The following is a 144,179-nucleotide window of genomic DNA, read 5'->3' as shown; positions in this document are numbered from 1 at the left end:
TTAGAACACTGTTTCCCAAAATGTTTATCTCTAGACCCAAAAGAGAAATCAGACGTTTTTTTTGGAATATCGGTAAAGGGAGGGGCCTGGGGGGACTATAGGAATTCGTCTTTATCGTTATTATTTAGGCTAGAAATTATTAGTAAACAGAAGAGAAAGAACAAATGGAACCGAATGGACCCTTATGGGTCCATTGTGGATCCCTATGGGTCCATTTGGTTCCATTTGTAGCTTATATCAATCAATCAATCAATCAATCAAAAACCGGTGATCAGAGGTTGATTGAATTTCGGTTTCCATGGTTACCTCTCAAAAGTTTAGCATCCCAGCCCGCTGAAGGAGCCGATCCTCTCTAAACGGACGCCGAAGCAGCTCCTCATGCCTCCCTTCTTGTAGCGGCTCCACGAGCGCTTGGACGTCCGCACCAGGTCCTTGAGGAGGCGGGCGAGGAGGCTTTCTTTCCCCGCCGCCAGCGCCGAGTTTGCGGCGTCGTCATCCACCTCCCACCGCTGGTGATGCTGCGGTCCCTCCGCCGCGGCGTCGAACACAGACTTGTTTTCCTCCGCGTTCAAGTTCTTCTTCCCCTGGTCCGCATCCATCATCATCCCCATCTCCTCCGAGGCGTAGAACGGCACGTTGTTGCTCTCATCTTCTTCCAGAAGCTGTTGCAAACTCTGGTAAATATATCAAGATTAAAGTAAAAGAAAAGGGAAATTAAATTTTGAGAATCAGTCCATAACAATTCATGAACACCAAGCGGTTTAATCAAGTCACATGCTCTGTTTGTATGCTATGTAGCCTACATAACATAAAAACTGTTAAATAAAGTTGTAAAAAATGGGGGGGATGCAAAATATATATATATATATTTTAACTTCAATCAATTCTATAACAATTCTATGCCTTGTCTTGTCTACAAGAAAGACTAATAAATAAATATATACATAGCCTACTTTACAATAACACCAAGAGCAACTCGTGATTATTGTTCAAATGGATATCATATAGTTCTGAATGAGAACCATAACAAAAAATGTCCAGAAGCAAAGCTAAAGTAAAGTAGGCAAATAATATTGCAAATATTTAAGACACAATAAAGCAATGCAAATGATGGCGCGCCGTCTCACCTGAAGGTCTGACAATGGTTTGGCTCCAGCTAGATTAAGTAATAAAAGCACAGGAAAACAGCAAACAGAGATATTTGAAATCATGTCTCTGTGTGGGTTTTTGTCGCGCTGCTCTCGGTCCGTCGGTGGAATGGACGCAACTTGTCGCTCCTTCTTCTAAGTGCTCTTTTTGGACTCTTGAGCGTCACCAGGTGCGGTTTTATACACGCACACCTGACCTGGTGTCGTCAGGAGGCTCCGAGGAGAAGACTAACGGAGCGTGACTAATGTGGAGAGACCGTGGGTGGAAGTAAAGTGGAGTTAATTAATTCCACTCAAAGCTCCACCTCAATTGACATATGCTTTGATGCCATGACGCCAAGAGAGGAGAGGGCTATTAGATAAATAGATAGACCCAATTACACCCAGGAGCGAGTGAATTGACACAATACACTGTAAAGCAGTGGTTCTGGTTCTCAAACTTTTTTTTAATTTAAGGACCCCCAGTTTGTTGTGCATTAGGGGCACGGACCCCCAGAGTTACAGACCTGTAAGGGTCCATTTGTTTCCCAACTACATCTTGCTGGGGACTTAGGGATCATGAGGCCCTATAGGCGAACCCTATAAGGCCCCTGGCTGCGGCTCACACACAGGGCATGAGAGGCCATAGTTTAGAGCACTGTTTCCCAAACAGTGGGTCGGGACCATTTTTAAGGGTCGCAAGTAAATACCCCTTTATTTCCCCCGCTGGGAACAACCTCAATGTCCCCTGGGGGTCCTCCTCAGACCCCACTTTGAGAACCACAGCGTAAAGTACTCGGTGTTATTTTATTTGGCTACTGGTCCTTGTTTGTATGTTGACTGGTCTGGGGCGCATCTTCCCTGCCACCAACGTCATTTTAGTTAACTTTGTTTATATTTGATAGGAATTTGTAACTATCTCTTTGAAGAAGTCAAATGTGAGAGGTCTCACTGACCCACTGCCTGCTTTGATGTTGCACACTGATTCTGCACCTTACTTTGCACTGTCATTGTTTACAGCTCCAAAAGGAAAGGCTTAAAAGACAATTCAGTGACACAGTATCATGCATGGTAATGACACAAGTCTACCACTAGGCTACTGTAACATTAAAGTATTATTACCATTGTCAATGGTGATGCTTATTGCAAACACTCATTTAGGAAATACTGATATGCCTATTCGGTGTGCCAAGAAGACAGCTGCCCCAGCCCCATAGTTAAACCTACACAAAATGTACGTACATTTTTATGCCTTTTGCATGCATTTCATAAAATGTACTGCAATAGCCTGCTGTTGTGGTGTTCTATGGAGATGAATGCAAATTATGTTATAGCTATATGGGCTTTGTTCTTGTCAACTGCTTCAGGCAGTGACACTAGGTTACATAACACTACACTAGGTTAAAGGGTTGAAAGTTCAAGGTTCTTTACTTCCGTAACACACACTCTGCGTACAGCGGAGCAAAATATTAGAGATTACTGAGCTAAACAACTGATTTAGTGAAGTTTAAAAAAATAATCCCCTAACGTCTGTGCATATGTCAAATTTTGTCCAAAATGGTTTATTCTTTCTGTGGAAGGATCCCCATGCCATGCTCCCACTCTAGTTGTGCATCCCCACCTTGAATTGTGGCTTGCATGATGCCGGTTTCCACAATATCTATGCCATATTTCCATATCTTAATTTTTTTAATCGTTCAAATGCCTGACAGATGTAGATCCTAATAATGTTTCTCACAGTCTTTCGTACACAGAGGTTTAATATAGATTGGTCGTCTGACGTCAGACTAGCCTATATTTCCTCTCTCGTGCTAAAAGTTCCGCGACCTCTGTTCAGGTCCAGCAAGCTTCGTCGTTTAGATGATGAGGCCCTGATGTTCTAATTAGAGTCTTTAATGAAGGGGAACTGACGGCAGGGCAGCTCACACATTCTTCATCCCCATGTGACAGTTCGGTGGTATGAAAGGTCACGTGATGTAACCGGCCGTTTAGTAGCTCAGAAATAAATGTAGAAGGTAATTGGAATGATTGTAACATGTCGGAATAGTTACATGATTACAAAAGATCAATGGAGGTGGAACTGGAGCGTGGAGTGAAGCCAATAAAAAGTCCAGCAGTGACCCTCATGCTAGCCTCTGTGCTAAGTTAGGAATTATAGCTCTGGAACAGGCCACATCCTTTTTTTTATTTAGCCTACTACAAGTGAGAACGCAAGCAATAGGAGAGAAAACAACTGAATTTAACTTAATACCTAAAGGGCCACGTCCATATAGTAGTAGCTAGTACTGTAGCAGTAGTAGTAGTAGTAGCTGTTGTCATATGAAAGTACAGCAAAGTCAAGTTCAAAGAACTCGTCTAGCCAGGAAGAAAAGTTCTCTGCTCCCTGCTGCCCACAAGGCAGAGTCAATTTGGCATGAAAGCCCATTGAGACGAGAAGCTGGCGAAACGTCAATTAGTCTGTCTCCACCTCTACGCTGTTCGCTCAGCTCAGCACAGGGCTAATCACTCATCATTTGCCCTCTGGACCTCTTCTGTTGGAGTTAGTCACTCTTCTGGGTGAGTGGGGGTTGGTAAATATGATCAAGTCAATGTATGAAAATAAGCACACATAAGAGGAGCCCAGAGATGGAGTAGTGATTAGGGCCCCTGTCTCTGGAACATCACGTATCTGACCAAGGATATCCTGCCTCACATTCTCTCCTTCACCTCACATAATGTTGTCTGTCCCCTGGCCTTCCTGCTTTTTGTATCTGTTAGGGAAGAAATATTATAGGCAATGGAGAGGTCATTCTCATTTAAAGGACCATACTGTACGTGTCATTGTTTATTCACAGGCTCATCCATATTCTACATAAATACTATTTTCCTGTTAATGGTTTCAGTATTTTGATTCCAAGTCGATAACATTTCTGACTTGTCTAGGGGTTCGAATCCACCGCAGTGCATCCGGCTTTGTTGAGCATCTATATGAACAATTATACAAAATTGGCCTGTGTTCGAGGGAGGGAAGCCGGGCGGGGAGGGTGATATTTGTCATGGCACGTATTCCTATACGGGCTAGGGCGGCACATGTCAGCGGGTAGTGTTGGATGGGAGGAGTAGGATGGAGGCTCCATGTCCTCCTGTGTGGGCTCCTCACTGGCAGGTGACTCAATAGGATACATACATAAAGATAATGGGCTAAAAATGACAGACATCACAAAAACATAACACAGTAATCAGGAACATGACAGCAAGTGAATTGATTTCATGTATAGATGAACAATGTGTCTTTGAGCCCATCTACACACCTCACCCAAAGTAGCCCAAGGTTTCTTGATTTGGTTGCTGGCCGGTGTGGCTCTTTTAGAAAAGAGCAAAAGTTCTTGATAATGTTTGACAAAAGCTTGAGTTTGGAGATTTTCTTCACCACTATGACTACTTACTACTGCGGGTGCTGCTGTGGTATGACACACAGTAAAAATATGCTTCGTGACAACACTCAGGATGACAACAACTATATCGCGTTTATGACACATTCGTTGATACTTCGACCCAAACCCTTGTTCTCCAACACTTCCGACATGATGCGCAGCAATATGTAGAGAATGTGACACCCGATAAGCACTGGGACAGAGAGACGGACAGTCAGTCACAGATGTTCCCAACTAAGTCGTTCTGTCAGCACTGTATCCTGCACTTCCTCCCCACGGTAGATTAGCTTATCACCAACACAATGCTGAAACGGAACAACAGTACCACGCTATCCTCGGTTCACTGTCTGCCCAAGCACAACCTCACAATGCCCTCTATGTGAGACATAAAACACTAGTTTAAAGCATTTGTCTCAGAGTTTAAATAATTCCTTCCAAAGATCACGAATAATTGCTTTCTGACTGGACCAAAGTTATTGTAGAAGTTAGTTGTCACTGACTATTATTCATAATTCATGGACAAGATTAGCATACAACAGTATTTGAGGAATTTTCTGACCTCAGTATGAAGTAATGATCCAAAGTATGCAAGTCTTGAGTGACCTATTCTATTATGAAGTTTCTTTCTGTCTGTCTGTCTGTCTGTCTGTCTGTCTTTCTTTCTTTCTTCCTCCAGTTTGCAGCACATTCTGTTTTTTGTTTTTTTTTACATTTAGCAAATCATTAACCACTTTGCCAAAAATAGCTCTTGACTTGTTTTTTCTAGAAACAATTAGGCAAGCCTTTTGTTAAATTGTTAACCTGACAGCATAGACAGGATATTTGAAAGACAGCAGGGCCAAGGATATTTATGGAAAGCAAACAACTGTGTATTTATTCACTTGTACTCTTAATCATTAATTTCCTACTGACAAATACTGCATTTGACTCACTGGTCTTACAGATGTCATGAACAAGGTCTTAAAGGTTAATATGAGAAAGCCAGTGATGTAATACACTCGTGGCTCTTCTTATTTGTTCTATTTTATACAATAGTTTGTTAGAGAGGCAGTCCTCAGGGCATGGCCACACATGTGCAAATCAAATATTCATCTCTCATTCACTTTCATACTATGCAAGGAAAGGGGCAAAAAACATTTGCTTTCAGTGGCAAAGCAAATTAGCATTTCCTGCTTTCAAGTGGAGTTACATTTTGATGAACTTTGTCCAAGCCTCAACCAATATCAAAGAAGTGTGTGTGGTTGACCACACTCAAATGGACGTCAAAGGAGCAATTTATTGAATACAATCACATCCTGCACTGTGCATTGATTGAATACTAATCCTGCATCCGGCACTGCCCACATTCAGCAGGACAAGATACAAGTTTTGCATTGGCAGGTGATGGTCACCCGCCTGCATTCATACACGTATGACTGTGCCCGACTAGATGAGCAAGTAAGCAACATAATATAAATAATAATAATAATAATAATAATAATAATATAGAATAATATAATATAGAAATTTACTGAAAGCCTTTGTGGGGTATTCTATATTATTATTATTATTGTCTCCGCCAGCAGACTTGTGTTGTGAATGTTGGGAATGTTCTACTTCTTATGTTCTAATTCTTACAAAAAATAGAACATGTTACTGTGTCATAGACGGATAGGACACAAGTGTCCTATCCGTCTGTATAAGTGTCCTATCCGTCCTGTCTGTATAAGTGTCCTATCCGTCCTGTCTGTATAAGTGTCCTATCCGTCCTGTCTGTATAAGTGTCCTATCCGTCCTGTCTGTATAAGTGTCCTATCCGTCCTGTCTATGTAAGTGTCCTATGCAAGTGTCCTATCTGTCCTGTCTGTGTAAGTGTCCTATCCAATTGTTACAGTATCACTAGCCAATCAGATCACACTATTTCACCGTATTGTCACGTGTCACGTGAGGCTTGACCAATGTTAGCTTGACATGTGGAAAGTGAAAACAATGTCTCCTGGCGGAGACAATAATAATAATAATATAGAATACCCCACATAGGCTTTCAGTAAATGTACAGAACATTTTTCACACATATATGTATATATATGTTAAAAGATATATCATATAATTCTCTTGGCATCAATAAAGTATTCAATCCTAGTCTGGGGGACGCTTGCATTGATCTTATAATGGAATGGCATTTGGAGGTCAGAGGAGAGGATAGTTGAGATAGCATCCTCTGGGGCGTGTTGGAGGATCAGCAGACTAGTTTACTGGCGGCATCGTGGATTTGAATGCAGCTCCTGACCTTTGCTGCACATTAACCTCTCTCTGCATAATGTCAAGCTGAACCGAAGTGCCTTCAAAAATCAACGTGAGCTGAGGGAGAAGAGGGTGCTCGCATATGGGTATAACATATGCACAGATCAGATACATGTACATCATGACATGGGCTGAATCTGGCTCATGACTTGTTTTGCACATTGTCTTGTCCCTTCTGTAAAACACAGCTAGCTTAATGATCACCAAAATGAAAGAGAATCCCTTCCAATTGGGTGTGCGGGTGGAGAAGGGGTAACGTTCCTGCCCATCGCCATTGGGAGATAGGGGATCTATTCCTTCACAGTGTTGCTTAGCCAGGAGCTCCAATGAACACAATTAGCTGTGTTCGCATGGCAGCAGGGCAGGTGATCTTTGTCATTGCACTAGCGACTCTCACAGGTTAGCCGGGACACCTCTTCAGCAGGGAGTGGAACTGTGAAGGATAGAATGTTCTGTACTGACTTTGCTGACCCATGGCCTTTCCTCCAGTCCTAGTCTTGTTAACCACATGAAACCTAGCATCCCTAATCGGGCGAGAACATTCGGCCAGAAATAGCAGATCTACAAGCTTGTGACGCATTGTGAGCTTGTAGATCAGTTATTTAAGGAAAATACATTTGTTGGTTTAGACTCTAAACCAACAAATGTATTTTCCTTAAATAACTGATGAGAGGGAAAAAAGGACATGGGGCCCTGAGGGTATATGGGTTTAAGTGAGTAATTCAGGCCTTGTGCTTGCCATAACTCACTCTAACCTAAACTCACACTAACCTAAATGATATCTAGTTATTTTTCTGGTCTTGGTATGGTAGTGCAAAAAAAAATAATAGACAAGGGACTACAGAGCTATTTCTGTTGCAATATCAAATAAACAAATACAAATACAAAGAACTGAATTGGACTGGGTGTAAATTATCACTGTGTCACAAGTTTAATATTTTCCAAAGGCTGTTGCTGAACGTACAGGTTCTGCTTGATTTTGTTCTGCGTTGTTCTGCATTGTTCTTCTCTACGTCACACTATTGCCAGAATAGCCTACTGGAGCAGGTGGGGGTTAAGTGCGTTACTCAATCGTTACTCATCCATGTTCCAGGTGACCCAGAAATTAACCTGCTAACACTGTCCTCCACACTGTCATTAGTGTTTGTATTTGTAACACTTTATTTTTTATTTATTTACGAGACAATACAGTGCAGAGAGACAGGATATCGTCGCTGTCGGGTGGATACAGCGGACACTTTTCAGGAAATGGAAACGTAGTTACTATTTATTCACAAGCTCTTGTTAATACTTTTTATTCATATAATATTTATAAAACCCACAGACACACTTGACCACTTTCACCTTCACATCCCTTTTTTTTCTTTAAAAAAACAAACAAAAATAGTCGATCTACAAGCTCACAACGTGGCTCATTGCGACGCATTGTGAGCTTGTATATCTGCTATTTTTGCTACATTTGTGTGACACTGTAGTACTACGAATTATAGGGCATTAATTTACGAAAAAACATGAAAAGTTGGAGATACAAGGTTTCTGCCCGACGGCAGCGATATCCAGCTGCCCTCTCGCTGTTCCTGCTCCAAATGGAGCTTGGCTGGACCCCAGCAGCATTACATCATGCCCCCCCCCCCGTCCTCGTGGAAGGACTAGCATACCCACGATCTAAATGTGACCTCTCTAGTGTCACCTTTAGAGAGATAAGGCTATTTTCGTATGTCAGGGACCTGGTTGCATATATTTAGTCTTAGTTCATGCTATTTTTAAAACGGTGCTCCAAAATAATTCTACTAAGGGATTTGTCACTAAAATACTAAATACTATATACTATTTTTATTATGAGACATGGGTAATCTGCAACTTACTGTACAAACACACATATTTTTATGTGCTCACGCACACACGCACGTGCACACACACACACACACACACACACACACACACACACACACACACACACACACACACACACACACACACACACACACACACACACACACACACGTACACACACACACACACACACACACACACACACACACACACACACACACACACACACACACACACACACACACACACACACACACACACACACACACACACACACACACACACACACACACACACACACACACACACACCACACGCTCTCTCTCTCTCTCTCTCTCTCTCTCTCTCTCTCTCAAACACTCACATTCCCACGTGGGGTTTGCATAAGGCTATCTACTCTGAAGTCTTTCCAAACGAGGTCCATATCGATGTCACATTGAGTCCCTGTAACATGTCCTAATTAAGAGCCTGTTAAGTGAAAGCTTCCATATAGTGTCTACGGTCTTAATGATTCCTCATCAGCATGAGCTGATTTCACTGCACCTTCGGTCTACAGCCCACTGCCTTGAACTTGAAATGCCCTTTGTGCATTTACATCTCTGATTTTGCCACCTGTAATTAGTGACATCTATGCTCCATTACCTGGAGTCGTGGACCTGATTGTGTCTATTTGCTGTTGAGGGGGTCACGGAGAAAACGGAGAGCAGTCAGTACTTAGTACTTATCAACTGTACAAAATGGATTGGATTGTGAAATCTTAAATCTGGATATTATGAAGACAAAACTATGTGTTTATTTTTGTCATTCTCATTTTCTCTCCAATGATTGGAGAGAATCTAGTCCAATCTAGTCATTGCCAATCTCCCCCATAGGGTACCATGTGCCTCCTCCAATACACATCGAGACACCAGACGCTTCTTGACACCTGACAGCAAGGAGTTTCACCAAAAAAGCTCACGCTTAAGCTCCACCCTTTCGCCGCGATTAGTACCAAAAGTACCATAACCAACCCCAGAGGAGTAGCTAAAAAAGGTCAGGGTACTGTGTCCCAGTGTAGTTTAGTTGGTAGTGGAGAGGGTGAAAAGAATGTGTCATGCCATCCTGTACCATACCGTGCAGGTGATGTGGAGAAGTGGCATTGGAGTACCAGGTCAAACTGGAGGCAGTGATGAGTGGAATCGAAGCCAGTGGATGGGCCTGTGTTATCAAATAAGAGAGATCATACCATGTACCGTAGGCAACAAATAGATCAAATTACTGTATGTGCAGGAGACCATGTAGCCTAATATCTGTTGTTGGCTTTCCATTGTTGTCTATGGCATAAGCCCGTATGACAGCATTGCACGCCGAATATAGCAGATCTACAAGCTCACAACAGATATAGAGATGTGAAAATCAAGTCCAAAGTGTTCCGTTTTGTAATTATAGCAACCGAAATTCAAAACAGCTTTCAGTGCACAACTGAACTCAAAATGTGCCTTTCAGATACATACACCCCACTATTGCGTAAATTCAAGACCTACTCTCGGTGTCATTAAAAGCTCTTTAGTGACCCCCACCTGCCTCCACCAGCTTGCTGTGGCGCCCTGACAGATATCAAATGCATTACCCCAGGCCGCAGCGACCCCCTGCCACCACTAATGCACCAGCAAGAACGTTAAAGGGTCATTTATACTTAGTTGCACACCATGTAGCATGCCAAAGAATAGCCGATCTACAAGCTTGTGGAAAGTTTGACCACCCAAAATGAAACTCCTGGCTACGCTACTGCTTGTAGATCGGCTATTTTCAACACGTGACACAGTCCGCAACCTAGTATAAATCAGGCACGGAGGAAAGGATAGAAACACTGCGTCCGCTTAGACACCATATTCTTTTCAGATCATTTTTCTAAGTGCCATTCCGCTCTTGGCAGGGACGGCCGGTCACACTCGTTCGTAGCCTACCCCACGTTGGTAAAGGTGGAACACCAATGTGACTCCAACAAGTCCCTGGGAAAACATTTGCGTATGTCTAGGGCAACTCGGGCACCTTCCACACTTGAGTAATTAGCTCTCAATTTAAGTGTTCATAAAAAAAGTTAGGTCGCTATATCCCCACTTACTCACGGGCTGTTATTTCGATGTCAACCCCTTGTGTATGTTGTGTGTCTGTGTGGTTTGTGTTGGTCTGTACTACAGCAGGTTATTTTGCACCGCTTAACCAACTGCTCATAGCCAGTAGGAATAGGCATGGCTGAATAAGGCCCATTGTGTCCTTGGAAGCGCCTGTGTCGCCTGAAATCATGTGAATTTTCTTCACGTTTCGTCATTAGAAATTATTAGAAAGATTGAAACTTCCTATAATTTACAAACAAACTCTCTGAATTTCCAAGTAGTTTGACCTCTTGAGAGAAAAATCTCAACTGTCAACTCAGGGAAAAAGGATAATTGTATGACAATACAGGAAGGAATGATTTGACTCAGAGGCACAGCAGAGGTCTGCAGTGCCTCAAGATAAGATGGCTCATGATGAGAGAGAGACAGGATAGCCCCCTTATTAAGATTTCTTTATTTGTCATATCCGTCTGCAAGCATAAGAAAATTCATTCTTTATCATCGACCACACAGAGAGAGAGAGAGGGTCAGGATAGCACCCTTTTGTCTATAAAGTTAGCTTTCTTAAGCACTTTTAAAATGTTCAAGAATAGCAAAAATACCAGTCACATTGCGACACGTTGTGAGCTTGTAGATCTCCTATTTTCACTATTTGTCATACGCAAGTATAGGGGCATAAACCCCTAGTCTGATTAAAAACATGCCAGACCAGTACAGCAATACATTTGCACTTTTGCAGCTAATAACATTTATAATGAGTGTGTTACATTTAGGTGTGCCCAGAGCCATGGATGTGCCAATGTGCAAGCATACACAGTAGTCAACAGTATTGTAAATGCATGCATATTGGCAGCTAAATCTACCACACCCATTGTTAATTTGATTAGCTGCAGCTGTGTTGCTTAAATCATATATAGTGTACTATAAGGTCAGTCTAATGATACGGTCTCACATCTGCAATAGAAGTATTGTAGACAACGCATGCCAAGGCGCCAAATGTGGCAATTTCCCATGTTGTCTGGCGTGTTGTGGGCAGTGGCATTTTCTTCTGTACAGTTTGATTGACCTATGTTGGAGTGGGTGGCTCAGTGAAAGAAAACTACAAGCGAAATGCTTGCCAAGTGGTGTCAACCAGCGCTTCTTTCCTATTGGCTGACGCCTAGTCAAAGTTCACCAATGTTGAACTCCATGCTTCAGAACTGTTCATCGCGACATGTCAAAACGCCCCAACCGGATGCTCCAACTCCTTCTCCCATAGAATGGAAGTGAACTGTGAACGGGAAGCTGATGCTTCTGAAGCGTAGGAGAGACTGTGCCATCATTTTGTCACGTTTTACCCTGCTGTCGTTTTTAACCTGAACTGGAAAACAAACTACACAATCAACCGAGGGCTTCATCTCCCTTTAAGTGGTAAGTATTTACCACAGAGAGAGAGAGAGAGAGAGAGAGAGAGAGAGAGAGAGAGAGAGAGAGATAGAGAGAGAGTGGTTCGAAGTAAAATGGTTTCAAGGTAAAGGTGAGACAAAAGACAGCAGGCAGTTAGGGAGACAGTGAGCTCGCATCCCTAATCAGTACAGCGGTGCGCTGTCCTCCCCCACTCCCTGTGACAGTATTATCTTCGGAGCTGGTATGCAACACAAGAGTCATTTCCGCTAATGATCCCAGCCGCCTGCCGCACCTCAGGACAAGTGAGTGTGGCTGACATGGGCAACTCATCCCCCCTCTTGAGAGAGGAGGGACGCAAGAGGAAAGAGACAGAGAGAGGAAAGGGGAGAGATGGGGAGGAGGGGTTGTAAGAAGACAGCATGGGGATGTAAGAAGACAGGGGGGGATTGGGGAGCAGGGGGCTGTTGGAGGTTAATGTCTAATTTACGCTTCATCGTACCATGTGTGCCGAATATAGCAGATCTACAAGCCCAGAACGTGTCACAGATGTGAAGCGTTCTGGGCTTGTATATCGGCTATGTTCGGCGCGCAGCGCTGTCATACGACAAAGTATAAATGGGCCGTAAAGCGTTTGCAGTAATGGTAACAGTTATCACTTATAATGACACAGAAATTAGGTCCTTGGGCCAGTGGAATTCTGGGTGCCATGACAACGTAAGCTAATGCACTGGACACCTAGTAGGCTATCCATTAAATAAAATCAAATGTAAACCACAGCATCTGGACACCCGGGGGCCACTTGAATCTTTCGAACGTATTTGTTAACTCATTCAGTGCCGCTCCCTCCCTGGAGCATTGTCGTGCTGCTTGTGTCTATTCTCATGCCAGACCACTGAACAGTGTTAGTGTCAAGTTTGGTGCAGATTGGAGCAACCGTGCACCTCTGGCCTCTGATTTGACCCCTGGGGGCCTCACATGGCCCCTGGTGTGACTATTCTCATGCCAGACCACCTGAACAGTGTTTGTGGCAAGTTTGGTCCACCTGTGCATATTGGAGCAAATGGTGCACCTGTGGCCCCTGGTGTGGCTATTTTCATGGCAGACCCTGAACAGTGTTTGTGGCCAGTTTGGTTCGGATCGGAGCGACGGTGCGGCTCGCAAGTGCAGATGTTGTTTGTGACGTCCACCGTCAACCCACCGTCAACCCACCCTCTAGGCAATTTTAATATAGGATAACATAGTCAAGCCACGTACAGTATAATACTATTTCCTTATGTATCCAGGGGTGTTCCGTTCAAAATGGAGCTGATTCACTTACACAATCTCATGGTTCACGGCAGGCTAATAATCATTTCTGAACATGAGCGTCTCATCCCCAAAGCTACAAGTAACAGAACCAAAGATTTGGATATTATAATGTCATATCTGGAGCTTGTCAAGAGAGAAGAATGATTACTCATGATGAACTCATAGAATATCTCGCCATTTACAGCATAACTTACTTTTGGTTTAGAATTGTGCTGTTGATTATGAAACCGAAAATGATATGTTTCAATACAAAGTAAAGTACCAAGCATAAGCATTTTTAAAGTGAGCTTCTGTGATATTCACCCTTAATAAGTGAACCAGTCAGAACTCATACCGTTTACAGGATAGACAACAGCAATTCTCTCTAGGTCGTCCTCAGACGAGCCCTCCATCGTCGCATCCAGTTCCAGTCAATTGGAAGTAATGAAACAAAGAAAATGAGCAGACAAAATTTGATCTGGAACACTATAAAACTAAATCTGAGAAATGATCTTTGTGGGGTTTTCTCTCCTCATTGGATCATCCTGACCTGAAAATGTATTTTCTGTTTACTAAAGAGCTGGAGAGACGGGGAGGCCCCCCTGTTACTGAACAAACACTCTATACAGCAATGAACGAAAACATTCCAGAAAAACATAATTTTCACCACTATTTAACTTCCTTAGTTGAGAACAAATGAATGAAAACAAAAATTCTCAATCCATGTGTTCTGTAGGTAAAAGGGACGCAGACACTTTTGGACGTCACATACTGCGTGGGTTTATTACGTAGTTACATTTTTGAGGACACTTGACAAGTCACCGTGAACCCCACCACTAGGCAGCTTTGCACACATTACACTGAAGTATCCCACTACAATATGGAGTGGAGGCACGCACACACACCTCTAATTAAACTAACACCCCCACAAACAATAAACAGACAACGTGCACAATCATTTAATGGAGAGCATCACTGAGGTGCAGAGAGGTTGGTTGATAGGATGTGTTCCTACTGAAATGGTATGACACTAATAGGGCTGCAACTATTGATTATTTTATTATTATAAGAAATGATTATGTTGACAACTTTTTTTTTATGAATCGAGTAACCATTTCATGTGTATTTCAATGTGTGTGTGTGTGTGTGTGTGTGTGTGTGTGTGTGTGTGTGTGCGTGCGTACGTGCGTGCGTGCGCGTGCGTGCGTCATTCCTTTAGATTCGTAGCATGTTTTATAGATTGAGCATGACCCTCCACTATTTTATAGCTTACTCGCACCCCACCTCCTCCAATACACTTACACATATACGTACATACATAAGCTTAAGGATTCTTATTTTCAAACCCAGGCTCTCTGTGGACAACACACACAAGTTTAGGTAGTCTGCATAGGGATAGAGAACATGTGGCTACTAGAAATCATGTTGGGTTAAGCCTGTTTTGTACTTAGGTGTGCGTCCTGTACTGAAAATAGCTGATCTACAACATTGTAGATCAGCTAAAGAATATCAAGCCCTTTTCAATGACACAAAAAGAGAGATGGACAAGCTGGAAACACTGGTGACTTGGAAGAAGAATAAAAACACCACATGAGTTAAAGGTCATGTGGGTCACAGTTACAGAATTTATGAAAACATAAGCCATGGACAGTGGTGTAAAGTAAGTACATTTACTCAAGTACTGTACTTAAGTACAATTTTGAGGTACTTTTACTTCACTGGAGTATTTCCAAATTTCTGTATTTTTACTTCTACTCCACTACATCTCAGAGGCAAATATTATACTTTTACTCCACTACAATTATTTGACAACTTTAGATACTAGTTACTTTATAGATTTGTATTATTTCAAAACATACATTAACTACTTCAGCTCTGTATACATTTCAGCCATTTGAAAATAGCCAATCTGTCAGCTCACAATGCGTTGCGACGCATTGTGAGCTTGTAGATCAGCTATTTTCAAAAGATTTTTAAATATACATTTGAAATGGGACAGTCCACATAATGAGTACTTTCTACTTTTGTACTTTTACTCAAGTACATTTTGATTACCGGAATTGTACTTTTACGATTCAGTATTGGTACTTTTAAAACACTTTTTCCACCACTGGCCATGGATGTGTGAATATCATTTGCATCTTGTGTGCGTGTGTGCGTGTGTGTGTGTGTGTGTGTGTGTGTGTGTGTGTGTGTGTGTGTGTGTGTGCGTGCGTGCGTGTGTGCGTGCGTGCGTGTGCGTGCGCGTGCGTGCGTGTGTGAGGTATTACTCCTCTGTATTTATTTGTAACCAGCCCTCCTATCTCTATGTGGGTGTGTGCCCACTCGATGTGCTTTCAGGGTGCTGTCAAACAAACACACCCTAAGTGTTGCTAGGATGACACCAGCACCATGCCAGCAGTCATATGATGAGTCCAAGGCTCGGCTCCTGGCTGACAAACCTGCAGCCTCTGCCCACTCTTATGCCTACAAGCCCCCAATAACAACTTACACCAGTGGTTCTCAATTTTTTTCATGTCAAGCACCCCCAAATTCATATGTATTTGGCCACGGATCCCCCCATTGAAAATATCTTTGCACTAGGGACCCTACAAGATTGGTGTTGTTAAAGTGTATTTTTTTTAAACGGCAGATCTACAAGCTCACACGCTTGTAGATCATGAATACATGAGCTATTTTCAAATAGTTGATATAGGGTTGTTGATGTGGTTAAACTGATTTTGATGCTATGCTAACTAATTTAGCTGGGGACCCCCTGGAACCCCCTTAAGGACCCCTGATGGTTCCCGAACCCCACTTTGAGAACCACTGACTTACAATAATGAAAGATGACACTAAAATAATGATGTGTTGATGCACAATGAAATACATTAGTGTATGTGTTTACACATGTCTATATTGTCATTATTCACTGTATGCTCAGCAAAGTCACAATTAAAAACATATGATATGTTGTGGTGCTAATTTAACTGTAGCTGTGTAGTAGGTACAATGTGTAAAAAATAACATTATATGAGGGAGTTACACATCTAATAATATTGAGTCATAATCCATTCACAAATATGCAATGAAAGTATATCCAGATGGACATATCTGTTTGGTACAAAACTTGCTACCAACACGGCACTGTTTAAGGGGGACTTTTTATCCAACAGCGCCCTCTTGTGGAAACCTGACAGGGGAGACACGTGCCTTGCTTGCCTGCTAGGCTACCTCTACAATGCTGCATGCTCTATTTGTTTGTTGGACTCAGCTCCTTACTTTGGTATTTTAGTATAAAAGTACCAATTAAACTGCTAAATATATTTATAGTTCATATAGTTTCTTTTATATTTTTTTATATATTCATTTTGCTAAAGGTTCCATTGCCAAAATCAGGCCTTTTTTTATTAATATTTTTTATCCATAGGCCTACTGTATATCTTCCATAGCAGTGCCCTCCCACCCCACAAGTCTGGATTCATAGAACCTTAAAAAGATATCTTTGAAGAAAGTTAACCTTGAAACAATATCAGTGGAAGTGATGTGTGTGTATGAGCAAAATGTAGAATTTATACTTCATACTTTTATTTTGTATTTTGTACAAGGACATATATTTAGCCATAGTTACTGTGAAACTTACAAACACAACAATGCAAACGTCTTATTAACCATTTTGTTTCCTACAGCTTCACATGCAGGCAAAAAGCGTAATTGTGCATTTTAATATGCAAATGAGACAAGACCATTGACTCCAACAAAAAATACAAATGAGAATGCTAAGTCTGGAAAAACAGCATGCTTCTTTTTTTTTTTAATTTATAATTTTTATCCCACGATTTTGTAACCCACATTTTTTCACCCAGTGCCAATTGCCTATGTAATCCTGGGCACTACCTACCCTCTGCCAGCCTAGGGAGAGCCCAAGCTGAAGCTCATGCCTCCTTCTATGCATGAGGAGCAAGCAGGCCGCTTCTTATCACCCGACAGGGGGGAGTTTCCCTGGTTGGACATAGCGCGTGGAAGGAACACGTTATTCCAACCAGTTCCCTTCTCCTCCATCAGGCGCCCCGGCTGACCAGGGGGAGGCAGTATAGTGACCAGGATTACTACATGTTTTTGTGAGGGTATTAACTACCCTAGGAGACACGGGGAGAACATGCAAACTCCACACAGAGTAGGCCCTTTCGCCAACCCCACCTAGGGTTGCTTCTAAATAATTTATGAATAAGTGAAAAAATAAATACAGCCAACCATTATTGACAAATGAAAAGGTGACAACACAATAGATTAAATAAACGCCACCACGAGTCTTGTGGTTCGAATCCACTGAGGTGCATCCGAACACTGTTAGTCATGTTTGGAGGAGAGAAGCCGGGCTGGGGGGGGGGGTGCAGTTACATGAGGGGGATGGAGCCAGGCAACAGGTCAGGTTTGTCCCCAGCACAGGGCCTGCCCACCCCGGGCACAGGGCTTTCATCTCCCCCGTGGAGGCGCCCGATCATGGAGCCCAGAGTGCCATAACTACGTACGCCGGGCTCCACCTGGGCTGACACACAGAGGCCGGGCCCGTCGGAGCGTGGTTGAGGAGAGGTCTGGTTCAACATAGGGGACGGTTGAGGAATGGGGGTGGGGGTGTTCTCACCGTGGCTCTGCACCGTCATGGACGACTGGGTAAAAACAACAGAGAGTCAGGAAGGAGAGGATTTCAGACGTGAGGCTTTCTGGTGGATGCCTTGACACTAATATATAACAGCTCTTCTCAAACCTTTTAATATCAAGGACCCATAGTTTGGTATTTATTAGGCTATGGACCATAACTCTGAGAGTGAACACATTTATGGGTCCATTTGGTTCCATTTGTACACTCTCAGAGTTACTGACATGTAAAGGTCCATTTGATTGGGGACCCCCTGGAACCCCCTCAAGGACCCCTATAGGGGACCCCACTTTGAGAACCACTGTTATATTAGATTAGGATATGATGATGATATGTAATATTAGATTATGATATGTTATTATGCTATTTTAAATGTTGATATAATGTAATATTAGATGTGATGTAGCAATAGATTGTATGACGATGATCATAGGTAACATTAGATGATGATATGATGATGATAATAATAATGATGATAATAATACGTAATATTGAATGATGACATGGTAAATATGTAAATATATATCATATATGTAAATGATGATTTGTGATACGTAATATTACATGATGATCATACGCAATAGTAGATGATATGATGATGATGATGATAATATTTATAATGTATAATAGACGTGAGGATAATATGTAATATTAGAGCTAAGACGTCATAGTGAAAAACACTGTTTCCTAGACAGCATAGTCACAGAAACACACAGGCACATTTTACAATTGAACCATTTAGTGACCCGAGCAAGATCGGAGTAAGAGACCTGACTTAAAATGTTATGGTATGAATCCATCAATCAGCTGAAAGCATGGGAACTGCAGCACCCAAAAAATACATGAAAAAACAAGCCAACAAAAAGGTATGCTACATTTTGATTCATCGCCACATCATGTATGTGCAGTGTATTCAACTTACATTGGCCATGGATGCATCGCTAGCTGTCACTCTCTTTTTTTTCTTGGCCAAGTTGGGGTTCCAGTGACACACCAGACTGTCGTTCTGGACGCTGTAGTTCTTATGGCCGATAAGCCAGTACGTGTTCATCTTCCCTTTACCCTGGCACGCAGAGCAAAGAGACATGGACTGATTAGAATCGATAGAGAGATGATAAAACTCTACAACAGTGGGTCACTCTCAACTGGTTTGGCTCAGTGGCCTCAATAAATGAACACAGTCTTCATATAAACATGTTGTTCATGACCCTGTCGGAGTCTATCATGACCAACTCCAAGATTTAGACCTCTCGAGGAACACTAGGCTAAAAGGTTGGTCATTGTGAGGATGGTCACTTCATTTTGGATTTGGGAAAGAATGAGAAAGAGAGAGATTTTTTTTAACACATTTACATGGTAACAAACCCCTTAAAGGCATACTTCATGCCCAAAATGACTTTGTTTCCCCCTATCATATACTCACCCTGGGAAGTCTTGAATTCATGGAAGATTATTTAGCTTTTCTTGCATTCCTTAAAGGTGAATCAAGAATCCAAAAACGGGTTAGGGAAAATACTTGATGAACTGAAGAAAATAGGGGTCCAAGATTAACAACAGAAAAACTATGATAAAAATATATACACAGACAAGACGCACAGGTGTCATGTGTCCAACTGTATCCTCAATATTTCTGTTATGCTGCATTTTCTCGCAAACTTTACTATTTAAAACACTTCCGGTGTCTCATTCACAAACGAGGAGCATGCGTGGGCTTGCACACAGGGTTTAACATGAGCTGAGTTCATACAATCACCCAGGCGCACAGTGTTTTAACTGGTAATATTTGAGCGAAAATGTTGTGTTTTGGACGTACTGAGGACACAGACTGGATGTAAGAGCCATAACGAGCTTAGGTCATGATGACCTGGTTTTGCCTTGACCTTAATTGTGTCAAGTTACTGCAGCTGTGTGTAATGCCTTAACGATTATGTGCAGCAGTGTACTGTTGATTGAATGCTTGTTTGGTGCTCTTTTGTTTGACCATTAGTCTTTTGCTGTGCTGTTTTAGTTGTGTCAGAAGAAGCTAAAGTTGAAGCTGAGAGCACACATTGTTTTTACCACTACCAATACAAGAACCACTTGCTGTATACCTTTTATTTTTTGCTTTATTACCAGTAAAGTCTCTAAAGAAACGGATACAAAGTGCGTCGTGCGTCGAATTACTTATGTGCTCACCTTTTTATGAAGATATACTTTCAAGGAAATATACGACTCTACATTTAGTAAAAACAATTGCTCATTGGATTGACTGGAAGATTAAAGGAGATCATTGGATTCTAGGAAATCTACCAGACAATTGTTGGATACTCTTGGACATTATTTTTGGACAATTTCATTATTGGACATTTCTTGGACTATATCTTTTTGGACAATTTCTTCAACACAACCAATGAAAGACTTTTTTGGAATACAAGAGCAACTTCAAAAAAGGTAAAAAGAAAGAAGAAAAAAAAGGAACATTTCTGATAACCTGCCCAGCCTCTGAGGTTACTCCATTCAAGCTACTCTGTGATTTCTCTGTGTGCAAACTTAAAGCCATGGAAGACTCTGCGTGTTCAGAAATTGTTATGCATCTGGTCTGAAGAGAAGAAGTGTTAAAGTAATACTTTTTGTTCATTTGCATAACATTTGCGCACTGTTTTTCTGACATGATGGCTGAAGATAAAGAGAACATTGACACTGTAGAAATGGAATCTAAAAGAATTAGTAAGCCAACTGAGAAAGCTTTGGAGGATAAACTGTATAGGCTCATTGGAGCCAGAAGAGGAAAATTATCCCAGATAACTGGTAAAATAAAGGAAGTTGAAAGTTTGATGAGTGATGCTGTCAATCTGCACACAGTGCAAGGATTGGTGAACTATGACTTAAACACTTTTCTTGCTGAGTTTGGAGAGCTCAGTAGGCAGATAGGAGATCTTTTGCCTGAAGAAGAAAAAGATGCAGATGTAAGAAACTGGTTGGATCCTAGGATGCTGACTATCGATCAGTTTAAAGACAAAGCTAAACAATGGGTGAATGCTCTGTGTGAAAGCGAGTCAGATCAAGAACATCAAGCATGTGAAGAGGAAAAGGAAGAAGAGGAGGAGGATGATATAGGTCCTGATGATAGTGCATCACAAATGACAATTGGTCGTAAAAAGGGTTCAGTTGTTGACCGCACTTCTGTCTTGTCCACTCGGTCATCAGTTCGAGCTGTTGAAGAAGCAAATCTAGCTGTATTAGTTGAACGTGCCTCAGCTTTACAGGAGAAACAGAAGCTGGAGTTGGAGGTAGCACGTATGAAAGCACAGCTAGAACAGCTGAACTTAGAGGCAGAAATTGCTGAAAAAAGAGCTCATGTAAGAGTACTAAGGGAGCATGAAGGAGGGGATGGCATGAACAGTTATGTCCGCTCACATTTGGCAGAGAGAGCCCAAACAAAGGAAGAAAATAAAAGTCATGTCCGCTCACATCTGTCAGGTGGAACTCGAGTGAAAAATGAGCCAATAAGCCATCCAACCACTAACATAGCTGTAACTAAAAGCAAGGTTACATACAAATCACCACAAGGCCAAGGGCCGCAGGTTGTGAGGCCAAGGCAGACAGACACCAATGACAGGCAACAGCTTGATAGAAACAGTGATGGCATTCTTCAAGTAATGGAAAAGCAAAATGCAATCACAGAACTGCTAGTTAAGCAGCAGTCACAGGCTCAGCTTCCAGTTAAAGAGGTTGCAGTGTTTAAAGGTAATCCCCTTACCTATAGATCGTTTATCAGAGCTTTCGAACAAGCCATTGAACAGAGAACTGATAATGATGAGGACAATTTATATTACCTGCAACAGTACACTGCAGGAGAACCACAAGAACTTGTGCGTAGTTGCGAACACATGCCACCGCATAGAGGATTCAAGGAAGCAAAACGACTGCTTGAGAGACATTATGGAGATGAGTTGATGATTGCTAGCGCTTACATTGACAAGGCTTTGAAGTGGCCACAAATTAAATCCGAAGACGGAAAAGCACTAAACACTTATGCTTTATTCTTGACTGGCTGCCGTAACACAATGGAAGATGTGGCGTTTATGGAGGAAATGGATAATCCCACAAATATGAGGATGGTGGTATCTAAATTGCCATACAAAATGAGGGAAAGATGGCGTGATGCAGCTTTCCAAATCAAGGAAAGAAGAGGACACAGAGCAAGATTTGCTGATCTTGTCATGTATATCGAGCGTCAAGCAAAAGTTGCTATGGATCCGCTCTTTGGAGACCTCCAAGATAGTCGCACATCTACAGCAGCGAAAAGCCAGGACAAAGGAAAACCTGACAAAAGTGGAGTGAAAGGAAGCAGCTTTGCAACCAATGTGTCTGTGGAACAGAAAAAGCCAGATGCAACAGCAAAGCAAGCTAATCCATCTAAAACAGCCAACGCCTTCGAGACCCCATGTCTTTTCTGTCAAAAGAATCATACAATGGAGTCTTGCGGCAAAATTAAAGGGCTAGCACACAAAGAACGAGTTGAATTCATAAAGTCGAAGGGGCTTTGCTTTGGGTGTTTAACACAAGGCCATCTTAGCAAAACCTGCAAGAAGAGGATGGAGTGCAAACAGTGCTCAGGTAAACACCCAGACATTCTTCATCAAGAGAGAGAAACCACTAAAAACACAAACGTGTCAACAAGTGCTAACAGCACTCTGAATGGAGAAGTCACAGGCACTCAAAACTCTGTTCCACAGGAAATAGTTGGCTACACTGGGGGGGGAGACACCGAGTGTATGTTATCAATTGTGCCAGTGAAAGTGAAATCCCGTAGCAGTGGAAAGTCTGTAGACACATATGCTTTTATGGACCCCGGCAGTACTGCCACGTTCTGCACAGAGGAGCTCAGAAATAAGCTGAACTTAAAAGGGAAGCTGACTCAGATCTCATTGAGTACAATGGGCCAAGATAAACCAGATGGACCGAAGCTGGTTGACAGTTACAAGATCTCTGACCTGGAGGTTTGTGGCCTGGAGGAGAGTACGTATCTTCAGTTACCTAAAGTCTACACACACAACAGCATCCCAGTTCAGAGAGAAAACATACCCAGTCAACAACATCTGCAAAAATGGCCTTACCTGAGTGAAGTATGCTTACCACACATTGACGCAGATGTGGGCCTTCTCATAGGAGCCGACAATCCAAAGGCAATGGAGCCGTGGCACATTATTAATAGTCGAGATGAAGGGCCCTATGCTGTTAAGACTGTACTGGGCTGGATGGTGTGTGGATCTGCGAAGAACGAGAACGAACATTCCAAAGATACAGCTCACTACAACATCAACCGAATCTCAGTGTTGGAAATAGAGCAGTTGCTGGTGCAGCAGTATAACGCAGACTTTCAAGAGCGTCATTACGATGACAAGGAAGAGATGTCTCAGGAAGACAAACAGTTTATGATGTCAGTGCAAAAGACCACAAGATGTGTGGATGGGCATTACTGTGTTGGGCTTCCGCTGAGAGATAAAGAAGCCAAAATGCCAAACAACCGATGTGTGGCAGAACACCGAGCTGCTAGCCTGGGAAAAAAACTGAGAAGAAATGAAGTGTTTCTTGACGACTACAAAGACTTCATGAGAAGCATAATTGATAAAGGTTATGCAGTTGAAGTTCCTCAAGAACAACTTGATCGTGATGACAACAGGGTCTGGTATGTCCCACACCACGGGGTGTATCACCCGAAGAAAAAGAAAATGCGTGTGGTCTTTGACTGCACAGCTTCCTTCCAGAATGTGTCGCTGAACGGTCAGTTGATGCAAGGACCTGACCTCACCAATACACTCATTGGTGCCTTAATGAGGTTTCGTGAAGAACCAATTGCGATGATGGCAGACATTGAATCAATGTTCTACCAAGTGAGAGTTCCGGAAACGGATGCCGATTTGCTGCGCTTCTTGTGGTGGCCAGAAGGTGACCTAGACGCAAGGATGAAAGAGTATAGGATGGCGGTGCACCTCTTTGGAGCGACATCATCTCCTAGCGTTGCATCCTATGCATTACGAAGAACAGCAGAAGATAGACGAGAAACTGCAGACACACAAGCTGTGGAAACAGTTCTGCACAACTTCTATGTAGACGATTGTTTAAAATCTGTGGCTACAGAAGACGAAGCAGTTGTCTTGGTGCAGAACCTTCGAGACTTGTGCGCGCAGGGAGGTTTTAACCTCACGAAATGGGTAAGCAATAGCAGAAAGGTGTTGTCATCCATACCTGCAGAGCACAGAGCCAGCGAGCTAAAAGACCTCGATCTCACTCATGATGCTCTACCCACTGAACGGGCCCTTGGGGTACAGTGGTGCATCGAAGATGATACGTTTACGTACAGTATCAAGCAGCATGACAAGCCATTGACCAGAAAAGGTATGCTTTCTGTTGTAAACTCCATCTATGATCCTCTTGGATTTCTGGCACCATTTGTACTTCCTGCCAAGCTTCTCCTGAGGGACCTGTGCAAAGACAAGCTAGAGTGGGATGAAGAAATCAGCAGCTTGCAAGCTGAGCAGTGGTGTAAGTGGCTTGAAGATCTCACTAACCTCTCTGACTTCACCATAAGCAGATGTGTTAAACCTGCCGACTTTGGAAACACAGTAGAAGCACGATTGCACCACTTTTCCGATTCAAGTGAGGATGCCTATGGTACAACATCTTACCTTGTCCTGACAAATGAGCAAGGCAGAACTCATTGTTCCTTGGTGATGGGGAAGTCCAGAGTATCCCCACTCAAACAGATCACCATCCCAAGACTTGAGTTAACCGCAGCTGTTGTTGCTGTGAAAGTGGACAAGATGCTGCGAGAAGAACTACAAATCCCACTTCAGCAGTCTACTTTCTGGACTGACAGTACAACAGTTCTCAAGTACATAGACAGTGAGACAGCTCGCTACAAAACCTTTGTGGCAAACAGGGTTGCTCTGATATGAGAGGCTACCAAACCATCGCAATGGAGGTACGTCAGAACATCACAGAATCCTGCTGATCAGGTCACCAGAGGAATGAACGCCAAGAGCTTGATACAAAGTGAAACATGGCTGAACGGGCCACAGTTTCTGCTGCAGCCAGAAAGTGAATGGCCACAGAGACCAGACAATGTGACTCAAAGTCTGCAAAATGATCCAGATGTCAAGAACATCACAGTGAATACCATCACAGCTGAAGAGAAGCCTGACCCTGTGAACAGCTTGCTTCAGTGCTATTCAAGTTGGGACCGACTCAAAAGAGCGGTAGCTTGGATTTTGAGAGTCAAAGAAACGTTGATCCACCTGAAAGACAAAAGGAAAGAGTTAAAAAACTCAATAATTCAGTTGGAAAAAGATCCAGAGAAACAGAAGGTGCTTATCCAACAGCGCATGGAAAAGTACAAGAAATGGACAAAGCTGAAAAGAGATTTCATGACTGGAGATGTAGTGCTGGTGGTTGACAGTTCAGCCCCACGAAGCACCTGAATAATGGGAAGAATTACCCAAACAATACCTGACTCCAGTGGAACGGTGCGCAGAGTGAAGCTGCAAACGAAAACCAGCACTCTGGAGCGACCGATACATAAGCTGTGCTTGCTGCAAGAAGCCGCGTGAACCCAAGAGGACCACATGAAGACATGTGACGACAAAGACTGATAAATACTAGATTAGAATTGTTTATTTCATGCTTATCTTAGATTTAAGTTGAACTGGCTCTTAGTATTTTTGTTATTTGATAATTGCTTAAATTGTATTGCGTAAGCAAATAGGGGCCGGAATGTAAGAGCCATAACGAGCTTAGGTCATGATGACCTGGTTTTGCCTTCACCTTAATTGTGTCAAGTTACTGCAGCTGTGTGTAATGCCTTAACGATTATGTGCAGCAGTGTACTGTTGATTGAATGCTTGTGATTGGTGCTCTTTTGTTTGACCATTAGTCTTTTGCTGTGCTGTTTTAGTTGTGTCAGAAGAAGCTAAAGTTGAAGCTGAGAGCACACATTGTTTTTACCACTACCAATACAAGAACCACTTGCTGTATACCTTTTATTTTTTGCTTTATTACCAGTAAAGTCTCTAAAGAAACGGATACAAAGTGCGTCGTGCGTCGAATTACTTATGTGCTCACCTTTTTATGAAGATATACTTTCAAGGAAATATACGACTCTACACTGGATATATGACATGTGATACTGTGAGACTGTGAGAAATAAACAGATTTTCTTCAATTCATCAAGTATTTTCGTAATTGTGGGTTTCTTTGTTCACCATGAAGGAATGTAAGAAAGATTTCAAGGGTGAACGACATTTTGGGTGTAAAGTATTTTTAATGCAAAAAGCAAGAGAGAGAGAGAGTTTGTTCTAAGATATTGTTGGTTGCATTGTTCTGGACGTACATTCCGCAACGTCAACAGTCAGATTTTGCCATATCAGAACAAAGGGATTTAGGCTCAAAATTGGTGAAGTTTTCTCTAAAAATGAAACGTAAGATCTCACCTTGACCTCGATCTCTCCGCGCAACTGCAGCTCGTAGGCATTGTCTTTCATCAGGGCTAGGTACGCGGCTGAACTGGTGTGGATCCTCTGAGCTGATACACAGCCCGACACACACACACCCACACACACATACAACACACAGTAAGATGAAAGAAACCATTCCCAAGCGGCTGCTCTAACTTCTGAGCCACTGCCACCCCTGTGTGTGAGTGTGTGTGAGTGCGTGTGAGTGCGTGCGTGCGTGCGTGCGCACTCACGCAGGCTGGTAGACTCCATCCTCGACGCAGTGTTGACGGTGTCTCCAAACAGACAGTATCTTGGCATCTTGTAGCCCACAATACCCGCTACACATGGACCTATAGCAAGGACAACAACATTACCCCATGGTACTATAAAAATATCCTCGGACATAGGACCCTGGAGCATTCCTTTTTGAGCGGTACTTCTAATGACAACTGTGAATGTGAATGTCAGCCTGTGTGACATTCTAAAGTGAATGTCACACAGTATGACTTTAATTCTATCGCCTCATTAAAGTCCCCCAGATCAGATCAAGACACTTTTGTATGCCTGAACAAATAAGTCTAAAAATCAACACATTTTCGCTAAGTGAACACTGAATTACATTCTGGTTTTTGAATATTTGCTTTGTAAGTGCCGTTGACTGCAGACCCCCTCACCGGTGTGAATGCCTGCACGGAGCTGGAGCCTCTGGTTCTGCATGTGTGGGATGGGCACCTGTCTGACAGCTGCTACCAGGTCCAGGGACATCTTGGCTATCTCATCTGCATGTTTGTCCCCGTTCCTCTCAGGAAGCCCGCTCACCACCATGTAGGCATCGCCTATCGTCTCCACCTCAAGTTAATGCAGAAGTAAACATTAAGCATTTTATACGCATTTTATAGATATGTATTTATCCAATGCTCTTTTGCTGATCAACTTGCATCAAGTACTTGATATACGCGCAAATGCTGCTGTCTGTACTTATAGAGACTTATCTAGACTATATAGACTTATTCTGAAGAACAAGTTTATATTATATATTTCGTAGTTATCTTGATTGGTATGCCTTTTTTATGTCAGCCGACTACACTTGCGGCAAGCAACCTCGAAGCAAAAATGTATACTTTGTGGACGATTGTCAATAAAGACATGCCTGCCGATGTATGGAGTAATAATCCTCATTTATATTTCCGTGATAGAGACTTCTGGTCAGTATTTCAATTTACTTCGTTCAGACAAAAAATTAAATAGTTCTAGATGTTTGTGGCTGGTGACTGGTATTGATTAACGGCTGGATGAAATTTGAGAATGATGTTGCTAATGTAAGCTTGCAAATATTTGCACCTGTTTTAGACCAGATGTACTTCAATTCCACTTATTGCAAACTATCCCCCCCCCCCGGCCCCCCAAAAAAAGCCAAATTCATATTTTGTTATATGACAATGTCACTCACCAAAAATAACTATAATTTTGGTGAGTATATACAGTAAGTATATATTTGTATAAAATAAATTCTACAAAGACAGACCACACTACTGCACCTTGTAGACATCGTAGGAGTCGATGCGTGTGTCAAAGCACATGTAGAGGTTGTTGAGCATCTCCACTACCTGCAGAGGACTGCACGAGGCTGAGATGGACGTGAAGCCCACAATGTCAGAGAAGAAAATGGTGACCTGGTAAAGCCAGACAATGTTGAGAACCGTCAGTGAAGAGGAAAGAGTATTCTACTGGAAAGGACCGAGCAAAAATACATAATCATGTTGGAAAATAGTAGCCATTCTTTAATGACACAGGTAAATGTATCAAAGGAAATGACAAAATGCAAAGTGGTGACCACAAATATGAAAACAGAAATCCATCAACAAGAAGGTAAGCAAAGGTTACTGTACATTTGATGATCATTTGTGTCACATTACAGTTTATACGTGCATATATTGTCGAACGACAAAGAGTGAAAATAGCCAATCTACAAGCTCACAACATGAAATTTTCAAAAATTGACATGACATGCCCAGAACAGGGACGCCGGGTTGAAAGTGGTTAACCAGAACCAGAAAAGTAGCACATCAGCCCAATTTTAGCCTCCCTTCACTTCACGGATTACCTGTACGTTTTGGAAGTGATTTCTAGATGTTATTACTGTACGTATAGAACGTCTGTCTTTTACCCTTCCTACATCTCAGACCTTTTAAGCCCTTACAAACCAGAGTGCTACCTAAGATCCTGTGGACCAAGACATTTTCAGAAATAGCTAAAATAGTCCATCTACAAGCTGACAACGCACCGCATCTATTTCGACATGTTGTGAGCTTGTAAATCGGCTATTATTGCAACATTTTGAAAGTATAAAATAGGGCTTATAAACACTTGTTTGTAATTCTGTAAATGAAAAATGTATTGCAGATAACATTTTTACATGCACAGTGGTTCTCTGCATGTCCCTTCCTTCCAAAACACTCCACTTCAACCACAGACAGTCAGTCCGTTTCAGTAATAAGCCCTGAGCAGGGAGCATTCTGGCCCAGCTGTTTCAAATCTCCTCTGTGACCCAGGCACAATTTTCAGCCATACAACATGTTTTATCTCTTGATGAATATGGAATAGGGTAATTATAGGCAATTATCCCAACAATAGCAACAAAGACAGCAAATGCACATTCTCATTCAGCAGGCAGGCAGATTTTGTCAAGGCTGTGCAGATTGCACTGACGCCATTTCTTGTAACATCATAAAGCACTGCTGCAGTGTTGTCCTTTAATGTTGTGCAAGAAGTGCAATGGGGAGGATGGCTGTCAAGGGGGAAGGTTACTGGATTGGCATGCTTAAAAACAGTCACTTCTATGTTTCCTTTTTTCTTTCTTTTTTCTTTTTTTTCCTAATTTTCTATCCCACGATTTTGTAACCCATTTTTCACCCAGTGCCAATTGCCTAAGCTTGTAATCCTGGGCACTACTCTCCCTCTGCCAGCCTGAAGAGAGCCCCGAACTGAGCTCATGCTTCCTTCAGTGCATGAGGAGTGAGCAGGTCGCTTCTTATCACCTGACAGGGGGGAGTTTCCCTGGTAGGATGTAGCGTGTGGAAGGAACACGTTATTCCAACCAGTTTCTTTCCCCTCCATCAGGAATCAATTTGAAAAACTTAGATTTTATTAAAGTTTCTATTTGAGAACAGTTTACAGTTTAGGCATTTAGAGAACATAAGTACATTAAACTTCAACGGTATTCTTATCATTAGTTGACATTGTCAAGTGGCGTAGTGGTGGTACAGTGTTGAGACTGATATTTACAATGTAAAATTAACACATTCCCGAAAAAGAAATCTTTGACCACTGCACCCACCTTTTCATAACTCTCCGCCTCCACGTGTTTATGCTGCCGGAGCTGCTTGACCACAGACTTGGGCAACATCTGGTTCAAGAGGTCCTCTGCTAGTCGCCTCTGGTGTTTCAGGTCCTCGGTCCTGTCCCTCAGGCTGCGGGCGTAATTCTGAATCCACTCTGTCATCTGCTTGAAGGACACCATCACCAGAGGGTAGATGAGACAAGCCAGGACCAACAGGCACACCCTCATGCTGAGGCCTGAAAACACGGCCCGGCACGCCAGCCTTAGAGCTGGCACTGCCTGGGCCAGCAGGCACTCCTGGGCGTTCCTGAGGGCTGCTATGCCAGCGGGAGACCCGGACACCGTGTCAGCTCCTGCTTTAGAGATCTGCCACAGAGCTGAACCTAAGATATATGTGTGCGGCAGACGGTGGGTTGAGTTCGACTTGGGGTCCACGTTCTCCAACCAGCAGACATGCAGGTTCTCCGACATTACCTGGGCGAAACTGAGGTAGCTGAGTGTGTGGGTCCACTGGTGCTGGAAGTCAGTTTGCATTCCGACGTGAGGGGCATCCATCAGCTGACGGTTGAGCTCAGTGAACGCCACCAGGAGTCTTAGAGCCAGCACGTCCCTCCAGCACAGATCATCTTTGACCTTGGCTACTCTCTCCTCTATGGTTCCCCACGTGTCAAGAAGTCTGGATATGGCCACTGAAAACACAGACTTTCCATTGTCACCCACGTCATCAGTTTCCCTGGTAGAGTTTAAGAATTTTGAGAAGTCTCTATTCAACTCCTGGCAGAATCCTGTCAGGTCTACGCTGCAGGGCTGTCCTTGGCTGTCGCTGTGACCCTTCATATCTTCACAGACTCGACTGAACATGGGCAAAATCACCTCAGAGACGCGGGCTCCTTCGCCTGTCTCGTTGCACACATCTTTTATCCACAGACCTCTCATGTTTTGAAGTTCATTGATGAGGTGCAGGATAGCCAGCGTCCTGCATGATGTTAGCTCGTAATAAGCGTCCTCTGTTGTACTCAACAGGTCAAAGTTTGAGCTCAGGTCGATGGACACAGAGCCAAGCAGGGCCAGGAAGGACAGCAGGCAAGCTGTCAAAATACGATGAACACTGCGGTTATTGCCAAACAGGTGTAAGATAGAACACCGTGACCTGCAACAGATAAATGAAATCAATAGAAACAATGATCTGAATGAGTAAATAAACGTGGTAGTAAATCGTACCTCTGTACTAAGTGCAAACTGTTAATAAGGTATTCAATCAATCAATCAATCAAAAGCCACCATGATCGTTTACATTTTTAATTTAAATTTTTTTTTTTAATAAAATCATAACCTAGGTAGGACAAAGGTCTTTAAGTTGGCCAATGCTTGGAGGTTGTAGAGCATTTAGACTGGCTATTTTCGCTATTTCTGAAAATGTGTATGAAGACATAGGGCATATATGGTTAAACTTTGTATTTGGCTTTAGTAGCGTACATAGAAATAAATGTTTACAGATAAGGTTCAAGGTTCAAGGTAAGATTGACACTATTTTCCCACTATTCTTCCTTCCTGTGCCTTGAGGATTTGACTTGCACTTTGGTGTGCCTTGAAAACCACTGGTATAGGCCTACACCATGCAGTTACCAGCCAGCCTGTAGTGTTAGTTCTAGTCTGATGTAAACGTCTCTCTCTCTCTCTCTCTCTCTCTCTCTCTCTCTCTCTCTCTCTCTCTCTCTCTCTCTCTCTCTCTCTCTCTCTCTCTGACAAAGCATGATGTGACATGAGTCCCTTCCATCACAACTAATTTATAGGCTATAAAGCCCAAATGATTTATTTTTCTCATAAAAATGTAATTGTTACAAAGGTAGGATACAGTGGGAACTGGGAAATGAGTAATAATCACATATAGGGTACTGGCACTGATTAAGACAAACATTTTTTTTTACATTACACTATATTAAAGTGCAATAGCCTACGCACCTGCCAAATTTACCGTCGCTGTCCTGGTGCGTCTTTGGAGCGACTTTTCTCTTGTGTATTTTGGTGAGGGTTCCTTTCAGAGAAGCGGAGGACAAGGTCCCAGATGCAAGGCATTCCGTTTTCATGTAGACTTTTAGGCAAGCTCAAGGTTCAAATCTCTGAGGCTTATATTTTCAACAAATAATAATTTGCAAAGAAAGGCCACACACCGAAATCACAACAAAAACAAAAAAGTGTCCGCTTGACGATGTGGTCCAAACATCTGTCGTTTCTAATGAGAAGCGTCATCATTGAGGCGTGTCTGTCCACACAAGAAGCTCTTCATCAAAATGCTTTCCATTTCAAATTCAAACGTAGCCTAATAGCTAAACGTCCATGGAAAAAAATAAAAAAGATAACAATAAAATGGTTATTATTCATCTGTTGCCAATCATAAAATCTAAGGTTATTTTATTTGGTTTATGTGCCTTATATAAGGACCTGACCATTTTCAAAAGTCATGCAAACAAAAAGGAAAAAAAGAAAGAAAATAAATAACACACGTAGCCTAAAGAAAGCATTATTTGATCCTTTATAAATCTAAGCTTAATGTTAAAGGCAACACTGATTTGTTTGGATATTTTCTGCATAAAAAACGTGTTGGACTTTGGCAGGAATTTCATCTCTATATATTACATCCAATTTTGGTTACACTGGACATTTCGTTGTAAATAGGCTAGCCTAAACCTGGAATACGTTGTTTTTTTTGTTAATTTCTTTCATACATTTTGACTATCATTCTATGGTTCTTTTCCTGACATTGATGTTGTGGACACAAGCTTATTCATGTGTTTCATTCTCAATGGACAGGTATCAGACCAATGAATGGCAAATTATGTCACATGCTGCCTGGGGTTTATGATGGGATGTCAGAACTACAGCTGCTTCTGCTTGACCCCGTAATTGTAGATGACCAACTGGAGTTCAAGTTGTGGCAATTTACTCCAGAAGGTGGCGTTAATGCAGCACAACGGATGCACGGCACGCCTGCCATCAGTGGTGGACCGTGGAAAGTAATTAAGTGCATTTACTCAAGTACTGTAGGCTACTTAAGTACAATTTTTTGATATTTTTTATTATTTTCTTTATTTTACCTACGGGGCGGAATGTTTGTCAATGCAAACGCGTGGATTCGTGGTCTTGCGCATCTTTCTTGCGAATCCACGCATTTGCATAGACAAAGCATTGGCAAATTCCACCCCAAGTGCGGTGTGACCGAATAACAGAGTATTTATACATTGCAGTATTTATACTTTTACTTAAGAATGTGAGTACTTTTCCCACCACTGGCTGCCATTAAACCCCGAAAAATTATGTTCGGTTTGGTTCTGTTCTGTTCCACTCCGCGCCACTAGGTGGCGGACACACAAAGCGTGTAATGTCCAGCGGAAGGAATCAGTACTGAGAACTACAAAGAAGAGTCTTCCTCCTTAGATACAAGGCTATCTTACTTGGATACTTGTTGTTGTAGTAGTGCTGAAGTTTAATCATTTCCCAAACAAAGACACATATTGCTTGATTAAAAATGGCCGGAACGGCGTCAGTAGCGGGTGAAGTGTTCGTGGACGCGCTGCCATACTTTGACCAGGGCTACGACGCAGCGGGCGTCAGAGAAGCGGTAAGGAAGTCACTTCATGTGGATGAAAGGGTTACTAGCATCATGCTAACGTTAGCTAGCTGCACCTTAGTGCCATGCCGAGCGGCACTGTGGGACTGGGACTTCATTAACTCATAACGTGCAACTTATACACACTAATTATGACATGTGTGGGTCATAATAGGCTCTATGCACAGCAGCAATATTTTCACTTCCTTCACAGGTGTTACCAATGGTACTAATGAAGGCTGTGTTCCATTTAGTGTAGCACAGTGGACCCCCATAACTCTCAAAGTGTACAAATGGAACCAAATGGATCCGTAAGGGGGCCATTTGGAAACCCCTCAACGCCTCAAGGAACCATGAGGGTCCTTGGACCCACATTTTAGACCCACTGTAGTCCAGGGGCCAAGCCATATTTTGGTACCACCTAAGGTGACCGTAAAGTTTTTGTATTTTTGTCTTCCTACATGTCTCTAGTTTATATTTTGGTATGATAACCCTTCCAATCTTGTAGCTTAATGGCAGTTATCACTACCTACCGGCTAATGTATCCGGTAGGAGACACAAAGTAGAATCTTTGTGTCTCCTACCCGGCCCGGGCATCAAATTATTGCGACAAAAAACAAAATATATCCATGTATTCCAGGCTTCATGGGGTGTGCAATTGATAACTTCTCTGATTTTTGGTGTTTGCTTAAAAAAGACTGCTTTCCATAAGCTTGTAAAAGTTGACCCTCCTTCGGTCTAGGGTGGTCATAGCTGAATGGGTAGAGAGTCCCCCTGAAAAACTTAAAGGAGGAGTTCACCCAAAAAAATATTTATTTTCTATCAATTGCACACCCCATGAAGCCTTGAATATAGGGATATATTTGTTTTTTGTCGCAATAATTTGATGCCCGGGGTAGGAGACACAAAGATTCTACTTTGTGTCTCCTACCGGATACATTAGCCGGTAGGTAGTGATAACTGCCATTAAGCTACAAGATTGGAAGGGTTATCATACCAAAATATAAACTAGAGACATGTAGGAAGACAAAAATACAAAAACTTTACGGTCACCTTAGGTGGTACCAATTTGTGAAAATATCAGTGTTGGCCCCTGGACTACTGGTGGAGTGTTTCCAGTGAGCCAACATGCATAATCATATATCAATATCAGCACCCTGACTCTGTTTGACCGAGAATGAAACGGAGCCTTCATTAGTATCATTGGTAACACCTGTGAATGTCTTCACAATATACGTTATTACACTCAATGTAAACGAGGGGGGGTGGCGTTCAGGCACAGATGGGATTAAAACGCGGTATATCTATTGTAAAATACGGACTAATACATTGCACAAAGACTCCGAAGGGCGAGTTAACATTTGGGGCAACCGGGTAAGCACCTTTTTACATATTTTTGTACATGCACGGGCTTTACTGGTGATAAGTGCAGGATTTATATCAGAGATACGAAAGTAAAAGTCAGACTCGATACAAATGCATCTATGATAGTCTTGATCCAAGGCTAATTATGACCCACATATGTCATACTTAGTTTGAATGTGTTGCAAGATATGTCATAGCCAACCAACCATGCCTTATACTATTTCGAATGAGCTCCTCAGTGGAAACTTGGTTAGTTACACTTCAGTTGCATCATGTTGAAATAAAAGGGTGCTGGTGAGAGGGGGCATGTGCACGACAGGCTCATGACACCGCCAGAAGGTTTAGACGTGACCCAGAACCGCACTGCACCCTTCTTCATGTCTTTAATGCACAACCACGGGTACAATTAAAACTACAATCCAGTACTATTTTAATAAATAAAACGTTATGGTAGAGTATGTTATTTGAGGTTGAGTTTTTGGTTTAATTTCTCCTTTAACCAGATGAGTGTCTTGGATGTCACCAAAGACAGGATCGGAAGTAATTTTGACCTGTAGTTCAATAAACTTCACAATGTCTGTGAAGCGAGCTCTTCTCTTTTGCTTGTCAACAATGTCGCATGCTTTACCTCTCCACTGTTCCCTGAGCTTGTATGGGAGTTTCTGTATGAGAGCTTTCATGTTAGTCGGCATGTTTAGCTCCTCCAAATACTGCAGTTCCTCCATAGCATTCGAACATTGCCGCAAGTACAGTGCGTAGGCTTGGAGACCTTTGGCATCCTCTGCCTTGACATTTGGCCAAGCCATGATTTTGTCCATGTAAGCTGCTGTTACTCTTAATGGATTTCCAAAGTGCTCCTCGAGTAGGTCTTTGGCCAGAACATAACCTCTCGCAGGAGGCATATGAAGGCAACTGCGTACCAGCTCTCTTGGCTGTCCCTTAGTAAACTGCTCAAGGTAATACAAACAGTCGCCCCGGTCATTGGTTTTAGCCTCCACACAATGTTCAAAAGCCTTTATGAATATTCGAAATTGCAAAGGATCACCATCAAAATCTGGAATTTGTCTTTGAGGTAGGGACTGAGAGGTTTGTGTTTGCACAAGGAGTGCCATCATTTCATTTAGCCTTTGAAATATATTGTAGAGATCTCCTGAAGGTTGGGTATTGTTTTGAGAAGATGATAGAGCTGTATGGGGTAATTTTTGCCTTGTTTGCCTTTCCACAGGCTTCCAAGTTGATGTGTGAAATGGTGGTTTTGGTGGTTTATTTTGTTGATCCTTATAAGCTGCATCCATGACTTTGTGATGCTCATATGTGACATATTTTGGCGGTGGCTGAAGCTGTTGTGGGGACTGCTGTATACCGAAAGTAGGCACGCTTTTAGGTTTAGCACCTTTCCTGAAATAGGACTCCATACCATCCGATTTCCTGCCAGTAACACTGGCCTCCCGGAAGACTGATATTTTGGCATCAGAGGCTGCTATTTGAGCGTTCAGCTCCAGCTCCTCCTTTCTCCTCCTCAGAGCCTCAGCCTGTTCCTCCACCGCATGCACCTCCGCCTCTGCTTTTATGCGTGCAGATGAGGTGGATGATTTTTTTACTTGACCTTGAAGCGGTGGATTTATGGTGTTTTGAATGAACTCTGGACACAACAACGTAAGGAACATTTGAAATGCTGTCATGGGCCTCAATAATAACCTCGTCAATATATTCACCGTCATTGGTGGCAACAAAACACTCATTAACAACCTCATCATTGTCGTCGTCATCATCATCATCAAAATCACCTTCATCATCAGGGGAACCTTGTACCTTGCATGTAAACCTGCCTTCATTCACTGCCTCGATAAACCCATCAAAATTCAACATTTTTGCATCATACCATGTTTGGTGCTTCTTTGCTTCAGCCTCAGGCAGCAAACCCATTAAAGTACCCTGAACCTTTTTGGCTTCACCATATAAACCCATAAATGTGCGAAATGTATCGTTTGCCTCACTTGCATTTCGCTCTTTAAACAAGGCAATGTTGTCTTCCTTAATTTTTAAGTTTATTCAGTTTAAACTTTCACTCCTTCTCCAAACCATCAATTTTGTCCAACAACGCTTTGGGTGTCATTTTTACCGTGCGTTTCCCCAAAGCCTCATCCCCACCAACCTCAAGTTCCACCTCTTCATCAGCGCAAGTTTGCGCCTCCCCTTTCTCCATAATAAATAAATAAAGTCAATGCTCCGTCAATGCTCCGTGCTCCATATGTCTTGTCCAAACAATACGCCTTAACGCGCAAAGTCTTTTTTTAAGGCGTGTGTTACCAATGCATTGGGTTTGTTTATGTTAGTGTGCACACATTTTTACAATGGCCATTGTTTTATCGGCGCTGCGCCGCTAATCGTACTACTAACCAAAACACTGACGTCCGTCAGCGTACGAGATGGTGTTGTAGGAGATGGTGTGCGCACCCGACGTGCGGTCCGGTCCAGTCGCGCTCTCCGCTGGGCTGGCTGCTGCTGGCGTGTGGTGTCGTCTGTCGGATGTCCCCGGGCCGGTTCGCTCCTGTAGCTCCGGGTGGCGATCGCTCACAGTACGGTACCTCGCAGCTGACCGCCCGCTGATGGCCCGCTGATCGTCTGCCGTGGGTCCCCGTCTCCGCCGTGGCTCCGTCGCCTCGGTCCACACAAACACACACGGCCTGTCCGTGCGCGTTCCAAACGAGCCTCGCTGATGTGATTTGCTCCCAATAAACAAATCACCCTGAACTGAGGCAGTTTTAGACCTAAATGTAGCGTCAGAAAGTCCTATACTTTTTAGCACTACATGGATGCCTATGGCCAGGTATTAAGTTCAGACGTGCGCTCTGTTGTATGGCTCTAACAGGTGGATCATCATGATAAAATGCTCAGAGCTTGAATTAATTTGACTTCTCATGCCACAAATCTATATTATCTATCAAATTATATATTATCTATAAATTCCACTCATCTCTATGTCTGTCTGTATATCTGGCTGTTCTTTGTATATCTCCAGAACTGTTAATTCGATCGACTAAACACTTGGTGGGTGTATTCCTGCAGACCCATGGAAGTCCAGTGCTGAGTGTTAAAGGGATATTTCACTTTCAAAAAAACCTTGGGTCATTGTATCGTCTACTCAGGCTTTTGTGAGCCCCCCAGACCGTTTTTAAGTTGCTTGATTCAGTATTTAGATTTTTTTCATTTAATTTTTTATTGTATTTAATTTTTTTCATTTTCCCAAAAAAATATTAAAAATAAATGAAAAACGTTATCGAAAAAACACGGCCCCTCGCGTATTAGGAGGTCAGGCTGAGTCACCAGAACCAAGGACGGGTGTTTTTGATGGATCTAACATGTTAAAAATGGAGTTTGAAGTTATAATGGGTTTGTATAGGAAGGGGGCGTGTCTGATAAAATGAATATCAAACATCTAAATACTGAATCAAGCAACTTGAAAACGGTCTGTGGGGCTCACGTAGACGATAAAATGACCCCGTTTTTTTAAAGTGAAATATCCCTTTAACTCATTCAGTGCCCAGCTTATTTATGGAATTTTGGCTCTTGAGTGCCACAGCCAAAATTCATGAAAAAAAAGTGCTTAGGAGCCGAGATAGCTTTTTTCAGTAAGAAGTTAAACAAAGAGTGAATGGAGCAGCAAATCTTCAAATCATCATATCTTGGGTTCTGAACATGTTTTTCCAAAAAAAATAAAAAAAAATATATATATTTTTTTTTTAACGTTTTAAACGTCCTGTGGCACACAGGGCTTATATCAACGGACGTTTTAGACGTCCAGTGGCACTGAATGAGTTAAGCATATTGCTTGTTCCGAATCCTCATGTTTCTCCACTGGTGGGTTTTTCTTCTCAGGCGGCAGCACTGGTAGAAGAGGAGACCCGCCGATACAGGCCCACCAAGAACTACCTCAGTTACCTGTCCACACCTGACTTCGCTACGTTTGAGGTGACAAAGCCATCAAGTCGTGGAAACCTTGTCCTGTTGATGTTTTCCCAGAGTAGCTGATTGCAGCAAGGACCTTTGTCATTTGATGTATGTTTCTTTTTTACTGTCCATCTTCAGACAGAAATCATGAGGAATGAGTTTGAGAGGCTAGCGGCTCGGCAACCCCTGGAACTTCTCAGCATGAAGAGGTAAATGACATATGCCACAACCGTCTGGTTTTGAAGTTTACAGGACAAATTACACAATGTTTCTCTTCTACAACCAGTGCCTCAATGTGTAGCACCCTGGCCACACTTTATATCTGATTGGAGGCAGCTATGTAATAATTATTCATGTTTTTATTAAAATGCAAAACTTTTCGTAGTTATTTATCTTAATGAAAAATGATTAATCTGAAAGGACCATGCTGGCAGGTTTAGCAGATTTAGTTCATTGACTATTACCCATGTATTGACATTACTGACCAGTGAATATTTTCCAAAAAAAGACACAGCCTAGCGACCTACTCAATTGACATCAATACTTGAATTCTTGAAACTTAACTGGGAAACCACAGTTAAGTTTAACCTTTTTTTATATTATAATATTGTAAGAATGCATATCCCCTTAATGTGCTGCTTGGTTTGATGTCAATGTTATTACCCAATTCTAAAGGTCCATTCACATGGATTAAAGTTATCAGTCACCACGACTGATTTCAGTCATTTGGATTCCATAAAAGTCGGCATGTCTTCTATGGAAGCATGTCAACCGAAAATAGGCTGATCTACAATCTTACAACACGTCGCGACGTGTTGTAAGATTGTAGATCAGCCTATTTTCGGTTATTCGTTATTTTAGGATTTAAGGGATAGTTCATCCCCAAAATGACTTTTTTTGGTATCGATTAGTCACCCCATGGAGACTTGAATTCATGGATATTTTTTTTGTTTTTGTCGCATTCCTGAGCCTTTAAAAAAGTCAAGTGGATGGCAGAGTTCACACCAACTATAAAAGAAAATACAATGGTGAACGATATAGTTATAGTGCTCACTGCTCAGTGTGAATGGCGCTTAACAGTCCAGTTTAATATAGAATCTGTTATTTGGCATTACATGAGATGTCTTCTAAATTATATAAGCAAAACAGAATAATGCATAATCGTTAATTTTCAGATCAGAAACGTCAACATTTTAATTATGTAGGTATATGGGTGGTAAGGGATCCAGATATTGGATAAGGACACCAGCCCAAAAAGAACCACTGGTCTAGATCTTCAAATTGGGAAAGCAGAATCCACTGGATGCCCCTGAGTCTGTTTACTGTTGTCTTTCTCATAATCCAGTCGATGGCAATCAGTAAGAGAATGGGAGACATGATACACCAGACTGTCACACACCAGACACAAACTTGGTAACAGAGAAACAAGCAATTCTAGTTCAGCCGGACCCTCAGCCAGAACCTGGATGAGGCCAGCTGGGAACGATGTCTGTCAAAAATGGAAAACTGTGACTCCCTCTTATTTTGATCAAATCTCTGTTCTGTTATGGTGGCAGGACTGGTAAACTGGAAGTTATTCTTTCGATGTTCAAGGTTTATAGGGCATAACAGTGGCGGTCATTTTGTGGTTCCACAGATAGAATTATTTGAAGCCTAGAACCAAGCCATCCAGGCTGGTAAATCATGACCATAAAACATTTGATTCTGTGTCAAAAAAGATTTGAAAACCGCAAAAAAAGGATATTTATTAAATATAGTATATAACATAATTCAATATTTTAATATTTTTTGACACAGAATCAAATGTTTTATGGTCATGATTCACCGGGAGCCTGGATGGCTTGGATGGGTTCCAGGCTTAGAATCATTTATATAAATATTTTTGCAAATCTCTGGGGAAAATGTATGGGATTTCTGTCTGTGGAACCCAAAAATGGGTACCACTGCTATGGCCTCATAAGGTTTTATTCATCCCATATAGTTATACTTGTATAACTTGCAGTGAAATGCTTGGTAACCTTCTCGTGTTACTGTTCTGTAAAGTGTTAAAATATAAATGCCACTCCACCGGTATGTTCTGAGTCTCTCAGCATGTTGGCTTACATTACATCACCTTAGTCGTATGACTCCTATTTTTCAACGATGTCTGTAACTTCTCAAATTACTGGGATTAAAACAGAGTCTCAAATAACTGCTCGAATTACCATGACTAAGTGTTCATCCATGCATAAACATGGTATCAAATGTCTATGTCTGTAGTTGGTCCAATGACTGGACATTGTCTTTTTGTCTGTTAGCCATTTGAAAGATGCAAATGACCACACTTCACTGGTCCAGGCAGGGAGGCACAATACCGACAGACACAGGTTAAGGGGAAAACTTTTGACAAACTAGTGCAATACCCTTTATTAGAGAGATGTTCCTGCATTACTGACATCATCAATATGACCTGCAGTACCCATTATCGGAGTACCAGGAGTCTATGACGTCAGTACTATAATGTAATGTCAGTCAGTAATCATTAGTATCAGAGTCCTTGGAGGCCAGTCTATGATGTTAGTCATCTATGGTGTCAGTACTATGACATCACTCAGTCATCTCCATATTTGGTCAAAAATGCAGATAGACAAATCGACACACATAGACACAGACCCTGGAATTTATAGATGGATTGTCCTGACATTTCTTTCTTCCATACCCCTGTTTTTCTGTCTTTGAACTCTGTGCAGATATGAGCTCCCAGCACCGTCCTCTGGACAGAAGAATGATATCACAGCGTGGCAGGAGTGTGTGAACAACTCAATGGCCCAACTGGAGCACCAGGCAGTTCGTATTGAAAATCTAGAGCTCATGTCGCAATACGGTACCAACGCATGGAAAGTCTATAATGAGTGAGTCACTCTGACATTTTTCCCAGACGGTCCCATATTGTCACTAAGATTTGCATTATTTTTTATTTTAGGCATTATGACTATGAGTCAAACATCACAGGACCAATCGCATAAAAATCAAGTCAAATGACAACTTCTCATTAAGGCCAGCTGGCACCAATGTATCCAAACACTAACCACAAGGCCACTGAGCTGGCCAGTCTGGGGACCTTCTGGGGACCTTCCCTGGTGGGCCCCTGACCAGACCTTGAGAAAGACTGCTGCAAGAAGTGCAGCTCAGTGGCCTTGTACATTAGTGCAGCAAGTACCCTTTATCAGAGTACACTACTTTGAAATAGGCTCTCCAGCCGTGCTCAAATGAGCATGACGGCACACCTAGCCGTTCTCAAATGAAAGACCTAATCACTACATAAAATGTAGTGAAAATTGAAAATGTCTTCACACAAAACTTCGGCCTGTGTTACATGCACATCTAAACCTTTAAGTTGAGTTTAAGAAAAATATTTGTATCAATAAGTCTCCAGTACGGTTCAATATAAGGATAGGAAGTAAGGATTGTTAATAAAAAGGAAAAAAAGAAATCTGTTTCAAAGTTGACCATGAATAAAATTCACATAATTTAGGAGATGCTGTAACATGCTGTAGTGTAGATAATACCTATGTTAGAAAAATAGTTTCTAGTCTGTACTTGATTAGTCGGTGACAACAAAAACTCGGTAGGGGTACAGGGTTTATAATACTGCATAGCTTCTTGCCCATCCTTCTGTTTACGGGGTATGCTTGGTTATAAACCTGGCACATCTCATCTAGTACCCAGTTTATAACTGGCAAAATACAGTATGTAAGTCTTAGGTGTGGGAGGACACAGGCTCTGTGAGAGAGATGGTACTGTGATGTCCCTAGTGATTAAACCTGTTGCACCAGGTAGATTATTGTATATAATTGGTTGCACCTGTGTGTTTGTCCCTTGTGGTTCCACCTGTTGCTCCAAGTATAGCTTATAATTGGTTGCATCAGTGTGTTTTTCCCACGGTGCCGGCTGGCACAGCAGTGGGCATACAATGCCAAATTTAGGACACTCATGGAAGAACTCAACAGCATAGCACCTCTACAGTGCAAATCCACGTTGCTAAGCATGGATGAAGTGAGTGGCTGAATGGCCACACCACTGCACTGTGTCATTTTGTCATTTTTTACATTACAAGGCTTGTATGTCATTATTGGTAGCGAGCGGCTGAATGGCCACACTACTGTACTGTGTCATGTCATTTTTGACATACAAGGGCTTGTATGTAATTTTTGGTACACAGAAGAATGGCGTATTGGCTTGTGAGGTTGTGCAATATAAAGTACTGTTATTTGGAATGCTGTCCTTTGCCGTTGTTTATTGTGCATTTAGACATTGGACCAGATTCCACGCTTGCTTATGGTATGGAGTGTGCTTGTCATTGGGCAACTTATACTGAGTTGCTGACCTGTTAACTTGTCTTTCTCTCTACAGCAATTTGGCTTTTATGATCGAAATGGCTCAAAAGGAACTTCAAAAGTTCAGGTAAGCTCTATCTTTTCAGGATTTGCCAACATAAAGTATTATCTTACCAGGGAGCAGTTTTCCGATTAAACTTGTTATTTTCTTTTTTCCAGGAAGCAAATTCAAGATTTGAATTGGCAGCGCAAGAATGACCAGTTGGCAGGAGGGGGCAAACTTAGAGAGCTGGAGTCAAAGTAGGTTTTTGTGTGAATGTTAACATTTATTCTTTGAGTTGTGTATATTGATATGAATGAAGCCTGTCCAACATGAGAGCATAACTTGAAGATCACACAACCAAATGCTGGTACATTTTGGCTTTGGGTTACAATATATATTTAATTCTGCTGTAGAAGTATTAAGTAAAAATGCCATTGGTATTCTGCATATAGGATTTTATTATTAGCCATAACATTGTAACCAAGGTAGACTTGAGTAAAGCTAAGAGATTGTGAAATGATTTTAATTGTTCCTGTAAAAGCCTCAAGTCTGTTAGCCCCTTTCGGGACCACAGTTTACATATTTGTATTTGGGACGAGGTAAACTGGGTCCCTTGAACCTCAATGCATTCTCCTGTTCAAGCTTGGTACCACTCTCTGGTGTCGAACAAATATAGGATAGTGTAGCTATAATTAAACACTAAAATAATTACAAAGATTGGGTTAAAGAGAAGTAAGCTTAACTATTAGGTTGGAAATGTATGTGCAATGGTTTATAGGATGACTAGTTCCTCCACTCTTAAAATTTGTACAGTCTTGTACCATTTTAACTCGAATCAATTAGTTTATTATGATCAGATCACCATTCATCTTGTAGTTGTTTGGCCTGGAGCCAGACTTGACAAAAAAACTGTCTATGGAATAAATGAATGGGAAATTCACTGAATGAATGGGAAACAAGGAAGTTCAAAAAGAGGGCACACTCACTGTTGAGCTCTGTAACACTGGCAAATAGCCAACTGGTTTTATCTCTCATTTAAAAAAAATGCTGTTTGATGCCAAGGAAAGGAAGTACTTCGTGAGATTCTAAATGTAGTATCCTCTGTCGCCTACTTGGCTCAAAGGTATATTTTATACCCAGCATGACCCTCATTTTTCAGTTGACTCATTCAGTGCCCCAGCTAAAATTCATAGTAAAAAAAATGCTTTTTAAGTTAGAAGTTAAACAAAGAGTGAATGGAGCAGCAAATCTTCAAATCATCATATCTTGGGTTCTGAACATGTTTTCTTTTTTTTCCCCATGACGTCTTAGACGTCATGTGGCGCACGGGGCGTCAGGCCACGTGACGTCTTAGACGTCATGTGGCACTGGATGAGTTAAGGTTTGAATATAATCAGGAATGTGACATATATATATACTGTATATCTATATCTATATATATGAAAATATTTTTTGTCTTTCAACAGTTGGGTATCTCTGGTAAGCAAAAACTATGAGATAGAACGTGCCATTGTTCAGCTGGAGAACGAGGTGGCCCAGCTCAGACAGCAACAGGGAGATGAGAACAAGGAGAACATCAGACAAGACTTCTGAAGCCTGAACTCTCAACCCTACGATGCCCATCTGTGTTGATATGCAGCCCAATTAAGACACATTTGCTCTCATTATTGGGGATGATGTATACTCGCTACTGGACTACAAACTGATTGTGCAGCAGTTTGACTGCTTCTCGGGGTGTGATTCAATAACCCAGTTGTCTGAGAACCAAGCTGAGGATCTCCTCACCACCCTGAAGAAGTTCCCTCAACACCTTGATGACGCAGAGGATGGCTAGTGGCTAGGCTACACAATGTTGCTGGACACCGAACCCCCAAAACAAAAGAAAAAAGCTCAGCTCTTTCTTCATAGAACTGTTAAAAAAAACAAATTGTAGTTTTTACATTATATTCTGTGAAACAGCCAATTCTAGGACACGATAGTGCAGTCTCTGTGAGTAAAATCCTTCCATACAGACTGAAGTTCAGATTCAGAATATGCAATGTGTATACTTTATCCATTGATGAATAAACTTCAAATTGCAGTTGGAGGAATGCTTGGGATTTTTGTTTTTCTATTTGTAAAAAAATATCCCAGCTAAGCACATAACCATGGAATTGTTTTTTCTTTTATACCATTGTAATAAAATATTAAAATCGTTATATTTTGTCTTTGTGAATTTAATTTTTTGGAAGTTTTTACGCAACTGTTTTCCAAACCAGCTGGTGATACCATAATGTAAAAATAAAATCAGCATAATATTTCTACAAACACCGAAGACTCTGACCCTACGAAGAAAGTGAAGGTGCTGATGGATTCTTGCACAAATACTTGACACGTGTGTGCTTGTTAAGTTCCCCCTTGGGATCCACCACAGTCTAAGTTTTTCTTACGTTCATTTGTAGGTGACGCTCATCACACCAACGCACATACCTTTCCACTCCAGTTGTATGCCTATTGATGTTGGAGTCGCTTGTGGGTAGAGTCAAATTCATTCTGATCGGTTTACCCAAAATAACAGTTTACAATACTGTTCATACGGTAGATGACTAAGCAGGGACACATTAACCGTGATATATTGACACCATACTACTACATCAATATTAAAGTTGTAAGTGATATCTTGGTTTTACAATTAAGTGTTAAATCGCTGCATATTCTCATAGCAATCATTACTGTGTTTGTTCAGTAACGGGTCTTCCCGTCTATCAAGCTCTTTAGTAAACAGAAACTACATGTTCAGGTTGTGATACTGTACCAATTTCATCCAAACAGGAGAGAGAACCCATACAGGATAAAGCCGGGGTATTCAATGTTTTTCAGGCCAAGGACCCCTTAGGTGATACATAGACGAGGCAGGAACCCCCTACTACTGATCCAACTTCTGATCCTTTTTATTTTTTAGAAAGTCTATTCTGGATGGTATGTGTATTGTGGTCTTGCATAGAATTGTCAAGTTTGTTGAAACTATTCTGCCAGATATCGTCACCTTGCTAAACTAGTGGCCTAAGTCATTTTTTGAGGAAAATGACATTTTTGCCTAAGTCAGCTCCTCATGACACTGGCCACCTCTGGTAAAATCGCCCATCTCCTAATTGAAAAGGATCATGCTGTTCCCTCCCCTTTTAGTATAATGGCCTAACTCCCTAGTGTGACTTAGGCCAAAATGGGCTCTTTTTTTTGGCCTAAGTCACATGGCATGGACACTGATATATGCAGCCAACTCTGCACAATTTTAGAGAATAGATGTTTTTAGGCATAGGTGGTAGGCTCCCCAAAATAAAAAATAACAAATGAATTGTAAATTGTATTAAATAATTAAATGTTATAATTAACGCTGGCACTTTTGGATGGTGGGCGAGTGCACTGCCGGTCTGTACCTAGGAAAAGTTCAAAGTCATCAAAGGGTAATTTAGAAAGAGCAAAGATGAGGAAGGTGTGTTTTTAAGGACATTTTTGAAAGCATTTGTCTGTCTCTGGTGTTCATGATTGCTTTGAAAAGTTCAAAGCCATTAGAGGGCACTTGAGAAAGAGGAAAGATGGTAGAAAGATGACAAAAAGCACAGAGGTGGGATTGGAGATAATAATGCTAATTTACATGGTTATAAGTGCTCCTCCTATGCCATCCCTCTCAGCTTCCCTACCTAGCTCTTCAAAACAGTCTCATAAAATGTTTTTTTTTTAAATATTTTCAGACATATTCAAATATTATTTAATAAATAATCGTTACTATGGGACACAGAGTGGAATTGGAAGTGCTAGAATTTGAACACTGTTATTGAACAAACACTAAAGGAATGGTCAGAATATAGAACCTTTTTTATGAAAATTCTTTGTTTTAACCAAGAAATATAACTTACAGAACCTTAAACTACTTACAGTAAGAGTAATGGTTAGCTACCCATTAGGTAAATAACTAATCGAGGATTGTGGTAGCTCACTATTTTTTTTACTAAATAACTGTGACTCAGGAGGTAGAATTTAGTTCGATCCCCGGTTCCTGCTGGCTCCATGTCGAAGTGTCCTCGAGTAAGACACTGAACCCCTAACTTCTCCCGATGAGTAGTGCTTTGAGTTTGCATGGTTGCCTCTGCGATCTGTGTGTTAGGTGAATGTAACACAAAATGCAGACCATTTGCCTTAATGTCACAGACCATACATGGAAAACTAATAACTATATGGGTCCTTTATAGTAACTAATGAATTACTGATTACATCAACATTAGCTCTTCAAAACAGTCTCATTTATGCAGAACAGTAACTAATCATCCGCCAATATCTTAGCAGCTATTATCAGTCACTACTGGCAAAATAGGCTGTCATCAATAATTAATGAATCTTAATGAGACTGTACCTTCAGGAGAACTAATAACTAACTATGGGCACTTTATAATAAGTACTTATGAATTATTGATTACATCATGAACCTAGCCCACTAAAGCCTATGAGTTTTAACAACCATACTCTGTCCCTGAACCATAAAATGTGTCATATACCAGGCTATCACTCTGACAAATTTGAATTTTCCCCACATTTTCCTACATCGCCCATGGGTATGCATATCTTTGCTTTCGGGTGTCCAAAATGGGTGCTTTTCAGGAAATGGAAAACCAATGCCCATATATAGGCAGGACCACGGCCACGTCACTCTGACTCAGACATAACCATAAACAAACCCAATATGCCCATATATAGGCATGTCACTCTGACTCAGACATAACCATAAACAAACCTGATACGCCCATATATAGGCATGTCACTATGACTCAGACATAACCATAAACAAATCCGATATGGCCATATATAGCATATATGGAGATCCGGTTGTCTTGAGCCACAGATCCAACCGCTATGCCCATATGGTCACGTGCATATATGGGACTGACCGACTTCAAACTCTGTGCACGCATCGGCAAGGACTTGAGGGAGTGCAGTGCCTGCTGTGGAGTCTTTCGGATATGCGGTTGTCCACAACTGCCGAACCAACCGATATGCCCATATATGGGCATGCCAATATACAGGGTATGGCCATATACTGATGACATCAGAGATCTCCATACACAGTATATGGGCACAAAGGGATGCAGACAGACGGGTACAAAGCCCCCGACTCTATGACTTAGACAAGTCGGTCGGATTGGCGATGCGCTGCCGAACTCTAGTATTTATAAAACCACAAATGGTAATATACAGATGACATCAGGGATCTCCATGTATGGGCATAAAATGGACACAGACAGACCGACGTGTAAAACGGGTACTCTGCCCAGGGGAATGTGGAGCAGCATTGGTTAATGGGTAGCCTCGGAAACCCATGCTTTTTTTTCAGGAACGATGGTCTTAGGACCTTGTTATCTCCTAACCAATCAGAGTGCAGAGGGGCGTCGCTCTAAATTTGGTGACTTCAGCGTGCTCCTTGCACAGGCCGTGGGGGGGGAGGGGGGGAGGGGAGGGGAGGCGGGGACATAGATTGGTGAAGCAATAGGAAGCCCCGCACGAATCCGGGCGGCTGGGTTTGGATCCGGCCTTCAAGACCATCGATCGGGCTCGTTCTTTCAGTCTAGTCTAGTTAATGGGTAGTCGATCCCGGCCCCAGCAATGAGTCGAGGTGTCCCTGAGCAAGTCCACCCTGCCCCCGCAACCCCCCCCACCCCCACCCCACCTGCGCTCAAGTCTGACCACTTGGGCAGCAATCAGCTGGTTGATGAGGAAAACTGAATTCTCCCCAAGGAATCAAATAGGTCTAAATTCATTAATTACTTTTTGTCTGAGCAGCAGATTTTTGGATTGCCACTCGGGAGACCTGGGTTCAAGTCCCAGGTGTTACAATGGTGCCATGACCTGGATCGGGTTTCCCAGTGGGGGTGGGGGGAAGTTGCTCTATCTGAAGCTCATGGCCAAGGGGATGAGCGGTAAATGTTTGGTTTGCCACATCCCAGGTGTTACGCATACGGTCCAGCCATATGCTAGGTTTCACCTATATTAACTATTTATTTTTCAGACAGTATTGGTGATCAACTTATTCCTTTAAGGAGAGGAAAATTCATTTCCAAACAAGGCAGATTTTTGGGCGGTGCAACCGCCCCTATATGTGAGGTTTGGAATTTGCACCCCCCCAACCCTGCGCTGTGATTGGCCACCAGTGTACCCCCCTAACCCTGCACCGTGATTGGCCACCATGACTCTATTCAGGACTGTGATTGGCTAGAAACACATGACACATGTGCATAGCCCTATAAATAGGACTATGCACTTAAAAAAAAACACTTTTATGTTTTTTTTTAAGTGAATCACTTCCATCACTGTGATGACCACTGTGACCACACCGCCCACTTCACACTGGGTGTGATTTTTGAGTGGTGCCAACCACTCCTATATCTGACTTTGTCCGTGTGTCCGTATGTATGTATGTCCAATAAACAAACATTGATGACAACATCAATACGGGGCTCATCAAAGGCACCACTCTCTTCACACAGGGTGTGATTTTTTAAGTAGTGCATAATTGTTTTATGGCGTGAATGTGTGCTAACTCAGCTGCAATCGTGTTAATAATAGACAATTTTTCTCTTTGAAACACCTCGCTAAATATAGAAATAGACTGTATTCTCACCTGTGACCAGTCTGGTAGGGTTTAACCTGTCAGGGGTTTGAAGCCCCAGCGGCATGGGACACACAGTTACTGAGACTGTTTTGAAGAGATAGGTAGAGAAGCTGAGAGGGATGGCATAGGAGGAGCACTTTTAACCATGTAAATTTTCTCTTTCTCTCTAGCCACCAACAGCAAGATCACAGCAATAGGAGAGGAAGTTACCCTAAACCACTTTCATCCTTAGCATCCCTATTTTGGGCATGTCATTATAGGTGAGCCTCCCCTCTCTCCAAAACCCTTAAAATACAGTTGAACTACATTTCATTGATTATTATGACACTACACAATGACAAATAAATATAAAAATGTAATCTACTAATAAAGTTCAGTAATAACAAGAAGAAATGAAAGAGAAGGAAACTCACAGAGACACACGCATATTTTTTTGTATTATTTATGTCCGCATAATGAGCAGAAGCAAAGGCCATAAATACTGAGGGGACAAAACAGCTACAGTATATAATGATACCCACAGATTTTACAAACATAATCGAGATTGGAGACTGATAATGGCTATATGTGACAAGTCATACTAAGATAAAGGAAGCATGACTTATCAAGACTGATCACAATCGCCTACAACGTGATTTTAAATGTTATTTATGGAACATTTGCTGAAGAAAAGGTTCAAGGTCCTTTGGAATCTGCAGGGCTGTTATGGACGTTTTATAACTTTGTGGTTGGGGGTCATCAACCATCTTCTATGCTGTAGTGTAGTGTTCTATAGGGCTGGAGGCTACGGATAAAAAAGATACAATGTTTTAATGGCAACCCATTCTGATTCAGTCCAACTTCCGTCCGGGTGCTCCAGCGTTTATTCCTACTAACAACAACATTACATTTCTGTAGTGCTGATGCTGTTAGCAGAATCTGTCTTGAGAGCTTGAGAGATTAATGTCTGTGTGGCTAATCTTGCAAACTAGACCGATCAGTGTGTGCAGGGCCGTGCTTTGCTGTAGGCAAGGCTCGGCAGCCGCCTGGGCCACATCACAGGCAGGGGGCCTCATGAAAAAAAAAAAACATATATATATATATTTTTTTTTAAATAATACATAGAAATAAACAGCTTTCCAATCCATTCCAGGCCTTTAAAAAACAGACAACATGGGCCCCCAAACAGTCAAACTTTAAAAAGTAGGGGGCCCTGGTGAAGCAGTGTTGTCGTGGCATTTTTAAAAAATGAGGTCAGTCATGGGGCCCCCTCCTGACTGTATGTTCTCTCTTCCCTTATTGGCAAGAGAGAACATATGGTAATGTCCCTGTATGTTGCCACAACTTCCTCCTTTGAAGAAGGTAGGCTCTTTGGTGCAGGGGGTTGTTAACTGGACTGATGATCCATGGGTCATGAGTTCAATTCTTGCTTGCTGCAGTTCTGTTTGGGGAGATCTCATGAGGGGGCCCCATGAGATCTCCTCAAATTATTATTTAAAATATATATAAATAAACAGCTTTCCAATCCATTCCAGGCCTTTAAAAACAGACAACATGGGCCCCCAAACTCTCAGGAGGGGGCCCCATGAGATCTCCTCAAATTATCATTTAAAATATATACAAATAAACAGCTTTCTTTCAAATCCATTTGAGGCCTTTAAAAAACAGTCAGGAGGGGGCCCCATGACTGACCCCATTTTTAAAAAATGCCACGACAACACTTCTTCACCAGGGCCCCCTACTTTTGAAAGTTTGAAACTCTCTCTAATTCAATTCAAAGGAGCCTTATTGGCATGAGAGAACATATTATTGTAGTGTCGCGATAGTATACCACAACTTCCTCTGGTGATCTAGGAAACTTCTATGGCGCAGGGGTTTGTTGGCTGGATCAATAAACCATTGATTATGAGTTCAACTCCAGCTAAAGGCGCTGCTGTTCTCAGCCACAACAGTATTATGTCTACATTAACAAAGCAAAAGGCTCCCTCAATCCAGAGTAGATTTATACTATTAGCACAAAGAAGCACCATTTGTCACACCACTCTCGAGCACTGCATTTACATTTGAATCAGCACAATCTACAGTGCATGAGTAAGTTGAGACTCTCTCTCTCTCTCTCTCTCTGAGGAGTGAGTGAGTGAGTGAGTGAGTGAGTGAGTGAGTGAGTGAGTGTGTGTGTGTGTGTGTGTGTGTGTGTGTGTGTGTGTGTGTGTGTGTCAATTCAAGGAGCTTTATTGGCATGATAAAACATATGTTTACATTGCCAAACGAACAACAATCTAAACAAAACAAAACAATGAATGTACATGTTAACTTTGTGGATGGTTTTAGCATGTAGCTAATTACAATGTGAAAATATTTGGTCTCTCAAGTGATCTGTATCTGAAATCTGAGAACAGCCACACATTAGCCACAGACACCACCACACATGTTGGCTTTGACATGGTAATGTGTGTTTCACTTCAAATTGAATTGTTCTACTTCAATGGTTTGTTTTAAATGTCAATAATGAAAGTAGCTATTCTTCTTCATAATAAATGTTTTTAAAAGTGCTATACTGTAGTTATAGCAGTGACTGAGACAACAGACTGAAAAACAATGCTTTATAACTGAATACCCAATGCCACCATTGGATAGAAAGAGTGAGACAGAAATAATATGTGATATTATTTAATTTAATAACAATTCACTATGAATATAACTTGTAATGAAGTAGTGAGATTGGAATAGAATTATCAGACAGACAGACAGACAGACAGACAGACAGATAGACATCTGTCTGTCTGTGTTGGTGTACATTTGTGAAAGTTTGAAAATCTCTTTGGCTTTAATCTCCCTCTCTTCATACAATACTGTGGCAGCCATAGCTGAGTGGTTAGGGAGCCCGCCTGGGAAGCCAAAGCCCTGGTAGTCGCAGGTACGATTCCAGGCAAGGTCAGCAATGTGTTTATGTGTGTCCCCGAGCAAGACTACTAATTGCTCCCTGTGTGCTTCACAATGTTTAAAATCCTAAATTTGGGAAATATACTTTTTAGCTCGATCTGCTATTTGCATTACTTTCTTTATTTAAATAAACATATTTTTAGTTTTAAAGTTATTTAGTTTTACATTTATTTTAATTTTTTTGTCAAACATTTTTTGTCAAAACTTTTGAAATAATTAAAAACAAAAATGTAGGAAAGAAAAAAAATAAAGGGGTATTTTACTCACGACCCTTAAAAATTGGTCCGCGACCCACATATGGGTCCCGACCCAGGGGCCTCATACTGGGGTTTGCCTAGGGCCTCCTGATCCCTAAGCACGGCCCTGAGTGTGTGTGTGTGTGTGTGTGTGTGTGTGTGTGTGTGTGTGTGTGTGTGTGTGTGTGTGTGTGTGTGTGTCAGTGTGTCTTTCTGTCTTTCTGTCTGTCCACAGCTAATCTCTCAAAACAGATTCGTTAGCAAAATCTGTCAGCACTGCTGCCGTAAACATACCGTAATGTTGTTGTTAGTAGGAATAAACACAGAAGCTCCCAGGAGGAAGTGGACTAAAAAATAGGAGGGGCCAAACCCAAGTTCCCGTTTTACACAAAAAAGGAGGCTGTGCCCCCGATGCCAACCACCACGCAAACCAGACGATCAGTGGCAAATGTCTTCCTCCATATTTGGGCAGTAGTGTAGTCATTAACATGACAACATCAAGACGATCAGAGATCCACAGAGGAGCAACGCCGTTATTTGACTCCATCTTTCAAATTTGGCAAACATCTCTAAACTAAGGTCCTCAAAACAGTTAACTAAACATTTTGTTAGTTAAGTTACAATTTTGTTTCAATTTGCAATGATATAACAATCACTTAATTAAAGTCAGGTGGGTTAGTAAAGCACAGAACATTGAATGAGGTAATTGTATTTGCTAAATTGTTCACTCAATAATCAGCGCCTGCACTTACTGTAATTATGTATAAAAGGAGTCACCTGAAGTCCATTTGTTTTTGTGAAAGTTATGGAGCCTGACCAAAGAATGGAGCAAGAGAATGAAAGTGTTTCCAGATTGGTAGAAGTAGCTAGGTGGAGGTGGAAGAATGGATGTGGAGGAAGGAGAGATATTTCGTGCAGCGTAATAGCAATACAATTGCACACTTTTTGTAAGAAGCATGAAACTTTCAGCATAGTCAGTAAATACCATAATATTAATTTTCAGATGTGGAGGGAAGTCAGATTGGACCTCTGAGAGGGTACATTTCAATCAAGGTCAAGGTCAAATTACATAGTAATAAGTATATTTTATCTTGGACAATGGATTGTACTGCAATATACTGAAACTTTACTTCCATTTCGTGACAATAGGAATAATACAAAACAAATTAACAGGATATTTTAATACTATATTTAATAGTAAATGACAGGGGCACAGTGGCGCAGTCGGTGGTGCTGTCGCCTCAAAGCTAGAAGGTCCTGGGTTCGATTCCCTCCAGGGACGCTGCGGGCGCTGTGGGCGTGTCCTCTCCTCCGCGTCATCAGTGCCCATACCCTAGGTGGGGTTGGCGAAAGGGCCTTTCTGTGTGGAGTTTGCATGTTCTCCCCGTGTCCCCTAGGGTAGGTACCCTCACAAAAACATGCAGTAATCCTGGTCTCTATACTGCCTCCCCCTGGTCAGCCGGGGTGCCTGATGGAGGGGAAATGAACTGGTTGGAATAACACGATCCTTCCACGCGCTACGTCCTACCGGGGAAACTCCCCCCTGTCAGGTGATAATAAGAAGCGGCCTGCTCACTCCTCATGCATTGAAGGAAGCATGAGCTTAGTTCGGGGCTCTCCCCAGGCTGGCAGAGGGAGAGTAGTGCCCAGGATTACATACTTAGGCAATTGGCACTGGGTGAAAAAATGGGTTACAAAATCGTGGGATAAAAATTTTGAATACAAAATATTAATAGTAAATGACAATAATCAGTGTTCAAGGTTGCTCTTATATTAATGTCACATCTTGTGTACAGGAAAGAGAGAAAAACAAGACCAAAAGATAATAATGATAATACATTTGGGTGCCGATTGGGCACACTTGCATCGTCCAGTACACCCTTTCATGCAGTGACAGCGGATCAATTAATGGTGCGATTTTGATGCTTCAGAGAGAGTGGTCCAAAACGGTTGCCACCCAGTTGTTTCCTTTGTCCAGCCCCAGTCAGATGGCGCTGCATCTCTGGTTCCAGGACCAATGCCTGGTTCCAACAGTTGGCCTGGTAGCAAGAAAGTGCCCTTGATGTGTCGCTTGAGTGCTGCATGGGTTGGAGGAATGTTCTCTAGTGTTCTTGACTTCTGTGTGAAGAGCTGTTTCCTGGTAACATTCACTTCCATGCACTCACTGGTTCGGTCATGCATGAGCACCACAAATCGCTCTAGCAAATCGCTCAGGAACATTGATCCTTCACTGACCTCACTTGGCATGCATAGGAGTTCATTGAAAGCCTCATTCACCTCTGGGAATGACTTCCAAGTTTTCCAGGCAGTCTTCTTTCCTCTGCTAGCGAACATAGATACAGTGCCACACCGGGTGAAAGAGACTGAGAGACTGGGAGAGTCAGACACTGTGTTGGAGTCATTGTGGCAACCATTTCACAAACAGCTACGTACCAAAAACTTGATCCAACACCAAAGGCAACCCACAGCTCATCGGGACCTATCTTGCTGAAGGAAGCCAAAGCCAGTAGGCTACTACCACGTCACCCCTTTGTACACTATCGCTGTACACTATCGCGTGTAATGCTGCCCTCCACAGGCGAGGGGTTTTGCTCTTTTACACTACACTTTCGAATACAGATTAGTAGAGTGGAGAAAGCTTAAGACTGTTCCTTCCAATTTGCTGAAAATTCACCTCTGGTGTAAACATAGTGTTAAAAGAGAAGGCTTTGAGCCCCTGGTCTGCTTCCCTGCCCTCTGCTAGAGGAATGTTAATACATTAATTGACTAGCGGCCATTTTGGATTTGACCTCTCACGGTCCTCAGAGGTCAAATCTGACTTCCCTCCACATCTGAAAATGAACATTATGGCATATACTAACTATGCTGAAAGTTTCACGCTTCTTACAAAAAGTGCACCATTTGCAAAAAATGGGAGCTTAACTGCTGTACTAATTGGAAGGTAGAGCACATGAAAGAGGATGGGGACATGAGGGGGAAGAGGAGTTAGGAGAGGTAGATAAGGAGGAAGGGATGGTGTGGGAGGTAGAGGATGTGGAGGAAGAGGAGGTAGGCGAGATAAAGGAGGAAGGGGAGGTATGGGAGTAGAGCATGTGGAGGATGCCAGGGAGCAATTAGTCAACCTGGTATGGGAACTGCACTCAAGCATTGCAGAGGGACAGCCCAGAGCAGCTCCAGATGCTACCTGCAGCAAGTGGCTTCACACACAGAGGGCGGTAAAATAGCTACTTGAGATTGGGCTGAAATCATGGGCAAAATGCAGTCTTACATCATAGATATGTCATAGATAGACTGGCACATGAAGTCTGAGCTCCACATGGTGAGATCCACATGGTAAGAGCTACACTGTAATTAGACCCTCTGTCTTGTTTCCCTACATGTATGGTCAAATAAACCATACCCTGTGATGTGGATACAATGTAAAAAACAATGTAGCAGGACTGAAGGAACCCCCAGGGAACCTCTGGAACCTCCTTAAGGACCTCCCAGGGGTACTTCAGGGGGTTCCAGGGGGTCCCCAACAATACGACACAATGTGAGCTTGTAGATCTGCTATATTTAAAAACTATTTTAAAAACATTTTGAATATTTTTGAAATATTTTAACCACACAAATCTTGTGTGGGGGTCCCTGGCACAAATTATTTTCAGGTGAGGGTTTGCGGCCAAACACTTAATTTGGGGGTTCTAAAAAAAAGTTTGAGAACTACTGCTCTGGTTCTGCATGTACCATTTGGCAATTGGTACAAGCAAAATATGTTCCCCTGTGGTTGTGAGCCAAAGAGCCAAAGTTTTGCATACTATTTAACACCATTTTTGTTTAAGCAATATAGGGCTTTGTGTCACCTCTTATGGTTCTATACAGCACCATTTGACAAAGGTGCAACAGTAGCACCATTATGGATGGACCATTTGACAAAGGTGCTATATAGCACCTTCAAAGCTAGGTGCTATATACTACAGCACCAAAATAGGTTCGGAAGTTTCCCCTATATATACAAGTAAATAAAAATAAAATAAAAACAATTTTAGTGCTAAAAAGGGTCAGGGGGCCTATGGATAATTGCTTTTCTACGCCAAGTTCAAAAAACAAAAAAGCTATATCCGTTTTTCATTCTAAATCAAACAAACAAAAAAAGCCTCTTTTTCCATGTTTACTCTACAAACCCAGAAACACTAAAACGACACCAAAGCGGTCCCCTTTTTCGTTTTGCCTCATTCCTTTTGTCGTTCTTTGAGGTGCAACTGAAGAAGGAATAAGGTGTTGCTTTTCGCTTTTTTCATATCGAGAACTCGGATCCAAAACGGAAGTGGCGTCATTTCACCGTTCTGCCTTACAGAATGAATAAACGCTAAATCAAGTCAAAACTGCCCGCTTTTTCATTTTTGTCTTTTGCATTCTATCATTATGTATTTTGGGACTAAAGAAGTAAATTGGCGTCATAGTGTTTTCCTTTTCAGTTTCACAATACGAAAAACCCAAATGGATTATTTTATTTTCATAATATTTATTTCCTTCTCAGTAAAAAGAGAGTAAATTGGCGTCATAGTGTTATCCTTTTCAGTTTCACAATACGAAAAGCCCAAATGGATTATTTTATTTTTATTTATTATTTATTTCCTTCTCAGTAAAACAGAGAGACGTCACCGTCGTCACGGGAGAGGTGGGGGCGAGGCGGAGGCGGGGTGAGGTTTGGGGTTTATGGAGGCGGAGGATTTGGGAGGTGGGGGGGCACAGCTTACATGCATTTTCTTTCTTTATTATTATTTTTCTCACTTTCCCCAAGAATTGTGTTAAATTGAACATAAAGTTTCATGACTTTAAACAGTAGGTGATTAGCGTAGTGGTATAGGCAGTCAGAGCTGACAAGTGTCGGTGTTGCGCCCCGAACATATTCAATCTGCGCTGCAGTGTGAGCTTGTGGATCTGCAAAGCGATCCTGATGAATTATGCTTAATAATGTGACATTGTAGCCTTCGTCTGGCAGAAGGGGGGGGGGGGGGGGTAATAATAATGAGAATAAAAGTAAAATCCTTCAAATTATTGAATGATTATAATTATAATGAGGTATAGGCTCTGTCTGGCTCTGCTACATGGTCAGTCCATAATTACTATTCACAAATGGAAAGGGGGAAAACAGCTCGTTTACAGCTTATTATACCACCCAATAGCTTACATTTTGATTCATTGTAGATTTAAAAGCAGCCTATTAGACTATTGACTGTATATGTCTTGGATTTTACATGCAATGCTCCTGAGAGGATTATGGTGTGAGTAACAACGGACTTTAACATTATTCCGTTGTTATAACCGTTGTTATTACCGTTGTTATATGTCATAACACTCCCTCCCTCGCTCCATTACGCATTGTGCACTGTGCGCGCCCTCATGGAGAGGCCCTCTCCATTGAGTTTATGAATCCATTACAATCAATATTGCAGCGGTTACAATAATATAACATTCCAAATAATCAGTAACATGTAGGCTATAGCCATGTCTGTCAAATTATCTTTTATTTCAAGGCAATACAAAGCTATAGGCCTATGCCTACAGTAGGCCTATGATACCAATGTCGGGTCCGGTGTATGTTATGATGCCTCCTCTTGCCTCAGTTCCCCGACCCCATGTCATTTCTCAAGCGATTGCTCTAATTCAAATTTGTATTTATTCTGTGAACTCTCTAGTTCATTTTTCTGTATTATACCCTACAGTCCGAACGGGACGCCTCCCCAAGTAACACTCCCTTATGCATTGTAGGCTACAATATTCAGCCCTTGGTAAGGAGTTTGAACGCACAATAAAAGAACATTGGTATATCCAGTAGCGACCCGAAATTGGCCACTACTTTCAAGGACATGCCCAGAGTTGTCTACAAACATCCTCCTAATATAAGACAAACAGTTGTCAAATCAGATCTCATCCCTAAAATGCCAGAATCATCTTTTTTGACTCAAATCCCCGAAGGCAGATGCGCCCGATGCGCACAATGTAATTTCACCGAAAAGAGCCACACTTTTACGCACCACTAACGGGGAAACGTTTTGATATCAAGGGCACTATAACATGCACAACCAAAAATGCTAAAATGCCCATGCCTTCTATTATATGCTATCAATCAAAAAATCATGGCTGGGGCGCACTAACGTGCCATGGACACATGTCTTTCTAGACTTTTGCAAGAAATAGAGAACATTGTGGTTCTCTCTGGCAGCATTAGATAATTGCAGGCCATATTAATTATATAATTTACGTTTATCACTCACACACTTCTGTGAGCATATTTGTTATATGGACCCCTGCGGTATGAGCGCTTTTCGGTGAGCTTCTGAAGAGGCTTACGATAGATAGCGCTCACTAACTAGATAGACAGACAGACAGACAGACAGACAGACAGACAGACAGACAGACAGACAGACAGACAGACAGACAGACAGACACGTTGCATGCAAGTAAATCCAACGTGCGTAAAGACGGTGCGTAAAGTCCAGCCCCTGTGTGCAAAAACTGTTCTTATATTTAAAATATACAGCTCAAGCAATTCGTTATTAGTTATGAATTAAGAATGTATTATTAATGAGTTAAAAGGGGGGGGGGGGCGTGATCCTCGATGATTTCTCGATGAGTCTTTTAACAATTTTGCTTTCGAGGAAAAAAACAACAACAATTAAATAGGTGTGGATGGCTTCAGTCAATGAATCAACAGCGGTCGTTAGCTCCCCACTGGGAGATCAGACAAACTTGATGGCCCATTTGCGCACACATCAAAGGTGGTTAGGATCAAAGGCACTTAGTTTGTAGACAGACGCACAAGGGCAAGGCATGCGTTTGTCAATCCGTTTTTGTTTTTTTTTCACCGTGTTTGGGGGGCGATCGGGTTGCGAGGATTGCCTCCTCCCATGCCCACCAGGGGAAGCTCTGCCCCTAGTGGAGCCGGGCGGCCCCTGATCCATGCCCGGGCGTAGGCGAGAACCACTTTGCGCATGTCAAAAGTTATATTGCGAATGAATGCTTTGGGTCATGTAACCGAGGAATACTTTTATTCAGGTCCCATGTAAACAGGTGAGTGGAACTGTGGAACAGATTCCTCTATTCAGAATGAGTTCATTCTGAATGAATACATGATGTCCATGTAACCGCAGCCACAGAGAATGAATCAAAATGTAAGCTATTGGGTGGTATAATAAGCTGTAAACGAGCTGTTTTCCCCCTTTCCATTTGTGAATAGTAATTATGGACTGACCATGTAGCAGAGCCAGACAGAGCTTACCTCATTATAATTATAATCATTCAATAATTTGAAGGATTTTACTTTTATTCTCATTATTATTACCCCCCCCCCCCCTTCTGCCAGACGAAGGCTACAATGTCACATTATTAAAGCATAATTCATCAGGATCGCTTTGCAGATCCACAAGCTCACACTGCAGCGCACATTGAATATGTTCGGGGCGCAACACCGACACTTGTCAGCTCTGACTGCCTAATCCAGGGGTCTTCAACAGGGGGTCCGGGACCCCTAGGGGGTCCTCAGAGTTACTACAGGGGGTCCGCCAAATATTTGTGTGATATGATTTTTTTTTTTACTTAACCACTTGAACCCTAGCATCCCTTTTCTGAGGAGAACTTTAGCCAAAAGTAGCAGATCTACAAGCTCACAACGCCTCAAGCTGCGAGGCGTTGTGAGCTTGTAGATCGGCTATTTTTGGCAAAGAGGTTTAGGTGGAAAGAATAGCAGACCACGTAAACACAAGTTGAATCTGAAACACAATTTTAATAGAGGGGGTCCTGCTTCATCTCTCTCTCGTCCTTGGGCTGAAAACGTTGAAGACCCCTGGTCTAGCACAACATTGTCATGGGCTAAATACAATTATAAATTATTATTTTTTTTAAATGCGTGTGAGAGCGACTGACCCGCGGGTTACGGACGGACGGAATTCGGGGCTGTCATCATTAAACTGATATTGTTTATGGGGGGGAGCTAGGCCTTATTGCTGATAGATAGATAGATAGATAGATAGATAGATAGATAGATAGATAGATAGATAGATAGATAGATAGATAGATAGATATTTAAATAGATGTATAGACAGACAGACAGACAGACAGACAGACAGACAGACAGACAGACAGACAGACAGACAGACAGACAGGCACTCAAGCAGCTCTCTGCGCAGAAAAGATTTTCGCTTGATTAGAGACAAAATGAATTACTTAAAAGAGCGCTATATAAATATATTCCCACCGCGGGTCGCGGGGCGGGTTGAGACATAGATTTATGTATGGGATCGCGGGACGGGTTGAGGCGGGTTGGGTTCCGTGGTGGGGCAGGGCGGGGCGGGTCATGAAAAAACCCGACCCGCACGCACATCAGACCGACGTGTGTGTGTGTGTGTGTGTGTGTGTGTGTGTGTGTGTGTGTGTGTGTGTGTGTGTGTGTGTGTGTGTGTGTGTGTGTGTGTGTGTGTGTGTGTGTGTGTGTGTGTGTGTGTGTGTGCGCGCTCGCGCGTGATGCGACGCGTTGTAATATCTGCCATTTTCACATAGCCTATAAAATAGGGCTAAAGTGGTTGTTACGGATAAGAGCGTCAGTGTTTCATTTGGTATATCAGGCACTATCTGTCAAAGTTGCTTAAAATGTCTGGGGTCTTCAACAGGGGGTCCGGGACCCCTAGGGGGTCCTCAGGGTTACTACAGGGGGTCCGCCAAATCTTTGTGCGATATTTTTTTTTTTTTTACCTTAACCACTTGAACCCTACCCTAGCATCCCTTTTCTGATGAGAACTTTAGCCAAAAGTAGCAGATCTACAAGCTCACAACGTTGTGAGCTTGTAGATCGGCTATTTTTGGCAAAGAGGTTTAGGTGTAGAGGGAAAGAATAGCAGACCACGTAAACACAAGTTGAATCTGAAACACAATTTTATTCAATATAGAGGGGGTCCCTGCTTCATCTCTCTCTCAGCTAGGGGGTCCTTGGGCTGAAAACGTTGAAGACCCCTGGCCTAACCACTACGCTAATCACCTACACACAAAACACAATTATTGGGGAAAGTGAGAAAAAATAAAATAAAGAAAGAAAATGCATGTAAGCTGTGCCCCCCCCCCCCCCCCCCCCCACCTCCGACGTGAAGCCCCCCCGCCCCCACCTCCCAAATCCTCCACCTCCATAAACCCCAAACCTCACCCCACTCCATACCCTCATGCCCGACTCCGCCCCACCTCTCCCGTGACGTCGTGAACTGTCTCTTTTTTACTGAGAAGGAAATAAATAATAAATAAAAATAAAATAATCCATTTGGGCTTTTCGTATTGTGAAACTGAAGAGGAAAACACTATGACGCCAATTTACTCTCTTTTTACTGAGAAGGAAATAAATAATAAATACAAATAAAATAATCCATTTGGGTTTTTCGTATTGTGAAACTGAAAAGGAAAACACTATGACGCCAATTTACTTCTTTAGTCCCAAAATACATAATGATAGAATGCAAAAGACAAAAATGAAAAAGCTGGCAGTTTTGACTTGATTTAGCGTTTATTAATTCTGTAAGGCAGAACGGTGAAATGACGCCACTTCCGTTTTGGATCCGAGTTCTCGATATGAAAAAAGCGAAAAGCAACACCTTATTCCTTCTTCAGTTGCACCTCAAAGAATGACAAAAAGGAATGAAGCAAAACGAAAAAGGGGACCGCTTTGGTGTCGTTTTAGTGTTTCTGGGTTTGTAGAGTAAACATGGAAAAAGAGGCTTTTTTTGTTTGTTTGCTTTAGAATGAAAAACGGATATAGCTTTTTTGTTTTTTGAACTTGGCATAGAAAAGGAATTATCCATAGGCCCCCTGACCAAAAAGCCTCAGTTTTATTTTGTGTGTGTGTGAGGTTGATGAAACTTTGACAGAAATGAACATGTTTGTGTTTTCTTTTTCTTTTGAAGAGATTTATGTGTAAGTCAATATCTGTGTAGCCTCTCTACCTTCGTATTGTATCATTAATAGTCAAACACGTGTACAAATGTGAAGTATTACATAGGCTACCTTTTTGTGGTTTTATTTATCAAACGAATTAACCACAGTGTGGGGGAGAGCTCCTCCTTTTGACAATTTTATTTTCAGGTTGCAGATCCGGTTTAGAGCGGATACGGAAACGGTTCCTGTGAGTGCATGAATGTGTGTGCGTAAATAAGCGGATTACAGTAGGCGGGCTTTAGACCTGATATGAGCACTGATCAGTAAAAGGGAATCAGGCTCGCCTGGCGGTGACGCGGTTAACCTCATAAACGTCTGCCAACGACGTCATGACGCTCTTTCTCGGCAACAGTTACGCACGACGTGAATCGGTTCAAAGAGGAAGGAAGATGGCGGACAACAAAGGCGAGGAGGGTATGGATACCTCCAGCAATTCGGATACAGTCCCGTTGGCTCAAGCCAACGGGGACCCCGACACGTCGAAAGAAGACAACGCAGTAATAATCATCGAGCCGAACCCAACCACGGCCGGCGGCGAGGAGACTGAGCCCCCGGAGAATGTTGTTGTTCCTCCCCAGGCACAGGCACCTCCGACACCCGCCGCCACCACCACCAGCGGAGGAGGAGGAGGAGAAGGAGGAGGGGACGCTAACGGCGCCGAAGCTAACGGCAACAACAGCTTGAACAGCAGCAGCAACAGCACTGCTAGTCCGCCGCCGACGGGGGAGAACAGCACCGCGGAGCCTGCCCCGGTGACCACCCCGTCCCCGGCCTCAGTGACAACCCCGTCCCCGGCCTCAGTGACCACCCCGTCCCCGGCTCCCCCTGCCGCCGCCGCTGCTGCTGGGGGGGACGCGGCTAATAATTATTCTGGAAGCAGCGGACTCACCACGGAAATGTCTCCCCCTCCTCCCGCGGCGGCGGTTGCGGCTCCAGGGGGGGGCACCACGCCAGCAGCAGCAGCCTCCACCACCTCTACCACCACTACCACCCCCACCCCGCCAGCCCCCCTCAATTTATTGGATACGTGCGCTGTGTGTAAACAAAACCTCCAGAGCCGTGATTGCGAACCCAAACTGTTGCCCTGCCTGCACTCGTTTTGCCTGAAATGCATCCCGCAGCCCGACCGACAGATCAGCGTCCAGGTGCCTGGGCCACACGGCCAGACAGACACACATATAGGTGAGTTACTCGGTCCGCATGTATTAATATTCATACATGTATTTATTGAGCTGAAGAGGGTGGGGAAATAAACTGTCCCATTTGTTTGGCTTTCACTCAGAGTTACAAATGGATATAGCCCCAAACTTTGTGTGTCAGCGAGCAAGGCATAGATCACTCAAACTTTTACATTTCAAGGTCTCCCCTTAACTCTGTCAGTATACAAATTGAACCAAATGGACCCGTTTGTATACTGTCAGTACAGACTTGTAAGGGTCAATTTAGACCCCCCTAAAGGAACCATGAGAGTCCCTGGAATCTACTATTTGAGAACCACTGTCGTAGATTCTTATGACGACCTCCAATATTACACCACCTGTGGTCCGTTGTACTACTGAGCACGAATGCATCCCTATTCCCTACTCATAATGTAGGGACCACACCCCCACAAACTGTTGCTGTAAATAATTGAGACCTATACTTATCCGTTTAGCTTTGTTATAAAGTGTAGGTTACCATTATGAGTAGTTTACTTTAGCCCCCCCAAGCCTGGCTACACGTTTTTGTACCTCCTATTTACAACTACTACCTGGCCAATTGCTTCTGTTGTTATTAATCCACTCCATTTTAAAAGGTGTGTTTCACAATGCCAGTGTAAAATTTAGATGACTACAGCATATAGGTAATTTGCATATTAACATTATATTTATGTATTTTTATAATTACCTTAGTTATCAACATTATAGATGTCTAACAACAATGTGTAGATGATTGGCATCTAGCTCTGTGTTGAGTTGTGATCATCACTTAACCAAGCTATTATTCACTACTAAAGGTTGATGTAAACTTCATAAATAATTCACTGACCTGAGCTATAATATTTAAGTTGACATACTAATGCTGTTAATGTCTTATTACTTGGATATGGCATGTTGATGACTTGTTATGTAACACTTAGATTATGTCTTTGATGTGTGCACTCATTAATGCACTACTATAAAGATTATACTGTATATGTGCACTATTTCTAAGAAGTACTGACTCAAAATTGCTATACTTAGGTCCCGGTTAATACCTACCTTAGTAACTTTATGTCTTTAAGTACTAATTACTAATAGATGACTATGTAGGCACTCAATGTATAGGCTCGATGTATAGGCCTACTGATTGTGCTTCATAATCATAAGCTGTGTTTTTATGGACCTTTTATGTATCCACTATATCTTATCTTGGCCACTATTAAATGTCATAGTTGTCAACCAGACTAAATTTAAGCCTAGATATGAACATGACATTTAGACATCGATTTAACATTTATGTATCAGTATAACTTTTAGATATACAATTCGATTATTACATGCCAAATGTTATTGTTAATTAACCCTGCATACATGGGATGTTTGAAAACGGCTCTAGATCGGCTATTTTCAAAAAGCCTTGGAACATTTTTGACAACATTTTGAATATTTCTGAAACATTTTAACAACAAAATCTCGTATGGGGGTCCCGGGCACACAATATTTTCAGATGGGGGTCTGTGGCCAAATGCATATTCACTTGGGGTCCTTGATATAAAACTTGACTACTCAATAAAGGATGTGTGTGTCACTGACACTGTCCATGTCCAATGACATAATACACTACTATCATCAACACAAGGTCATGATTACTGTTACTATTAGCTCCACAACCCAGTATCTGACTGACATGGTGTTATTTTGTCGTCAGATGTCAAGTTTGGCTTTGAACCCTCAGCTCAAATATATACAGTGTTGTTGTGGACCTGCCACTGTAATTGGAACACATGACCATGTAGGCTAATTGTCTCAGTATGTGTGGCAGGGCCCACTACCTTAATTATTGTTTAGTGCCACAGCAACTTCTATATTAAACCTGAGGCCCAATTATTGACTCAGTGTTTGTCGCCATTTATCTTAAATTAACCTATTAGTGTAAACTGTGATTAACCAGAAAATATACATACTTCCTTTGAACATCATTATAATATGTCCTATTGTCTTACCAGAGTTTCTCTGTGAAATCACAGAATCTTGTTTTTCATAACGATGTGAAACACGTATTCATGTTGAAAAGAATACTTTGCAACCTTATCTCCATGTCTTTAGTGGTAGGAATAATGATCAGTACATGATGCCAAGTCTGTCAACGCTCTCTGTATGGCTGAGTCAGCCAATCAAAGCAACCCAGATTGTCTGTGTGCTGTCGTAGTCATGCAGAGTTGCAGACGTAAAAAACTACAGCCATACTCCCCTCTGTCTCTTGGGGTCACTAGGGGCAATGACCCCTAGCGAGACCTGCTCCAGAAACAAGCCCTGACAGTAAGACAGCAAAGCTCCATGTTCAGAATGCGATGTAATCAAAACGTAGCGACGTAGCTATGGACCAGAGCTAGGCGTCGCTCAACACAGCTAATGTCACAAATTAGTTGACTAAATAATTTACTAAACATCCACACATTTGACTGTGGAGAACTCCTCTAAATTTCACCCAAGACAATGGTAGTTCAGTGTTTATGCTACAACTGAGTTGTCGGAGTGGACCACCCTGCTTGCCATCCACCATCAAATAGCCTAAATTAATAGGTCTCTGTTTCATTGGAGACTTTCACATGATCTTAATCCTCTGTCTTGCACAAAATCTCCTTGGTATTGGCTTCGATTGAATTTAATGCCGTTGGAATTTATGGTCTAAATTCTATTTTAGTGTCCAGTAAAAAAAGCAAGCAAAAAATAATGAAATAAAATAGTATCGCATACGCATGTGTAGATTTTCCATTTCCTTTCAGATATCGGTTGATTGAAGGATCCTAATGTCGTCAGCGTTGCAAATGATTTTCAGACTATGGTTCAATCACAAGTTAGCCTGTTGCAGCCATACTCTGTGCAGAGTGGCACATTAACCAAAGCAGGATATTGCTTACTGACTCCTTCACTATCAAATACTGCAAAATAGGTTTGCTCATTGACTCAATAGATTATTACCTGACACAAGGGTTAAAACGGTTAGCTTGGCTACTCATTGATATTTTTAAAGAGGTCCCTGTGATCAGTCAAGTTAGATGTAAGGTGGTGGTCCATAATAAATAACACAAAAAAAACTGTGTTAATTGTCAGAGTGGTCAAGTTTCAGAACATAAGCTTCACTTGTATACTTTTTTTCCCAGAGGAAAACTGAATTAAATGAGGAAATGGAAAAGGAAGTACTGCCCCGAGACTAAAGTCTTATGACACTGAACAGCTTAGCTGTCATCACTTTCTTCTGCTGCAAGTAGCCTATGAATCTAGTTTTAATAAAGGCTGACCTTTGAATGACCCCCATGCCATACACAACCTCTGTTATAATGCCCTTTTATATCCAGAAGGTCAGTTGACACTATTGATACTCCAGACACTGGTCCATGTGATGCCTCAGTGAGGCTACTGTTAACCTGCACATTACTAGACGCTCCATGTGAGACAACAGCCACTTTTCAGGGAGGGAAATGCTGCATGATTGGATGGATGATGGATAGTGGATACACAGATCAAAAGTATTTTTGGATTCCCATAATGTTGTAATTCTTTGTTCCTCATTGCAACAAAAAAAAAGAGAGAAGAAAGTCCCGGCTCTAGCTTGACCTATGATGAAATCCTCTGCCAAGCATGTAAAGCAAGGCTAACAGAATGATACTTCATTGTTTGGATTTATTCAGGCCATTCTCAGGCATTTTTTGGCTTCATATTTATTCCCTTAATCAATGAGGGTTATATTGATGAATATGGAGAAACAAGTACCCACAATCCCATTGTGTAGAATGTGGTTGTTGTTAAAAATACAGAAGTAGTCCTACTGTGTGTGTGTGTGTGTGTGTGTGTGTGTGTGTGTGTGTGTGTACGTGAGGCTGTGCATGTTACAGACCCCCCACATGTTTATATACAGATATGTCCAGTTCACTCACATCTGTGTGTGTGTGTGTGGGGGGGGGGGGGGGGGGGGGGGGGGCTCTATACAATCCGGCTCCAGCTGCTTTCACAACTGATCACTCACAGTTTTGTGCAGCTGGAGCTTACACAAACCGGCTGTGTGCTGCTCAAGCCAGTTTAGACCGGCTCAAACCGGATTACACTGGTTTCCACTGCAGCCAGCTGGTGAGGGGGAGTTAAGTTTGTGGGTTTATGAGGTGCTGGAGGGAGGGGGTACTTATGCCTTTCAATTTAAAACATTTATGAGAAGTTTTATATTGCGCATAACATTATACTTAATAGTCACAAAGCATTGCAATGCCTTGAGCTAATTTGTCTTTGGGGGAGTAAGATTGAAACGTTAACTCAATTTTACCAGCTAATTTAATTAACTATGCAAAATTACAGGATTTAGAGAAATGGCTCTTATTGTTTTGTAATTTGATTTAATATTTTAATAAAAATGTCTAGGATGATGTGATTGAATTTCCTCATGAGGAGCACTAAATTAATTAGGGGTGCCCCAGTTCCAGGAATTTTCAATAACATCAGGAATTACCCTTAAGGAAATTATGGAAATGAATTAAAGTTTGCTGAAAACCTTTCACTAATCCACTACCTATGAAGTTGACCCATTATTACTTTGGATTCATAATCATTGTATGAGTCTCAATGAAGTAAACAGGCAGGTAAAGATAATGACAGGCCTCTGAATAAGATTTTCAAATATCAAAATATTTCAGCATTTATAGTGAAAAGCCTGTTGACCTGTGTTCTGTTCCCTTTTCCCAGTGAATGTGATGCGCTGCTCAGTATGTCACCAGGATTACAAACAGAGTGACATAATCGACAACTACTTTGTCAAAGACACCACAGAGGCTACCAACTCTTCGGCTGAAAAGGCAGCACAGGTACTTGTGACCACAATGTTTTCTAAAAATCCAATCTAGCCCTGATGCTCTGCCATGCTGGCAAGCGTCAGTGGACACTGGGCATTGTTGACACTGGGTTTACTTTGAGAACAAGCCAGCCAGCCATGTGATGAGAGGTCCAGGCAACTGGTACGGAGAGATTTTTACATGCTCATTGCTCTCGTCTTCCCAAGGTATGTACCAGCTGCGAGGACAACGCTGGAACCATAGGCTTCTGCGTCGAGTGTGGCGAGTGGCTGTGTAAGACGTGTGTGGAGGCCCACCAGAGGGTGAAAATAACCAAGGACCACAAGATTCGCACAATGGGGGATGGCGACTCTGGTAAGCTGCCCCATGACACACGGGGTCACGTCTACTTTGTGAATGAATGACCGGAGATCTGACGAAGCAGGTTGTGCATGAAGCACAGTAAGACTATCCCCTCACTATATACAGTGGGTGCAATCCTACTGGAGATGCACTGCCGATAGGCTGTTGCCATGGTGACAGTGCTGCAGAGATTGCTTTAGATTATACACTATTTCACTGGCCTGGTCATAGTTTGTGGGGTGGGGCTCCTTTCCTGGGGGTCTTTCTTTAAAGCCCCCCTTTCCTGTTTTTTATTTCAGTCCTGTCATAATTCAGTCCTCAAACACCCATGACATTTTGCTTTAGAGTTAGGGATGGACTTCAAATAATATAGCATTTTGCATATTGCGATTTGATCACAATAAACATGTTCATAGTGATCCGTACAAAAAAACAATTAAATTGTGTATTTCTGTGAAATTTGCAGACCAGAACAACAGTTTGTGAATGACAAAACCCTAATGTTTAGTTAACTACTAAATCTATTAGGTTTTGGCCCGAGAAAATCTTTATTTTTTGCATGAAAACAAACTAAACTGCTGTGTTTGAGTGTACAATAAAGAGCACCATGAAACACAGCAGAGCATTTCTAACCAGTGTGCAGACTTTATATTTTTCTATTAAATTCTTGAATTTTCTCTGTTTGAGCATCTTGCATTACATTGTTGTCCTAGATCGGCATGAGGCACATTGGGGCTGAATGATGTAATATTTATGTAATAATACATATTGATTATCACCCGGACATTCTGCGTTGCCTGAGGTTATGCAAACGAGGGCTGGCATATCATTCTGAGGACTGAAGCAGCCAGGCCTGAGGTTGGTTACCAGTGGGTACGGTGAATGCCCAGGTGATATTTTATCACACAAGCCTTGGGAACCAACAGTTACCGAGCCATATGGCCCATAGGTCAGGAGCCTGTCTCCTATTTCCTTTGCGTGAGGCAGCTTGTACAAGTATACCCCGTGGACATGATGCTAGTATGTCACAGGGACCCAATGCAACCCTTGATGCTGAATGCCAAGCAGGGAGGCAATGGGTACCATGTGTATTGTCTTTGGTATGACACAGCCATTGATTGAACCCCGACCTCCCAGTCTCAGGGCGGACACTCTAACCACAACACCACTGAGCTGGTGGGTTATCACATACTCACAGGTTATTTAGTCACAAAGACAACAAGAAGTTAGCATTTGATAAACGCAGCAACCGTCGAGGCCATGTTTCACATGTTGAGGTCCGTCTGCAGTGAGGTGACCAACAGTGGCACTTATGCTTGGTTTGGCAGCCGTTATCCATATCAGATATAGCATATCACCCTCTCTGTGGCATATCACCCTCTCTGTGCTTTTATCGCTACCCTCATCCATGGGATCATAAATAAAGGCTGGGTGTATGATGATACCAGATAGTATATCACCCATCCATACTCAGGATCTTTATTGGGCACTTTCTATGTGACTCAGCTTGTCGTTTGTCTCAGCAGAAGCAGTGAGTGCACCGGGGCAGAGGCCTGTCTTCTGTCCTGTCCACAAACAGGAACCCCTGAAACTCTACTGTGAGACCTGCGACACGCTAACCTGCAGGGACTGCCAGCTGCTCGAACACAAAGAACATAGGTAACGGTAACCGTAATGAAGTTGATTTTGTTTAGCTGTCTTATGCAGTACTGAGAATGTATTATACTAGTGCAATGAATACCTGTTGTCAGCGGGTACGATGTCAGTGCAGGCCTATACTCGCGTGCATGTAATTCATGTCATTCGCTTACAACGCCCGTCATTCACGGACAACATCTGTAATATTTTTTTACATTGACTTTGCATGTAATCGTGGTGGTGCATGGCGGCTGACCGACTTCACACTCAACACTGCACTGTGAAGTCTACTCACGCTAAACAAGAACGTGATTGGTTTGATGGATTTCGAGATATGAGTCCTATAGATAAACATACTAATTTACAAATAAATTGACAAATGAGTTAGAGTAGCAACTATGCGGCTATCATTTGGACGTTTTATAATGTGACATTGTGTAGTAGCTCTGGATACGCAAATCTTTTACATTTCAGAAGAAGAATTCTCCTGCCTGTCCACTTGTTGTCTCTTACTTTGTGTTGCCAATCATGACCTTCAGTATGCTTGTTGAAGCATGCAGGCTCAGGGTGTCCTTTATTAACATGGCCGTACTATAAGTTGGAAACAAACCTTTTTTTGTCCACCAGCCACAGTAGCAGCTGGATTATTTATCCAGCTATGTCATAGTGCCCTTCAATAATTGGGTTATCTGACATCATGCCCGGTGAGAGCTATTGCAGCCGTGTCATTCAACAGTGTAGGGGAAAAAATAACCACCATCTCCTCTTCATCTGTCTGTTTCCCTCTAGTTAATTTCCTATTTTTATCTAAATGTATCAAGATTTGACAAACTTTTCAAAATGTTTTGAAAATAGATCTACAAGTGCAGGCTTTATTTGAAGGTGTCGTTTAAATAAAGACAAACTGTAAAACGTGGCAATACGTAATGTTTTGTCCATACAATATATATATCACACAACGATAATTTAATTTAGTCCTCTCACAATTTTCCTCATTGCACTTCAGGTACCAGTTCTTGGAGGAGGCCTTTCAGAACCAGAAAGGCATCATCGAGACCCACATGACCAAGCTACAGGAGAAAAAGAGCTATGTGCACTACTCTGTCTCTCAGGTGCAAAGCAGGTACGAGTGTGAATTCTATACAAACTTGTATAAGAGAAATAATTTAAATCTAAAAGAATTGGTCATTTGTCTGGAAAATCATTTTGGGTTTAAAAAATGGTGAACAATCGTATCGTGATTCGATTCGTATCGTGAGTTGAGTGAATCGTTACATGCCTACTATTTAGTGAACAAAAAAAAATGTTCAGGTCAGGATTCCAATTTCATTCAACCAGGAGAGAGAACTCCTACCTGATACAGGATAAACAAGTGAAACTGGAAGTGATGAAGCAATAAACGAGCAGACAAAAATGGAACAGGAACACTATAACAATGTAGCTGATAAATGGTTGGATGAAATTGTTGTCCCACTTGAAACTGTATTTTCTGTTTACTTGGCACTGGAGAGACGGGGAAACCCCTGTTACTGAACAGGGGTTTCAATGATTACTACTAGAATATAGAGCTTTAACATTTGAACAAATAACATTAGTTTTTTGTCGCATTCCTAAGCCAATAATTTGATGACCGGCAGCGGTTTGGGTAGGGGAGACAAAGAGTCTCCTTTGTGTCTCCTACCGGAACCGCTGCCTACCGGTCCGCTTGTCATCAAATTATTGGCTTAGGAGTGCGACGAAAAAAAGAAATATCCATGAATTCAAGTGTCCATGGGGTGACTAATCAATAGGAAAAAAAAGTAATGTTTTGTGTGAACTATCCCTTTGAGCTCTGTTTAAGCTTTGTTTTTTTTCTTGTGGCATCCTTTTATTTGCTATTTTAATGTAAAGCAATTTAGGCTGCATTTTATGTATGAAAGGTGCTATACAAATGAAGTTATTGTTCTTCTGTCTAGGATAAAGGAGCTCAACGAGACGCACAGGAAGGTGGAACACGAGATCAAGATTGCCGTATTCACACTCATCAATGAGATTAACAAGAAGGGCAAGGCCTTGCTGCAGCAGTTGGAAGTAAGTGAAATGCAACCAGTGGTGGAAAGTAACTAAGTACATTTACTCAAGTACTCTACTTAAGTACAATGTTAAGGTACTTTTACTTTACTTGAGTATTTCCATTTTTCATTTCTTTCTACTCTACTACACCTAAGTTGCACCGCTGATCCAACCGATGTACCTATATATGGAGATCTCTGTATCTGTCAGTCCATGTCCCTTTTATGCCCATATATGGAGATCCCTGATGTCATCAGTTTATGCCCATATATGGGCATGCCCCCTTTTGCTGATCTACAAGTTCACAACATTTCTTGTCACGAGCCTGCAGATAAGCTACTAAGAAAATTTGAAATGTAGAAAAGCTTTTGTACTTTCAATTTGTCTATTTTGATGCCATTACTGTATGTTTATATTGTGGTATTTTACTTACTTCTACTTTACTTAAGTAAAAAAATCAGAGTAATTCTTTCACCTCTGACTGCAACAAGTCTGCTCGCCACAAGGATCTCTTAAGATCCTAAGATGAAGCATCAGTGGTCAGGCAGATTGTCCTGTGTTTGTTGTACTGGGATATCTGTGCATAATGGATTTTGTATTAATGTGGGAGAGTAAAACTGCCTGTAGACTTTGTAGCTGTATTGGTTGAAATTTACTCGAGGATAATGTTTTGGTGATTGAATTTGAATTATACAACCGGTAGGTCAAATCACGTAATCTGATTGCTTGAAGGCTGTGGTATAACGACCATAATAGCATGGCTATAAAATGTAATGTCTTCCTACAGCACTATATCACTCGGCAGCTAAGGGAAAGTGTTAGGCCGCTAATGGTAGGTCAAGGTAAAATCCACACAAAATGTAACGTGAACATCGATATCCTTGGAGTTTTGCTCCTGGGAAAAGTCCACCTTAAAAGAATGACATGCAGAACAGCAGAAAGATGAGATTGATGAACTGAGTTGTACATAGTTGATGGCTGATGTCAGGAGAAAGGTGTAGTTTTAAATCTTCAAACTGCATTGTAGTTGTGGTTTAAATATATTTTTTAAGATTTCTATTCCATATCAAAAACGGCAATAGACAACAGGCAGAACTGAGCAAACTAAGGAAATTCGAAACCTACGTAAACGTTGCATAGCAACCGCCTTGTCAAGGACTACATTCGGGGTCTAATAATGGCATGACTTCTATACAACTAAGATGACATCGGTCATCTATGCCGTCAGTAGTATAATGTCAGTAATAATCAACATATTTTAGTTTCAGCCTAATCTGACCTCCACTGACTTCTAGTATGAAAGTAATCTTCTAAAAAGTAAAAGGATATATGCAATATGTGAGAAAAGAAAATGTGGGCAGTGACTAATTGGCCTACTGGCAGCCTGCACAGCACATTTGGTTGATTGGTCCACCGGTTTGAGAGATTAGCACCAGACACACAGACTCACAGACCCTCTTTTCTAGATGGCTCGACCCATAGACATATCCCAATAAGAACAGTTTTTACGGTATTGCTCCTATGTAGCTCCTATGTAGTTTTCATTTTGCCATATTTGACATCTCATTTATAAAGGCAATAAGTCTGGCCATGGTATATTGTCATATCACATCTAACAGGGTTGTCGGCCCCTTAACACATTGGACGCCAGAGGTTAATCTCATAATGTACCTACCAGTGCCAAGCTCTTTTTGTTGTTTTTTTGTTTTTTTCATGTCGTCATAGCCCCCGCTAAATCCGTTTAAAATCCGCGTTCATTTGGTTCGACACAAACACGGGATCCGTGAAAAACAAATACAAAAAAATCCGAGCCGATCCGTGCCGCCATTTTGAAGTTACAGGCGAGAACGTTAGACAGGACGATGCGGTGAGGAAACCCACAAGGGAGATAAATCGATTCTAAGCTGACGCCCAGACAGGAAACGGATGCGAGCGAAAAAACCGGAACCAGTTTTATTTCGTTTCCGGTCGGCCCCGGAACGGGAAATGGGTCGAAAAAAAATCCGGAATGTGCGCTTTTTCGATTTAACATGGGAAATGCGAGTCGCGTAGATCTACGCGACTGGCACACTGCGGCTTTAAATCGTTTGGCGTAGATCTACGCGACTGGCACCCGATGTGTTAAGTGTGATATAATGACAAGATACCATGGCCTGGAGTGAGTTATATCTCAATTAAAACACAATGGAATTGGAACTCCCCATTAGAATGCATTGGAGAGTTTTCCGTTTTATCATGATGAGAGTAAAAAAAAAATTGAGTAGAGGTTAGTTCCACAGTTCAGTGCACGCCCGGTGGCACTCATTTATGAAGAGACGACAAGATTATCTTGCGAAACTATAAGAATTGTGCATTTTCTTTCAGAAATTGTTAACATAGGAAAGTTAGCTTTGGATAAACTTTTGAAACAGTTGACAGCTGTTCAATGTTTTGCATTCACTTGGTAGTCTTTGCGACAAATAGCGGCAATTCATTCAAATGTAATTAAAGGTTGTTGCTCTGTTCATATGTACAGTATTTCTATGTACCACGGTAATTTGGTGTAAACAGTGCAAGGATACACACAATGGGCCCGATTCGTAAAGGAATTTACGCAACTTCCCATGTTAATAGTCTGATTCATTAACCTTTTTCTGTCGGTGAATTTTGCGGGAGGTCCGCTCTTTCTCATGGTGTATGACTGAGTTAACAGATATTATATAAATGCAGTCAAAGTGCAGTGGCTGTATATTGTAAGTATATTGACAGTATTGACTTCTATACATGTGCTGTAATGAACAGTACATTTGCAGTATTAACCGTGATGTAACAGGTATAGCTAGAAAAGTGCGTTCCTTGATGCACAGATCCCCGCTAGGCAAGGTTGTCGGTCATGGAGTTCAGAAGCCAGAACACGAGACAGCTGCGGGGAAAATAGTTTGTATGACAGACGGAGCAAATGTTTGTGTTTGTGGCAGTCCCTATGGGCAAAAGAGGCTCTGGCTCACGCAAACTTTGGAAGCCAATCGCAAGCAATATTAAAAAATATTCTACACAGTGTGGAATATTTTTGAATATTGTACACTGTGTACAATATACATGTTTTAGGCTATGACCCCTGAAGCGGCCTGTTATAGCGACACCATGAGGCAGTTATTTTGTAAGAAAATGCATATCTGCTTTTTCTGGAAGGATCCTAAACCCCTCCTGGCTAACAGTGACTCCAGCAACTGAAAACATCCACTCTGATGGGGTTGATGATGCCTGCGGACTGCTTACTTTCTATAAATAGAAAACTATAACTGTTAGACTGAAGTTTAGGAAGTTGCACAACATTGGGCAAGACAAACCAAAAATGTTTTTTTTTAAACGTCAATTAGTACTTCTCTACTTAGTTACTTACAACTGCTCTTTATTTTATTCCTAATTCCAGTCTGATTTTGACTGATAATTTATAGCTGTAGTAGTTAATGTTACTCATAATGCATTTCCCGCTTTTCCTGAGTCATGACTGTCCGCATGAAGTCAGAAAGGCGTCTCTAGCAGTCATGAATTAGGAATACAACAAACAGCAGTAGCAGTTGTAACAAAGTACATGTAGGCCTACAGAAATGGACATTTCAAGCTCTATAGTTGGTAGTTTATACAGAAAATGAACTAATGTTATAGTAATTGTATCAGCTGCAGCTGCTAGCTCCTGTATTGCTGGCACAGTCATTTTGACTTGGTGTACCAGCAGGAGATGTTTAATTATGTTAGACGTGCTACCACCTTTGCATGTTATCATAGTGTTGCATTTCATGCACTTGGTACGGCCTTTGCCCTGCTTTCTGAAGTACAACCACACTTTTCATTTCTTTCATCTGTTAGCCATGCTCTCTTGACACTTCTTCTGTGAGATCAGCGTGTGTTTCACATACTGCTCCGCTCTACGCTCACTCAACGCAGGTGACGTCACAACCTCAGTCACTTGCACACGAAACAGATGCAAAATAAGGAAAAATCTGGCAATCGTTAGCAGGAACCGTTAACTCAAATGTATTTCAATACGGTCGGTTCTTGCAACGTTGGAACTGGTTCCAATCCTCAGTGAAAACTGGTTCCCAACCACGACAAGCGCACGGTACTTTTCATCACTATTCTGCACGAACCCCCAGTTCCATGGCACCTCAAACTTTTTTTCACGAGAAATTCTGCGTTCACAGATTTCTGGGGGTGCCTGCTCAGAGAGTGTTTGTACAACAGAACAACAGATGGCACATTTATATTTCCATGCGACTAAATGGGAACATGTTTGCATAATAGGCGAGCTAGTTTGTCCTTAGGTCATCAGTCCAGTTAGCCAAAATCAAAACCTTGCCTCTGTGTGCTTCTCTTTTACAGAGTGTGACCAAAGAGCGCAGCGTGAGGCTTGTGACCCAGCACAAGGACACTGCCCATTTGGCCCACCAGATCAACCATGTCCTCAACTTCTGCCAATGGGCCATCACCGCCGGTAGTAGCACGGCACTGCTCTACAGCAAGAGACTGGTATGCATCACCTTTTAAAAATGTATTTTCTTTATTGATTTTTAGAAGCATCTTAACACATTGTGTGCCAGAGGTTTATTAAAATAGGGTACGTTCAGTGCCAGCATATCTTCCATCCATTTACGTTGATATGTTTCGTGCTGTAGAAGCCCCGACGCGGAAGTGCATGTAAACAAAGCGTGCGTGCGAGACGGCGGAGGGTCCCGACTAACGCCTGGAACAATAATATTTCTAACGCGATCCTCCATTGCAGAGTGATCGCCGATCGAAAACGGCTCACTTCCACCACTTTAAAAATAAATGGAGATATTAAGCTTTTAGTCAAGGAGTTAACATTGGAGCGGCCGAGCGGAAGCATTTTTGACATGGATCGACATCCGGCTCTCCTTTTCAGAGACTCCTTGGCTGATCCCAAAGTTTCGTTAGAGCGCCCCACGTATAAAAAAAAAATGGGCCAAAAACGGTCCGGACCGTTTATGGCACATGGCACATGGATTCTCAAAAACGGTCCGGACCGTTTATGGCACTCAATGTGTTAACATACAAACAAAAGCGACAGAAAAAAAAGAAAAAATAATGAATGGGGAAAACCCACTATGCAGGTCAATTATAAAAAGTCACAATCCATCAGCACCATCTATAGTTTGTTCCATGTAATGTATAAGTACAACATAGCCAACCATACGAGCCATGACACACTAATACCACACATACGGCACAAAGAGGGCAGAACACCTGCAGACGAGAACACTTGGATACCTAAAGAAGGCATAGAGAGCACTCCAATGATGCTACTGAATGCGAAACCACATTCACCATTCCCACAGCCACACTCTGAGTCAGTCTACACAGAGGATGGTTTCCAATTAAAAGGGCATTGACATTTCGGAAGGAGCCAGGAGAGATCAAATGGGAGCTGGTCTAAGGCTAAGCCCTAGGCATTCGCGAACCCTTTTTCTACCCCTTGTTTTTCAGTAGCGGGGGGCGGGGAGCGGGGGGCGCCCTAGTCCCTACGTCACATCCTAGACGGATAGCTCCGCCCACACTGGGCGAGCGCTGTCAGTGCAGCGGAAGTCGATGCGCAGACGGCTTTGTTGTTGAAGCCCGACTGACGCACGCTCATGAGAAACAGCAGAAATGAAATCTGGCGAAAACAGTTGCGTGCATTAAACTTTAAAGGAAACATGCAGTCTAAATATATAATAAATATCCATTTGCCTAATTCACCACTACTTTTGCGTTTGAAACTTAGTATTTCTCTAAATATTACACTTTCACGACAGCCTAAGTATAAACTGTTATATTAGATGAGTGAAACAGCTGTCTCACCACTACTTTTGCGACTGTGTCTCAACGTGGTTTTACTGGTTAAATTAAAAATAAAATTTGCGTTTGAAACTTAGAATTTCTCTAAATATTACACTTTCACGACAGCCTAAGTATAAACTGTTATATTAGATGAGTGAAACAGCTGTCGATACAGTCAATATAAGTAAATCATTATATGATGATAGCCTTATGAGTAACTTTTTTATAATTTCGGGACATTTTGTTATTTTGCACAACACCTTTGTACAACGAAGTATAAAATAGGGTTGATTAAAGTGTTTAATCAATGTATTTGATAGAAAAAAATCTATAAACATTCTTTTTTAAAGAATGCGGTTCTATGAATTGGTCCATCATCATCAAGATGATCAACATTTTTTTTTAAAGAATGCGGTGCCTCATAAGTTACTCATAAGGCTATCATCATATAATGATTTACTTATATTGACTGTATCGACAGCTGTTTCACTCATCTAATATAACAGTTTATACTTAGGCTGTCGTGAAAGTGTAATATTTAGAGAAATTCTAATCAACCCTATTTTATACTTCGTTGTACAAAGGTGTTGTGCAAAATAACAAAATGTCCCGAAATTATAAAAAAGTTACTCATAAGGCTATCATCATATATTGATTTACTTATATTGACTGTATCGACAGCTGTTTCACTCATCTAATATAACAGTTTATACTTAGGCTGTCGTGAAAGTGTAATATTTAGAGAAATTCTAAGTTTCAAACGCAAATTTTATTTTTAATTTAACCAGTAAAACCACGTTGAGACACAGTCGCAAAAGTAGTGGTGAGACAGCTGTTTCACTCATCTAATATAACAGTTTATACTTAGGCTGTCGTGAAAGTGTAATATTTAGAGAAATACTAAGTTTCAAACGCAAAAGTAGTGGTGAATTAGGCAAATGGATATTTATTATATATTTAGACTGCATGTTTCCTTTAAAGTTTAATGCACGCAACTGTTTTCGCCAGATTTCATTTCTGCTGTTTCTCATGAGCGTGCGTCAGTCGGGCTTCAACAACAAAGCCGTCTGCGCATCGACTTCCGCTGCACTGACGCTCGCCCAGTGTGGGCGGAGCTATCCGTCTAGGATGTGACGTAGGGACTAGGGCGCCCCCCGCTCCCCGCCCCCCGCCCCCCGCTACTGAAAAACAAGGGGTAGAAAAAGGGTTCGCTAGGCATTCAACTGTTTGAGATATTAATGTCGGATTTATACTTGCAACGCGTTGTTAGCTTCCGGTGCACGACATGGCGCGCAACCAAGTATAAATCGCCTCTGATCTGTCTCTTGCACAATCCCAGGTGCTCCGTGTGCATGCAAAGCATGTGGGTCTTCACGCTTAAGCTCAAACAAGAGACCCATCTTGATTCTGGATTAAACTGTTGATTAGAACCAGCAGTTGAGCGTGCTTAATCAGTCCCATGTGCGAGTGCTGGACACTCACTGTTTTATAAGTGCCAAGATGGAGGAAATGTGCTTGACCGCGATGAACGGTGTGATATACATGATGTTAACAAATAGCTGCTATATTATTATATTATTGTTGTTATTGTTGTCATTGTTGTCAGGCAGAAACCTTGTATCTACCTACCGTATTTCATCTTATGTTTTGTCACAAGTTAATGCCTTATGTTTTGTCGTATGATGACAGTGTTGTGCAAAATTAGCAAAGGTTGTCGATATACAAGCTCACAACGCGTCGCTATGCAATCACAACACCATGTGACAAGTTTTTAAATGTTTGCTTATAATGACATGCCCAAAATCAGGGTGCCAGGTTGAGTGGTTAAGGATGTCTGTGGGTATTATAAATATATTGAACCAATGAAAAGTATTAACAAGCTTGTGACTAAATAACAACTACAGTGGATCCATTGGAACACAGGTTATTTTTTCCTGAAAAGCAATGCCCGACTGTGACGATATATTGCCAGGTCTCATATGTGCGTTTATTGGTGTGGTGGGCGCCAGAGGCCATTGTTCATGCATGATTGTGACTGATGTGTTGCTGACATATCATTGGGATTTGTAAACTGTGTGTGTGTGTGTGTGTGTTTGTGCATGTAGATCCTGTTCCAGCTCCGTCATGTTCTGAAGGCCAGGATGGAGTCGGCTCCTCAGGCCAATGGAGCCGTACGCTTCTTTTGCGATCCCACCTTTTGGGCCAAGAATGTGGTGAATTTAGGTGAGAGGTGCTCATTATTACTCAACACAAAAATATTTCCATAATGTTTTATGAATCACACTCAAATTAACCAGAGTTCCAGGCTCTAATTTGAATATAATTAATGATTTAATACAATATTTTCTATTATTTTATTTATGAGACTAATCATCCTACTCATGGGTTTAAATCATACATTAATATAAACTCTGCTTGCATAGCAAATCATTGTTCTAATAATATCGTAATTTATATTGCAGCCAACAATAAAACGGCTGGAGACAAATCAGAAGCACATAAACATAGCACGGGAATGAATTAAATTAAAGGTGTAAGTTGTATTTATTTGTTAAAATAAGTGTTAAATAGCTCTACTGTATATACCGATAGTAATCATTGCTAGAGTGTTTGTTCGTAACAGGGGGGTCTCCATCTCTCCACCTCCTCTGCAGCTTTTTAATAAACAGATAATAAATGTTCAGGTCGGGATACCAATTTTACGCAAGCAGGAGAGAAGAACCTGATACAAGTGAAATTGAAAGAGATGAAACAAAAACAATTGCAGATAAAATTGGAACTGGAACTAAAATGTAAGCTGATAAATTATCTTTGTCCTGATTAGATAAAATTGGTATCCCGAATTTTTTTCTGTTGGGTTTGAATTAATCGCACGGAAACAATGCCGCCGGTCTGTGTGGTCCTTTAGTGTTCTAAAGATGAGAGAAAAAGAAATGGCAGCCAGCCTCGGAGGAGCTGATATTTACCACCCCACTTCCCTCATCTCCTCCCAACTGTAGGCAACCTGGTGATCGAGAAACCCCCTCAGCCGGCACATCCGCCCAACATGATGGCGGGCCCCCCCATCTCGCCGGGCCAGGTGCACCCGGGCAAACATCCTCCACAGATCAACCTGGCCCAGCTGCGGCTGCAGCACATGCAGCAGGCTGCCTACGCCCAGCAGAAACAACAGCACCACCAGCACCAACAACAGCAGCAGCAGCAGCAGCAACAGCAGCACCAACAGCAGCAGCAGCAGCAGCAGCAGCAACAACAACAACAACAACAACAACACCAACAGCAGCAGCAGCACCAACAGCAGATCCAGCAACAGATGCGCATCGCCTCCCAGATGTCTCAACAGCACCCCCGACAGGCCGCTCCTCAGATGGTACAGCAGCAGGTGAGCAGGACAGCAGTCGCCACGTCCTAGCAGTTGTATCAGTGGAATTCCAAAAACCAGCACACTAACCTGGCTGTGGCGATGACAAATAAACAGGTTCTGAAATATCACCCTTTGTCTTTCAACACAAACTTTCCTTCACATATTATTTACCTCTTAAGCCTGATTTATTGCATCGGCCAAATGAACCCTCACCCTGTAACATCTTGTTTCAGTAATAAACATTCCTTTCCGTTGCAATGATTGCAACATTGCACTGCCACATGTTGTTGACCAGATGCAGGGTTTTCCATAAGCCCTGGTCGCCATCTGGATAGCTTTACTAGTGTACATTAAAGCATTTCCAGGTAGCTCCTTTTTTGTGAGTTCCTGACTCTGGATTGTACTTAATTAAAGAGCCTTGCATACAATAGAGCAGGGGTTCCCAACCTTTCTGTTACCACGGACAGGCTGACGGTTCATAAAATGTTCGCGGACCGGCATGGTTCGGGGGGGTCGCTAATCATTTGTACCAAAACACAGAAGACACTTGACTGGCAGTGAATGACTGGCTGCCATTTATGTTATCATATCACTACATAATGTTATATCATTGACCTAAATGGCGATATATTAACAAGGCTAGGATGATTAAAAAATCATTATGTCTTGCAGGTGGAAAACTTTAGTTAAACTTGGCGAGTGACGCATTACTTTACCTGGGTTACATCTTCTGATAGTTGTACTTGAATGTTGACATGAAATGATAATCCCGTTTAGTGTTTCACTACCGCGAGCGTGACAAAATACAGCTTGTAGTGACGCCTCTGATCAACACACGTTGAAAGGCTACGATAAAGACCAAGGATTTGACAGTGATGTCACTGCTATGCAACACGGAAGTAGCACGGACACAGTACGCCATTTATGTTCGAAGTTGGTTATAAAGATACCAAGGATTCGTCAGTAATGTGACATCACTGACGAATCCTTGGGCATGTGACAGACTCAACTTTTCTCCGTTGTTTGTAAAATCCTGGTGACGCAAGGTTATAGACTCGACGTTGCCTGCGCATGTGATACAATCCACAAACTTGGAATTCCCGGCCGCCTTCTCGCATACCGGTGGTACATGTCCAGTCCGGACCGGTGGTTGGGAACCCCTGCAATAGAGGATCAACTGTTACTCACTACTTTATGTACATGCGCTTGTAGCAGATCTACTAGCTCACAACGTGTCACGGTGAGACGTGTTGTGAGTTTTTAGAGTGGCTATTTTCGTTCTATGACAATGACGGGCTTAAAGGACAACTTTAGTTTTTTACAACCAAGGTTTATATTTTAGATTGTAATTAAAGTAAATAAAAGATGAGTGTTAAAATTTAAAAATGTACTGCTTTCTATAGTTTTAGCAATTTTCGTGATATTTTTTACAGTGGGCGGGGGCATTCTGTCCGGTGGCTAAATATGTCTTTTTTTACACAATAACCCAGCGTTTTCTTTATTATTATTTACAGTAGCTCTTCTAGCCACGAATTACTCACATCTGGCCATCAAAGACCACAGGACCTTTTTTATTGTGTAAAAAAGGCATATTTAGCCACCGGACAGAATGCCCCCGCCCACTGTAAAAAAATATCGCAAAAATTGCTAAAACTATAGAAAGCAGTAAATGAAAAAAAAAATACGCACATCTTTTATTTACTTTAATTACAATCTAAAATATAAGCCTTGATTGTAAAAAACTAAAGTTGTCCTTTAAGTGGTTAACAATACACCATTAGTTACTCGCACTGCAATGATACGACAATTCGTTCATATACTGTACATCTATCATCCCTGTCTTTTTATTGAGCCAATGTGTACAGATAAAGTACAGATAATCGTACTATTTAGCTACTACACCGTATTGATAGGCCTGCTCTTTAAAAGTATTTTTAATGTTTCATTACATCAGTATTCGTCGTCGACTCTACTGGATTTGCCCTAGTTAGTTTTAAACTCATTGACTGACACTGACGAGTACACTCGTCAGTTGGCCCGAGGTCCACACTGCCGTTGACGAGTGTGTGTCTTTTCAATGGTTTACACTAGAGGGCGCTGTTCGACAACCTATGAGTGATCCTATGACTTCTGGAGAACAGTATACCCGTAAATAATGTGATCACAACAGACAGCCCCCGTCCGATCCAATATTAAAGGATTTACTGCTTTCTGTTGCTTTTTGGCAAAAACAAGCCACATATAACTGCCCACAACTATTGAATGGATTATCGCAGCGGCACAATTTCTTTTCTCCTATTCTACAAGACGCGGCTACGTCTTTTTAAAGCGATCTGTGGGTGGATCTTTGTGAAGAAAGATATTCGATGAAGGTTAGTGAAAACGCTCGGAATCGCTGGCAAGGGCAGCAATGTTTTAACTCTGGCAGTCAATGAGTTAAGTAATAGAGGCCTTTATATAGGCTGCTAAAGGATCAGCAAATATGTTTGAAAGTGTGGCTGCAAATTTGAAGATCACAGTCGTAGAGTGCGTGATAATTGTAGATCTGCTATTTATTTTTTATAATCAATTAAATCGATTAGTTTGATTAACTGTTGCACCCCTTGATTTATCTACAATCACAGTCAAAATGCTTTGTAGATCAGGGAACACGTTGTTCTGTTACAGTGGAACACGGGTAATGTGTTGACTTAACCTGACTGAACCATTTCAAAAGACTCATCATTCCAAAGTAAAGCAGCCTCAGGAGTCGCTAAGAATGCCTTTTTAACATAGTCAGCTCAACAATGCAGAATATAAAAGAAACCCCAATGTAAGAATATGTTAAAAGGTGGTTTCGACCTCTCAATTTCAGCTTTATTATTGTGCTGCAAACATGAGAATGATTTCCCTCTGGTGCAAAATTGTGCCAGCAGTCTCTACTGTGATGGCTGCAGTCACTTGGCTTCAGATTGAACAGGCTGCCTGCGGGCACACACATCTCTTCCTGCACATTTCAACAATCCTGGCAAAATAAAAACATAGTCCAGGCATTTTACTCATGTGGTTACGAAGCATCAACTTATGGTGAAAAAAAAAACAATTAATCCGAAGAGTAAGAAAATAAAAGTCCACCTACAAATCAATTACAAATTTCAGGCTTAGAAATGAACGACTACATGTCCCATTACACATACGGCCGCGACCCAGCACCACCAGCGCTCAAAAGCTGCATCACGTCTGTGTTGCATTGTTTTTTTTTCCTTTCTGTATTAGAGTAGCGTTGTCAGTTCTCAGTTATCACACTGATAGCATGTCACAAAATCTAAGGAATCTGAAGAATGTTTTTGATGGTGCGTGATGTGCTTCAGTGGTGATTTTCTCCCTGATATTGTAATTTTCCAATGCTACTTCTGGGTACCGCTGCAGAATTCATTACATTTTCTTCAAACACGACTGTATTAAATATAACTAAATATCATAAATTATATTATATATTATAATATCCTCTATTATGACATGCCCAGAATAGGGACGCAAGGGCTCAAGTGGTGGTTGTAACGTGGTTAATGTCTCCCCTGTGCGTTAAGTGCAAACAGGATATATATATATATATACACTTAGCCAAGCTCCACTTCTTCTGGTCTCTTAGACTTGACAACATATCTTATAGTAAAACAATAGCACTCCTTTCTCACCATATTAGGGTTTTCTGTGAACTTTGTCATCGGTATTATTCACATTGCTCAGGCCATCTCACTTTGCACTCTGCTAGCAAAACATCTCATTTCACAACAATGGAATTCCGAGGCCATTTCTGAGGGAACTTTGAAATGTGATTCAAATGGAAGGCCTTTGATGCAAACAAAGGTTGGAAACTATGTTTTCGCCCTTGTCCGTCCGTCTGTCTCTTTATGCGTCTGTCATTGAGCAGCTAATCTCCAGCACTGTTGGACCGATCGGTGTTAAACTTTGCACGGAATGCATGCACACTCCCAGTAGGCCAAATGAGAACGTCTGCCCCATATTTTTCAAATCGGCCTCATGGTGACGCTATAACAGGGCCCTTCACGTTTTGGCTTATAACTCTTGAACCGTACTGGATTTCTTCCTTGGCTCATGACGCAACTCCCCATATAGGCCACGGGCATTTCTACCTGACAGTGTGTTTTCTCTAAAACACATTGTTAGCTACTACTCCTACCATAAAGTGCACACAAATTGTTATATATTATCTCTGTGATCACGTGATCAAGAAGTATCTGTCAGATTTTTCAGATGCCATTCCGGTTGCCTAGAATTGGCTTTCGAAGTTTGCGGGAGCGGTCCGCTTTGCACAAAATGCCACAAATCATGAAGTTGCTGTCAACCTTAGTTTGCATGCACACTCCTAGTAGGCCAAACATTTTTTAAATCGGCCTCATGGTGGCACTATAACATCCTACGTCATGTTTTGACCTTTAACTCCTGAACCGTAGGTTGTACAAAATCGAAATAGTTTTTGCTGAATTCCTTAGAACTTCTTATACAGGCCCTGGCCATTTGTGCCAGACTAGATTTTCTGCCATTTTGCGTTTTCTTCAAAACACACTTTTTAGTACTACTCTCACAAATTTTAGACTCTTTAAAATAATAGAAAAAGAAAAAAACTAAACATTAACATTTAACAATTGTCGTACAATCCAAAATGTGTCCAGCGATGTCTGTTACTCCCAAATACTGTTGGCTAAGAGACTGCTGAATACTGCTATGGATGTAGTACGTGTACTGGTGCAACGTGTATTGGTGCAATCACAGATAAAAATGAACACTAGAGCGTTTGATGTTTATATAAGGTCCCATTCTCACTTCGTTCTCTTATTTGAATCCCATTTGTGTAAAGATTTGCAAGTGAACACTGTGGTTTGTCTGCGTCCCCAGCCCCCACGGCTCATCAGCATGCAGCAGCTCCCAAGGGGTCCCGTGGGTATGAACGGCGGGCCGCCGGGGGGGCCTCACATGTACCCCTCGTCCCATCACATGCGTCTACCGGGGCTGCCCCCTCCGGGCCGCATGCCCACAGCTCAGCCGCGCCACAATGGCCAGCAGTACCCAAGCATGATGCAGCCACAGCTGCAGAGACAGGTCAGTGCACACGTAGAACCCCCCACCCCCCTCACGCCCCCCAACGCACACACTAACAAGAAATAGGCTTTTTTTTTTACCCATGGTGTCTTTCTCTCTTGCAAACGTACTCACTGCAGCTACTGTTTGATTTAACATGACAAATGATTTACGATAATGCAAATGTGAGTGCAAATTTTTTATAACTGCCATAAATGCTGTTGTATTATCTCACCTGTAGTTCATACACATGGCGAGGCAGGGGAGAGTTGGGTGCTGTAATAGAATGCTCATAATGAATTGGTGTCATTAGATGATATCCAAATGAACAGCTCAACTTCATTTATTTATCTTTTTAATAATTGTTTAAAATGATATAACTGCCATAAATGCTGTTGTATTATCTCAGCTGTGGTTCATACACGTGGCGAGGCAGGGGAGAGTTGGGTGCTGCATAGAAATGCTCATAATGAATTGGCGTCATTAGATGATATCCTTTTGAACAGCTCAACTTCATTTTTTTATCCTTTTAATAATTGTTCACACCAGCAGCAATGTTTATCAAGTTGACAACCTAAGCAAATTTGACTGCTATCGTTGAATACTGAGCTTGAGTGATGAAGACCCCCCCCCCCCCACTAAAATAAATTAAACTAATTGGACTGAGAATTAAGTAATGTTTCCTGCTTCTAAACAAAGTTTTCAAGCAAAAGTAGGTCAATTGCTATTATTTTTTTTGAGTGGCCAGTGTTGTTTGTTGTGTGCCTGTGGAATATAAGTGTGGTGTTTCTGGCCCTAGAAGACTTAACGTAACCGACGTAACCTTGCCGACGGGGCCTTTTGATATTAACAATCCAACAGAAGCGATGTAATTGACTCCGAATCAGATTTCGCAGGAGCTCTCTTGACAGGATACTGTCAACATTTTCTCCCCTCCTTAACCCAGCCTCGCCTAACATGTATCCACACATTGAAAGCTACTTTATTTGCTCATGTTAAGAGAAATCTATGTCTCTAAACATTGATTCTATGCATGCATGGCCACGGTAAGAGCGACCTGCACTATATCCGGACAATCTTTCTTTGTGTCCAGATGTCTATAGAATCAGAGCTGAGCCACCAAAGGTTTCGTTTCTTACTGCAATCAGGGGTTTGGCACCTTTTTTTCCTACTTTGACATTTGTGTGTCTTGTGCAGCATGCATGCGTCCTTCTCACCGTCAATGCATGAGCATGCATCCCTTCTCACAACACATACATTGTCATACAATCCATCAAGTGACCCGGCTCATTACGCGTTGTCGTTTTCAGCATTCTAACCCGGGGCACGCGGGGTCTTTCCCGGTGGCGTCCCTCCACAACGCCAACCCCACCAGCCCCACCAGCGCCAGCATGGCTAGTGCCCATGCCCACCGGGGTCCTGCCAGCCCCATCATAGGCCCCATCGAGCTCATCCCGTCCGTCACCAACCCCGAGAACCTACCTTGCCTACCCGAGATCCCACCCATTCAGGTAATTAACCACTGGCCCTGCGTTTGCCATGGGATGCGCCTTCCCTTTTTAATTTGTTCACAAGTCTTTCTGGTACATCCCACACAGCGAAAATGGCTATGATTAATACAACAATAAAACATAAATAATTTGCCTATGCCTATGATGACATGCTCAAAATGGCATTTTAACCAGGTTGATGGTTAAAATGCCATTTTATTGGCTGAGAGATTGAGTGAGTTAAATTGTTATGCATACAAACTTTACACATGACTTTGCACTAGGGGGGAATCTGTAGATGTATTGAAGCACAGAATTAAAGAAGCTGGAATGAGCACCAACAAATCTGATGGGATATGTCCGACTAAATTTGTCTAGAACCAATCATCACTCTCTGCAGGTATCCGCTAGGCTAGACAACGCATTCAGAATTGCATCCAAAAATGAATGGCCTCTGACCAAAACAAGTAAATAAATCTGTGCCCAGGGCTCCAGAAGGTGTGTGTGCAGATAGATACAATTGACAAAACACTCTCCCTCTGCAACATCCAGTCTTGAATCTGGTTTCTCTCTTATCCTTTGTCTGTGTGTCTTACCGCTGTGTTCTTTTGGCACCGCCAGTTGGAGGACGCTGGTTCCAGCAACCTGGGCCACATCCTTAATCGCTACCTCGCGGCCAGCGCACATCCCATGATGGGAGGTCTGGGAGGTCTGGGAGGTCTGGACATGATTCCCTCTCCTGGACTCTCCACACACTCTCCAGGCTCCTCAGGTAGAAACGCCTTCTCAGACAGGATGCTTCATTGTTGTCAGACACATCTTTACTTCTAATGAAGCTGTCTGTCTTCCTGGTTTTCTATCCATTATTGTCCTGCCTTGTTCAGTGGTGCTCCAGCTAGCGTGATTATGGATCCCACCAACGCTCCAGGATATAGACCCGCCTTACCTGTCTGATTGGCTCCCTGGCAGGCATAGTTTTACTGAGGTTAGGGTTAAGGTTAGGTTTAGGCATAGTCTTACTGAGTTTAGGCATAGTCTTACTGAGTTTAGGGTCAGGTTTAGGCATAGTCTTACTGAGGTTAGGGTCAGGTTTAGGCATAGTCTTACTGAGGTTAGGGTCAGGTTTAGGCATAGTCTTACTGAGGTTAGGGTCAAGTTTAGGCATAGTTTTACTGAGGTTAGGTTAAGGTTAGGTTTAGGCATAGTTGCAAAAACGAGAACTGTCAATCACAGCAGGGTTTGCCTGGAGCTGGCATGGGATCCATAATAACGCCTCCAGCTAACCCATACAATGATTAAACTGATCGTTCTCCTCTTTTGTTAAACGCACATTTTTGGTTGGACATTTGGACTGGAGAATTAGTACTATTTATGCCCCCATTTTTAAGACCCCTCTTTGGTTAAATAAGGGAATGTGTAGCAAGAAGTCACTTCTAAGCATTTTTGCAAACTGACTCCAAACAATTAGTCAAATTGGCTTTAAGGAGAGCTGGCTGTTTCTTCAGTAGGGATGTAACGATTCTCTCAACTCACAATTTGATATATGATACTGGGTTCATGATATGATTTTCTCAAATGTATACAACGTACGTAATATGACTGTTGCATTCGTGCGGTGATCAAGCAAACTCAAAACTAGATTACTCCTTTTAAAATACTTTTCACGTTTCAATATACTGATTTGGTCATCACATTTTTGTATCAATAATAAATTGTCTTCTGATGAATCGTTTACATCCCTAATCTTCGGTACAGTTCGACTTTGGCCTTCACCAGCTACCAATCTCTGTTCCACTTTAACCCGTTTTCTCTCTCTTTCTGTCTCTCTCTCTATACATGCACAGGTCTGTCCAACTCCCACACTCCCGCACGTCCTTCTAGTACGTCCAGCACAGGCAGCAGGGGCAGGTAAGAAACAGACCCTTGCATGGACCAAAACACAGTCAATAAAACGCTAAGAATCTGGACAGATTCACCAAGGGAACCAGAAGTTGTTCTGGTCCCTTAGGAAGGGCAGGTCACTCAACTGTTTTGCCCTTATTGTGGGCAGAGGCAGGAGCATAGCAGGGGACCAGTTTCCCAGAAGCCAATGACCATTTCCACGGTTGGTGGTGATGAGCTCAAGGTTGTTGGCATAGCACTATAACATCTGTGACCAATCACGCTGTTTGTGTGAACTGCTCCTAGGGAACCCATCCTTTCAAACTTCCATAGAAAAATATCTGCTCAGATGAAAATCTCTGTGATTAGGAGAGCAAGTCTAGTGATTAAACTAGCGATAATGATGATTAAGAGGGACACTGATAACAAATGAGGCTCACTTCAGGAAAACTTGAAAGCTTGCATCACCAGAAAAGGTGTGATGCTTCTCAACAGTGCAGTTACTAAAGGGCTGTTTCCACTCACACAGAGATCTAATATAGAGTAAATGTTTTAAATGTGTGAACGCTGAGTTTTGTCTGTAGCTTTGAGCCTTTTTTTGTCACTAGTATTTCATACTCTTAAAGTAATACTTGACACATTTATTAGTCATAGGGTTGCATGTGTATAACATCCACATTACTTGCCAATCACACAGTGACACACCCACTGACATCAGAATTTGTCACTGGGTTGACACACGGTGACACATTCTGACATCACTGGGTTGCCACCCGGTGACGTAGTGAACAATGTGGTGAGAGTGATGTGTTGTGTGACATCACTGGGTGATGTATGTGTAGATTATGGAAGGGTTAATACTTCCAATATTGATGACCCATTTATGAAGTGAGTCTGATGAGAGCACAAGGAGGAGAGACTCAGTTAGGAAAGAACACCACCTAGACTTTAAACAGCATCCTCATGAAGATTCAGAGTTCAGAGGGAACAATCTCCATAACTAAACCGGGGGGTTTATAGAGAAATATATGCTGCCTATGCTTGTGGCAAATATTTCAGCTGCACAGTAAAGAACAAATTATTGTTCTTTCTAACTATGAACACTGAACAGACATGACTAGGAATTGTCAAGTAAACACATTAAAGGTTCTCATTTTTTAAACATTAGGGCTTTGACACAAATTCTGATCATGATGTTAATGTTAGGTTATACCACAGATTTGTTGAGTTGTACACATCTGAATGGGTCACATGATCACATCCCTAATGAGAACCGAGAACCATGTGCACAATGCATACTCGTGCATGAAGACATATTGGTAAGGGTCTGTGTGAGAAGGAGAACTTGTATTTAAGTGTAAATAGAAAGCAGCTTTCCTTCAATTCACCATCACTGGAGATAACACGAAAACGGCAAAGTTCTCTGTTAATTAGTGCTGAAAAATAAAATTAATATCTTGATATTTGATGTGTCTTTTTTTCCTAACCCACTTAACCCCTGAGCAATGTTACGTCCATGTTTTGTCTTTATTAACTGAAATGGCAAAGCGATAGAGAGGAAGTGATTATCAATTATTATGCTCCTTTTTTTATCTTGAAAGATGCATTTAAAAGAAGAACAGTACCTTGACTTAATTTTCCTCATACGATTAATGTAGACTTTGATGTCCTCTGCTGGTTGTAAATGTGAACTGCACAAACAAAAACATAGATGGTACTATAATGATTGATTGTCTTGTGTGTGTGTGTTAGCTGTAGCTCAGCGGGCAGGTTGGTGCCCGCCACCACTGCTCCAACAGAGCAGGTGAAGGTGAAACAGGAGCCTGGGGCCGAGGACGACTACAGCTGCCAAAGCACCGCCACCTCCTCCAATGTGAAGATGGAGCGAGCGAAGGATGCGGGGAGGAGCGCCTGCATGGTAGATACATAGACAATTTGTAGCATAGATCACGAGTCCTACCAAACTCGGGACACCCTATACCTGTAGTACCATTTTCCCCCGTAAGTCAAAGATTGACCCCCACATTCTGGTGGGTTGTACACTGGTGAAAATACCCTTTTTTGCAACGCCGTTGCAATGTCGTTTGAATTAGTCTTTACCATATACATATAAATACCCATATACATTACCCATCTTCTATCAATCAGCATAAGTATGGAGTTTTTAAAAAGATCCCACTAAAGGTACTCTACACAGTGGTAGTTTAAAAGCGTTCAGTCATCGTTCATGTTCATCGTATAACAGATTCATCCTGTATCATTTATGTTTGTGTAAATGTCTCCCTCCCCAGATGAGCAGTCCTGAGAGCATGAGTCCTCTTGCGGTGCCGGGCGTGCCGTCCTCGGGCCAGGACGTCCACAAGACCCAAGGGGAGCGCATCAAAACGGAGCCCGGGACTGAGACATCCTGCATTGGCATCCCCTCCGCCTGGACATCCACAACAACATCCACGGTATCTTTCCAGAACAACAGCACTGCCACAGACACGCCGTTGACCAACGGGAACTCGGACAAAGGGAGGGCAGAGAGCACGGGGGGAGGGGCTGCAGCCGCGGCCGCCAATCCCGGCGAGAAGGAGGACGACCCCAACGAGGACTGGTGCGCCGTGTGCGTCAACGGTGGTGACTTATTGTGCTGTGACCGCTGTCCCAAAGTGTTCCACATGAGGTGTCATGTCCCAACCATCAAAATCTTCCCCAGGTAGGTGTTCTGTGTGTGATTACTTCAGTACCCTTTAACAACTTATGCCCTAATTTATTCTTAGTTGTACGACGTTGTGTTGAGCTGTAAGCTTATTGATCGGCTGTTTCCGGTCCTGTCGTACGATGGCACACAAATTAAGCATAACCCTATCCCCCTCCTCTCAGGGGTGACTTCCTTTGTACGTTCTGTCGGAACCTGACCAACCCAGAGATAGAGTACACAGAGGACGCCAAGAAAGCCAAGGCTGACCAGGGTCTGGGACATGAGGACCGGCGGGTCAGTAACACTACCACAGACAGTACATCACACTGCAGTGAGTCTCTGTGACACCACGAACCATCAACACTAACGTGTCTCTCTTTATTTACAGAAATGTGAGCGCCTCCTGCTGTACATTTTCTGCCATGAGCTCAGTGTGGGTTTTAGGGATCCTGTTCCCAGTTCTGTAAGTTTCACTCACACACACACACACACGCACTGAATTCTCCACTAAAATCCAGAATTTCCCACCTGGGATCAATAAAGTTTGATCTTTTTTTACATAGTCCAGTATGTTGAAGGTCTCATTAGTTGAAGGATGTCCTCTACCTTAATAGGCAATAATAAATGTGTTTGTTTCCAAATGTGTCATAAACCAAATTCTAGGGACCCATGACATGATTTTATGAGTCACAAATTAGGCTTTCAGGGGCGTCCCGATAGCTGAATGGTTAGGGGGCATAACATAAATTAATTATGGATGCAATGCTCCGATCAGCGATCCCCCATTACATTTCCGGCCAGCCGGACCATTCGCTGAATATCATCCCCCTACATTTCCTGTCTCTCTCCACTGTCACTGTAAATAAAAGCAACCAAACCCCCAAATAACAAAAGTAATAATCAAAAGTAAACAAAAGACAAATTAAGCTTTCATTTTTATTTTATTTGATTGTATTTATGACCTGTTGTGACCTGTTCATTTCCAACTCAGGTGCCCAACTACCACAAGATCATCAAGCACCCCATGGACCTGAAGAAGGTGAAGAAGAAGCTTCAGCTGAGGAGCTCGCATTATTACAAGACGCTCCAGGACTTTGTCCGCGACGTGCGTCTCGTCTTCAACAATTGCGCCAAGTACAACGAGGTGAGTAGCATGAGTTCCTCAGCCTGCTTTTGTGTCTTTTGTATGTGGGTGGGGGGGACAAGGGTTGGGGTGTTATGGGGTGGGGACGACGGGTGGGATGGGCACGCGCATGCGTACGTCCGTGCTTATGGACCAGAAGATATGCTAATGCATGATTTATACCCAGTTGCGCGCAAGTGTCGCACACTGAACATAGCCAATCTACAAGCTCTCGTGCATTGTGAGCTTGTAGATCGGCTGTCGGTGCACAACACTCAAGAGCAATTAAGTATATCTCAGGCTTACGGTGTTGCTAAAGCAGCAACATACAGCACATCTCTTCTATATGGTGCAGCCATACTTACTGTTTGCATGGAGGTGTGCTGACTTAACATTGGCTGCTGTGGAGTGGTGTGGCGTCCCAGTGTGCTCACTTCATCTGTGGCTATGGGAACATCGGCTGAATATCACTAACACAGCACCTGGACCGTAACACTGACTCTTTTTGTACACGTCTGTGGTCAATTCAGCTTGAATTCTCTTTTTTTTCTCAAAGCTAGCTTTTTAAATGTCTTATGTTTTTTTTAAACGTGGTCTTTAAATATTGTGGTTTTATTTATTTGTCTTTTCCAGATGGGGCGGGTAAAGAAAAATCTTTCAGTGAGATTTTTCTTGTGATTCAGATGAATGTGTGTGGAGAATGTACATCTGTCTCCCTCCTTTCACCCTTTTTGTTAACTGCTACATCCACTCTTCCATCCTGCCGTGGATGTGTTTTGAAGTAGAACCCGACAGATATCAGATGAAACTTTATCGCCAAATATAATGAGTACATGTACGTAGTAGGTCGGAGAGGCTTATTGTTGGTATTGGCCTGAGCGCGGGAGTCTATCCCCGTTTCACAATGTACTGAGGTGGAGCGCAACCCCTACCATCAGCTCCCAGTACTTACCGGATGACTTGCCACACCCAAGCCGTGCTACTCATACGCTGAGTTATCGGGGCCCGGGATCGAACCCATGACCTTGTGGTCGAAAGGCGAGTGCTCTACCGACTGAGCTACCCGGACACAAAGCAGATAACAAGCTCAAGATGCATCGCATTTCGACTTGTGAGCTTGTATTTAGGCTATTTCTAGTAGTTAATTCAACTTAAGTTTGGTTTATGTGTATTTTATATTTACTTGTTTGTTCATTGTATAATTAAAGACATGCAGAAATATGTTTTTCACACTTTTAGAGCATATCCGTAGTCATAATGGGGACATAGTTATCAATAGATCCCCACAAATGAAAAAATACTTTTGTGTATTTTAACACCAAAAGTCCCTAAAAGTCAAATTAATTACAAAATAGCGTAATTGCTTCCTCTCAAACAAAAACCTAATGCATGATTACATGGGCAGGAACTAACCAATTTCAACCAATAATATGATGAAATCACCAGTAGAGGACAATGTTACTCTATTGAAAGATATAAAAGATGGCAGACGCAGTGTTTATAAACGGACGCAGCAAAGCAAACTATATATATATATATATACACACCCCACTTATAGTTGCTTGAACATACATTTTTGAATAAATCATTTTTTGTGTATCTTTGTCAAGTCTGTAAAAGTCAAAACTTAATTACTTCCTGTCAAACAAAAACTTAATTACATTAGCAGGCCCCTATGAACAATCATGCTTTCATACACCTGTGTGATTCCCATATCTCAATGTTAAAAGCAGCTGATCCTCATGATCGAGACACTACAGCTGCTACTTTGTTCTTAATTTAATTCAATATGACGGCCGGACGGTGCATTACAAACGTTCTCGTTTTATACTTGAACAATACGCTAAAATATGTAACTGAAAACATTTGAGGTGAACAATAGGCAATGCAGTAACAAACGTGCTTTGGCACTGCCTCTCTCGCTCTGTCTCGTGATGCACGGGTGCTGACACAAGGCAAAGGAAAGTCTACTAGGCTGTGATTGGCTGAGACAGAACCAGCCTCTGTTTTACTTAGAAATTTAACAATAAAGGTCACAACCAGCCTCTGTTTTACAAAAAAAAAATTACAATAAAGGTCACAAAGAAGCCATTAAATGTTCTTTTCATATATTGAAGTTAAATGTTCTCAAATAGAAACTTCAATCAAATCTAAGTTCTTTAATTGATTAGAACATTTTGCACATTTTGACAAACTATCCGTCAAAACGTCTGTAATTGGTGGGCTAGGACTATAAAATAGGATCGGCATTGGATCCAAAAATCTGATTGCAGTCGGGCTCTGGTTTGAAGCCTACTTGTTTCGTACCTTGTACTGTTATCAAACTTATTGTAGTGTTGAGCCTGGGTTATGTAATCCAGTTTGTTGCTGTCTGATGACTGAGATTCCTTTTGTGTATCCTAATTTTAAGGGTCTATATACCATATGTCCGTGTGGGGATCCCTCTTCTTACTACAAAGAAGTGGGTAGTGTCTGTTACTTTTTGATCGAGGGAGACGACCAGTGTAACCAAGTGTAAATCAAATAAAAAAAAACATTCAGTCTGACCTTATTGTACATGGCGATGTAAGCAACACAGCTGCAGCTAATACAATAAATAATGAGTGTTAGATGTAGGTGTAACAATGTAGCAAGCATAGACAGTAGTCAACAGTATTACCAATGCACATTGGTACACCTAAATCTATCATACCCATTATTAATTGTATTAGCTACGCTGCATTGCTTACATTATGGTGTGCTATAAGGTCAGCCTGCCATGTTTTACCCTTCTGTAGTTTTCTAAGCTGTACAGGAAAACAAACTATACAAATTGGCCAATGGTTTTATGCCCATTTAATTCAATCCAAACAAGATCTTACTGTCTACCACTCATTGAGAATTGACAGTGCCAAGCAGATTTTCCTCACCAGTCAGGGGCAGGTGACTTTGAACAGAGCATGTGACTCTGCAGCATCAGCAATTGGGAAGTGGGATGCTTTGTAGCATGACGACAGCGATTGAGACATCACTTCACTTGGCTAAGAGGTGTAGTCTAGGCCTTACAGCGCAGACGGGGTTGTCGGCTAACCTGCCTGTGCTGTAAACCTCTGCTCCTGCCTCCCTGCTGCTTTTCTTGTCTTTACTGTTATCGCCCCTTTTTTTTAGATGTCTCGCATAATCCAAGTATATGATGAGGAGAAACAGATTAATAACCAGGTAAGCCGTTTCAAATAGAGCACGGGTGTCCTGCCCCCCGCCAAGGCTCCAGAACCATTCATTTGGAATTATGATTTCACAAGGAACACGTGAAACGAATTTAACAAAGTCTCTGAAATTCCAAAAGATCTATAAGTCTACCAGCAGATGCAGGAATCCGCAGTTTCTACCTGGTGTTAAAAAAGAGGGGGGAAAAAAAGAAACTAAAGCCATAAAAATATTAATACAATATTTTTGTATGAGTCTACTGGTAGATTGTTGGATCATTGCATTGTGCGGAATGACTCAACAAAGAGACCCATCATTATGAAATATTTGACACAAAATAAGAAATTATAAAGAAAGGCAGCCAGGAGCGGTGGTGGAGGCAGGATACCTATGCTCTGTCTCTGTACAGTAAGGATGAACTGGGACTGGCCTGCCACAAAGAGTCCTAACCAGCTCTAATGTTCTCACAATCCCTCCCTTCCTACCTCCTTTGTCCTCTTCCCTCTCCCTGCAACACTCCCCACTCCATCCCCCTTCGCCAGGTGGGCTCGGAGATGGCGATAGGTGGCAAGGCGGTGAGCATCCTCTTCGAGGAGAAGCTCCTGGAGATGTACCCCGACCAGAGCTTCCCTGAGACACCAGAAGACGAGTTGGCAGTCGCAGTCGCGGAGGAGGAGAAAGAGCAGGAGCAGGAGGCCACAGACGACTCTGGAGATGACTTCGTACAGCCCAGGCGCAAGAGGTTAAAATTGGATGTTATGCACATAAAGTGAGATTCGAGACTCATCTCTGAAGTTGGAGGACAAGAGAAGAGGGGAACAGCCGTCTTCCTCATCCGCGCCGCGCTTCTCCGTTTTTCTTTTTAAGCCGACATGTCAAGAGACAAGAATGATCGTACGTTTCTCTCATCCCTTGCCTTGGACAGATCTGTCACGATGCGTATTGAGATCTGCCTTTGTCTGGACATTTTGAAGACGGAACGATTGAAGATCTGCAATCCTTCATCTCCCTCAGTTCATGGACACGCGAGAACTCTATTGTACAGACTTGAAAATATTATTTTGTTTTGCGGTAATTAATTTAATGAACGGTCCATTTCTTTTTTTTCTATTACCATGTTTGTAGATTTGTTGTGACAGTTGCTTTACAAAACATTTGAAACTCTCATTCCCAGGTCTTAATGTATAATATATATACTTTGACATGAAACCTATCAAGTATTTGTATGACTTTGTGGAAGCATTGTGTAAATAAGAGAATCTAACCCAATGAAAGTATTCCTATAGATGTTTGGGTGAGTCATCAATAAAAAGCTGTTCTTGAAATATATCCTAGTGTCTAAAGTGGTGGTGGGTAAGGTTGGGATGGTCAGTTAGGGTGTTGCTTGGTCTTAGAATAATTGGACCACAATTTGTAAGGTTTTACAATAACATTAAGTAGGCTATTTGATCATTCCATGGTGTTTTACTGTAAATAGCATAACATGTATTTTTTTAAATTTGATCACTGTAAAACGTGGGGGGGTATATAATTCTGCATCTTTCTACCGTTTCAATTATTATATTCAATAATATAGACTTTAAATACGTTAACCTATGAATTGGCGTAGGCTCATAGACATCTATAGTAACAAGTCTTTTTTTTCTATTATCAGAAGAATTTCCAAAGGACTGTTTTCAGATAACAAGTTGAACCATTATTAGACTCGACTTCCTTCTCAATTAAACATTGTAATAACTAAATAGTTCATTTTCAAGGGCATTTGGTTCTGACTGAGCCCTACTTACAATAATGTACAACAGTGTCACTGTGTTATTTATTGTAATTTCAAGGCTTGTCAACCATGTGTGTTTACATTGTTGACACAAACTGATACTTGGGTTGGGTGTCTGGGAGACTATATATCTTTGACCCAGGGTCACTCAAATGTCACTTAAAAACAGTGTTTCTCGATGTTAGATCCGGAGACGCCCATACAGACTGTTAGGACGTCAGCTTTAGTTACTTTGGAGATTTAGACAACATACATTTACTGATGGCAGTGTGTAGGGGCCCTAACAGGATAAATTAGTGAAATTGGAAGTGATGAAACAAAAACACGAGCAGACAAAGTTGGAATCAAATTATAGCCGATAAATGAGGTCTCTCTGCTGATTGGATGACATTGGTGACCCACCTGACTTTTTTTTCTGTTCATTAATAAATAGCCTACTAATAAGTAGGCTATACTTTTACATGTACTTGTGAAGATAGACAGAATTTTTATTATAAGTGTCCTGCACCACAAGATGCCCAGCCCGCACCGGCTTACAAGACACAATTTACATACACGAAGATACCCCACAAACATAATACATAAACATATTGATTGTCCAGGCTGTGAGTTACGGATACATCGTTCTCCAATGCAATTGCCATGCCTCATCTCATCTCTATGAATTTTCCTAAAACAAATAACTTCCTTAGTGAAGAGATCCAAAATAAATCTGGATTTTTATCCTGGAGTTTTCAAATGAATAATGTCCTACATCATTGTACAGTCAGTGCACAGTGAAAAACTAAATGAAACTCATCCTCCTGTGAAAGTGACATTTTAAAAGGAGGTCTTTCATTCTCACGGTATTTCTACATTGATATATTTTCTTCTGGTGGTCCCTGGCACAAAACATTTTCAAATGGTGGTCGCGGGCAAATGTATAACAATGTAAGGGTCCTTGGCATGAAAAAGGTTGAAAACCACTGATGCAGGCAATTAAAACACAAATCGGACTGCTGCTTCCAGTCAGCATCGCCAGAATTGCAAGGTAGAAGTGTGACACTTTTTTCAGCAGATTGTAAAAAAAAAAAAAAAAGTGTTGTCTCCAGGAGGAGCTGACACCAGTGCTTAGTCAGCAGGACCAGTCAGCTGATTGAATGTCATTTCTGTTTCACTGTTCACTGTTGGTTGCATATGTCATTTCCAGCACATTCAAGTGGCCTCTTCTCTTCAGTGGCGTTTTAACCAGCCTTATCTGCAGGTAAGAAAACTTCCTGCTCACTCTATCTGTAATTGATTCTAGTTCTCTTGATCTACATGACATTCGATGGCTAGTTTGGCCACACATCGCATCCACAGTTAATGGTAATCGGTGCAATATGTAACCCATTGTTATTCGCTGTGGATGTGCTATGTGTGGCCATCAAAAGTCATATAGATGAAGGGAACTCATCGATAATCACATTTACATACAGGACACTCATATAGAGGCATTGTCTGACCTCTTGGTCGTGGTGGCACGTGAAGAGCAGTGGTGGAAAAAGTACTACCTTGTTTTAAGTATCAATACTGCAATGTAGAAATACTCTGTTACAAGTGAAAGTCCGGAATTAAACATTTACTTAAATAAAAGTACAAAAGTATTGGTATAAAAATGTACTTAAAGTAGGCTACCGAAAGTAAAAGTAATGTCCCATTTCACGTTTTCAAATGTATACAAATCTTTTGAAAATAGCAGATCTACAAGCTCACATTGTGAGCTTGTAGATTGGTTATTTTCAAATGGCCCAAATGTAATAGGGCTGAAGTGGTTACTATATGTTTTGTAATAATAATCAACATCTACAAAGTAATTACATTTTTCAAATAATTGTAGTAGACATAGCAACGCTTTGACACTAATCATGCTGTGTTTTATCTTGTTTTTCTAAAGCAAAAATATAGACAAAGAAATGTATATCAGGTATTTTGGGCATGCGACACCGTTGTAGCCTTCTACTTAGTGGCCTATAAAAAAATAGGATCAACTCATAGAGGCAATGGAATAAAAAGTTGATAGTGTAGTGTTCAGTGGTGGAAAAGTAGGCCTACTGTTGTTTTACTTAAGTAAAAGTATCAATACTGCAATGTACAATTGCAGGACAATACTCTACAAGTATAAAAGTCCGGAATTCTACATTTACTTGAGTAAAAGTACAAAAGTATTGGTATCAAAATATACTTAAGGTAGAAAGTACTCATTATGCAGAATGTCCCATTTCACAAGTTTTCACAAAAGTGTGTAAAATGTATGAAAAAATATTTTTAAAATTGCAGATCTACAAGCTCACAATGCATGAGCTTGTAGATCGGCTATTTTTGAGTGGCCGCCGAAATATACATAGGACTGAAGTGGGTAATGTATGTTTTGTAACAATAATCTAAATCAACAAAGTAACTAACTCATTTAGTAACTAAAGTGTTCAAATAATTATTGTAGTGGAGTAAAAGTACAATGTTTGCCTCTGAGGTGTAGTGGAGTAAAGTAAAAGTTTTGGACATTGGAAATACTCCAGTAAAGTAAAAGAAATACCTCAAAATTGTACTTAAGTACTTGTACTTGAGTAAATGTACTTAGTTACTTTACACCACTGGACTAGTGTTACATCATGAGTGAGTTTCAATGGATGATGTGATGAGCAGCGTTTTTTCCTCATCGTCTTGTGAGAATGCAGAGTTCGTAGAACAAGAGGCCCTTTAATGTGGGGCTCAGACTAATGAGAGAATAATAAGCTTAACAAGCCTTGTTGATATGTGAGCTCAATGTGTGAAATGTTCACAGTACAATCCTCAGTGTTGTAACTCAGAGTGTAGGGGAAAAGTGGTGGAAAAAGTACTTTTTGAGTACATGTACTTAGTTACTTTAGACCACTGGGCATAAACAAACTCGACAAAATGTGTAAACAAATGGACTATTTTGTCCTACACACAAAAAGCACAACGTCAATGTCATGGAGGCAGCCAGTCTGCGATTAACATTCAGTGGTATAGTAACATTTTTTTAAAGTACATTTACTTAAGTACAATTTTGAGGTATTTTTTTTTTTACTTTACTTGAGTATTTCCAATTTCAGTACTTTTACTTCTACTCCACTACATCTCAGAGGAAAATATTGTACTTTTACTCCACTACAATTATATGAAAACTTTAGTTTATACTAGTTACTTTGTAGATTTGTATTATTATTACAAAACACACTAATCACTTCAGCCCATAATATGGGCATTAGAATGTGCCAATGCGTGAGGGGGGCCGTGATTACTTTTTTCATTTATTTTTCATATATATTTGTAATGTTTATTTTATTTGAAAGTGAAATATCCTTTCAAGTTCATCCAAATATTCAAAGAATAACGTGAATGCTTCAGTTTTTCTATTTGACAAAAAAAGTAAACGTGTATGTACGTACTATACTTTTTTTATTTTTACATAATAACATTTTTATTTTATAATTACATTATTATTACCACATTTTTGTTGTTTTGCTCCAGTCAGTCACAGCTGATTGGCCCTCTTCCGGTGACGTCACATGACACGAGCACCAATCAGCTCGATGGAAACCAAGTTGTTTACAGTAACACTGTTTTTTCATTTCCTCACTGCAGTCAGACGTCTGAAACTGAAAGGCTCTTGTGGGACTAGTGCAATAATCTACAGCAATGCAGGTAAGATGATCGATGATTATTTGACTATTATTATTTATCCTATTTTGATTCGATCTCATGGTTGGTATTTAATTGCTGTTGATGTAAAGTTACATCATGTAACGCCACAGGCTGAACAGAACAGATCAGCTGTATTGTTATCAGTGTGGCTACAGGCTAGCTAACGTCTATGAACGTTACCCCCCGGCTGTCTGGGCTTGTTGTGTTGACTTAGTAGTCGGCGGTCACATGTCGTTGTTGACTCGTTGCCGTCCTGGACTGGGGGGGGGGGGGGGTCGCTGGCGAGAAGTTGTATTATCGACGTATTTAGCGACATATTGCAAAACTGAAGGTATTGGCTCAGTCCTAACGGATGTCTTCAGTAAAAACGGGGTGGGAAAAGGTGAACACGGAAGCTCTTTGTGGAATTCTGCGGAATATAATTTCCTCAACCCGTTCAGTAGGCCTACATACTTCAGCAGGACCATGTCGTTGGATAATAGGTTACAAAACAAAGTTTATGCCGCAGCCCCTGGATAGAAACCCCCTATCTATTGTTTTGCTGACTTCTGCTTCAGTGGTTGGTAGAGCATGATCAACCGATATGTACATTCCCTGCTTTGTTTCTCTGTCTCGCTATCACGAGCCATTAATTCAAACGGAAACCGAAACGCCGCTCTATCTATATATTATCGATGTCCTCACACCAGGACAATGGAATGTAGGTTGAAATCTGAGATGTTTCCTTATGAAGTACCTTTGACCCTCACTTAAAGACAGTGAATCAAGAGGGGTTTCTTTGTCACTCACTCATTCAGGTAAAACAGTGACATGCGGCATGTCCTGATAGAATGTGCTAACAAACAGCAATATAATAAACAACAAGATAATGATGAAGATACTACTGTATTATAATGAGAAAAGATAAATAAATAGATAAGAAGATTGAAAATGAGGTTAAAAGTTGAGGGGAGGATAGGCTAATACAATGTGAGCTGAGGTAATGTATGTATTCATCAGGTACACATATCTATGTACAGAAGTGCAAGTAACAGTATGAGCAACACAAGCATGGTTATTTATCGACAAATTACGTTTTTGTTTGACATCAAATATTATGTTTTCATTGCTGACTGTAAGATTCAGTTTGACTGTTGATGAGACAGCAATGGGCCAGATGTGGTCCACTGTATGCAAGGCTGCCTCCTTGTTATAGTGTTGTAATGTTATTTATTACAATATAACTTTACTAATAGTTTTTTTCCCCTCTAGATGAATACGTGGACAGATGGAGTCCTCACGAGGGGGACTTTAGGAGGAAGCCCAAGCAGCGAAGGAAACATGTCTACCCTGTGTCCTAATGGGACAAAATGGGTTTGGGATGGGCTTGGAGAATGTGCCGAGGATGGCAGAGATATGGCCAGTGTCTACCTAGGTCTTTTTTCCATTCTCTGCTTCATAATGTCCACAATGCCGTAAGTGTTTGTTTTGGTATCTCAGGTTGTCATAAGGTTCAAGTTTTTATACCTGGCGTCATTAATTGCGTTGGGCCTTTGATTGCAGACAGTACTACAGTTCATGCAAAACTGGGAACATGGACAGTGCTCTGTCCATTTGGTTTCTTCTGCTGTGGCTGGGAGGTGACAGCTGTAATCTCATCGGGTCCTTCTTAGCGGATCAACTTCCACTGCAAGTGAGTAGTACCTAAATATCTAAAATGATTGAACCAGCCATAGGGTGTTAATCTGGGGAAGGGAGCAGGACACACATTGAAAACTGGTCCTGGGATCTTCGGGTTGTTTTACATTTTAAAACCCATATCTAATCATGAACAACGAGGTGTATGATTGCTATCATTCCTTGTTCAATATTTGTATTTACAGCAGATGAATTTCCCCTCCACAATGGGTCCTAGACCACAAGCCGCTGTGTCAAGAATACACAATACTATGGGACAGAATAGAGTTAATAGACAGACAGGACAATCAGTTATGCTTGGTGTTATATATTTAGTTCATACATTGTACAGCCGTACATAGTAACAGCTGCCCTCCCTATTGTGTAGGGAGAGTACATAATTATTACCTCACCAGCTACTGCTAAACTGAGTCATTCAGTCATACCAGAATCCAATCCAGTTATCCAAATTCTACTGAGTGCCCCAACACTCACCTCTTGAGTGACCAACCAAATATTTAGGCAAATTGCTGTAAAAGGTGCTTTAAAACAATACAAGATTAAAAGACTTTGTCTCATGCTTATATGTGCAGCAGAATGTTTCATGTGTAATGTCCAACCTATAGTACACAGCTGAGTATAAAACCTATAAAAAGGTACTAATACAATAAGTAAAACAGTGTAGGTACACCCAGTGGTGTAGTGGTGATTTTTTTGGCGGTGGCAGCGCTACGTCATGCATGCATGCACGCACACAGCCACCGATTTGAAATAACCTCTTAAATGTGTATATTCATTATTAACCCACACTATATCACATTTTATTCTCTACTTCTCTACAAAATCATGATCAATTTACCTTGAAGAAATTCAGTTAATTCATAAATAAATCAGCCACTGCATGTTATCCAAACGTTCATATACTTGGACTGCTTCATAAAATCTGGAGGCTATGCCTCCTTTAAGGCCTGAGTCCGATTCTTAAAATGCTAACATCCTAACAGTTTTTTGAAAGAAATACTGTATATAAAATATTTTTTCCCGATTTTCAAAAATTCAAATCTACAAGCTCGTAGCGCGGCACTCTGTTGTACGCTATGAGCTTGTATATCTGCTATTTTTGAATAGCCAAATAAATCTTAAAGTGACACAGATGCGTTCCAGGTCTTAATGGGTTAAAAATACCCTTACAGTACTTAACAGGTCACACACTGGCCATTGATATGCAGGCGGGGGTCATTCCTACTGTATGTTAATTTGCGCTACTGTCACTCACTCGGCAGCTTTTGTCAGACTGTGTGAATGGTTGTTTTTGATCGATGTTTGATCGTGACGTGAGATTAGGGATGCCATGGTCACACAGGCACGTCCGTGCATGTGCGCTTGTGTCAGCTATGTGTTATTGTTCGAAGTAAGTTGACCGCAGTCTCGCACGTGCATGCCTATGCATGTGCTGGTGTGGGCACATAGCCCAAACAGCTGTGGGTGCGCCGCTTCCACCCGCTTTTGTGGAAACACCTAACAAGTATATAGAATATACTGAGAGAAAAAAAGGTATCATTATGAAAGTGCATATCATACTCCTTAAGACAAAGAGATACATACATATTTGAACAGAGCCCGCTTCGAAGTGCCCAGTTCTCAAGTGCCCACTAAGCAAAAGTGTTTAATTCTGTATTCAGGATTACCTGTCATTAAAATATCCAAACAGTGATGTCCTTTTTGTCACCTTTTTCTGCTTAGCTGACTGACATGTCTCTCTTTCTCTCTCCTTCAGACGTACACAGCCGTTTATTATGTTCTGGCTGACCTGTTGATGCTAGGAATGTACAGTTACTACAAAACGAGGAACATGGACCACGACAGTGAGTTGTTTTTCACTCTCCAATTTGTTTTCCTCCTTGAGCAGCACTCAAATGGGCACAATATCTGTCTGTCAAAGCCACTGTCAGTAGCCTCTGTTGCATGAATCGCATGCATTAAAGAATTCATCTGTAGGGCTGTTTTGAATACCTTTTGAGTCAAGATAAACCTTTTATTTGTCCCCAGAGGGAAATTCAGGTATCATAGCAACATGGTTGAATCGCGGGCAGGGTAGAGAGGAAAGGTACAAAAAAGTACCACAACAGCAGCATGGTAATTATACCAGGGATAATACGTGAGCAGTGATACTAAAGCCAAGTCTAGTTTTGTCAAGCTTCAGATATTCTGCACCTTTTCCGAAACTAATATACTTTCTGTTGTTGTGTTTTGTATGGTGTTTTATTGTGATATGGATCCCCCTTGGGTCTGAAATAAAGATTGAATTGAATTAATATCTGTATTTATTTCAAAGAATGTAGTTAACAAACAAAACAAGCCTCTTTACACTTTTGTAGTAAGTGCATTAAGCCGTACCTCGAAGGCCAGTCACATCATCCAACATCCAGGCTTCACTGGTGTCATGTCTGTGTAAATCCAGGAAATGCCAACTCCTGAAAGTGACATAGTATTTGATAAACTATGCATGTAAATAAATCGCTCAGTGAATCTTAGTTACAATGACATTGTTCTTGTGAAGTCGTTTTGTACTTATAATATGTGAAGTATTTCTCTAAGATCACTAGGCTATGTCAAATTAGAGGCAAGCCTACTGTAAACGTGCCACAGCCTTGCACGGCCTTGGTGGCAAATGGCAGTAGTGATCTTTATAAATGCTTCATCTCAAAAGTACTTCACAAGAATGTTTGTGTAAGAGATTAGCTGAATTCCTTTTTCGTGTGTCTGTGTGTAATTTTGGCATGCATAGATTAACTATACACGGCAATGGCATCTTGTCTCTACAATGAGGAAATGAAAGTTAACTTATTATTAAGAGGGTGTGAATCTCATATAGTTAGATTGTTCTTGTGAACATTTTCTTTTACTTGGAAGTGTTCCTAAAGGTCGCTATGACTAACACCCACATGTGGCCAGCAGCTGATTAACATGGGTGCAAATTGAAATCATTTATGCTCCACATCAAGGGGCAAGGCTTGGATATTTACGATGAGGCCAACACGGAAGCTTATGAATGGCCAGAGTGAGGCACTGTTTTACCCTGCGCCGACCTGCAGTGTCAGAAATAATTTATTTTAACGCAAGTGAATGGGTTTTTGACAAACTTTAGACTAGATTTTCTTACCGTAATAAAAATTGTCATAAATTCTATATGCTTCCAGTCGCTAGTTTAAAGTCTCCTTTCAATCATCATGATATGTGTTTTGCTAAATTATGGTCCCATTTATTCTAAAATTGACGATAAAGTACTAAAGTAGGCTATGCTCCAGGAGGGGCGGGATGATTTGATTGACAACCTACACAACCAATAGCATTCATTCCCCGCCCTACTCTTGATTGACAAGCTACCCAACCAATAGCATTTTTGGGGGTTGTTTTCCGGTTCGCTGGTCACGTGTCTGGTCTCAACCAATAGCGTTTGAGTTCCGGCGTGGCCAACTGTATATATTAACGATGGCGGAATGCACGTTCATGAACTATCGGCTTCATTTTCGTTCTGTAGAAAGCAGGGGAGTGGCTTTGTCCATTCTTTTTTACAGTCTATGCTCCACATCAGCTCTGGGGGAGAAAAAAAGAAAGAAAAATATTTTTCTCTTTTTGAAAATGTCCGCCTATGGACATGCCCAATAGGGACGCTAGGTTGACGGTGGTTAAAATGAACATTGATAATAACCCATGTCCACCTCTCCTTTAATTCAGATGTTAATTCTGTTCCTTGGACACTGCTGGCAGTTAAGACTAATGATCATATAAAATCCACAAACCAGTACATTCTTTATGATTTTTACAATTTTATATCCAACCGGCCACATGATTGTGTCATAGTACTGCAACCTTCAGGGCAACGTGATTCATGCAAGATCTCTTTCTTTCTGCAATGTGTCTGTGCTGAGCTCCCCTAGATCAATACTATAATAGTTAAGACTGAAGAGTTAATCCCTGAACCCTCTAACAACGTGGTGTTGTTATTGTTATTGTGCTCTTTGTTTGCTTATTGATGATCTTTCCTTCCTGGAGGAATTTGCTCGGCCATGTCTCCCAGTATTGACAGCAAACCCAATGACAGGGTAAATCGGGGATGTCAAACCTGCAGTCCACGGGCCACAAGGGGGTCCAATCCGGCCTGCCAGATGTTTATGAAAAGTGACGCTGTTCAGTTCAATGCACTGCACTTTGATAATTAATCAGCATTATGATTATTTGAGGATACATTATGATGTATTGAGAATGATTAATTGTGTAGTTATAGCAGGGACATTATTCTACATTTCTGTCTGCTTATGTGCAATTTCGAATGGTTTATTATGAATGGTTGGGCCTCCCAAAACCATAATTAGCATAGGCCTCAAGGCCTGTGACCTAAAATGGAACCTGAAAAAGTTTTGACACCCTTGGGGAAAATGGTCATGTAAATGCTACAAAGTAACTATGATACCAGATAAACATGAGTGCTACAGAGTAACTACGCTACCAGATAAATATGAGCGCTACAGACCGCAAGGACTTTCATGAACGACCTGTTAAAAGGAATTATCCTTATCCTAACTATGATACCAGATTAACATCAAAACTAGCATCTGGCTAAATAATATAATTAGCATTTGTGGTCAAGCATAGTATGTCTATATCTAAATGACCCCAACTTCTGCTCCGCTCTCCAGGTAGGATTCTGAATGTGGTGGCTTTGGTATGCGTCCTGGGCTTCAGCGCTAACCTTGCAGTCTTCCCCGGACCACTGCACCTACAGGATGAAACATCCTCTACGTTCAAAGGTCGTGCCTTGCTATCAGTCTCTGACAGCGGCACGTTCAGTTTTCAAGTGAAAGTGAGTGTCTCTACCTTTAGTGAATCAGTGACAAAAATCGATTCAAATGAACGTTTAGCATTATTTATGTGTTCAACTCGTGCATCTTTCACCCTCTCTCCAGGCTTTCACCACCAAGCAGATCATAGGCTTCACTATTGGCTCTGTGTCGTCGGTGCTCTACCTCTGTTCCAGACTGCCCCAGATGTACACTAATGTAAGTATTGACACAGGAGAGACACAGAATGGGATTAGTATATACAAGAACCAAAGTCAGAAATCTACAAGGGGAAAATGTCCCCAATAAATCATGGGGAATCTTTAAAAAAAGAACGTTTCTCCAGAAATATCATTTTCACATTCATTTGTTCCATTTAATTTCTTGTCATTAGCTTTCTGCACTCTGCAGCAACTCCTGCTGAATTTCCTGGTTGTATGAAAAATAGCACAAATCGCAGATCTACAAGCTCACACACAACTTGTTGTTATGCCTAGTGAGCTTGTAGAGCTGCTATATTCGCTATTTTATAAATAATGTATATAATAAAAAGTTGTTGTTTTTTTACATCTTTTCAAAATGTGCCCAAAATAGCGATGCCAGGGTTAATTTGATTTAAAAAACAAATCTGCACATAGCACCCTGGCATTTACAGAATGCTGAATAACATGGACGACTTCTGTCACCTAACAAAAGTGTCCTTGGCGCTCTGCCTGCAGTACAAGAGGAGGTCAACAGAAGGTGTGTCTTACTTCCTATTTGCCCTGGTCATCCTGGGGAACACGACGTATGGCCTGAGTGTGCTGCTGAAGGAACCCGATGACGGCCTGGGTGAACCAAGCTACATCATTCACCACCTGCCATGGCTCATAGGCAGTCTGGGCACTCTCACTCTGGATGTCATGGTATGTTTTGATAATGGCTGCTGGGTTCTCCCCAGCGCCACCTACTGGTTACGCTTCATGCGCTGCTCTCCTACAGGCAGATGGGCTTAGGTCATGTCTAGGGCTGCAACTAAATCTTCTAAGCCAGTGGTTTTCAACCTTTTTCGCATCAAGGACCCCCAAATTGACAAATATTAGCCCAGGGACCCCCATTTGAAAAGATATGCCAGGGACTCAACCATTTAAATTTCTTGGGGTTCCCAATCTACACTGTATCATCATCATCATCAGTGTTCATTTAACTCTGAGAGTGTACAAATGGAACCAAATGGACCCGTTAGGGTCCATTTGGTTCCATTTGTACACTCAGAGTTACAGACATATAAGGGTCAATTTGGTTGCTATCTTTTAATTTGGCTGGGGACCCCCTGAAACCCCCTCAAGGACCACTGGTGGTCCCCGGACCACTGGTTGAAAACCCCTGTTCTAAGCGATTATTCTATTGATTACTTTTTTTGATTAATCATACAAGAAGCACATTTTTATATTAACCCTAAAAATGTGAGTAGATTTTTTAATAATATACTAAATCGATTAGTCTGATTAACTACTTAATCCCAACTGTGTTGTGCAAAAATAGCTAAAGTGGCCAATCTGCAAGCTCATAGTGACAGTATTTCTCAGGTCTTTACCCTGCAAGGAATATATCACTTTTTGCCTTTTAGTGTTTTATCTGTGAAAAGATTTAGAAACGGCTCGTATCCAGGTAGGGGTAGTTAGGTTTTCAACATGGGATGTTTTCAGTGGAAAATTCTCATACCTCATAACAGTATGTAGTTTCTTATTGGTAGAGTATGTAGTTTCTTATTGGTAGAGTATGTAGTTTCTTATTGGTACAGTATGTAGTTTCTTATTGGTACAGTATAGTTTCCTATTGGTACAGTATGTAGTTTCTTACTGGTACAGTATGAGTTTCTTAGTGGTAGAATACAATACGTAGGTTCTTAGTGGTAGAAATCCAGCATGGCTGCACATCCCCATTCAAACCAACTTTGTGTTCTTTAAAATTATTATTAATTTCTTTATTTTAAAGCTGTGTAACTTGCTGGCCTGCAGGTTTGTGTGATAAACTGATTGTTTTCCCAGGTTTTCTAAAACATTTACATTACTCCCTGTTTCAGATCTCCTTCCAGTTCTTGATATACCGCCAACGCAAACCGCAAGAATATGGCACCCACAACGAGACCTCTGCTCTGCTGGGCTGATAGACCAGAACCAACCGCCCAGACACGCCTACATTCACAACTGAACCCCTCCAAATCATTCCTTACACATAATCACAGACAGAGACACAGGGGAAAAGATATTTTAGTGCAATTGTATAGATTTATTTATTATTTTTAAACTGTTTCTGATCTGTTTGTTTTTGTAATGGAAAGTATTTGGAGAATTCCATATTGTTTTCATGGAGGTGCGAGGTATGCTGTGATGTACACAGCAAAGTCTCACCATACTGTTTTTAATTGCTCTTAATTTGCTTTTGTTTTAAAGGGTTTCTTCCCTCCTGTCCGGTAGCTGAATGTTCTCTATTGGTTTTTAGGTCATAAGGCCTATTTTAAAATGTGAAGGTAGACATAAGGAACCTGTTGGATAACCTGGTTACTGTAAAATTATCCAACTGTTAGACTGTACGCAGTTTTCTGGAATATCATTCCACTGTTTGTAAAGTTGCCAAACATTTGACAATGATGATGACACTAGCCACTGTACAGACCTTTGTGATAAATAGAGACTTGTTTACAGGAGTTGAGAATAATGTCTACTGTGAATCACCATGACAGTATGTATAATTGTATTTTAGCTTCTGTGTAAATCTATATCAAGTATGTTAACAGTATGTTCAAGTACTGTTTTAATTGACTGATTGCACAGAAAGCCTTAATCTGTTTGTATTATTTTTCTCTCTTTTAAGATTATTATTTTTGTCAACCTTTTTGTGCTTTATTTTGATATTGACAGGAGGGAAAGAGAGGGGAGGTGGGTGATATGCAGCAAAGAGCATCGGGTCGGATTCGAACCCGGCCAGGTGTTAGAAGGACTTAGCCATGACATGGTATACTGTACCGTGCGCCTCCCTTTTAGATATTTTTCCAATGTAGATATTTTTTATTTTGTTATTCCGTTATAGATCTTGACATTTAAACAGTTGTTAATTTGAATGGGAGTTAACGGTCACACGCTCACTGTACTGCAAAATTAAGTGTGAATTGCATGCAGTATCTGAGGTAATAAACCTTTGAGCACAGATGAAGTCTATTTTGCCGTCACTTTATTCAGCACTAAAATCTGTTTGGTATTTGTGTTAAATGTTGAATCTCTTCAGTTGGTCAGTTGCAATCTACCATAAATCGACTGTGAGCTGTCTAAGGTGTTTCACTCCATTCCTTCTGTTTTAACCAAGCCATTGGGATAACATTCTGTAACAGTGTCATTTGAGGGAAGCACCGATGTGATTTTAAAAGCATGGCGTCTGATGAACCCAGGGCACTGGACTTGTCTCCTTTGTGCACTCCACTTTCATTTTTCAAATCTGTTAAGGCCGAGTCCTTTACTTGACTTTGACCCCTGACCTTTAGGCCCTGGCCCACTAGGCCTGTGTGGACCTCCTTACTGACCTGTTCCTGGAAAGGCCCTGACAACCACGCTGTTCTTCTTCATTAGTGGACTCTCGCTGTCACTGGGAATCCCTCCCTTTTTACACACACACACACACACACACACACACACACCACATTCCCTCACACTTAAACATGTACACACACATGCACATAAGAGACATTAAGGGCCCACCCAGTGAGGAAACAAGGTCAGAAGAAGAATTATCATGCAAGGTTCAACGAGGAGATCTGTGTGTATGGAGTGTACCGTTGAGAAACAGTGGCAGAGGGCTTGTTAAGCGGAGCAGGGGGTGAGCAGAGCAGGAAGAGACACTGATAGGGAGCAGCCATCCATCAAGGGGATGAACAAGAGGCTGTTTATAAACACACAATACTGGGAATGTCTTAATGAGACGGCTCCAGCAAACCCCTAGGCTCTCTTAACATGCCTGTCGTTCTGCTGACGTCTTGGCCAGTCATGTATCACAGTAAACTCACCGTACATCAATTCATATTCATATTAAATCGGTGCTTTTAGTCATTCAGTTGATGCTCTCTTCTACAGTGATGAGGATGAGATGGTAATACAGTACATCTCAACACTACAAGCAACCAATAGCATTGACCAGAAGTACACACAGCAGAATCCTGAGTGTTAGTTAACTTCCCAGAGTTAAGTTAAAATTCAAGATTTGATTGTATACGACCTGATTGGACCAGTCTCCTGTCGACCACACATAAGCTGTAGTTCATTTGTATTGCTTTTGGTTTTATTTCCCTTTTTTCCCCATCGTTCTCTAATTCCTGCATGTAAAAACATACAAAATAATCACTTCCCTCTTATTTTAAGTGGGAACTGTTTTTGCATTAACGTCACAAATCATAGTAACATAGCTATACAGTAGGCTACTCACCATGTGGAATCACATACTGTAATATACGCACAGTTTCACTCTGAGTAATTGTCTTGTTTGAAAGGGATGCTCTGTTGACTGTGTAGCATGCATGCGTGTGTGTGTGTGTGTGTGTGTGTGTGTGTGTGTGTGTGTGTGTGTGTGTGTGTGTGTGTGTGTGTGTGTGTGTGTGTGTGTGTGTGTGTGTGTGTGTGTGTGTGTGTGTGTGTGTGTGCGCGCGCGCGCGCGTACGTGTGTGCGTGCCGTGCGAGTGTGTGTGTGTGTGTGTGTGTGTTTGGACATACATGTCTGTATGTGTACACATTTTGCAAGTTCAGTGTGTGAGGCTGGAGGCTGGACTGCAGTCAATAGTACAAAATGTGAGGGGAGGGTTGAGCCCAAAACTATATCAAGACACGCAGCAGGCGAGACAGACCACCAGCAACACTGGTAAGTCCAAATCAGTGCATTGAATTGAACATTGATTTTATCAAAGTGCTCCTTTGAGATGCAGTGGATGTCAGAATGATGTACTGTTTGTCTTCTGTCCTAACTAAGGTCACACTTGATACAGTCCTGTGTTCATTTAAACTCTGAGTGTATATTTGTACTGTCAGAGTAAGACGTGACTGGGAAATAAGGACGAAATGGATAAATTAACTGCGGATTTCAACGTGTGTACAGTAACTGTCAGTTAAAGTGTAGATCTTGAGATTAAAACTCGGAATTGGTTGGTGGGACTCACAATTTAAAAAAAAACATGGGAATGCTGCCTGGGATATATATTGTGTCCAAAAAAAATGAAGATAGCTCTCTGTCACTGGAGAAGTGCAGTTCTAGTTTACTTACAGTGGGCTGTTGTGACGCCCTTGCTTTACATTCCACAAGTAGACAGGAGAAACGTGAGGCTTCCTAAGCTTTAGGTTTGATTTATGACATGTGCTTGTATGTGATGTTGTTTTGTGGGTAATTGAGTGAATTTGATCATTGGCATTCCAGTGAGTATTACCTTGAATTCTAATAACAATTGAATCTTTTGTTTTCAAATCTGTTACTGTGTAAATGTTTGTACTGTGTTAATGTCTTGGCCCTTTGCTATAACAATTCCCTGAGGCAATATACTGTATGTCATATAAATATAATTATTTTAGAAATTGCATGGCCTTCCTCAGAATTTGCATAGCTAACATCATTATTGATAGCTTAACTTGCTCCCACCAAAATTCACACACACACACACACACACACACACACACACACACACACACACACACACACACACACACACACACGCACACGCGCACACGCGCACACACGCACACACGCACGCATGCACAGACATACGCACGCACGCACCGCACACACACACACACACACACACACACACACACACACACACACACACACACACACACACACACACACACACACACACACACACACACACACACACACACACACACACACACACACACCTACACAAACACACACACGCGTGCTTAGACAATAGCCATGGACTTTAACCGCAAAATCCTTTGCAGCAAGGCCACTCTAATCTAAGCGCCTGTTTCCTGTTGCCATCAGTAAACAGTACAGCCCAGGCCGCTATGAGGCTGTGTCGTCCAGCAAACAGCTCTCTGATAAAGAGACACAAGCTGGACATTATGTATAAGGGTCCTCGTCTAAAGGATTTATGGCATGCTTACTGCTCAAAAGTGAATCGGGGCCAAAGAGGTTTTAAGAGTCTTAAGTCCGCTCTCAGACCCCTTCCGCCCTCCAAGCCTCCCCCCATCTCTTCTCCCTCCTCTTCTTCTTCCTGTCCTGTTGTGACAGCGCTCTCCTGTCCCTGTGGGACGAGCCCGGGCGTTCAGGCCACCGTCCAACAACAATGTGACACCTCCGCCACAGCGCAAGATCCATGGTGACATGTGTGCCCTTCTAAATACTGTCCCCATCTATCAGTGTCGGATGCTTAATAGTTGAACACCACAAGCTGGCCTGTCAGCTCAGCATGCTCATCATTGGTGCTCAGTTGCTTTCTTGTCCAGCCCCCCCCCCATTCTTTTTTCCTCAGAGGTCAAGGCCAGTTTGAGGGATACATTAGGACATGACACATGGCTGTGTACGGGAAAGTTACCACCTCTTGTTCATGAGTTGAGTCAGTAACAACAATTTTGTCACAGTGAGAATGTGTTTGCGAGTCAGAAATGTCTAAACACAAAATGAATTGATGTCAATGGACACAGAGTTCCTCTACTGTAGGCTATGTTGTCTCATGTTTAAAAATATCCTAAAAGACTTGGTGGAGGCTCAACCCATAATAGGAATAAATCTCACAGTCTGTAATGTACTGCATTTACAACAATGGAACACTCACCTGTCTGCTATTCCACCATCATCTCTAACCCTGCTCACTTTGAGTCTCAGTAGATGACGTGTCGTCAATAACCCTGTTTACTACGTGGCTCATTAGACTGTGTAGCCTACTTTACCACCAGGGATGCAAATTCCTCTACAGACTCAGGGGAACTGACCATATGATCACATGTCCAGGTCAAGCTTGACTTTAGCCTGGTGGACTTGAAACTGATCCCGGTCATATCTCAGATAAAGAACTCTGCCTTTTGTCCCATGACTGATTTAACACATTATTAACAGCTCCTACACGGCACTAAATCGCAGTTATTTGGCTCGAGTTTTGGTGCAAACATACTTTCTTTCTGTTTACCGGTAGTTTTTGGGTTGTACCTTGAGGAGTCTGAAGGCGTTTTTCTTTTTCTTCCATAATCTTCCAAAGCCATACCTTGTTACAACTAAATTCACATCCCTGGGTCTCACCATTGAGAGTGTGTCTGTCCCCTGAGCCACTGCTATCTAGTCTTAAGCCTTTCTTTGGCATAATGAACCAGGGAGTGTGATGTGCTTTGGGTGGGAGGACACCATTAATCCTGGGTAAGCACGCGGTGTGTCAAACACCCCCCCCCCCCCTGATGAGAGATACGAACCAGTGTTAGGGTCACTCCAGCCCTCCAGGCTGTCCAGGCCCCAGCGCCTTCACTCTGACCTGCAGGCGAGCACAGAGTTCCCTCATCATCTCCCCAAATCCTGCTGATCGCTGTCCAATATTAACTGCAACACAAACAGAAACAGTGGCAAACAAGAGGCAGAGTAAACATACTCCCAGGGTTCACACAGGACAAACATGGTCTCACTCACATGGCCACGTACACTTGCTTAAACGTGTATATTATCAAATGTTAATTGCATTGTAAGTGTACATTGATACATTTCGGAGAAGGGCAGGGGAGAGGTTACTACTACTACTACTACTACTGAATTCAGTGGATGGAGAAATATTTCATCAAGCCATAGTCAACACACACACACACACACACACACACACACACACACACACACACACACACACACACACACACGTACACACACGCACAAGAGACCGGAGTCTCATCCCTGTAGGGAGCACGTTCTTTCCCTCTCTATCCACATCCATCCATCCCATCATCCCTCCATCCCACGTTCTGGTCTGTGAAGTTCCAGCCAGGACCAGCTGCTTGGACCAAGACCCGTCCCTCTCTCGTCTTCTCACACTCATCCTGGCCATCCCCTGACTGTCTCCTCTCTCTCTCTCTCTGGGGGATGGCAGGACCTCTCCCCATCTCATCAGCCCATCCAGAGCTCAGCTGAGCTCTTCTCCTCTCCTCTGTTCCTTGGACTTCGTGGCATTGCGGGGGCAGTGTCTGTAAGAATAGCCAGTGATATCAGGAGGACAGACAGCTCAGAGACTTGCATGCTCCAGTATTTAGTCTCAGAGCATCCCCAGATCCCTTGTAACCCTCTGAATCCTGTGTGTGTGTGTGTGTGTGTGTGTGTGTGTGTGTGTGTGTGTGTGCGTGCGTGCGTGCGTGCGTGCGTGCGTGCGTGCGTGTGTGTGTGCGCACGTGTTTGTACAGTTGCAGTATTACTAGCCAGGGTGAGAGTCGATCCGTCCAGATGAGAGAGTGGACTGACTTGGACACGAGCATGTCAGCCGGAGGGTACCATTCAACCTCGGATGGCTACTGTCCCACAGAACAGCTCCAGTACTATGGTGAGAGCAGCTCTTTACTTTCTACTACACAAGGTCACGTGCACGTATTTAGATGCACCCATATTGTCCATACTGAAGGAGATAAATATTGAAATTGGACTGAAAGGGATTTGAAAGTCATTGCTATATTGTTAACTACTTGTTGCTGATATTGTCATTCAGTCAACTTTTCAATTAGTTTTGCAAAATATAACAACATATTGTGGTTACTATTTTATAATTGAATGTTGAATTGAATTGTGAATGTTATTATTTATTTTTTTGGCCTCAATTGATCTCAAACAGAATAAGCTACAGTGTTCAGGTTTCAATAATATTAAGCCATTTCTGTCCATTTAATGTTTTTAGTGGAGTATTTTCTTTACACATATTATTTGTGTTAATTTCATTCAGTGTGGGGGCTGCATCCTATTGGTGATGCTCATCAAACACTGACATCACATGTGCTGTTAAGTGAATCACAGTGTGAGTGAGGTTGTTGCTAGCCAGGCTTCCATCCACTGCTTGAAGTTTATGTGTCTAATGTAAAAAAAAGAACATAGCAGATCTACAAGTAATATAACAAATATTTGACAGTTCTGAGCGATGTAAAAAAAAAAAGAAGAGAAAATTGCAGACATACAAGCTCACAAGTCATCACGATGCACCACGTTGTGAGCCAGTAGATGTCTATTTTCAAAAAGAGTAGCCAATTAGCATTAGCCAATCAGGATGTGAAAGAAGCTGCTAGTCCTGCTTCCGTCCACTGCTCGCGGTTTACACGTGCGTTGCATCGCCGCGTTCACTCTCAACATTGATGAATGTACGCTAAGGCTTTTTATTTACTGCTCTTGAGTACTCGATGACATGGAAAAATTCTTCCGAGGAAGTTTGGCCGGCTTTCCAATCCACAAGGGAGGCTGAGAGTGTGTTTTTTGGATAGGCTATTTATAATGGAGAGTTGAGACCCCATGTAAAAAAACAAAACAAAAAGCCCTCCCCACTGTGGGGGGTCAGAACGGACCGAGCACCGCTGGGGGTCCGCTAGTTAAGAGTTGTTAGCGTAGCGTGCGTGGGACAGATGGGAGGTTGAGGAGTGTTTACACAGTGCTGCAATGGTTTACAAACAGTGCTCTTCCACGGCTCTGTCACACAACTGAGAACCACATAGGACACACGCACACTCATGCACGAGCACACACACACACACACACACACACACACACACACACACACACACACACACACACACACACACACACACACACACACACACACACACACACACACACACACACACACACACACTAGTTGGGGACAGGAAACATCTGGAAAGATAGAGAGGCAGAGAGCAAGAGAGAGACAGCAAGAGGAGAAATTATGAAAGGTTTAGGTTTGGTCAACTCCATCAACTCAGTGATTCTTCTCAGTTGATGCATGTGTTTGTGCGAGCACACACACACACACACACGCACGCACACACACACACACACACACACACACACACACGCACGCACGCACGCACGCACACACGCACGCACACACACACACACACACACACACACACACACACACACTCACACACACACACACACACACACACACACACACACACACACACACACACTCACTCACTCAAGTGCAAAGACACATTTTCCTTCTGAAAATGGAATGCTGTGCATTGTGCGAGCACACACACACACACACACACACGCACGCACACACACACACACACACACACACACACACACACACTCACACACACACACACACACACACACACACACACACACACACACACACACACACACACACACACACACACACACACACACACACACTCACTCACTCAAGTGCAAAGACACATTTTCCTTCTGAAAATGGAATGCTGTGCATGTAATTATCATGCAGGGCATTGTGAGCTTGTAGAGCTGATATTTGAGGTGACTCATGAGTCATGTGTCACCAGGTGGACCTGTTACTACTAGGGCAGCATCAGCCAGGTGCTCCTCGTTTCTAATTAAGGGTGGGTTTATTGGCATATTGTATAAAAGGGTGAGCTGCCTTCCCTCAGCGGATTCCCTTGCTGTAAGGATGGCATTTCTTAGGAAGAGATTAAAACCATTTTTTAAAATGTATCGGCATGAGGCAGCCTGGTAATTTAGGAAGCATGGTAAAGTATGCTATTATTCCATGCTGGTGTGCTCCTTCTCCTCCTTACGCCAGCCCAATCTTGTATGTATGTATTAGTGATTTATTCCTCCCAGACTTATGATGTGAGAGCAAATGGCCGCCTTGTTAGTAGTAAGCACATAATATATGTGGTTAACTCTGGAACGCTATGGCAGTTCAAAATGTGAGTGTCTTAACCAGCACTTAAAGTTGGAATCTGTTTGAAATCTGTTTTCATGTCCCACCCGGGATTCGAACCTTGGTCTCCCGTATGAGTGAGCAAAATTCTACCGTTCATTCAAGACCCTGTCCTCACTCGGTAAGGGGAGATGGTTTGCCAGAAGCTTATGAGCTTCGGGCAGTACTACTGGGCAATCAGTAGCTACCTAAAAAAAAAGTCCTACCCTAAAATTGTCTAATTTTAATCTAAAATTGTCTAATCTTAGTCTAAAATTGTCAATGGAAGAGTAGGGAGTCCCCATTCTGCCACTGCGTATGTGTGAGTTATATTGTATTAACCATACAGCTACCATACAGATTGGATAAAATTACATTTTATTCATTAAAATAAGTTGCAGCTTTAAAATAATTCTTCAACCCTCAAATGACAAGCTTGCTTCCTATGAAATCAGAGTTCATGTGTCAGTCTTGCCAATGATGCAATATCTCCTGAAAATTGTCCTTTGAATTTCTGTCTCAAAACCATGCTGGCATTTGGACAGGCTCTCCCTTTAATCAGGGACACTTTCCGGATCAACCCAGCCCTCGTTGTTCAGCTGTGATTTAACAACATGAACCCTAGCGTCCCTATTCTGGCAAACATTAGCAAAAAATAGATCTACAAGCTCACGACTGACGCGCTGTGTGCTTTTCAATTGGCTGATTTTGGCGAAGAGATTTGGTGTAGAGGAAAATAAGGAGCAAACCAAGTATAGAGCCCTGGGGGAACCTTGTCAACTAAATATATAGGGTTGAGGTGGTAGGTTGAAGAATACACTAGTGGCCACACGCGTTCCCTCTGCAGAGCAACATGCACAGAACACAACAAACCACAAGCTGCTGTTCCTCACTCAAAGACATTTCCGCCAGGCACCGCAACAAAATACATAACCATAAAAGACAATGTCCAGAAGAACTATCAAACAGGCAGACGGCGGTGGAACCTCTCAGCTGCATCCTGTTCATGGGGTTCAAACTAGTTGACTATCGGTCTCACACTTTTTTATTATGTCCCCTGAGACCAATAAAAAGCACGAGGTCACAGATGAATCACGTCAGATGGTGAACAAGGATCACATTCCTACAGTGCACTTTGTCTTTCTACAGCAACGTGACCGTCACAATTGCACTATATGGAATGTTCATTCACTTTCTGTTTTGTCATTAACTACGCAAATGGATTCCCCCTAGGCCAGGCCAGTGCAGAAACAGTCTATCTTAATTTATAATCTATTGCACAACAGTGTCGCTTGTCGAAAAAGAACGGTTCCTTTCGTCAAGCTACACCGCCGTGCTACAGAGTGACTCGCAGGACCAAGGCAAGGACAGGAACAGCAAAACATTCTGACCAATATTTTAATTTAAGTCCTGAGTTATAATTACTTATAACTTGCGCTATACTCTAATGAGTTCAAGGGTGCTTCTAGTCAAAGGTGAAATGCCAAAAGTAAAAAAATGTAATAATGCTGAGCACTCACTTGATTGCAGTCTTGATTGCATGTGTCACATACACTGAGGAAGGCACAAGGCCAAAACGTTGTGCATCTGTTCGTGTGATTAGTTGATTAAATAATAAATCAAGACCGTAATCAAGTGTGTGTTCTCAGGGGTCTCTTTTTTATTATTGTCTCCGCCAGGCTGGCCAGCCAAAGGCTGGAGACTATGTTTTCGCTCCTGTCCGTCCGTCCGTTCATCCGCTCGTCTCTCCGTATGTTCATCTGTGACCAGCTCCGTTGGACTGAGTAGGCCAAGGAAGAACCGCATGATCCTTGGCAAGGATCATTTCAAATTGGTGGCACTATAACTGCCCACTTCATATTTTGGCATATAACTCTTGAAACCTGATGAAACTCCTCTCATATAGGCCCTGGCCAGTTGAGCTACTACTATGTCCAAAACTCGGTACACATTCTTTCATGTATCACTCAGATTTTATTCCATTCCAATTGGCCATGACCCAAATTTGCAGGCCCTAGGTAGGCAACCCGGCCTAGCCCCACTTTTCTAGTTGTTTTGTTCATTTGTTAAAAGTTCTTGTGAAGTTCCACATGACATTTTCCAGTCCTTACATTTGGATCTCAGCAGTTGGACTGCTTGATCTCAAAATAATCAGCAGCAGTTGCACAGTCATTAAAAAATAATTGTGAATGGTAGTGAAATGTTTTTTTCCCACCCCCCATCCCATCCAGACATGCTGGGCGACCCTCTGGGCTTCCCATTCCAGGACCCTGACCTCCAGGCGCTCCCTTACAGCCAGCAGCAGTACAGCTCTATCAACCTCCCCTTCTCCCTCTATGGCTCCCCATCATCCTCCTCCACCTCCTCCACCTCCTCCGCCTCCTCCCAACCCTACCATCCCTCCTACTCTTACAGTCCTCACTGCCTGGAGGCTCCCTGCGATCCCAGCCCCGAGCCCCAGTGTGTGGGCCTGGGCCTGGGCCTGGGCCTGGGTCTGGGTCTGGGTCTGGGCCGGCCGGTTGGGATGGGAGGCCTGGCCCTGGGCCGGAGGAACCGAATGGGGCCTGGAGGAAGGGTGAAGGTGCAGGACGAGCTGTGCGTGGTGTGTGGGGACAGAGCGTCTGGGTATCACTACAATGCTCTCACCTGCGAGGGATGCAAAGGTAAGGGAAGGTTTTAGTCTGTGGGTGGGTCATACCATAACTGGAGGACTTTTAGGCATTAACACTTTTGAAATTATTTATTTTATAATTTTATGTATTTAAGAAAAACAGGTAATACACGTTGAAGCTTTACATTCTGATAATAAGCATTGCTATAGTGTTTGTTCACTAACAGCAGGGGTCTCCCCATCTCCCCAGTAAACAGAAAATAAAATTTCAGAACCCCACAAAGACCATTTATCAGCTTCATTTTTTGTCTCATCATCCCCAATTTCACTTGCTTATCCTACATGAGTTCTGCATGAGGTGAACAAACAAACACTCTATAGCAATGATTGCTATTATAGAGCTATTTAACAGTTATTTTGTACACTTTTTTTGTCACTTATACACAACAACATTAACTACAATGGAGGTTTTCTAACGCTCAACATGGTTGTTTCAGGTTTCTTCAGGCGGAGTGTGACTAAAAAGGCGGTGTACCGCTGTAAGAGTGGCGGCAGCTGTGAGATGGACATGTATATGAGAAGGAAGTGTCAAGACTGTCGCCTGAGGAAATGTCGAGCTGTGGGCATGCTGGCTGAATGTAAGGACCAACCGCTGTCTCTGAACTCCACACAGCAAACACCGACCCATAACGTCCAGTCAAATCAGGTGTAATCGAATAGTAGGATGATAATGAGGATGATCGAGTTCATTTATTTAACGTCATTTCACCTTGGCTGGGAGTTTCCTGCTGGGAGCAAGGAGCCCTGCTAGTGAAATCAAATAACACAAATTAAAAGACGAAAAAGATTCACAGAAGACTATTAACTTATACATACCGCATTGTGGTTGTATAGGCCTACCTCCGCCAACCAGTTGCCATTTACATCCATGTCTGTCCAGACTCATATAGTATATGTAGTGAATGAAGAAGGAATTAATGTAATTAATATAAATTTGTGAGGTCACAGTGACCTTGACCTTTGACATTTGACCACCTACTTCTAATCCATTCATCCCTCAGCCCAAGTGGACATTTGAGCCTAATGTCATGAAATTACATCAAGGTGATCCTAAGATATGGTGGCTATTGTTGTAGCCGATGGGGGCATAAAAACATGACTTACGGATAGCTCAGGTTTTTATATTTGGTTTGATCCCAGGGTTCGCACATCCCAAGGTTCTTGTCAAATAGTCGAACACCGTTTTTAAATCGGCACTACAGAGAAATATCTACTGGACGCTTGTTAGCAATGCTCAACACATGGGCTCAGCTTTCAGTCAGTATGCCAAATTCACTAATGCTAATAGAATAACTTGGTTAGAAAAGCATGCAGCCTGCTCCTAGCAGGGGTTTGAGTGAGTGGTGCATGTGTTCCCATACAGGTCTACTGACAGAAGTGCAGTGTCAGTCCAAGAGGCTGAGGAAGGGAACCAAAGCCAGGGGGGTACAGGAAGAGGAGGACAGCACAGACAGCAGCCGGAGGGTCAGCTCCACCAGCAGACTGCAAGGACAGGTAGACCTCTACACTGAGCTGAGCAGAGCTTTCTTTCCAATTCGCATCTCTTCTCTTCTCTTCTCTTCTCTTCTCTTCTCTTCTCTTCTCTTCTCTTCTCTTCTCTTCTCTTCTCTTCTCTTCTCTTCTACTACTTCCTTTACACATTTACACACCATTTATACCTTGTAACAAAGCACAAAAACATCTGTAACGTACTAGACAATAATATTACATAACCGCTTGTAATTATGTTATGCATGTGTGTGTGTGTGTGTGTGTGTGTGTGTGTGTGTGTGTGTGTGTGTGTGTGTGTGTGTGTGTGTGTGTGTGTGTGTGTGTGTGTGTGTGTGTGTGTGTGTGTGTGTGTGTGTGTGTGCACTGTAGGTACTATCGGCCAGTTTATCCAGAGAACAGAAGCTGGTGTTGGACAGAATGGTGGAGGCTCATCGGCAGTACAGGGCACAGAACACACACAACAGGGTGGGTCACCAATTCACCACCCCTATATGCAGTGCCTTTCAGGTCACTAGACACACTCACTTTGCTGAGTTCTCTTGCTGAGGTATCTTGTGTTCTGAGAAACCCTGTGATGTCACTGGCAGTTTGTTCTAAAGGTGCTGTGATATTCTTTGGTTAAAACAGTTGTTTTTGTTAAAAAGCTCTATGGGGGGGACAGGGGTCTCCCTGTCTCTCCAGCTCTTTAGTAAACAGAATGCATCCCATGTCTATAATGCATTATAAGCATACATACATTATAATTGTTTTGTTTTGGCAAGGATCATAAATTGCCATAATTGTAATACATTATAATACTCATATAATATAATCACTGTTATAATGCAGTGTCAGAAAGCCTTGTGGGTTATTCTTTTATGAATTGAATGCTATATATTTTCCTTTGATTAAAGCACCCAATGACCACTTACAGTGACATATAATCATACTACTAGTTGGTGTTTACATTGAACGACATAGTGTAGGGCATTTTTTTATGGTTTTCACATTGGACAACACAGTGTAGCATGGCATTTAAGATATGGGATGCATAGCAAGTGTTCCCAAACACTTTCTTTTTAGAAATGTAATTTTCAGGTGAGACACCAATGTCATTCAATCAGGAGGGAGAACCCATTTATCACTTTCAGTGATAAATAGTTTTCCAGTTCTCATTTTGTGTGCTCATGTTATTTTTTAATCACTTCCGAGTTTATCCTGTATCCTATATGAGTGCTCTCTCCTGACTGGATAAACTTGGTATCCCGACAAAAGGGGAGACCCCTGAACACTATACATAGCAATGATTACTATCAGAATATAGCTATTTAATACTTGTTTTAACACAAAATAAATAAATGCCACATTTAAGCTGCTATGTGCGTTTGTGCAGATGTTCGATTGGCCGTGTGCCGAAGATGATGAAGATGGACTGTCTGAAGTAATGCCACCAAACTTAGAGAGACTGCTGCAGTTCTCCAGAACAGTGCCGGGTAAGAAGGACTGGATCAATGCTTTCCTGTGAACACAAAACCCTGACATAGACATAAAGTGGTAAATAATAAATATCCTTTGTTTTCATATCGAAGAGGGAAGGAGAGTAAACGCTTAGTGTTGAGTTACAGGTTGTACATGTTCAAGAGTTCCAAGGATCAACTTTTTTGTCACATCACAGGTTTACAGGTGAAAAGAAGTGGGTGAAATTCAAGCTCCATCATTTCTTCTGTTTTCAGAAAGAGAGAAGAAGAAAAGGGAGGGGGTACAGGGGGAGGGAGAAAAATCAAACAGTAAAGAAACATGTCAAGGAGAACAAAAAAATCTAAGATATCTACATATATTCACATAGCATAAAACCAGCAGATACAGTATGGGGTAAATACAAGGTGCAAAAATGGTAACGCATCGGTATACAGGTCCACATAGCAGCAGGTTTGTACATTTGACATAAGGTGCAGAAGAAAGTAGTCCATATAGGGCAGAAATTTCACAGGTAAGAATCCACATGGCAGGTCCACAGGGAAAGTAAAGTCTGCATAAAGGAACAGATCCACATGAACAGGGGAAAACAGTCAGTAATCAAGGACAGTGTTCCAGTTGACATGCTAGCCTGGTGACAGGCGGTGATCAAGCTTTGTTCAACAGTCTGATGATAACCGGGTGGAAGCTGTTCAGAAATTTGGTGGTCTGGTTCTTGATATTACGGTAGGCCTCCTTGCCTGGTCACGGTCGTAGTAGGGGTTAGAACAGTTTGTGGCTGGGGTGGGGCACGTCCTTGATGATACGGTTGTCTTGCAGTAACTTATTTGGCTTCAGAGTGAATTGGTAAATTGTATCATGTCAGTATCATGCCAGTATATTATGGCCAGTATCTTATCAGTATAATGGTCAGTCAATATCATGGTCAGTATCATGGTCAGTATCATGTCAGCATCATGGTCAGCATCATTGTCAGCATCATGTCAGTGTCATGATCAGTAAATTGTTGATCAATCTGGAGAGACAAGTTGTTTGAGAACCAAATTTTATTGAACAAGATTTAGCGTTAACCCCTTCACAGACCAATTATAGTTTCATCTAAGCAAGGACATTTTTGATTGGACATTAAATACAGCTCAGGATGGCCTAAAGCCTCACTACTTTCAAAAGACCAAATTGCTCTTGTGCATAGACGTGGGCATGTTAGGAAATTCAACTCAAAACACATCTTAGAATGGAATGTCTAATGAACAATATTGTATCTACTAAAATCAGTCTGTGAAGAAATAAAAATGGATCATGGGTCAAAACTTCAACTGATACTGTCAAAGATGTCCCTTGCATGATGTCAATGGTCTAAGCGTTTTAAAATACATATATTTTAGCATTATTTGCCTGCTGTTAGATGGTGATGGTATATTGCATAACTTGATCTCATTTGGTAGATTATGGGAGTCCTCTGGACATATTTCCCCAGAGAATATAAGAAAATGTGACGAGGTCTACTAATGGCATGGGTTCGCTGTGGATCTCTGATGTCAGTTGATAATGGCATTCTGATGATTTCAGTCTTGCCTGAATATGAAGGGTCTTGAACTAGAAGCTTTTTCTTTTTTTTTTAATTGCTAGAGTCTGTGATTAATTTTGTTGCTATTTTAACTGCCTACATTTATTGCTATTTTCAACCAATGCACCTCATGGATATATTTGACATTGCTCGTATTATATTAGGACAATTTTATTTATCTGACTTTCTCTATTCTTCACCATTTTCTTGAAACTGCAAATGTTGGCAGCTTGTATGATAAGGAATTTAAATCTGGACGGCGGAGGGTGGATCTGAGATTTTGAATTCACAATATGTGAAAAATTATTCAGGGATTTACTTCCTTGGCCTACTGGCACCGTGCACAAGAAATGTGTCTCGGATCAGACCAGTGGTTTACCAGATTAGCTGCAAACTATGAAACAAAAGGCTGGTAAACAAGGATAGCTGCAGACAGACAAACACAGAAACCGATACACTGTCCCTCTTCTAGAAGCCTCACCTCCTAGGATCCATTTTGCAAAAACACCTTCAGGAATAGTCAAATATGTCCAAGCAACTGGTATGAACGACAGAATGTTTCGTGGTCAGCGGTTGCTGCCAGTTTTCCTCAATTCATAATAATCGTAAAGATTTAAATCCAGTAAACAGATGATGTCTGCCTTGCAGGCTTTGACCTCTTGGATGTTTCGGACCAGAGCAGCCTCCTGTCCAGCTGCTCACTGGAGGTCATGTTCCTCATGTCAGCTCAGCAGTTCTCCCACAATCCCACAGCACCCAGCCCAGGTAAACCCTCTATCTCTCTCTCTCTCTCTCTCTCTCCCCCTCTCTCACACGCACGCAACGCACACGGACACACACACACACACACACACACACACACACACACACACACACACACACACACACACACACACACACACACACACACACACACACACACACACACACACACACAGGTGTGTGTGTGGCCAATCTACAAGCTCACAATACTTCGCATCGTGACACGTTGCGAGCTTGTACACTATTTTTAAAAAGGGGGAAAAAAGGAAACAATTGTGAAAACCTTTGCCCCAAATAGGGGCGAGGTTAATATGGTTGGTAATGATTTGTAATCATGGGTAATTATCAGCTCAACTAATCACTGGTGTCTCTTCTCATATTTTACTGTAATTGTTTTATCTTCTGTACTATGTCTTGTCTTGTCTTGTATTGTTGATGATGATGTCTATTTTTGTATGGATAACTATACTACCATTTTTGAATAGCCTGCTCAGGGACTACAGATGAAAATTAGCCAACTCTGGCTAACTCTGGCTCATTTACGTGGATGTGAAAAACTGACATGTTGATTAATGTGCACTGTCCCTGATAAATAAATAAATACATAAATAATGTTATAGTATTGTGGTCCCCTATGTCTGGCTTCCATGATTTCATGGTCCCTCTAGTCTGTAGGATCCCTCAGTGAGCAACAGTACTGTAGGTGTTTGGAATCTTATTATACCAGGTTTATTTGGGAAGGCATTTCAGTGATGTGTTTCCTATTAGCAGCCTTGCAGCCTTTCAGCATCTCAATGCACGAGAGTAGGAGCCTGGAGACCAGGGAGAAGCTCCATAGTGGGACATCCTTCAGTTCAGGTGAGACGTCTGTCTCTCCTACATTGTCCCCCTCTCAGCTTTCCTACTATCTCCTACACTGTCTCTTTCTCAGCTTTCCTACTGCCTCCCTCTCCTACACTGCCTCCCTCCCAGCTTCCCTACTGTCTGTCTGAGAGGGACAGACAGTAGGGAAGTTGAGAGGGAGACAGTAGGGAGTTGAGAGACAGCGTAGCTGTCTCCCTCTCAACTTTCTGTCTCAATACCCAAAAATATTAAACTTTTTTTTCTGATTGTCTTTCTTGTCTAGATGTCAATGAAGATTTTCTAGGGCCGGTGTTTAACTTCTTCCACAGCATGACAGCGTTGCGAGTGACGGAGGCCGAATATGTCCTGCTAACTGCTACAGCCTTGCTTTGCTCAGGTCAGAGTCAGTCAAGTCTGTCATTCTCTATGTTGTGCATTAACCACTTAAGCCATATATACTTCATTGTACAACAAATGGCAATCATCTATTTTCACTATTTAAAAAAAAAGAATGTTTTTCACCTACATGGGATGCCCAAAATAGGAATGCCAGGGTCCCATTTGCACAAATAATGACTAAGAATGTCCCCTAAGTTCAGATACAGTGATGCCCAAATGATCCTTACACAATGATTAACTCAAGCCTATCTCAGCAGTCCTTTTTGGAATAGCCCTAGTTATAGATTTCTTCTCTTTGCAAGGACATTGGATCTATTTCAGTGATAATACTGCTCTGCACTCAGATGTCACCGTTCTGCAAGGCTGAGTACAGTAACACAAAGTCACAGGTCACATGTACAGTTTGTTTTATTAAAAACCTTTATTTAACTAGGTAAAAAAAAGACTATTAGCTCCTAGACCAGAGTCTGTACTTCTCCATAGTAGTTTCTCATTTTCAGTTGTCAGAAGGGTGGCACTAGAAGAAAAAACATGGGATTACCTAAATCAGTAGGGTTTACCCTGGAATCTGCCCATAAGATTGTGAGATACTGTATGTATATCGAGTGAAACATTGATATTTTGGCCTGAGGGTGGCACTAGAGCAAAGGTCATAGGGTTACTCAGATAGCGTTCATCTTCCGGGGAGCATGAATGTGCTCAGCAAGTTTCATGGTGCTAGTAGTGTTTCTCAACGGGGTGTTTTTTTTTTCTCTCATTAACTCAACAGTCAAATGAGGTGTTTTTTCTAAATTGTGTGTAATTGCACGTTTTGTTTTAGGGTGATGATGGAAGATTGGGGTTTGTACAGGTGGAACATTTTCTGGAAAGAATGCTGAAGCCTAATTTCTACGCCGTTGTACGGCGATGTTGCTTGACGAAAAGAACAAATTTACAAGCCAACAACTTGTCACGATGCAACGCTTTGTTGGCATGTTGTTGGCATGTGACAGGGCCTGACAGGGCCACGACAGCCCTGCCATTCAGTGCTGTGAGAGTGGCCTGATGTGACAGGGCCCTATCATGGTCAGTATCATGTCAGTATCATGGCTAGTATCATGGTCAGTATCATGGTCAGTATCATGTCAGTATCATGGTCAGTATCATGTCAGTATCATGTCAGTATCATGGTCAGTATCATGGTCAGTATCATGGTCAGTATCATGTCAGTATCATGGTCAGTATCATGTCAGTATCATGGTCAGTATCATGTCAGTATCATGGTCAGTATCATGTCAGTATCATGTTCAATATCATGGTCAGTATCTGGTAACATGGTCAGGTCTTTAAATTCACCAAGAGATATTGGGTCTGTGTATTTTTTGTGACATGAATAGCGTGGCAAGTGCACATATTCAGCCCCCTTTCTCTCTCTCTCTCTCTCTCTCTGTGAAAGTAGACCGAGCAGCACTGCATGTCACCAGCTGTGTGGAGAGCATGCAGGAAGTGGTCCTGGAGCTGTTGTCCAGGGTGTGTGGCTCCCTGGGCAGAGGGGGACCCCAGCGCTTTGGCCGCCTGCTGGGGAGATTGACGGAGCTCCGGACGCTCCGCCACAACCACCTCCTCCTGCTTCAACAGCAGCCTTGACACAGACTCTGATGGAGGGAGAGAATAGAGAAGTGGGTCCCTTGTAAATCTAAAGTGTGGTTTCCTCAGGAAGCACATTTTGACTGGATTGAGGATGGGAAACATTGATGGCGAATCGATCCCTACCCTCCGCATTGGTCGTGCCAAGAACTTCCACCTGCCGGAATGTACCAGAATTGAGCATCTGCATGGGATCATTTTCCCAAAACTACATACAGACAGGGTTCGATTTTCTCGGAGGATCAGGGGGAAATCCATGCCCTTGCTTTTGATATCCCCCTCTGGTCATTCTTTTTTTTTTTGCTGGTGGGGAAATCCCCACTTCTGGTCAGACTGAATTTCAGTAAATACCTGATACATAGATATTTATGTTTGATCAAATCACAATTTAACAATTTAATAAATAAATAAAAAAGTATGTTAAACACATTAACCGCGGTGTCTCTATTTTGGGCAAATTTTCTAAATATTTCAAAAATGTTTCATTTCAAAAATAGCAAAAAATAGCAGATCTACAAGCTGTGCAATGCATTGTGAGCTTGTAGATCAGCATTTTTTGTTGCTGGTCGTACGACTAAGTATAGGGCTTAAATACCACCCTACATACACAGCAATTAAGGGAATTATTTAACTCTCAGAATGTAATTACCGCTCTGGATTTTTCTGTGCACCAATAAGTTGGTGCACAGAAAAATCCTATTAACAGTTAACCTAATAACAGAACTGAGATTAAACTCTTGCTTTAGGTCTCAGGGCCCTATTTTCTATTTTTTTGTTTTGAGAGGCCAATGTAATTTTATAGGTCATTTTATATGGGTTACGAGTTCATAAGAAACACATACAAACACTTAAGTATTACTCTGTATGTCAAAGATGTAAAATAAATAAATAAAATAAATAAATACATAAAAATGCTGAGCAACAGATTGTGTGCTTATTATGATTTCTCTACATTATAGTACAAAATCATGTTGACATAGCAAATCCCATAATTTTGGAGGACGAGTCGGCCCTGTCAGAAATCACATACTAAGACTTTAACTTTAAGCGCCCCATGTATTGTTAATATGGCAATGGACATTTAAAGGCAGGCTTACAACTACATACTTACGCCTAGTAACCTCATTCATACTTTAAAATGTTCATCTTACTGTGGACATGTTTGCCTGAAAAGGAATATTTGAAATGTTGCATAGTTTTAGAATTGTACTCCTTTAAAAGTTCAGAGATTTATAATGGAGGCGGATGGAAGGTTTTGGGACCTAAAAAAAACACTTTCACCTAGAAACTCCATTCACAGTTAAAAAAAATCCACCTTACTGTGGACATGCATCCTTGAGATGTTTTACTTTGAAATAATTTGTAGTTTTTGAAATATTTGACTTTAAGCGCCCAATACATTGTCAATGGCAATGGATATTTAAAGGGAAGAGGGTACAAAATTTGATAGGCTAAGTTCACAGAACAAGTCAGAACCTCTGTGGTGCAATGGTTTATATACAGGACTTGTAACCAGAAGGTTACCGGTTCAAATCCAACTAGGACAGTTTTCCGACTCTTGCACCTTTATCTGATCTTTGACTGAACAGCGTGCAAGAGACCATAGAAAGTATGTACCATGGAGCAGTGGTTAAGATTCAGGCCTTGCATACTGAAGGTCCTGAGTTCAAATCCCGCAAGGACATCTTTCTAACTTTTACTTGGGGCTTTTACCTCTATCTAATCTTTCAGAACATTGCACGCAAGTCAACAGAACAGGTAAGGACCTCTGTGGTGCAGTGGTTTAGATACAGGACTTGCAACCAGAAGGTTCCCGGTTCAAATCCAACCAGTGCACTTTTCAAACTTTTACCCGACTCTTGCACCTATATCTGATCTTTCACTGAAGAGCGTGCAAGAGACCACAGAAAGTATGAACATCAAATTTCTCTTTTGGGCCTTGGGTCCCAAGACTCAAGACCCAAAAGAGTCTTGAGTCGAACGCATTAGATCCAAGTAGACATGAAATTTCTCTTTTGGGCCTTGAGTCTTGGGACTCAAGTGTGGAGGCCAAAACCGTCCCCCCAAAAACCTGTTAGGAGTACGTTTCAGGCAATTTAGAGTTGATTGGTAGTACTTTGTAGTGGAGTCATTTTTTTTCACCATTGTGTCACTACCGAAACGTTTTTGTGTCACTACCGAAACGAAAGTTAAATCCGAAAAAATCACTAGTGACACTAACAAAACGAAAAAAAAATGTTTCCCCCAAAAACCTGTTAGGAGTACGTTTCAGGCAATTTAAAGTTGATTGGTAGTGACTTTTTTTTTGGTCCCTAACATTCATCGAGCTCTGGACTTAGTAATTTTTTTCCCCGTTTCGGTAGTGACACAATGGTGTCACTACCGAAACGAAAAAAAAATTGTTCCCCAAAAACCTGTTAGGAGTACGTTTCAGGCAATTTAAAGTTGATTGGTAGTGACTTTTTTATTGGTCCCTAACATTCATCGAGCTCTGGACTTAGTCATTTTTTGGTAGCACTTTACAATAAGGACCCGTTATAAAGCATTTATAAACGTTTATAAGTAGTTTGTAGACTATTAACAAATCATTAACAACCTGTTTGTTGACATTCGTAAATGATTACTAAAACCTTTATAACTACAGTTACAAATCATTTATAAAGTATTAGTAAGTAGTGAACTATTCATGAATAAGCCATTTATATACATCTGTAAAAGATTATTAAATAATTTGTAACGACCCATTCTAAAGCATCTATAAACGTTTATAAGCAGTTTGTAAACAAATTAACAAATCATTAACAACCTGTTTATTGACATTCGTAAATGATTACTAAAACCTTTATAACTACGGTTACAAATCATCTATAAAGGTATTTTATGACTATTCATGAATAAGTATAATACATCTGTAAATGATTATTAAATCATTTGTAACTGATGTTACATAATATATACAAGCTATTGGTAGCTTGTTCATGTTTAACATATGCTTTGTTAAACATTCCTAAAGTATCTATAAATCCTTAATACATGTTATTATGTGCCCTATAGTAAAGTGAAGACAGTTCATCATTTACAACTGTCTGTTAATGTGTTTGTTCATGTTTAACATGCTTTGTAAAACATTCCTAAAATATCTAAGACTATGCATTATTATACTCTACCAGGAAGGCTGTACTTGTCAGCCATCTGTTAGCTCAATGGGTTGAGACGCAGTATTCATGATCCAGAGGCCATGAGTTCAAATCCCATTGATGTCTTTCCTATGATTCTTTCCTTTGCAGACTGGCTTCCAGAAGATCAACTGAAAACTATCAGGAAGGCTTTACTTGTCAGCCATCTGTTAGCTCAATGGGTTGAGACGCAGTATTCATGATCCAGAGGCCTTGAGTTCAAATCCCATTGATGTCTTTCCTATGATTCTTTCCTTTGCAGACTGGCTTCCAGAAGATCAACTGAAAACTACCAAGAAGGCTGTACATGTCAGCCATCTGTTAGCTCAATGGGTTGAGACGCAGTATACATGATCCAGAGGCCATGAGTTCAAATCCCACTGGTGTCTTTACTGTGATGCTTTCCTTTGCAGACTAACTTCTAGAAAAACAAGTTAAAACCACCAGGAAACCTGTAACTCTCAGCCAACAGCTTAGCTCAACTGGTAGAGCGTCTGTCCAATAACATGACTTGAATTGACTTGAGTGGGTTCGATTCCCACTTGAGTCAAGTGTCCCCGGTAACTTGAGGCAACGGATAAATTGACTGATATCCTTAGTGATGCTTCCCTTTGCAGACTAACTTCTAGAAAAACAAGTTAAAACCACCAGGAAACCTGTAACTCTCAGCCAACAGCATAGCTCAACTGGTAGAGCGTCTGTCCAATAACATGACTTGACTTGACTTGAGTGGGTTCGATTCCCACTCGAGTCAAGTGTCCCCGGTAACTTGGGGCAACGGATAAATTGACTGATATCCTTAGTGATGCTTCCCTTTGCAGACTAACTTCTAGAAAAACAAGTTAAAACCACCAGGAAACCTGTAACTTTCAGCCGACAGCATAGCTCAACTGGTAGAGCGTCTGTCCAATAACATGACTTGACTTGACTTGACTTGAGTGGGTTCGATTCCCACTCGAGTCAAGTGTCCCCGGTAACTTGGGGCAACGGATAAATTGACTGATATCCTTAGTGATGCTTCCCTTTGCAGACTAACTTCTAGAAAAACAAGTTAAAACCACCAGGAAACCTGTAACTCTCAGCCAACAGCATAGCTCGACTGGTAGAGCGTCTGTCCAATAACATGACTTGACTTGAGTGGGTTCGATTCCCACTCGAGTCAAGTGTCCCAAGTTGCCCCAAGTTACCGGGGACACTTGCCTTGAGTGGGAATCGAACCCACTCAAGTCAAGTCAAGTCATGTTATTGGACAGACGCTCTACCAGTTGAGCTATGCTGTTGGCTGAGAGTTAAAGGTTTCCTGGTGGTTTTAACTTGTTTTTCTAGAAGTTAGTCTGCAAAGGGAAGCATCACGAAGAATATCAGTCAATTTATCCGTTGCCCCAAGTTACCGGGGACACATGACTCGGCGTGGGAATCGAACCCACTCAAGGAAAGAATCATAGGAAAGACATCAATGGGATTTGAACTCATGGCCTCTGGATCATGAATATTGCGTCTCAACCCATTGAGCTAACAGATGGCTGACAAGTACAGCCTTCCTAGTAGTTTTCAGTTGATCTTCTGGAAGCCAGTCTGCAAAGGAAAGAATCATAGGAAAGACATCAATGGGATTTGAACTCATGGCCTCTGGATCATGTATACTGCGTCTCAACCCATTGAGCTAACAGTTGGATGACAAATATAGCCTTCCTGGTAGTTTTCACTTGATCTTATGGAAGCCAGTCTGCAAAGGAAAGACATCAATGGGATTTGAACTCATGGCCTCTGGATCATGAATACTGCGTCTCAACCCATTGAGCTAACAGATGGCTGTCAAGTACAGCCTTCCTGGTAGTTTTCAGTTGATCTTCTGGAAGCCAGTCTGCAAAGGAAAGAATCATAGGAATGACATCAGTGGGATTTGAACTCATGGCCTCTGGATCATGAATACTGCGTCTCAACCCATTGAGCTAACAGATGGCTGACAAGTACAGCCTTCCTGGTAGAGAATAATAATGCATAGTCTTAGATATTTTAGGAATGTTTTACAAAGCATGTTAAACATGAACAAACACATTAACAGACAGTTGTAAATGATGAACTGTCTTCACTTTACTATAGGGCACATAATAACATGTATTAAGGATTTATAGATACTTTAGGAATGTTTAACAAAGCATATGTTAAACATGAACAAGCTACCAATAGCTTGTATATATTATGTAACATCAGTTACAAATGATTTAATAATCATTTACAGATATATTATACATGTCTTATTCATGAATAGTCATAAAATACCTTTATAGATGATTTGTAACCGTAGTTATAAAGGTTTTAGTAATCATTTACGAATGTCAATAAACAGGTTGTTAATGATTTGTTAATAGTCTACAAACTGCTTATAAACGTTTATAGATGCTTTAGAATGGGTCGTTACAAATGATTTAATAATCTTTTACAGATGTATATAAATGGCTTATTAATGAATAGTTCACTACTTACTAATACTTTATAAATGATTTGTAACTGTAGTTATAAAGGTTTTAGTAATCATTTACGAATGTCAACAAACAGGTTGTTAATGATTTGTTAATAGTCTACAAACTACTTATAAACGTTTATAAATGCTTTATAACGGGTCATTATTGTAAAGTGCTACCCATTTTTTTCCGTTTCGGTAGTGACACTACCGAAACGAAAAAAAATTGTTCCCCCAAAAACCTGTTAGGAGTACGTTTCAGGCAATTTAAAGTTGATTGGTAGTGACTTTTTTTTTGGTCCCTAACATTCAGTTAAATACAACATATCAAGCCTTAACAAACTGAGTTGCATTGCTTGATTTTGTCTAACTTGTAATTGTTAGTCACCTAGGTGTTCGGCTGAATTTAAGTTGATTTAATACAATATCCTTGAGAGGACATGATAAATGTCCATCAGAACATAGTAATGACATTAGATAAAAGACTGTACCCAATATAAAATGCTGATATCCTCTGTTCAGTTTGTTTTTCTATTAGTTTGCAGCTATTAGATAGTTCTTTTTTTCTGACAGTTCTTCTTTCTATCTAAACTTAGTCTACATATGTCTGCTCTTTCTAATCTGGCAGCAAAAATGAGCAGTTTTTGCTCACTTTAATTAGAATGTAGAGTATAGACCATTGAGAGTAACGAGAGGCTCATGGTCTTCATTAGTTCAGCTCTTTGGATGTAGGTAATTATTTGTAATTGATGACGTAAGACGTGTGAGTCTGACCACAGAAGACTCTAGGATGTTGTCTGTGCCATGCCTTGCCGTTTGTGACGTCACTAGGTGACGTTGCGGTGTTGGATGAATTTTGTTCTTAAAAGGCATGTCACAGCTGTAAAGTTCTCAGTGTGATGCAAAGCTTGCTGTGTCAAAAGGAAGATCTTAGTACACTTGCCAGTACCTTCAAAGCGTTTAAAATGATTGAGGATAAAGAATATGCTGCAAGAAAAGCCTTCTTTGGTGAAGCACAAACAATGTTACCGCCCAACCCTGACTCTGCTATTACTGTAGCCGTCTCCCCCCGCACCTTGTTCAACATGGTAGTAGAAAGGAAGATTTATGAGGATCAAGGAGTAGAGAAATACATAGCCTATCAAGTGGAGCATGAAAACGACATTATGATGCCAGGAGATTCTTTTTCATTTGTCAAGGCATTGATGACAGTCAACTCGAGGCTGAGGGACCTCTATCCAGACAGTGAGGAGTTGTTTGACATTGTCCTGATGACTAACAGCCATGCCCAAGTTGCAGTCCGATTCATAAACAGCATTAATCATTACAATTTGACCATAGAGAGATTTTGCATGACTGGAGGGCAGAGTCCCATCAGCTACCTGAAGGCGTACAATACCAACCTTTACCTTTCCAAGGACCCTGAGAAAGTTACAGAGGCAATTGAAGCAGGCATTGCTGCTGCCACAATGTTTTCACAGGATAGAGAAAGAGAGTTTAGTGAAACCCAGCTTAGAGTGGCTTTTGATGGAGATGCTGTGCTCTTCTCCGAAGAGTCTGAGAAAGTCATGAAAGGAGGAGGCTTGGACAGGTTCCTTGAATACAAGAGGACAAATGAGGGAATTCCACGTGCCCAGATTCCGCTTAAGAATTTTCTGGAGGCCCTGGGGAAACTCCAGAAGAAGTTCTATGCCAAGGATGAGCGTGCTAAATGTCCCATTCGCACTTACCTGGTCACAGAGCACAGTGCAGCCAGCTCAGGGGCCCGTGTCATTAAAACACTAAGGAGCTGTGGCTTGGAGATCGACGAGCTTCTCTTAGCTGCTGGGGCACCCAAAGGGCCACTTGTGAAGAAAATAAGACCGCACATCTTATTCAATGATGAAATGTTCAACATTCAGGTGTCTAGGGAAATCCTGGGAAGTTGACCTTACTTTCATACTTTCAGAACGCAATAGTAAAGCAACACTAAATGCAACAAGGAGAAATGCTTAAACCTATGTATAAAGCCATTTATATTACATTAGAAATGCTTGAATGAACATGAGCCTACGACCCCTACAAGAAATACCAATGGTTGCCTGTTGCCTCTGTCTGCTGGGAAGTATTATTTGATAATTCTTAGGTAGATAAACAAATGAGAAAATGTGTTTAAGTCATGCAGGTCCTGATGCATGGGGAATATTATAATATCCATACCGGTTTCTCCTTCATACAGCGCTTAAGTGATTGGCAATTCTTAAGGAGGTTGAGGAACCGAAGAATGCCACAAACGTAAAAAGTTAAAGCGCAGTACCGTTGAGTCATGTGGATTAAACCGGTGAGCAGCTTCAAGTACCGGTAACTTGGTGTGCATATATCACTGAGGACCTGACCTGGAGTATGCACATAGAGTCTGTGGCAAAGAAGGCGAGGTAGTGCCTACATCATCACAGACACCTAAGGAAATTCAAGGTGTCACAGAGAATCTTGAAGTCCTTCTCTGCTACCCTCAGAGCTTAGTGGCAGGGAGCATCACCATCGGGTTTGGAAATTTCTTTAGGAAGGTTGTGCGCTCGGCTGAGCGTGCCATAGGGAATCCCGGACGCTATTGTTGGATTTAAAAGAATCATGGGTCTGTTTCAGATGATGCAGGACTGGGAAGCGCTTGAGGTGTCTCAAAGCCCAGGGCTCTAGGCTTGGAAAAATCTTCTATCCGGCAGCTGTTAGAGTCATAAACAGGGACATGGAGAAGAGACAAAAAGATTTAAAAAAACAAACCACACAAGGAAAAATAACAAAACATTAAGTGGGTTGACACTGAGAAACTCTAATTCAGCCCGGTGTGATCAACCCAACATTGCACAATGTACATATACTGTTCAATGTTATCACCGCTGCTATAGTATAAAAAAATACAGGGAATCTGTCATATAATATATAGATACACAGTATCTTGCACATGGGTCCCATTGATGTGACTTTGTGGTCACTTTTAGTATATATATATATATATATATATATATATATATATATATATATATATATATATATATATATATATATATATTAGGTACTGTTACTATGGCTGCTATAGTGTATATAAGTGTTTCTTACTATAGCATATACAGTACACATGTTTTTCTACAGCTAAATGGTTCATCTATATACATACCTTTTTTCTCCCTGCCCTTATTATGTTATGCTTATATGTGGATACTGTTTTAGGCCTCCTATTTTTTATTTGTATCTTAGTTTTTATTTTTATTAGTACTATATTGTCACTGTTGTTAGCACATTTCTTTGTGAACCTCACAACATTGCCCTTCACTTGTACCTGTATGAGTAGTGACTCTTGGTTCTTGGTTGATTAGAGGTCGAGAAAGAGTCTGGTCAACAAGCAATCCGCAGGCTATAAAGATATTCTTGTAACTTATGTCTTGTCCCTGTTGATAGAATCGCAGAAGCAGCAAACACAACAAACAGCAAGCGGAATCTTAGATTGCATCAACTCTACCATGGTATCAAAGGGCATTCCAAGATGGAAGGAAAATAAAATCGAATTGAGTTTAGCGCTGATGGAGATGCCACAAAGTTTGTTCAACTACCCTGTGACATGCCTTGGCTGATAGGAATCCACTGTGTTGCACATTGGCTAGAAGTTATTTTAAAATAATAATACTATAACAATATTGTTATACTATTATATAATATTACTATATTACTATTATTTTAAAACTTTTAATATTGGGCTGGCTGATCTTCACTGTCACACTCCAGTTACAGCTTTGAGGTCGGCTGACCAGTTGCTTCTGGATGTCTCAAGTTCTAAACAAAACACCAGGCCTTTGCTGTGGCTCCCCCCACGCTCTGGGATAGCCTACCCCTCCATAATAGATCGGCCCAGTTCATAGAGGCTTTTAAATCTTCACTCAAGACTCACATTTTCTCCTTGGCCTTAACTCTTATTTTACCCTGGCCTCTTTACGTGTGTTGTTGCTGTTATGTTTTTGTTTCGTTTTTTCATTTGTGTAATGTTCTGTCTTGTTTTTCTCAATTGCAAAGTTTTTCTGCTTTTTTGTTTTTTATTTTTTACTTGTACAAGTACAACTCTTTGGTCCACAGTTTTAAATGTGCTTCATAATGAAGTTGGATTTGATTTTACTTTTGTATCAGTGCTGTTTGGAAGAGCATGAGAACGATCTTAGCCTAACCTAGAAAAGTGTGCTCCTCTGAGTGCATATCTCCACCAGGTCAGGTTGCCTATCCAGGGCTGTGCCAGTCGTGGGGTGCAGCCACCAGGAGCTATTGGCAGGTATGAAAGCAGTTTTGGACATCTGATAGTTTACAATTTGGGTATTATTGGATGTTGCATTCATGATACAGTATGTGTTTTTTTGTTGTAGGAAATAGGCCCTGCCCACAAATCTTTGAAGGCAATTACAGTATGGAGTGTATAAACCCTGTTAGAAAGTCATTGTCATATGACCCACAAGACTATTTGTGCCTAATATGGAGGTGGGGAGAAGAATAAATAAACGCTCGCACACTGTGGGCTCCAATGCAACAGATGCTTTATTGCACCAAAAACAATCATTGACGTTTCAAGCACAAGGCTCTTCCTCAGACTGAACCAATCTAATACAACCCACAATATAATATGGTGGTGGGATCACATTTTGTCAACAAACAGTGACATTTTGTACCATTCGTGGCATCCCTATGGCTATGAAATCGCCTTTGGCTCTGCATAGTTTAGAGGCCCCTCAATGTGTGACTCAAATTTGGACCAAATCGGACAATGCATTGATGTTTTGTGGCGTTGTTTAGCCAAACGGGTCCCTACCGCACCAGACCAGGCTCACAGAGCAAAAACATCGATCCCCACCCGCTGGCTGTTCCGGCCTGGTGGAGATAATTAGTCAAAGTTTACTGAAAGCAAATGTTTGATAACTGACAGTATATCAACATCCTCAACTAGAAAAGTGCATTCTTCTGAGTAATCCAGGGAACATTTTTGAATGTACTGCCTACGGTTCAAGATTTATTGGCCAAAATGTTAAGTGGCCTCTTAAAGCCACCATGAGGCCAATTTGAAGAATTTGGGGTGGAGGTTTGTCCTTGGCCAACTGGGAATGTGTGTGCTAAGTTTCATGCCGATTGGTCGGGCAGTGCCAGAAATTAGCTGCTCATGGATAGACAAGCAGACGGACAAAAGGACGGTGCAAAAACATATCTCCGGGCCATCGGTCGTCCGGCCTGGCGGAGACAATTAAGCCATCAACTGTTTATCAGGTAGGTTAGCAGCACTGAGTAAATCATGCTTTACTTCTGTATGTCATAACCTATTGCAGTATTTAGTTTAACGCTACTTTGATGTATTAATGAAATGAAGATGCTAAGGAATTTGAGCATTAAAAGGCAATTATAGTGGGCATTCCCGCTACCACAATGCTTTCACCTGACAGAGAGCGTAGTGACACCCAGCTGAGAGTGGCCTTTGACGGAAATGCTATGCTCTTCCCCAATGAGTCTGAGAGAGTCATGAAACAAGGCAGCTTGGACAGGTTTTTTGAGCACAAGGACATTCTACTTTCCCTGGGTCCCCTTAAGAGTTTTCTGGAAGCCCTGGGGAAACTCCAGAAGTTCTATAAGCTAAGAGTACTGACTGTCCCATTCGCACTTAACCTGGTCACAGAGCACTCTGTATCCAGCTCATGGGCTTGGAGATTGACATGTGCCGATTTTTCTTTCCGCTGTTCAGTTGGTAATTCTATTTTTATTGGACCAGGGGTCAACGTTTTTCAGGCCAAGGACCCCTTAGCTGGGAGAGAGACAAAGCAGGGACCCCCACTATATTGTTTCAAATTGTGCTACACTATATTGTTTCAAATTGTGCTGCATTTTAAACTTTTTTTTTTGCCTGCCATGCAACTCGATAAGACGCATTCAAAGTAGCTCACATTAGTTAGTTAGTTTGGAAGTAGCGTTAGGAGTTCTCCTTAACGCTATGTTACTTTTCAGCCATTGCCCGCATACCCCCGTAAGCGCAGCCTCTCAACTGTAGTAAAAAAAAAAAATACACTTTTGCTACTCACCAAAACAAAGCCGGTTTTAAGATGTTGAAAGCCTATACTTTCCTTAGTGGAAACACTCTGAGCCCCCCGTTTAAATTACACATTTTGGCCAGAAAAAGTCACATAGCGTTAAAGAGAACTCCTTCTAACGCTATAGAGCACCGAAGTCCTGACGTCACTGCCACTAGAGGGCGCTGTCCCCCTGGTTCGTGGCTTTATTTTTAGTGATGATATCCCCATAGAGGAATCTTAGATCACGTCATATAAGAACTGTGTTCCAAACATAAACACACCACCCCAGCAATTTTACTCATATGGATATGAAGCATCGACTGAAGGTGGAAATGTACACATTTACCCAAAGAGTAACACAATAAACACTAGAAACGAGTCAAACGACCCAAAGACTACATTTCCCATGAACGCGGCTGCTGTAGGGACAGTGATTTCAGACCCGGAAGTGTAGTTCTTCTTTTAAGGCAGAATTAATTCCATTTTCGCCAGAAACAGCTGAAATGCCGGGGTGGTGTGTTTATGTTTGGAACACAGTTCTTATATGACGTGTTATCTGGCTCTGGACATTTCAGTATTTCTTTAGGTAGATTACATCCAGATCCAGAGATATTCCAATGCAAATCGATGGGCAAGATGTCACACCAGGGCTGTTTTGTTAAAGGTATTGTAGGCAACATTACGCCTAAATTTTAAAAATATTTATATATATATATTTTGCATTTTTCCCCTCTATCAGCCACTATATAATGATGCTGGGGTGTTTTCCTGCATTGAAACACAGTCCTCTTTCTGAAAACCGTATTGTCCCTACTGTTTATGTTATGTATGTGCAGTTCGTTTCCCCGGCCACCAGGGGGTGGGTGATGCAGGGAGGACTTCCATAGACTTCCATAGAGTCACACGGACACGGACGCGCACGGATGCGCACATGCGTGCGTTAATTTACGTCCCGGACAACATAAACAATAGGGAAAATACGGATTTCAGAAAGAGGACTGTGTTTCAATGCAGGAAAACACCCCCGCATCATTATATAGTGGCTGATAGAGGGGAAAAAATGCAAAATATATATATATTAAAAAATAAATAAATGTAGGCTTAATGTTGCCTACAATACCTTTAAGGTATGGGGGCAGTTTAAAGCATTCCATTCAATATACATTTCAAACTTCACAAAAGAATCGTAAAGAAAATAATATACAACCTGTGTTTCTTTTCATAT

At 41.7% G+C, this 144,179-nt stretch overlaps 6 protein-coding genes across 14 annotated transcripts; 5 read left to right on the top strand and 1 right to left on the bottom strand.

The window, feature by feature from the left end:
• Window positions 1-317: 317 nt before the first annotated feature.
• nppal (natriuretic peptide A-like) lies at window positions 318-13,838 on the bottom strand (the record flags this gene model as incomplete). The annotated part of the gene is made up of 4 exons (XM_084070018.1): window positions 318-674; window positions 1,128-1,156; window positions 9,534-9,581; window positions 13,781-13,838. The coding sequence occupies 4 exons, from the start codon at window positions 13,836-13,838 to the stop codon at window positions 318-320; spliced, it is 492 nt and encodes a 163-aa protein (XP_083926144.1).
• A 19,462-nt stretch (window positions 13,839-33,300) lies between these two features.
• bcas2 (BCAS2 pre-mRNA processing factor) lies at window positions 33,301-45,361 on the top strand. The gene is made up of 7 exons (XM_084069270.1): window positions 33,301-33,500; window positions 38,733-38,825; window positions 38,943-39,013; window positions 41,534-41,695; window positions 43,197-43,247; window positions 43,340-43,420; window positions 44,630-45,361. The coding sequence occupies exons 1-7, from the start codon at window positions 33,408-33,410 to the stop codon at window positions 44,754-44,756; spliced, it is 678 nt and encodes a 225-aa protein (XP_083925396.1). The 5' UTR covers window positions 33,301-33,407; the 3' UTR covers window positions 44,757-45,361.
• A 17,943-nt stretch (window positions 45,362-63,304) lies between these two features.
• trim33 (tripartite motif containing 33) lies at window positions 63,305-99,040 on the top strand (the record flags this gene model as incomplete). 7 transcript variants are annotated; one of them, XM_084069229.1, is made up of 21 exons in its annotated part: window positions 63,305-64,103; window positions 68,837-68,955; window positions 69,150-69,297; window positions 70,809-70,944; window positions 71,930-72,046; window positions 72,879-72,993; window positions 77,338-77,484; window positions 80,898-81,015; window positions 81,789-82,174; window positions 87,056-87,259; window positions 88,332-88,388; window positions 88,549-88,749; window positions 89,350-89,500; window positions 90,573-90,636; window positions 92,362-92,527; window positions 92,901-93,310; window positions 93,478-93,589; window positions 93,684-93,758; window positions 94,287-94,439; window positions 97,566-97,616; window positions 98,147-99,040. In XM_084069229.1, 21 exons carry the CDS (start codon window positions 63,311-63,313, stop codon window positions 98,375-98,377), a joined length of 3,954 nt encoding a protein of 1,317 aa, XP_083925355.1. In that variant the 3' UTR covers window positions 98,378-99,040. The 7 variants fall into 7 exon arrangements, with proteins under 7 accessions (XP_083925355.1, XP_083925356.1, XP_083925350.1 ...); XM_084069230.1 differs by having other exon boundaries at window positions 81,792-82,174; window positions 98,147-99,039; XM_084069224.1 differs by having other exon boundaries at window positions 63,311-64,103; window positions 70,812-70,944; window positions 98,147-99,039.
• Window positions 99,041-102,991: 3,951 nt separating this feature from the next.
• On the top strand, window positions 102,992-112,757 carry slc66a1 (solute carrier family 66 member 1). 3 transcript variants are annotated; one of them, XR_014601663.1, is made up of 8 exons: window positions 102,992-103,065; window positions 104,317-104,519; window positions 104,608-104,737; window positions 106,499-106,586; window positions 109,422-109,585; window positions 109,689-109,781; window positions 110,259-110,467; window positions 111,628-112,757. XR_014601663.1 is itself a non-coding variant. In XM_084069263.1 (8 exons), exons 1-8 carry the CDS (start codon window positions 103,060-103,062, stop codon window positions 111,709-111,711), a joined length of 954 nt encoding a protein of 317 aa, XP_083925389.1. In that variant the 5' UTR covers window positions 102,992-103,059; the 3' UTR covers window positions 111,712-112,757. The 3 variants fall into 3 exon arrangements, 2 of the variants coding, with proteins under 2 accessions (XP_083925389.1, XP_083925390.1); XM_084069263.1 differs by having other exon boundaries at window positions 110,282-110,467; XM_084069264.1 differs by lacking the exon at window positions 102,992-103,065 and having other exon boundaries at window positions 104,385-104,519; window positions 104,612-104,737; window positions 110,282-110,467.
• A 5,247-nt stretch (window positions 112,758-118,004) lies between these two features.
• On the top strand, window positions 118,005-131,483 carry nr1h5 (nuclear receptor subfamily 1, group H, member 5). The gene is made up of 10 exons (XM_084069266.1): window positions 118,005-118,104; window positions 122,664-123,095; window positions 123,541-123,681; window positions 124,467-124,597; window positions 124,964-125,059; window positions 125,967-126,066; window positions 128,265-128,381; window positions 129,147-129,236; window positions 129,505-129,618; window positions 131,059-131,483. Exons 1-10 carry the CDS (start codon window positions 118,008-118,010, stop codon window positions 131,244-131,246), a joined length of 1,506 nt encoding a protein of 501 aa, XP_083925392.1. The 5' UTR covers window positions 118,005-118,007; the 3' UTR covers window positions 131,247-131,483.
• Window positions 131,484-137,908: 6,425 nt separating this feature from the next.
• Window positions 137,909-138,814, top strand: LOC311054137 (cytosolic 5'-nucleotidase 1A-like; the record flags this gene model as incomplete). Its single annotated transcript, XM_084070016.1, has 1 exon — window positions 137,909-138,814. One exon carries the CDS (start codon window positions 137,909-137,911, stop codon window positions 138,812-138,814), a length of 906 nt encoding a protein of 301 aa, XP_083926142.1.
• Window positions 138,815-144,179: the final 5,365 nt, after the last annotated feature.

Source organism: Gymnoscopelus microlampas, assembly GCF_963454915.1.
Source record: "Gymnoscopelus microlampas genome assembly, chromosome: 10".
Classification (NCBI taxonomy): Eukaryota; Metazoa; Chordata; class Actinopteri; order Myctophiformes; family Myctophidae; genus Gymnoscopelus; species Gymnoscopelus microlampas.
The sequence above is the reverse complement of the archived record's forward strand: the minus strand, read 5'-3'. Positions and strand labels throughout refer to the sequence as shown.

Excerpts from the sequence above, each read along its gene's own strand:
- bcas2 (XM_084069270.1), top strand. The coding sequence starts at position 33,408 with ATGGCCGGAACGGCGTCAGTAGCGGGTGAAGTGTTCGTGGACGCGCTG. Across the intron at positions 33,501-38,732 it reads CAGCGGGCGTCAGAGAAGCG|GCGGCAGCACTGGTAGAAGA; the intron begins GTAAGGAAGTCA and ends TTTTCTTCTCAG. Across the intron at positions 38,826-38,942 it reads CTGACTTCGCTACGTTTGAG|ACAGAAATCATGAGGAATGA; the intron begins GTGACAAAGCCA and ends GTCCATCTTCAG.
- slc66a1 (XM_084069263.1), top strand. Across the intron at positions 109,586-109,688 it reads CGTTCAGTTTTCAAGTGAAA|GCTTTCACCACCAAGCAGAT; the intron begins GTGAGTGTCTCT and ends CCCTCTCTCCAG. Across the intron at positions 110,468-111,627 it reads CTCTCACTCTGGATGTCATG|ATCTCCTTCCAGTTCTTGAT; the intron begins GTATGTTTTGAT and ends TCCCTGTTTCAG.
- nr1h5 (XM_084069266.1), top strand. The coding sequence starts at position 118,008 with ATGAGAGAGTGGACTGACTTGGACACGAGCATGTCAGCCGGAGGGTAC. Across the intron at positions 118,105-122,663 it reads AGAACAGCTCCAGTACTATG|ACATGCTGGGCGACCCTCTG; the intron begins GTGAGAGCAGCT and ends CATCCCATCCAG. Across the intron at positions 125,060-125,966 it reads CACAGAACACACACAACAGG|ATGTTCGATTGGCCGTGTGC; the intron begins GTGGGTCACCAA and ends GCGTTTGTGCAG.